At 46.1% G+C, this 144,179-nt stretch overlaps 1 protein-coding gene across 3 annotated transcripts; it reads right to left on the reverse strand.

The window, feature by feature from the left end:
• Positions 1–3,581: 3,581 nt before the first annotated feature.
• RDH5 (retinol dehydrogenase 5) lies at positions 3,582–107,909 on the reverse strand. 3 transcript variants are annotated; one of them, XM_069230629.1, is made up of 5 exons: positions 106,688–107,909; positions 15,947–16,279; positions 9,958–10,216; positions 7,483–7,646; positions 3,582–4,104 (listed from the first exon to the last, which is right to left on the reverse strand). In XM_069230629.1, the coding sequence occupies exons 2-5, from the start codon at positions 16,257–16,259 to the stop codon at positions 3,881–3,883; spliced, it is 960 nt and encodes a 319-aa protein (XP_069086730.1). In that variant the 5' UTR covers positions 16,260–16,279; positions 106,688–107,909; the 3' UTR covers positions 3,582–3,880. The 3 variants fall into 3 exon arrangements, with proteins under 3 accessions (XP_069086730.1, XP_069086729.1, XP_069086731.1); XM_069230628.1 differs by having other exon boundaries at positions 106,553–107,908; XM_069230630.1 differs by lacking the exon at positions 106,688–107,909 and adding an exon at positions 37,631–37,753.
• Between the last annotated feature and the right edge of the window lie 36,270 nt (positions 107,910–144,179).

Below are 144,179 nucleotides of genomic sequence, written 5' to 3' on the forward strand. Positions count from 1 at the left end.
GGCTAGGCAGCACATTGTCCGCCAGTGCAAGGAAATGACAGGAATGCACCGTAAAATGTTAAATATGGCGCATTCCTGCCCTTTCATTGTCACAATGCGCAGGAAGGGGGCTTGCTGTGCTGCTTGAAGTATTGATAAATCTGCCCCTACTTTGGATCATGATAATGCTGCTTCAATTTGGAAGTGTTCTAGCAGTTTTCAAGGATGTAAAAGCACCACTATCTTTCCCCGGTCTGGCAAATGTGTTTTTCTGAATTGTGCAACGCTTACCTATCACTTAAGAGAAAAGGTTACAAAGGGGGATGTAATCTGGGGAATAATTTTGCATCTCGTAGGTAGCATTTTCCCCTAGCTCTATATCTTTACGCCTGATCTGTCATCAAGAGGCAGAACTACTTTGGGCACAGAAGGATGTGGTTAGAGCAGCGGTGGCCAACATGGGCCCATGAGGACTGGATGCCAGATTTTCAGGATTTCCACTTGAAATAGAGTTAGGTACAAATGATCTGAATGGAAAACAATTACATTGTGATTGGTTATCTCAAAATATCAGGGCAGGAGGAACAGAGGATGTGACAGGTCCCATCTACACAAGGGACTTTGTGGTAGGCTGGAGCACCCAAGATATGCTTTTATGACCATTGAAATATTAGACTTAACATTTGTGGAAATATGTGTCCAAGATCAGGGCAAAGTAAAGCAGGGCTAGATTAGGAACATGGGACAGATTGCCTTGAGGCTCAAGAAAATAACAGAAAGAAAATCAGGTAATGTGAGCAGCAAGTTGGTGCCCTGTCATGGGGTTATTTTAGCACTTTGCATGGGCACATTTACTTTAGCTCTAGGCATGTGGCATGCGCCCTTTTACCTAGTTAATTTCATGTATTCTTTTTTTATTCTTTTTGTAGAAGCTTCATTTTAGCAGTAATGTTTTTATTATTGTTAGTTGCAGTTTCACACAGAATGTGTTATTAGTTATTTTGCACTACATATAATCTTGTACTCAGCCCAAGGCTGTACATGATTATTTACTGAGTATTGCCGGTCCAAAGAGTGTAATGTCTACCTTACACAGAAAAGATGCATTATCATGTCAGGTCAGTTCTCAGAACAACAACATGTTTTATTATAAAACAACACTCTGCCCCCAACTACGAGGGGACATTCCAGCCAGCCATGTTATGCTTCACCAGGTTGTCGCAGCTCCGCTGAACTTGGTGCCGTCTCTCCATCCACTCGGGAGCACTGCCAGCAGACCAACAGGTCCTCTCCTGCTTATCACTTAGGTATGGGGATGAGGATTATTTGCAGGGACTGGTACGGGCAGAATAGGTTTAACATTGCTATAGCTGTCATGTAGATTTTTAGTAGTGCAGGTAGGGATTTTACATTCACTCGTGTGACAGAATGATGGGACCTTTCATCTGTTTCACTTTTCTGGTCACCATAATAGTGTTGTGTTTCATTGTCCTAATAATCGCAATTCATGCATTTTTACATAGAACGCAGTTGCTTCAATAAAATGTATTGAACCAAATCCTGCTTCTGTTTGTCTTTTGCATGTATGAGCAATGGTTATCCCAGGGTCCCTGTGGTGTAATCAAGCATGGGTTCCTCAACTTCCTCTAACATTATCAGAATCCCCCTCTATATCTGCAGGTCTTCCTAGATATGGTCATTCCATCTAACCTGCTGTAACAGTGTTTCTTCTGCCACGGCCCATTCCTTCATGTTTTTAAGCCAAACCCTTTGCGCTGGGTCCCTGTGTTCTTCGAAGCGATGGTCACCCGCCGTTTGGATAACAATAAGGCCAGCTGCATGAATTTCCATTCCATTTGCTTACACCTTTGCCTTTTAATAGCCCCCGAGGGGCACATCACTGGAGTCAGTTCCTAAGCTAAACCCCCATACGTTTCAGACTCCGGACTAGGGGTGGCTCCTCCGCAATGGCAGAGGAGCATCGCCCCTCTGGCTAAAGGATGAAAAATAAAACAATAGTTACACTATTGTTTTATTTTTCATCTGCTGGCTCAGCCAGCAGTACGGGGAAGAGTGGGGCTGAACCATGGGAGGAGGGAGGAGGTGAGAGCACACCTAAGTGCACATGTGTGTTTGGCTGGCTGTCTCAGGCCAGCCAAACACAGATGTGCACTAAGGTTTCTCCAGCGTGGCTGTGTTTGAGCCAGCAGCACAGGGAGGGGTGGGGTGGCCCAGGCCATGGGAGGGGGTAGGAGGGGAGAGCACACCTAAGTGCGCATGTGTGTTTGGCTGGCCATCTCAGGCCAGCCAAACACACATGCGCACTTAGGTTTCTCCAGCCTGGCTGTGTTTATCAGCCGGGCTGGAGAAACTGCACAGGCCCCAGGGTAGTGTCTGAGCGGCAGTCCAAGCCGCTCAGACCAATCCCGATGCTGCTTTTATGCTAGCTTTTGCATGAAAGCAGTGCCAGGATTGCTGGGGAGCCTATGCTGGTGTCCCAGTGAATGCTGGGACACTAAAAGAGGAGCGAGGTGGCAGGAGTCGGAGGAACAGCGAAACTGTGAAAAAGATAAGTTAAAAAAAAAAAATCTTTGTTTACCCTCCTTGTTCTCCCCCCTGCCCCCCTTTGACATTTGCAGGGGGCCACTGCTGTTCTGGAATAGATTGTCACAGAATATTTAGCCGAATGGGTTAGGCCGACAGCTATCAAACGGTGTGGGATAAAACTCAGTCCCCACATGCGGTGGCGTTGCCACCCAAAAACAGCAGTCTCGTCCCCATGACAAGAGTCCTACAGCAGCCCCAGGGTAGAGCATAAATCTAGCTAAATCATTCTCCAAAATACATGTGCTTAAAGATTCCTAGGAGAAGAGTTGCTTTGTGTTCCTCATAATCTAATTGTTTCAGGTTGAAGAAATGGTGTCCTACAAAGGTATGAGGGTACTTGAATTAAAGTTGCAAGTTTCATACTGTTTTGACATCACAAGACCGGGGTAGTGCGTCCTTGGTCAGATGGTGAGTATGAAGCTGGTTCGATGTCACGAGTGGAGGAGAATGCCCTTGGTCGGGTGGATGGTATGATAATGTTTCAATGTCACAAGAGCAGAGGAGAGTGTCCTTGGGTCAGATGGTGGCTATGAGAGTGGTTCAATATCACAAGAGTGGAGGACAGCAACCTTGGGTCACATGGCCATTATGAGATGTATTTGATATACCACAGGGACAGTGTGTGCTATGCTTTAAAATAGTCAATCAGAAGTTGAAAGGACCGGATTACACAGGACTCAGCAATATGTAAATGTTTCTAATAACATTAGTTTAAAGTTTATAAACCGGCCTTGGCATTCTTGTTTTTGGGGGGGGGGCTGACGTGGTTGTGTGCGCAGCAGGCAAGTAGACGACAGGTCCCAGATCAGTGTCACACAGAGGCAAGAGGCTAATGTCCATTGGCCGGCATGGGGCTAGCTCAGTATCATGCAAGGGACCCAGAGTGCGTCTGTTGATATTTTACATACATATTTCTTTTCAGCGGGGTGTCATCACTTCATACAGCACCATGACGCCTTGCTAGGACCTGGGAAAAACACTCAGTAACACAAATATCATCAAATAATCTTTATTCATCATCAGGTTAAAAAAGAAAGAACAAAATTTGAACTACTGAAGTACTCTATCTAGAAAATGTACAAATATGAGAGGAGGATGTTGCTGTTGGTTTTTGTCTGATCCCTGGGGTCCTCCGGGTCGTAGCTGCATCCAGGGATTCTCTGCTTCCCCAGCAGGCCCCCGTGGCCCTCCACTGTTTTGCAGGTTCCACTGGCTCTCAGATGCATCCACAGGACATAAGGGGTTTTACTACACCCCTGGGGGCTTGCAGCTGGCCCTGGGGGGCCTCCGGCGCTTAGCGGGCCCGATGTGCTGGTTTAGGCAGGATGAAGGCCAGCACGGCATCAATGATGAATGCAGGCAGGTAGGACCCCGGGATCCAGACCAGCTTAGCATCCCAGCCGGGGCTGTAGCGGGTGCGAGGATGACGAGCCTCCAGAGCGTGCTCGATGCACTTGGGCACCTTGGAGATGTCCGGGTCACAGATGAAGGTCATTATTGTCCGCTGCACCCGCAGATCTAGGGAAGGAAGAATGATTATATTAATATCTTCTTGTTTCATAGAGCATTTCATGGGGCGCTAGGTGCCAGGGTCTCACTGCTTCACGGTGCTGCAACTAGCAGGTGTTACTTTTGCCACGCGCAGAGGTATTGTTATGCATGTCAGTCAGCGAGCGCCACTTCTGTGAACAGCAGGTTCTAAACCTGGTAAATCAATGCTATAATGCAGCAGCAGGGGGGGAATACGAAGTGTTTCACACTGTTCCTATGTCATGAAGGAATTCCAGGCTGCTCTGAGGGGGCTCTCTGAGTGCCTGCCGGTGCAGTGCTGGCTCTCTGCTCCAATGTAGAGCACGCCTTTGGGAGGGGTGGGTGAAGGAAGACACTCAGGGCCATATTCATACTTTTTGACGCACAACAGCGCCAACACAGTAGTGCATCGAAAATGTCAACGCCATTCCAACGCGCCATGCGGGCGCCTTGTTTAAGGAATGACGTTAGCCGGCGCTGCGGACTGGTCTGAGTAAAAAAAAATGTCGCACAACAGGCAGCGCCGGCGTAGGGGAAAATGGGGGTTGTGCGTCAGAAAATGGTGCAAGTCAGGTCTGAGGCAAAAATTATGCCTCAAACCGGACTTGCGCCATTTTTTGACACACAATCCCCATGGACATGACTCCTGTCTTAGCAAAGACAGGAGTCATGCCCCCTTGCCCAATGGCCATGCCCAGGAGACTTCTGCCCCCGGGCATGGTCATTGGTCATAGTGGCATGTAGGGGGGCCCAAATTAGGCCCCCCTATGCCACTTAAGAAAAATATACAAAAATACTTACCTGAACCTACCTTTACTTACCTGGGATGGGTCCCCCCATCCATGGGTGTCCTCTAGGGGTGGGCGAGGCTGGCAGAGGGTGTCCCTGGGGGCAGGGGAGGGCACCTCTGGACTCCTTCTGAGCCCACAGATCCCTTAACGCCTGCCCTGAGCCAGGCGTTAAAAAATGGCACACAACAGGCTGTGCGCCGTTTTTTAAGGCCCACCCCCTCCTGTGCATCAAAATGACGCTGTGGTATAAATAAGGCGCACAGGCCTTAAAGTCATTTTTCGGAAGGGAACGCCTACTTTGCATATGATTAACGGAAGGCAGTTTCCCGCTTCAAAAAAATGAGACATAAGGCAGAATTTTGACATCCGTGTGCTCGGCCGAAAAAGTTTAAATATGGGGCAAGGTTTGCGCCGAATGTGCGTTGAAATTTTTGATGCACATTTAGCGCAAACAGAGTATAAATATGCCCCGCAGGGTGGTGCAGTCGGTGGCAGGAGGCTATTTTTTCACATTTAGCCTCAGAAAGAGAGGCTTACCCATTACTCCTTTGCCCCGTGTAATATTGTAAGCGATGGCAGATGATGCTGGCGCACGCCATACATAGCATAAAACTATAGGCTTTTTTCTCTGCATCTGCGTGTTACTCACAGGTGGCAGCAGGCACAAAATGGGCGATAAAATGCAAAGTTGTTTCACACAGTGCCCCCCACAATATCTTGTTCTCAAGGGCCCTAAAATCCTGAAAATAATTCGTCGTGCAAAAGGCATGGTGAATTGTGCCCTATCTGTCAATATGTGGTGACTTCATTTCTGAGTGTGAGCCTTAACTCTCTCTCAAAATCATGGCCACACTTCCACTCTGCCTCCAGAGTCCAGCTTCCGAAATGACCCACCCCTTGAAACTGTCTTTTCTGTTTCGGTGCCCTTTTTCTATTCTGGCCTAAAATTCCGAGTTCCCTACACATCTGGTACCCTCCTCCCTTAGTGGCCATCGCCGCCACGATGCTCACATGTAGACAGGACACCATGAAACTCCCAGAATACAATGCTTTGTTGAACGAAAGGTCAGGAATTGATCGTCGGTAGCCTATTAACATGGAGCCATCTGCCAAGCTTGTGTATTCCCAGAATCTCTACAGTTGAAGTTGAGTGGTTTCACACTGGGTCCCCAAATTATATTATAATCACCCCAACCCTTCGAGGCTCTGCTTTCTTATGTTCCTTCTTCTCACTCATCCCCAGGTCTCAGACCCGGTAGTGATATAATACGGACATTGAAATGGTTCCCTTTCAGACCCTGTATTCGTGCCCTTAGTTGTTCATGCAGAGACACTGATCGAGTTTTAACTGTGGGTGTAAAACATGTTAAAATAATCTATGTCGCTCCTGCTTATATTTCACATGTTTTAATTAATCCTGCATTCCCTCTGTGTGTTTGCTTGTTCTAAAATGTTGTGTTGTTTTTGTTCAGGTAGCATGTTACTCTTGTCAGGTGCATAATTTGAATTGTTACTTTCAGTTCTCCTCCAGCTGCAAGCAAACTACAGGCATACAAAAACAGAGCGCCGACTTTTATGAGTTAATGCTGATCGACGCCCTGAAAGTGCAACTTTCCATGTAATAATACACACTCCTTGGCAGAACTAGGCTATCAGTTAAAGCCCATGGTTCAGACCTTATTAATGATTCCTTATTCAGTTTTCATATTGGTATCCCATGTTCTCTTTGCTAGCCTTCTACCTTGCCTGAGATTATACCTTCCTTCCTGCTGCGGTGGCTTAAGTATCATAATTTTATATGTTTTCACTGTCACACTAAAGTCCCTCTGGCATGCAGTCAAATATTGTCACTAACAGGGGCGGCTCCTGTAGGGGCAAAGCAGCGGGGTGGGGGCCCCACAACATAAAAATAAAAAAAAAGACACTTACCTCTGCCGCCACCGTCTAGCTGCTCTTCTGGCTCCTGCTCCACTCGCTGCAGGCACAGGCTCCCAGCCTGCCCTGTGACCAATCCCAATGCTGCTCTCGCATGAGACCAGTGTTAGGATTGGCCATAGAGCCCCTGGCTTGGCGCTCCGAGGCAGAGAGGGAGCCTCTGCCTGCTCTGTCTAACCCTGCAGCCCAGTGCTGAGTTGGACAGAGCCCAGTGCGCATGTGTGTATGGCTGGCCCGAGATGGCCGGCCAAACATATATGCTCACTGAGAGGAGTGCTGTGCACTCCCCCTCCATCCCGGTCACCGCCCGTGGCCCAGCTTCCCTGAAAAATAAAAACGATAATAAACACAGTTTTTATTTTTCATTTTGCAACTCCTGCTGCTGGCACGGGGCGACACTCTTCCACCATAGTGGAGGAGCTGCGGCCGGTCCCTAATTTCAGACGAAGAATTATTAAGAAGGTCTGGAAAGGGTAAGCCATTCGAGCCTTCTGTTAGGCTGAATGCTCCTAGGTCACCCTTTATAAATTAAGCGCTTAGATAAGACTATACCACAGAAGAGCAGTGTGTGATGGTGCAGCTGTAGAGAGAGAGACAGGATGTTTAAAGAGTAAATAATTTTTGCTTTGCCCAGACGTACAGTTTTGGAAATATTTATCTCCGTAGGTTCGCCTGGCATCAGGATCCATCTGGTTCCAGAGCTTCTGCAGAGCGTCCTCAATGGAATCCAAGCTGGTGACAGCGGTCTTAAAGAACCCAGGCTCAATGATGCATACCTTCACTCCGAAGTGGTACATGTCACGCCTGCAACAAAGAAGAAAGCCAAGCATCATCAGTGATGGAGACTGCATCAGAGCTCATATGCTGTTCAGCATCTCTGTGGTGAAATGCCATAGTGTCAGTTTGGGAGGCGGAGTCACATGTTCACTAGTACCTGGTAATGTAACAAAATCAGATGTAAAGTGTTGAACCACCGCTAGCGGGAAACATGATCTGTGTGGATGGAGTCATTAATGGACCATAAATCTGACACTCGCCTTTGAGGTGGAGTTACTTGCAGAAGAAAGGTCACTTGTGGAGTCAGTGGTCACCTGTGGAGGCAGGGTCACCTATAGGGGTGAAGTCACCTGTAAAAGCAAGGCTACTGTTAGAGGTAGGTTCACCCACAGAGGTAGGGTTGCCTGAAGGAGTGAGTCACCTGCAGAGGCAGGGAGATCGTAGAGTTGGAGTCACCTGTTAAAGCAGGTTACCTGTAGAGGTGGACACCTGTAGTGGCGGGGTCACTTGAAGAGGCAGGGTCACCTGTATAGGTGGAGTCACTGTTAGTGGCAAAGTTATCTGCAAGAGTAAGGACAACTCTAGAGACAAAGGTTCATATTTATACTTGTTTTGCGCCGAATTTGGTTTTTTTTTTTTTACGCAAATTTGGTGCAAACCTAACTCATATTTATATTTTGGCACTAGACCCATCTAGCGCCAAATTTATGGTGTTAAAGTCATTTTTTGGACGTGGAAACCTACTTTGAGTTAATGAGATGCAAGGTAGGCGTTCCCATGCAAAAAAAGACTATAGCCCTAGAGCCTTATTTATCCCCCCATGCCAAAATCAGGCATGGGGGGAGGAGGGGTCAAATAATTGTGCAAAGCATTGCTTTGCACCATTATTTAACACCTGGGTCAGGGCAGGTGTTAGGGGACCTGTGGGCCTATTTCCATGGTGGAACACCAGGGAATAAGCCCACAGGTGTCCTCCCCAGGCCCCAAGGACACCCCCCACCCACACCATAGTGACAGTGAAGGATGGGGGACCCCATCCCAGGTAAGTATAGGTATTTTTTTTAAAGTGCCATTGGGGGCCCTGAAATGTCCTCTCCTACATGGCACTGGGTGCAATGACCATGCCCAGGGGACCCTGGTCCCCTGTGCTGGCCACTGGAGTGATGGGCATGACTCTTGTCTTTTCTAAGAAAGGAGTCATGTGGTATGGATGGTTTTGCGCCCGAAAATGATGCTAGGCTGGTTAGAGTCATTATTTTTTTACTGTAATTCTTTGGTGCAAAACACCCATCTCCCATACCGCCAGCCCCACCCGGCTAATGTCATATTTTTCTTTTTTTACACTAACCTACCCTTTGCACACCGTCTTGCACCATTCCATAAATATGGTGCCCGGCTGGTGCTCAGAAATGGTGCAAGCCGGTGCTAAACGTTTTGGTGCAAAACTGCATTAGTGCAGTTTTGCATCAAAAAGTATAAATATGCCCCATAGTGGGTCCTTTGGCACAGTGAGCACAGAATTCACATCTCGCTTCACACTTAGGGCATCTACACTTAGGGCATCAACTGTGCCAAAGGCCTCAAGCTGCATCCTACTGATGAGACCCAACTGGGCCAAAATGGGTCTGAGCTTGCTTGTGTTCCCTTTTAGAGGGACTTTCCTTACAGCTTAGCATGGACTGTTTCCATGAAGAGCAAGGTCGGTAATGATTTACAAAAACAAGCCTCTTTCTGGAGTAGCATGGTGAGTGAAAAATGCTGGACTGGAATGCTGCACTAAGTAATCATTAGTGACTGAATAATTCAGTCATTCCATTGTCATCTTGTTGTTATTTGTCAGTCACACCCTAAGTGTGATCAATATGCCCAGATGTTGGTTCTGTGCTCACTGTGCCATAGAAATCAAACTGCACCCTATTGATGAATTCCAAATAGACCAAATCTGCTCTGAGGCTGTGCATGTTCCCTTTTTGAGGAGGCCCTAGGTCACCTTCGGGGGTGTTCTCATATCTAGCTGCTGGGTTATATGTAGAGGAAGGGTCACCTGAATTGCCAGAGTTACCTGCAGGTACAGAGCCATCAAAATGGCCATACATTCACTCTCAGTGTGCAGACACACATTTAGTGAGTGGAGATCAGCTGGAGGTGCATTCGCATGTAGTAGGCAAAGCCACACAATCACCTGCCATTGTTGAAGGCACCTGTAGTTGGTAAAGGGCCACACTCTTCTGTAATGGGTCTATTTGTTGTCTTTTGGAAGTAAAGTCACCAGCACTGGTTAGGTCATGTGCACAGAGTAAAGGTTCAGGCATGTTTTCAGGAGGTACTCTGCACTTACCGTAGGCTGTCAGAGAAGGCCTCCACTGCATATTTCGACACGCAGTATCCTCCACCATTAGCCGATAATCGACCCAGGACACTGGCCATGTTCACCACACGCCCTGTGGCCCTCTTGATCATGGGAAGGAAATTTAGGGTGACCTCGATTGTCCCAAATGTGTTGACCTCCATGACCTTCCTGTAGTCATGGACAGTCATCCATTCTGTTGGTCCAATGGGATTGGCCACACCTGCATTATTAACCAATGCGTGAAGGCCTGGAAAAAAACACAGGTGCTAATGACAAGGCATGAACATGTGAGCAGTAATAACTAAAGTAATTTATATTTTTTATACAAACATACACATTTACAGACTGAAATGTATCCAACATTCCAATTTCACAAAATGACACTTTTCAAATAAAATCTTATGCGAAGATTCTAGTATTATTTTACAAATTATAACTGTAGAGCAAAACACCTTTTCATGTTCTTATGAGGTGCTTAGACCTATGGAAAGAGTGAATAATAGTAAAATAAAATTGGCTAGGCAATAAGTGGTTGTAGGAAAGTGCCACTGTTGGCATGGTTACCACTCCCCCACACTTTTTGCCTAATATCATGCCAACTTTGATTGAGGGTGTGCTGGGATCCTGCTAACCAGGCCCCAGCATCAGTGTCCTTTCCCAAAATTTGTGCCTTTGTTTCCACAATTGGCAAACCCATGGCACACAGTTAAGTCCCTTGTAAAAGGTACCCATGGTACCGAGGGCCCTGTGGCGAGAAAAGTACCCCAAGGGCTGCAGCATGTGTTATACCACCCTGGGGGACCCCTCACCAAGCACATGCAAATCGCCTTTGCAGCTTGTGTGTGCTGGTGGGGAGAAAAGGCAAAGTCGACATGGCACCCTTCTCAGGGTGTCATATCCACAAACTACTGCCTATGGCATAGGTAAGTCACCCCTCTAGGAAGGCCTTAGAGCCCTAAGGCAGGGTGCACTATACCACAGGTGAGAGCATAGATGCATGCGCAATATGCCCCCACAGTGCCTAAGTCCATTCTTGGTCATTGTAAGTGCAGTCTAGCCATCTTGAGTATATGGGGGCATATTTATACTTTGTGGTGCAAAACTGCACTACCGCAGCTTTGCATCAAAATGTTTTGCACCAGCTTGCACCATTCCTGAGTGCCAGCCGGGCACCATATTTATGGAATGGTGCAAGCCGGCGCAAAGGGAGGGCTAGCGTAAAAAAAATGGCGTTAGCAGGGTGGGGGTGGCGGTATGGGAGAAGGGGCTTTTGCACCAAACAATGATGTCAAGCAGGTTACAGTAAAAAAAATAATTACTCTAACCAGCCTTGCGTCATTTTCTTACGCAAAACCATCCATACCACATGCACCATTATTTGACCTCTCCTCCACCCCCTGCGTGATTTTAGCATGGGGGATAAATAAGATGCTAAGGCCATAGTCATTTTTTGCACGGCAATGCCTACCTTGCATCTCATTGACGCAAGGTAGGTTTCCACGTCCAAAAAATGACTTTAACTCCATAACTTTGGCACTAGACAGGTCTAGCTCCAAAGTATAAATATGGAGTTCGTTTTGCACCAAATTTGCGTAAAAAAAATGATGCTAATTCGCCGCAAAACAAGTATAAATATGCCTCATGGTCTGGGAGTTTGTCATTACGAACTCCATAGCTTCAATAATGGCTTCACTGAACACTGGGAAGTTTGGTGTCAAACTTCTCAGTACAAAAAACTCACAATGATGCCAGTGTTGGATTTCTTGAAAAATGCACCCAGAGAGCATCTTAGAGATGCCCCTTGTATGTTAGCCAAACTGCTAATGTAGGACTGACCAGTCTGTGTCATCCCGCCACTTTCAGACAAGTTCCTGACCACATGGGGTGAGAGCCTTTGTGATCTCTGTGGCCAGAAATTAAGCCTGTCCTGGGTAGAGGTGCTTCACACCTCCCCACTGCAGGAACTGTAACAACTGACCTCAAAGGCTCAAGCCTCATGTTATAGTGCCCCAGAACACCCCAGCAGATGGAGTTGCCCGCCCCCCGAACAAAGCCTCACTTTTGGTGGCAAGTCCGGCGGGAAAATTAGGGAAAACAGGGAGGAGAGACCACCCCAGCTAGTACCACCCCTAAGGTGTCCAGAGCTGAGGTGACCCCCTCACTGCAGAATTGTCCATCCTAGGTTTGTGTCCCCCTCCCCAAAGAGAGTGGACACAAAAAGGATGTAACCACCCTCAGGGACAGTAGCCATTGGCTAATTCCCTCTGAACCCTGTAATGCCCCTAAATACAGGATTTAAGAGCTCTCCTGAACCCAAGTTGTCATGTTCCTGGTGACCTGAGAAGAAAGAAGAAGGACTGCTAAGTTGAAACACCGGCAGAGAAGAAGGAAGACGAAAATTGACTTGGCCCCAGCCCTACACACCTGTCTCCTGCTTTAAAGAACCTGCACAAGAACAGTGACGCCTCCTGTGGGACGAGTGACCTCTGCCAAGCTCCAGAGGATTGCCCTGCATCCCAAAGGGTCAAGAACTCCAGAGGACAGTGGCCCTGTCCAAAAAGAAACTACACCAAAGGACTCCAAAACTTCCTCGGATCTACGAGTCTTGGCCACTCTGTACCTGATGCCCACGGCCCATGTCCAGGTGGCCTAACTGGCTAGAGAGGATCCCCAGGTGATTCTGAGCAAGTGCCCACCCTAGGTTGACCTCTCCTCCCCCTCACGACAACGCCTGCAGTGTGAATCCAGAGGACCCCGTGACCTCGAAAGCTCCAGACAAAGATATCCTACGCCTAAAGGTACACTGCACTCACAGCCCCCAGGCCTTGAAGAACCTGACCACTGGTGCAGCAACGTTCAGCAGGTGGCCATCCTACTTGTCCAGCCTGTGGTTTTCCCGAACCGACCCCCTGGACCCAGCCTGCAGCATCTAAGTCACCCCCGGGGTACCCTCATAGGAAAGCAGTGGGAGCCCGATGCTCTGTTTACACCCGGCTGCCCCTGTGCCGCTGAGGGTCTGTGTTTGATACCTACTTGTGCCCCCCCACCCCCGGTGCTCCTCTAAACCCCCCCGGGTCTGCTCTCCAAAGACGCGGGCACTTACAGCTGTTTATTTATTTTGGGGCGTTTTCCATAGTGCAGACATTATCCCATAACTTGTGGGAGGCTTTTCAGGATAGTGGGATAAATAATATCTGTTCATCGGGTAGGTTGCATAAAGATCGCAGTAGTATTCGCATTTCAAATGGAAATTGTGGTCGACCTTGATTATGGTAGGTATTTCTGATTGGATATCCATTAATGCATAATTAATAATTAATGCGTAATTAGCACACACATATTTCAAGAGAGAGAATAGAATATAGCGATCCAAAGTTCCATGTGTTGGTGTGTATACTAAGCAAAGAGTGAGGCAGTATGGTATTAATGAAGAGAAGGAAAGGATCACACATTTGGGCCCATATTTTAGCGCCGCATTTGCGTCATTTTTTTACGCAAAAGCGGCGCAAACTTACAAAATACAATTTCAAAAAAGCAAATGTAGCGCTAAATAAGTATAAATATGGGCCTTGGTGTCACGAGGTGCGCATTGAAGAGCTGAGAAAAGGAAAGAGAGACTGGTGCCAGCCATATTGTGGAACTTATAGAGGAGGCGAGTGTAAGGGGGGACCAAGGAACCTGATACATATTCGGTCAGAAACCAAGAATGGAATTCAAGTCAATGAGATTATGGAAAAATAACCCATGCGGCAGCGAGGTTGTGAATAGAGGTTGAGAGCGTGTTAAATTGAGTCAGGAGCAGGGGATTTTTCAGGCAGGCCTAGAAAGTGGTAAAAGAGGAGCCTTGCAGGTCTACGGAGGGGGTGGTCGCACAGCCTGGGGCTTTGAAAGAAATAGAGAACCAGCGGTGCCGGAGTGACATCCAGTCAGTGCTTAACTTGTTAAAAAAAAAAAACAGCAAGTGTCGGGATCCAAAGTTTTATTCAGAAGCCCATGGCCAGAGCTACCAAAGGTTGGGGTGTTGCATACTAAAGCTGTGTTGTCTTGTTTCCGCATAATGACTCTTTATTTCATGACCGGACACTCCCTGCCTCCTTATCTCACTCTTGCAGGTCCATTTAATTCCTGCTATCTCCATTGCTAACCTTTTTTCAGTTTTTTCTTCCTTCTTCTTGCCCTCTTTTGTGTTTTTTTTTCTCTTGTTCTGGATCAAAGTCTGTTGAGGAAAAATAAGTGTCAGTCCCCAAAAATGAGTGCTGGTAGGCCCCACCTACACCCACCGGCTCAAATTAAGCACTGCATCAGGAGGGTAGTGGCAGAAAGACACTGATTGATGTGCTGCAGGGAGCAAGCCAGCTCCTTTGCGGCAATGACCACAGTGGCCACACAGTGCATGCATGGCGGGGGACTAGACAATGACCAAGTACTGACACCCGATGTACAGGTCCAGTATGGCATTACTTTGACTTCTGGACGGAGCAGTGACACACCATCAACAGTGACATAGTGGTCATGCACTCACTATACACTGTGGGGAAGACTTTTGGCCACAAAAGTTTCCTGAGTATATGCTTGTCCGTTCATCAGTTTCCAATCACAATAGGGCATTAGGTGTGCTTTCATTGGAAGGAGTTAGACACCAGCGAAGCAGTGACATACAGTCATTAATCAGCCAGCGCATAGCATTGAAAATGGTCCTGCATGATGCACACACTGGTGCAGCAATAAAGAGATGCTAGTCAAGGCATGAAAATCACTGATGTTCAGAAGAGAATAGTCATGCACTGGTGCAATGGGGACATCTAGTGACAAATTAGTGTATGGCTTTGCCTGAGATTAAGAAGAGAACAGATTGACACCAACAGGAGTGACACCTCGTGGTGACATACACATTATTTGAGACCTTGGAGCAGGCACTAGAACAACGTTGAGACCTGGAGGCAGGCCCGGTACTGCATAAATTGAAGGGAGAATAGAGTCAAATACACATGCAACAGTGACCGAGTAGCCTTGGAATATGACCTTGACTGAGGTCAGTAGAGAGAAGAAACCAATGAAGCAGCGACCATATCACTGTACGGCATATGCCGTGTTGAGAACCTGGAGGCAGCTGACGGACACCACTTCAACTGTGGGACAGCCAATTAGGCAAGGGGGAAATCCTAATAACGCGGGTGTAATTTGTGTGATTGTGGGAACTTCGGGCTATGCTTACTACGCAAAATTACCAAAATTACACCATTATGCCAGTTGCCTGGTTACACCATCATTCACAATAAAAAAAAATATAGTGCAAATAGCTGTTGTTTGCGGAAGTTGCATTTTTGGTGCTATTGTTTTAGTGCAAAATCCGTCCATGTGTCAAAAATTGATACAAGGGTGCATTTTGTGTTAAAATATAGCACTAAATGGTGAATATTCACTTTGCATAATGACTCTTAATTTTGTGTAATTTATCCAAACTTTCACAGTAGAAGTGCAGCAGTAACACCTGATATCCAGTGAACATGGCATGGGCTCAGGTCATGGAGTGAGCAAACACTTGTTTTGCTAGGACGCCTGGTGGTCAGTCACAGTATGGCTCTGGCTGAAGTCCCTGGCGCAGTCAGACAATGGTATAATGATGATTCCAGAGAACATTCACATTATACCTTTTGCATTTCAGTTATGGGCAGCAGACAGAAGCGCAGCAGGGACATCTGGTGTCCAGACATAGTATAGCACAGCACAAACTAAGCTGCTGGATGGAGTAGATACTGGTTATTTCATGACACCTGGTGTCCGGTCACAGTATGGCACTGGATGAAGACTATGCAGGTCGTACAGGAGACAGAAAGACAATGATGTAAAGGGGATCCCAGAGAACAATCACATTATGGTATAGCCTGCAGGTTTGTTAGAAGAAGCAGACAGTGGTGGAACACTGAAACCCAGTAATCAGTCACTGAGGGGCAGTGAGACCCTTCTCCATCCTCACCTTTCTCCCCCACTTCTGCAGCCACCCATTGCACAGCTCGCTTGATGCTCTCGGTGCTGGTGACGTCCAGTAGGGTAGTTTTCAAGTTAGGGGACGTGCCCGTCTGCAGATCGTCAGCTCCCTTCTGGGTCAAACAGCCAGCCAGCACCTTAAATCCTTTGCGGTCAAGTCGCCGTGCCAGTAGGTTTCCAAAGCCTGTGTCGCACCCGGTGATGAACACATGCTTGTTGGTGACGGTGTCAATGGTCCGTTTGTCCCTGAGGAACCATCCTAAGCACCAGATGATTAGGAAAACCACCACGTAGCACCACATGGGGCAGGGCGGCTGGAGACCTGCAAAGACCAAACCCAGAGTCAATAAGTCCAGCACTGAATGCCCATTAACATCAGAGACACTTGACCTGGTCTTGCAACTGAACTTACTCATGACCACAATGGACTTCAACGATTTGTCTACGGCCTTGGACTGACCATTGGTATACTAGCCTCACTCTCATCCACTCAAGCCAAAAACAGTAAGCTACCAATCAGTCACTGTATTAGGCCCCTAAATTAGCCACACGTACATCTATCAAAACACTTCCACTCTATAGAAGTCATGGTCACCTGTACATAAAAATGCAAAGAGTGAAAAGCAATAGCTGCTTCGAAGACATTCTCTAATGAAAACACTCAATAACTGAATCAGTGCAGTAAATCACAAACCACAACCAACCTCAAACATTACAAGAAGATCTCTGAAAAATGCTGAAAAGCCCTCATCAGGTCTAGGAAAGATCATCTTACTTCAAACGTCACTAAAAGCAAAAGAGAAAATCTCACCCCAGCTGTTTAAAATTGCAGCCACTTTGTTAAACCCCACACGCAAGGCATTGCCAAGACTGACTTCCAAAAATATTGCCACAAATTCATGCTTCTTTATCGATAAAATACCTGACATTCAACAGAACTTTAAAATACTTTCATAAAGCACCCAAAAATTAAAACAGCCAAACAAGCCAACCGCAAAAAGAATCTGCTCATGATGCTTTTTCCCTTGCATATTATTGGATACTGAAATCACTGCGAAGAAAAAATCAGAAATCTATGTTGATGCAAATCACCCAGAGACATCAGATCAAAACCCCCACCATGCACCGGGATTACGTATAACTCACACAGGTTAAAGTAATTCACTTTCCCAACCACTGCCTTTTCAGCCCAGCAATCTTGCTAGACTATCTGGTCCTGCTGCTGCCAGGAATTGTCGGAGGGGCGAGGGGAGGGGAGAGATAATAATAAAGGAAAAAAACACTTACCTGCCACTGCTGGATGCCACCTTCGTGTTCCTCACCACCTCAGTTCTTCTTTTGTTGCTCCCCTCCCCACCCATTCCAGATGCTTCTCTCATGCTGTTACCCAGCATGAGAGAAGCGCCGGGATTGGCCTGAGTGGGCTAAAATGCCGCTCAGTTAGGGAGTGGGAGCATGCGCTTGGTCTCCACATGGCTGTGAAATACAGCTCGTGTGGTGAGTTCTAACTGCGCATGTCAGTCTGGCCAGCCTCAGACGGAGGGCCAAACTGACATGCGCACTTAGAGTGCACGTGGCACTCCTCCTCCCTGCTGATGCAGAGAATGCTGGTGCCACCTTAAAGTCCATGGAAAAATAAAATGATAATAAAAAATCTTTTATTATCATTTTATTTTTCTGCTTTTTGCTGCCTTTCTGCATTGGGGCGACGCTTCTCTGCCATAGCAGAGGTGCTGCCCCTGCTAGTTTGGTCTTGCATGGACTTCTTTTGGGGGTCACCATGGTGGCAGTTGCTACCACTGGTTTGACCTTTCTACCTCTGGTACTGTCCTTGAGACTCATGGCTAGATGCGAGTGAGCCACTGACGGCTCGAGCCATGCTAGAGCCAGAAGCATGTCTCTGGCTCAGCTCAAGGTGCTCTCGGATTCTCAAGCCCAAAATTAGCCGAGTTTTCATGTGACTTCTGTCTGCCAACACACATATTCTCATGCTCTAAGAATTAAAAACCAAGCATAAACCTTTAATGTTGAAAAAAACAGAGGTAAACATCTAGTGGTTGAACTGCATAATGGGAAACAAGAAAACCTTGAATCAATCCTGGCTTCCCCACATGATTACATTTTGTGACCCAGGCAAATATTTTATCTCACTGAGTTTCCTTTTTCTTCGTTATCAGACATGTGAACATCTTCAAATATGTGAGTTGAGGATTTGCAATGTACAAAAAAACGAGTATTTGTTTTAATACAATAGAACGTTGCTCCATTTATAATAAGAATCTAGGCATACATAGTGTACAGAATACAACTGCTTGCTTCTTAGCTTACTGATAGCATTGCCGTGAAGGCAAGGGCAGGATTGTATCTACGTTCACGCTTAAAAATTATCGTGCAATGCAGTCATATAAACTGATGTACTAAGGTGAAACGCTTCTGCATGTTAAACAACTACACTTTTTTATGTTAAAAGATTTCTTCATATTCTTATATAATGTTTGTTGAATAATTTACATGCCAAACATTTTCAGGGCTCAGCTCGTTCAGAGGCTCTTAGAGCCAAGCTAGACCATTGGCTCAGCCCTGGAACACTTTTCCCTGTTTGTTTATTGGCTAGACCACCACTCTACCAATGTCTAACATATTGCAAAGGCATTGTCAGAGAAGGAAAGTGAACAGGTCTCAGAAAATGCAGAGATCACTTTCTGAAGTCCCTTCCTCTGTTCCTCTCATATCCGTTCAACAGCAAACAAAAGACTGATGAAGGACTATGAACAGCACAAGTGTTGTGGACTCCCATTCCTGGGCCATAGCTCTTCTAGGCCTCATATTGCTGCTAAGGGCCTGAGGAAGGAGCAAGGTATGGGGACATATCCCCACTAGCTACAAGTCCAGGGTGTTGCAGAGGGAGAAAAGACCACCAAAGGGACATACACATGCAATGAGGGGGTCTGTAGCTTTGGAGACCAGACCTGACTGCTTGATTCAGATTGGTGTGTTCACTATTTTCAGAGCAAGTCTGGAAGCTGGGCAGCAACCCAAGGGGGGCAAAAACCACTGATTTTTTTGCATCAATTTAATGCAAGGGGAGCAACTCCTTAGACAAGGGTCGTTCCCCTGGGGGGCAAATTTATTTTAGGTCATTTCTGCCCCCCTTGGGGGCAGATCGGCCTATTTTTATTAGGCTGATGGGCAGAATCCAGTAGGCACCAGGGATTTTGATTTGTGCCAATTTCACACAAGGAGAGTGACCCCTTAGGAAAGGGTTGCTCCCTTGTGGGGGGGGGGGTGGATTTATTATAGACCATTTCTGCCCCCATTGGGGGCAGATCTTCCTATTTCTAGTAGGCCGATCTGCCAGGGGGGGCAGAAACCACTTAGGAACCAGGGATTGGTGTGTGTGTATGTGTGTTTTGTTTGGGGGAGCAGCCTCTTGGGCAAGGGTCGCTCCCCATGGGGGCACATTACTGTTGGCCATATCTGCCCCCCTTGTGGGCAGATCAGCCTATTTTTGGAAGGCCAATCTGACCCAAGGAGGGGGGGACAGAAAGCCCACAAGAGACCAGGGAAATGTTTTTTTTTTTTTAAAAAGAGGGTGGGGTACCCCCACCCCAAATAAATGGGGCCAAAGCTGTTCTGTCCACCATTGGGTAGATGGGGCAATTATCCCCGATCCACTCCCCGGGGGGGAGGCAGAAGACCTACTAGATGCCAGGGAATAAAAAAAAAATTGTGCGGTGGTGGCTACCAACCAGTATGGGCACGGGGTATGCCCCCACCCCAACTGAATGGGGTAATAGTTTTTCAGCTCTTACCCGCACACTAAAACATCTTATCCCATAGCAAGCAAGAGGACATTTGATTATTTCGGTTCTGGTTTTACATGTGGGCCATGAGAGCTTGTCTAACTCTCAAAATTGTCCCACTTGGAATGAGGGCTGCACTTTTAGGACTTTGGGACGCTGCCATGTAGGAAAATACCCAAAACCTAGACACATCTGAAAACTAAACATCTGGGTGAGTCCAGAGTGGTGTGCTTCACATGCACCCCACACCATCTTCTTACCCACAATGCCCTGCAAACCTCCAACTTTGCTGGAAATCACACATTTTTCGCACATTTTTGTGATGGAACCTTCCCAAATCTGCAGGAATCCACAAAATTCCTACCACCCATCATTGTCGCATCTATAACGATAAAAAATCTGCCTCACTTGTCAGCCTAATTTTTTTTTTTTTCCAAACTGCCCTTTTGGACCTGCTTTGGTTCCCCCCTAATTTTTTTAATGTTTTTGGCTCTTCCCTCTCACAGGCACTTGGCCCACCTACACAAGTGAGGTATCATTTTTACCGGAAGACTGAGAGGAACGTTGGGTGGTAGGAATTGTGTGCCGGCGTGGTGATCCCACACAGAAATGTGGGAAAGATTTCATTTTTTAGCTAAATTTGAGGTCTGCCGAGGATTCTGAGTAAGAAAACAATAGGGCAAAGGTTCCCAACCTGTGGGCCTAGAACCCCTGGGGGTCCGCGAAGCCTCCTCAGGGGGTCCGCGACTGCTTAAAAAATGTAATAATATTAGGTCCCAGTTATCAGTAATGACTCAATGGGGGTCCCCAGGTTCCAATAATAATTCATTGGGGGTCCCCGGGCTCCAGTATTGATAAAATAGGGGTCAACAGAAGTCAAAAGGTTGGGAACCACTGCAATAGGGGATCCATGCAAGTCACACCTCCCTGGATTCTCTCAGGTGTCTAGTTTTCAGAAATGTTTGGGTTTGGTAGGTTTCCCTAGATGGCTGCTGATCCCAGGACCAAAAACACAGGTGCCCCCCTCAAAAACAGGTAGTTTTGTATTTGATAATTTTGATGTGTCCACATAGTGTTTTGGGGCATTTCCTGTCACAGGCACTAGGCCTACCCACACAAGTAAGGTACCATTTTTATCGGCAGACCTGGGGGAACGCCGGGTAGAAGGAAGTTTGTGGCTCCCCTCAGATTCCAGAACTTTGCAGCATCGAAATGTGAGGAAAAAGTAGGTTTTTTGCCAAATGAAAAGGTTTGCTAAGGATTCTGGGTAACAGAACCTGGTGAGAGCACCACAAGTTACCCCATCCTGGGTTTCCCTAGGTGTCCAGTTTTTAGAGATGTCTAGGTTTGCTAGGTTTTCTTAGGTGCCGGCTGAGCTAGAGGCCAAAATCCACAGCTAGGCACTTTGCAAAAAACAGGTCAGTTTTCTTTGGGAAAATGTGATGTGTCCACGTTGTGTTTTGGGGCATTTCCTGTCGCGGGTACCCACACAAGTGAGGTACCATTTTTATTGGGAGAATTGGGGGAACGCTGAGTGGAAGGAAATTTGTGGCGCCTCTCAGATTCCAGAACTTTCTGTCACCTAAATGTGAGGAAAAAGGAAAAAGGAGACTTGGGCAAAAACAGAATAGAAGAACAAGTGTTATTGCCCCTTGTCTTTCACAACATTTTTTCGTTCCAAATGTAAGACAGTGTGTAAAAAAGACGTCTATTTGAGAAATGCACTGCAATGCACATGTTAATATGGGGGCCCCAGAATTCAGAGGTGTGCAAGTAACTACTGTTTCTCAATACCTTATCTTATGCTCATTTTGGAAATACAAAGGTTTTCTTGATACCTATTTCTCACTCTTTATATTTCAGCAAATGAATTGCTGTATACCCGGTATAGAATAAAAACCCATTGCAAGGTGCAGCTCGTTTATTGGCTCTGGGTACCTAGGGTTCTTGATGAACCTACAAGCCCTATATATCCCCACAACCAGAAGAGTCCAGCAGACGTAACAGTATATTGCTTTAAAAAAATCTGACAAAGTTGCAGAGTAAAACGTGGTGAAAAATTTGTGTTTTTTTCACTTCAATTTCAATATTTTTTTTATTTCAGCTGTTATTTTCTGTAGGAAAACCTTGTAGGATCTACACAAATGACCCCTTGGTGAATTCAGAATGTTGTCTACTTTTCAGAATTGATTATCTGTCCGGGATCGACCATTGGTTTCACACCAGTTTCTGACACTAACTGGAAGGAGGCTAAAAGCACACAAAAAATGTAAAAATGGGGAATGTCCCAGTAAAATGCCAAGCTTTTGTTGAAACGTGGTCTTCTGATTCAAGTCTGCCTGTTCCTGAAAGCTGGGAAGATGGTGATATTAGCACCGCAAACCCTTTGTTGATGCGATTTTCAGAGAAAAAGCCACAAGCTTTCATCTGCAGCCCTTTTTTCCCATTTGTTTTTTAAATTAACTTTTTGCTGTGTTTTGGCTAACTTCTTGGTCTGCTTTAGGGAACCCACAAACTCTGGCTACCTCTAGAATCGCTAGGCTGTTCGAAAAAAAGGTCGCAACTTTGGCATGGGTAGCTTATGTGGACAAAAAGTTATGAGGGCCTAATCACGATCTGCTCCAAATAGCCAAAAAATGCCTGGGACCAGATGAGGAAAAGGCCTGGCAGTGAAGGGGTTAAACACATTAAAAACTGCCCTTTACTGCAATAAAAAGTTCAACAGTTATTGTAATGTGCAAACTGTACCTCGTGACAACTTCAGGCCCTTTAAAGTGTGTGCTTGTGCAGTGTTTTGCACTGCATGCGGCATCAACTTTGAAAGTTAATGTTCTAACCAGGCATCAGGAAGCACCCACAGCTGCTGGCTGCAATCAGGCCCACAGAAATATGTGCAGACAGGTCTTATAGTGGGATTAAAAAGGTGGGGGCTCTCTAAAAGGGACATGTAAATAAATACTTCTCTGATTTCCTTAGTGTGCCACCTGACCTGTATTTTGGTTTCTCTCTGAGATGTTACTGCATCCAAAAATATAACACAACAACTGACATACATCAAAAACTTGTCAGTCCTTTTAGTCTGTCAATAGTTGATATCTGCTTAAGATAAATGATTAACAACAATGATTTCTTATAACTAATTAACATTGGAAATGTTTCATTATGAAATTGTGAGGATAGGAATTTAATATTATTAAAACCTGTGGAAGGAGTTTGGCCTTCGGTTATATGTGCTTTATGTTGGATATGTAAGCCCTATTTCTCTGCACATCTCATCCATCTGCATGTTTTCAATCTCCTGTCTTTCCTCTTCAGCACCCTCTTTTCACTGTCACCTGAATGCAGTTCCTCACATGTCCCTCATTTTACAAACTCAAACATACACTGCACTCATACACATTTGAGCACGTTATTTCCTTTTGATTTTGCCTTCTAAATATTTTGACCTCTTTGCACAACCTTCGCACACATTTACACTAAATTTAAATTGTAGCTGGAATACATGACCATTGTTCTATGTGCTCTGCGGAGGCGCCAACACACTGGCAGGCACTTTGCTTTGCCTTCAGTCTCAGCAGTAGTGCTCTCAAACAAAGCCTCTCATAAACACCTGGCACGAGTCAAAGTATGCACTATGCAAGAGTAATAAAACGCACAAAAAGAAATACAGAAACAGAGCATGATGAAACAGCCAGCTCTCTTGGCGAATGCAACATTAAGTAAAACATGAAAAAAGAGAGGAACTAAATCACTGACACACATTACCTCAATCCATGCTTTTGTCATTGATGGTAAGGGCATGAAGATAGGGCCAGTTTTAACCCATAAGCAGATAACTGCCGTTCCTGTGAACACACATTTCTAGCTTTAAGCTTGACTCGGATATGTGGATGAACTTTGCAAGGGAAATCAGAACCCTGCTCATCACAATTTAGAGGAACAAATACAGCAGATCCACTTCTGAAGGGGCCAGTGATCTGCAACCAGGGCCTGGGGTGACAAAGTGGGGGAGGTTAAGCTGACAAGGGGTCTCAGAACAATATAAATAACCCAAGGTTAGCATTATAACACTTACCATTACCAAGGACAAGGCACTAAACCAATCGTGCTTGCATTCACTCATACAGCATGACGAATGGGAAAGGGTGGGATCGAAGCCTGTGAATGACAGATGCCTGCCCTCACGCAGGGATGGACAACTCCAGCGTCCGAAACCATGACGCTGAAAGCATCACTGCCCAATAGTGGGTACACTGTAGACCGTAATAGAAATGAAGGGCTTTCGAAAGCTAAGCCCTGCGGAACAGTGCAGAAAAGTTGATTTACTGCCTGGTTTCCATCTCCTACTTCAAAGCGAGGCGGGGCAGGCAGCCTGGGACAGACAGCCCAGAGTTAAATACATTTGTTTAGAGATACAAATCGTATCTCTAAACAAATGGATCTATTTAACATTTTTTCAACTTTGACCTGCAGGAATGTCGGGGGCGGGGGCAGCCTCTTAGCCCTAGAGGAGAAACCGCCCCTGCCTCTGCTATTCTAAACTGTGTAAACATCTGAAACGCCTTGAAAATGTAAAATGTTAATAGGCCAAGCAGGCCCTGCTGCTCCACAGGACAGGAAACTGAGAACCTCATGGCATTTCCATTTACAATCAATGATTCAGGGAAAACAACGAGGCAAAAGGCTTGTAGCTGCTGTCTCTAAATATTTGTTAATATATGTAAGAGGAGAGCAGAATTTGCTGGAGAGAAGTGTCTGACTGCCACCACCAAAGGCAGGAAGGAGAGCACAGAGTGTAATCATTCTGAAAGAAGGCCTAAAAGCAACAGAGCAACTGTTCAAAGGTCCAGTAGAAGCCTATAATTTTGTCTAAAAATGTTGATATCTTCATTTCTTTGCAGAGCGAAGGCATTAGTGAGACCCTCCAGGTTTTTGCAATTTTGCGATTTGCAAATAAAATTGCGAAATCTGGACTTTTGTAAAAATGCAGCGATTTTTACAAAAGTCCCTTCAAAATCTTAAATAAACCCTTGCTTTAACTTTAAACCTCATTTTATTGGCTCTGCACAGCCACGCTAGACGAGTAAAAGGAGACTTCACTGGAGAGAGGAGTTTTCCTACTCTCTCTGCCTATAATAAAGCAAAACAAAAGACTGCAGGGGACCAGGACTTAATAGGTATGTTACTGTCTCTGCCTCCTTTGGCAGGCTTTGGTCCCTACACCCCCAAGCCTCACTGTAGCACTTACCTGTGCTCATCCCCACCCCTAGTTAACTACTCAACTACCCAGGGTGCACCGATCACGTACAATTGGCACGAGCGGAGGGGGCTAAATTAGCATCTCCCTCCAGCGCCATGTATTTGATGCAGGAAAGGAGGATGGCAGGGTGGTGAGAGAGAGAGTGCAACTTTAAAATTTAAATCTGCTCTCTCTTTGGCACCAAACATTTGTCCTCCCTGCTCTGTGCCGTGCTGATTTACTGGCCCCACATCTGGGCCACTATTTTTGTGAAAGGCATGTTTAGTGCCTGTTGCAAAAATGCAGCAAATTCTGCTTTTTTTGGGCTCCAACATTTTTTTATTGTGAGGGCAAAAACTTTGCCAAAACAAACCACAAAACCTGGGGGTCTGACTAGTATAATTTATTCTTAAACTGAAATATTCAGGAGCAACACATTGCTACATCTTCCGGGGAGTTCCACTTGGATAAAATCAAAGTCTCCTGGTGGTTTTGTGTGAAGCTGCGTCTTCCTGGTGTTGCACCCATGTCCCTCCTAGCGGACACCACAGTTTCTTTACTCTCCTGTTGGCTTGGTAAGTAGTGTAATCATACGCAGGGCCGTTGCTGTAACTCTTAGGTAATGCCACAGTTCATTTAGATCTATTGGTGGTGTTGGAGACTTCTTCCTGGAACTACACCTGTGTTACTCCTAGGGTACCCATTGCTTACCAGATCTCCTGGGGTCTTGAGAAAACAGCATTTATCTGAGGATTACGCCTAAGTAATACAGGGTGATCAACAGACTGTTAACTTCCTAGTGGTTGTTGAAGCCGCCTCTGAAGGATCCAGTCAACGGCACCAGAGACGTAGGCCCATATTTATACTTTTTTTGTGCCGCATTTGCGTCATTGTTTGGCGCAAACTAACAAAATATAATTGTATTTTGTAAGTTTGCACCACTTTTGTGTCAAAAAGTGACGCAAATGCAGCACAAAAAAAGTATAAATATGAGCCTTAGGGCCAGATGTATGAAAATATTTTGCACTCGCAAACGGTAAAAACGGCCGTTTGTGAGTACAAAATAGTGGTCTGCAATGCATGAAAGGCATTCGCAGACCACAAAGTAGAAATCGCTAAAATTGTGATTTTTTGCGTTGCGACCTGGATTTTGTGAATCGCAATTTGCGATTCGCAAAATCCAGGTCGCAAGGCAATGCTGCAAAAAAACACAAATTGCGATTTTTCGCAGAATGGCCTTTTGCACATGCAAAATACCACGATCTGCAACCAGGTGGTAACCTGGTGCAAAATTAAAAAATGCAGTAAAACTGCATTTTTAAATTGAACATGTAAAGCACACATGCCCTTTTGGCATGTGTGTACCTTACATGTTAAAAAAAAAAAAATTGGGGTGCAGGAGAGAGGGCCTTAGGCCCCCAGCACCTTGGCCTTTTGCATTTCCAAAATTGCGATATCTGGTTCAGAAATCGCAATTTTGGAAATGCAAAAAATTTGCAGCTATGGGCCAACAGGCCCATAGCTGCGAATGGGGCCGGTATCGCAATTTGCGATTCGGTAATAGCATTTGTGATTTTTAAGAAATCGCTATTACCGATTCGCAAATGTGATACATGGCCCTTTGCGAGTCGGTAATAGCGATTTCTTAAAAATCGCTATTACCGAATCGCAATGGGCCGTGATGATACATCTGGCCCTTAGTTTTTAAGTGTTTCTTTGGAATGACTTTGTTCTCCTCATCTCAAACCCTCAGATCACCCATACAATGTCCCTTCCCCTATGAAATGTATGCACCTCATCACAACAAACTAGTTTCCTTAGACATTTTATTGACAGATCTACTTTGTAACCTCTTCCTCATCATGCTGACACCTCCCACAGTCCTTCAACCTGACTCCGCCAACCCACATGAGACACCACAACTCAGGAAGACTCTCCCCTCTTTCTTTCTACTAACCCAGACATTATAATTACCTTGGACTCCATACACCCCTTATACACTCCTTTTCACCTCAAATCTCATCCACCTTCTGGAGCTGATACACACCCCGCAATAACAACCTGACTTTCCCCCTTCAATCCTAGGGCCTACCATATCCCACCTGGCTACGTTTTACTCCCTCTTCGCAGACACCCTGTTGCCCTTTTCAACCCTGTCTCAGTTCACTAACCATGACTTTCCTCTCCTGCCTCCTCCTCCTCCTCTCAACATTTATGGCCTCGCCTATCCTCTCCCTTCCCATCCGTCAATGTTTAGGACCCCGCCTCTCCTCCGCGGCCGTACCTCACAGGTAGCTGAGCCCCATTCCGACCCCCTTCACTTCTACCTTACCCCAGCTTTGGGCTTCCACCAACCCTCAGCCAGGTCTCCCTCTCCAGAGCGCGCCTCTCAAGCAGTAACCACTCTGCACGCATTAAAGAGTCCTTCTACTGACCAGCAGGACGGCTCTTTAGAGAAGGTATGTGGCAGGTATTAAAAGCACATAAAATACCCAGCAGACTTATAAATCAATCTTTGGTGTTTTTACAAATGCTACTCTCATATTGCTAGCACTTGGTCGGATGCTCCAATGACTTTCACTGTGGCTTCCCTTACCCTACTAATCCGACCCTGCCCAGGATAAGAGCTGTGCTGCTTGCATGCTTTTTAAAGTGTGAAAACAGAAAAGTTCATGAAAGTCTGCTCGTCCACTTGGCACGTCTCTCATTGACAGATTACAACATGAAAGCAAACTGGGTGGGGGCAACAGACCTCTGTTTAACTAATCGGGGTAACTGTTCACTGGTACGCGGAGCCTGCCTGAAATCGTTTTGTTTGTTATGTCAAAAGCACTGACATCATCGCACTCCTCCACACATTTTCTCTCTACTTTTTTAAAAGACTGCTCGTGTCAGATTGATTTAACTTAAAACATGGATATTTATTAAGCACACTTTGATAGTTAAAATCCTGAAATAATTAAATCCAAGGGGAGGTGCTTGAGTTTTAAAAGGTAAGGGAGAAGGAGATATCCGTGACTGATGAGATAAAAAAAAACTTGGGCTCAAATTCTGTCATGCTCATATACTCTGATTGTGTGATCCTAGGGAAATCATTTCACCTATCTGTGACTCATATTTCATGAATGTAATATCTGAGAGCACCTTCTGGTGACTCCGTTCAGGGTGTGTTCTATACAAAATCCTCACTTGTAAACAGTTTAAAGGCCATAATGTTACTCCATATCTAATACTATCTTATTTACATACAGCACACATGGCAAACTGATTTGTGTCACTAATGGAATCATTATCCACAGGCATGAGGAGTGCATGCCAAACCATTACTTTTCATGCATGTCCTGTGTGGTTGTAAGAAATGGGATTATTGGTTGAGGGGGGAGAAAACTTTCTCAAGCAGCAACCACAATCCTTGTCAGGGTGGACCATATAAGAAACAAAATTATTCTGTGCTGAACCCTCTGGTAGCTTGGCACAAAAGCAGTTAGGCCTAACTTAGAGGTACTTGGTTAAGTATTTACTCAGCACACAAATAAAAATAAAGTGAAAACAAAACACAAGAAAAGTACCACACCTATTTAAAACAAACAAATGATTGAATGAGGATCTATAAAGCGCGGCAAATCGCCTGTGAGGGTCTCAAGGCAACTGAATATAATTTAGTAAATAGAATGAGACCAAAATGACAAAAATCAAATCAGTAGAACCGGAGATATGCAATTTTAAAGAGTTAAGTAAAAATAGCACCAAGAAGCAGAAAGAGCTAACTGTGGGTATCTGGTCACGCTTAACCAGGACAAAGTCAGAAGTTGAGGCCGACAGATAGAGTGGGGCCAGATACAGGATTAAGTCCCACTGAAAAAGTTACCTTCTTAAAGTCTGGTTCACAGAGTTCAAAACTTGGGGATTTCAAAGGAGCTCAACTGATGCCGGCCAAGGGTCCAGGGGAGGCACTGCTTGGTGATTAGGAGCTCTCTCCAGTAGAAGCCAGTAGGGCCCAGGCGGGTCCAATTGCAGGTCTAGGCAGGGCTGGTTGCAGCTGGTCAGCTGGGCAGTTGGAGGGAGGCCTCTGGAGCATGTTGTGTCCCTGCAGCTCCGAACAGGAGGACAGCCAACTGACCTTTGGAATCGCTCTGATAGTCTTTGGTTCAATGAGATGGCCATTTCTCCTTTAAACAGCAAGTCAGGCCTCAAGCAACAGGGAAGTCCTCTAAAGAATAAGGCAGGCCTCAAGCAACAGGGCAGTCCTCTGGTAGCAGGTAGGCAGTCCTCTAAGAAAAAAGGCAGGCCTCAAGCAGCAGGGCAGTCCTCTAAGAAAAAAGGCAGGCCTCAAGCAGCAGGGTAGTCCTCTGCAGTACAAGGCCATCCTTTTGCATTCTCCCACAGGTCCAGGAGCGTACTGAAGATTGGGTCTGATGGTCCTATTTTTATACCTGGTGTCAGCATTGAAGCAGAAGAAATGTCTAGAGTTTTCCACCCACAATTGGTTGTGGAATTTCCTTCCTCCGTACCCCGGCTCCAGTTGATTTGGGGTAACAATAGAATGGTGTCAGGTTATTTATGAGTGAGCTTTTGAAATGTAAGTGTAGCAGGGAACTGCTTTTCCCCTACTATCTTGGCAGGATGAACCTCTCCTTGGTACACCCAGGTCCTACTCTTTACTGCCTGTGTCCAATATGCATTCCTGATGGGGGAACAATTAAAAGGCCTGTGCAACTGGAAACTCTTGGAAGGCCTCAGAAAGCTTACAGCAGAAAAATGCCAACTTTCTCAAACTGGGATTTTCAAAATTGTATTCTACAGTCCTACTTTACCATTAAAGGGGATTTTAAATTACAATTCAGTTAAGTCCAAACATGCTATTTTTATCTGTTCCCAATCAAAAAGGTAGCACTTCTTAAATGTAATAAGGTAACCCAAGGTTATACTATGGGAGTGGTAAACTTCACAGTAATGAAAAACAAACATAGGGGGTTTCCACTACCAGGACATATAGAACATTAATGTACATGTCCAAGTTTTTAAATACTATGCAGCCTACCCTGTGGGCTATTTAGGGCCTATCCTAGGTGTGCCATAAATATATTAAAAGTGGAGATTAAGGTATGGCAAAAGGTTTATTTTGCCAGGTCCAACCTGCAGTTTAAAACTGTTCACTGGCTGCATTGCAGGTCTGAGGCATGTTTTAAAAGGCTGCTTATAGTGGGTGCACAATGAGTGCTACTGTCCACTAGTAGCATTTAATTTACAGACCCTGAGTATCTGTGGCACCATATCCAAAAGACTTACAAATAAATTAAATGTAACAATCCGGTGTAAGTGAATTTTACCATGTTTCAGGGGGAGATCACAAGCACTTTAGCACTAGTTATCAGTGGTAAAGTGCAAGGAGCCCTAAAGGCCAACCGAAACAGGTTCAGAAAAGAGGAGGGGTGAAGGCAAAATGTTTGGGGGTAACCCTGCAGAGGGGAAAAAGTCCAATAGTTGTGATACAACATAAGGCAATAATTGAAACAGTAAAGTATTTTTTTAAAATCTTTTTATTAGTAGTGTTGGTACAGCTGTCTCACTATCGTGTGACTACGATCGCACAGAATCATATGGCGGCTTACAGAGTATCTGATCTTTATTTCCGAATATAGCCTGTGCAGTGTACCATATATAACAAGACCAAACACAAGAACCCAAAATGGTACATACGTTTAGGCCCATATTTATACTTTTTTTGCGCCGCATTTGCGTCATTTTTTTACAAAAAAATGGCACAGACTTACAAAATATAATTTTATTTTGTACGTTTGCGCTGCTTTTGTGTCAGAAAGTGACGCAAATGTGGCGCAAAAAAAGTATAAATATGGGCCTTAGTGGGCTTGGAGATCCCACCTGAAAATGACCAGAGAATCCTGAGCCCTGTCCTGTTTCCTTTTTAGGGTCCACCCACCACTCCCTAAGGCCCCTCCCAATTTCTAGTCTTCGGGGACTGTAGTGCGGTTCTACGCCCCTCCAGTCTCCCCAGTCACCTCTGTCATTTACACCTGCAAGGCTGCATTCACAGACAGTAAAGTTAAAGCCTTTATCATAATTTCACATGACATGTAGCATTGTTACATGCCAGTGATTTCAGTGTCTCAGGTCATAACAACATGGATATTTGGAAAGTGCATGTTCACTCAAAGAGGCATATTGGTGATCAATGGGCCTAATTTTATCAACTTCAGAAGGATGAAAGACTGCGGGCCTGATTTATACTTTTAGAGCGCCGCATTTGCGGCATTTTTTGATGCAAAAGCGGCACAAACTTAAAAAATACAGTTGGATTTTGTAAATTGCTCCGCTTTTGCATCAAAAAATGAAGCAAATGCGGTGCTAAAAAAGTATAAATATGGGCCTATGTGTCCCCCAGGTTTTGAAACTTTGATAATGATGGCATAACCCAGATTACTGAAGTGGACACATTCATCTTCTGAATGACCAGACCCAGGTTTGGCTCTCAAGTCCGCAGACCAATTTAGACCCATTGCTCAGCTGAGGCTCGACTCTTCCTGTTAATGTGCCGGATTGCCTAACTTGTTACCGAATTAAAGTTTCGTTTGTGTCACGTTGACCCCAGAACACCTGTGCATAAATTCAAAGGAGAAACTGCCAGCAGATTTTAGGTTAGAAGGTAGAGTGACCTCGTTTTATTGGTCTCAGCACAGAACTGTTGCCCCTTGTTCTTGCCATCCTCACTTGAAAACATTCCCACGTGCACTTTGGTGATTTATTTTGCCAAACAATTGTTCAAATGCCAAATTAATTATGGTTGTTCATACTTTGGACATCATGAACTTCGAACATACACTTGCAAACCATTAACATCCTTCTTTACTTATCCATCTGAAAGCTATTTTTAGCTAGCCCGGGGTACAGGTTCCGACTTTACTGTGCAGTGTAACTACGCTGTAATGAAACATTTCTACCTGTTCTTAGCCCTGACTGGCCACACTACCTCAGCACGTTCATTTTTCGAGAGTTTTAGCAAGAATGAGCGCATGAAAATGTGTTTATATGAAAGAGTAGCCAAACAGAAACAAGTGAGTTAAGAGCGTATAGGTGTTAATGATGAATCAGAAAGCAAAAAAAGAGTGACAGAATACGTAACTGTGAGTCTGAGGAAGGTAATGTGGATAGGGAGAGAGAAAAAAAAATAAAAAATAAAAAAAACAGGTTTACTCAGATCAGGTGCAGTATCAATCAAGGGCCAAGGATTACGCCTAGAAGCCTGTCTTTAGAGCTGGATGGGCTGCTTTCCCCATCCCAAAGGGCCTTTTAGCCAGTGCTTTAAATGGAAAAATAGAAGTGCAGGTACTCACTATTCAGAGTACATGTTTGGTCCTCTAAAGTGCCGGTACTCTCCCATTAAATGTATTGCAGCAGAGCTGAAAAGTGCAGGTACTCTCCCTGTCAAATTAAAGAAGTGCAGGTACTCAGTACCAGACAAAACCTGCTGCTTAGAGCCCCATCCTAGCCATTGCCTCCTGCGGGGTGCAGTGCGCTATAGTTTTTTTTTGTTTTTTTTTGCAGGGGTGATTTTGGTTTCCGGTCCAGCCCTGTAGATGCCAAGGCCACGCCTACATTATATGCTGAGTACCCACTCAGGAAGAGGCTTCCCAAAGGGACGCGTGTCGAGGGCTCGTGAGAAGAGGGGCCTACAATCTGGAGGTATATGCACATAGAGGGAAGGGGCAAGCTGTAGTGCATCTCTCCTCTTTAGCCAGAGTCCTCCGATCTTCTGCCGGGCAGTCAGCATGCGCCCTGTACTGACACAATTATCAGTCACTGATCTGACAACACACTCTAGATACACCGATGTGTGAGATAGTGAAGAACATTGTGATAGAAAGCAAATGGTGGGAATGTGCCTCCTTCCGGCTCGGTACACGCAGGGATTCTTTGCTACAGGCTGTGGAAGTCATTCTATACCGTGTAATTGATGCACTGGCACAGTAACTTAAGTGCATGCTTTGTGGCACTATATCTCGTACTGGCATGTTTATTTGTTAAGATCCTTGTGTTTATTGAAGAATTATCGAAGGTACTATGCTTTCCTGCACTGTTCTCAGAGGGCAGTAATGCCACAGGCAGCACACTCACTCACACAGTGTTTTGTATTGTGCCTCAGTTGCTCACAATAAGTAGAAGATTGTGCATACAAACACTGTAATGACGCACACCGACAAAAATAATTAGAAAAACATGGTCCCGAACTCTCCCCACGTGCACCTCCTTCTCACTTTAACTTCTTCTAACCTTCCTCTCGCCCCCTTCCCACCTGTCAATCTTTAACAACCCTCCTTAGCCTACCTCTCCCTATCAAACAACCGTGTACCACTTGGGCCCTCTCTACTTCTAACGTATCCTACCTCTCTGCCCCCACCATCCACCAGCTCTATTCCTTCACCCCCCACACCCCTCAGCTTCTATGAGCCTCCGCTCCTGTCTCCCTCTCCCCATCTCTCAGTTTCTCCTCCCAACCCATAGCTCTACTCTCCTTCCAAACAGCTGTGTACAACTGTGTAGCACTTTCCATTTCCACCATACCCAACTCCCCTCTTGTACCTCCTCTTGACTATACACTTTCCAACTCATGTCCTCTCCTTCTCACACCTCTGGGCTTCAAAACATATGTAGGCCAATGATGGAATACAGAAGACAGGCCAAATATGGATACACTTCAAAGCCAGTGGAAAAAACCCAGAACCACTAAACCTATCCCCAAAGACTCAATTGCATCTATAAAGCCTCCACCAAGAAAGAAAAAAGGCTCCTCTCTGTAATAAGGATCTGCGCGGCCAGATACCCACAATTGAACACCACAGGATCCTCACAGAATTCTATAACGCAGTATCCACAACTGCAAAGACTTCTTTGCCTCTAGAACGGCGTAAATCTATTTTTAAGCCCTTTGAGGCTAAAGCAAAGATGATAGAACTTTATAGTCAACAAGACACCAAACCCACAGCCATTAGAAGCCACGACAAAGGGGTATAAGCCACTCAACACTCTTAACACACAAAATGATGTAAACACATTAGGATTAGGACAATATCTCTGACCTATGGACTGATGGATGCTTAGCAATCACTTTAAACTTAACACACTAAAAACTGATATTGATACTGTAGTGCACTGCATACACCTCAGTGCCCTTACATACTTATGCAAGGGCACTGAAGGGTATGCACTGCACTGTAATGCACTACACTCCAGTACATACTCCTCGTGCCCTCACATACATATGTAATGGCACCGAAGGGTATGGAGAGCCCTACAGTACAGTGCTGTTTGATACGGGGTCTCTAGTTGGCAGTGGTTTGCATCCTGTCCAAGTAGGGACCCTCAATCTAGTCAGGGTAAGGGAGTCACACAGCTATGATAACCCCTGCTCAGTACCTTGGTAGTGTATCTCAAGTAGTCAGACGTATCTCAGAGGCAATGTGTAATGTATTTGTACTAACACACAGTAAGACAGTGAAAACAACACAAAAGTACTACACACCAGTTTAGAAAAATAGCCAATATTTTTCTGACAAATTCCAACATACACATATAAAGATCTTCATTTTCAAAGATTAAATCCTATGAAAGCACTTAGAAACACAATAGCTCCAACTGAGACTATCATGGTGTCTGGGTGGAGTCGTTCCCATCAGTCCGACACCACTCACGAGGGAGTGTGGGCCAGTTACAGAGTCGCACGGACCCCTGGTACAGTACCTTGGAAAACTATGAGGAAACAAAGATGTTGCACGGAGTCGGGGAGGTGAGGCGTTGCTGGAGCCGGTGCGGCGTTGGTTTCTTACTGCCACCAGGGAAGTGAGGTTTCAGTTCCTTACTGCTAGGTAGGGGAGGTGAGGCACTGTTTCCTTATGGTTGTTGGGGAGGTGATGTGGAGTCGGTTCCTTACCACCTGGCGGGGTTGATGAATCCAGTAGGTTAAGATGCGAGGCGTCAACTTCACATGTTGCGATCACCTCACAGGGCCACAGGTGCTGCGGAGTTGAGTGTCCCAGACTTCAGGAACATGGCACTCGGGACTCACGCTGGGGCAGGACTTTGGAGGCTCTGCGGCAGCGGGGGGCCTGTGTTGCAGATCGCAGTCGTTGCACTTAGTGGGGATCACGGTTCCGGTCGGAGAGCGGCACCAGTTCCGAAGTCACTCTGGAGTCAATGTGCAATGTAAGGGCACTGGGGGGGTATCCCCTCCAGTGCATACTCTTCGGTGCCCTTACATACTTATGTAAGGGCATCAAGGAGTATGCAGAGCACTGCAGTGCGGTGCATAGCCCTGGGTGCCCTTACATCAGTATGTAAGGGCATCTAGGGGTATCAACTCCAGTGCATACCTTTGGGTGTCCTAACATACTTGTTTAGTGGCACCGAGGGGTATGCAGTGCACTACAGCGCAGTGTATACCTCTGGGTGCCCTTACATACTTATGCAAGGGCACTGAGGAGTATGCACTGCACTACATACCCTTTGTCAATCTCATACAAGAATCTAAGGGCACTGAGGGGTATCCATTCCAGTGCATACCTCTCGGTGTCTGTACATACCAAAGTAACGGCACTGAGAAGTAAGCAGTGGCACACCCTGGGTGCCCTTACATAAGTATGTAAGGACACCCAGGAGTATCCACTCCAGTGCATATGCCTGGGTTCCCCTTACATACTTGTGTAAAGGCCCGAGGGGTATGCAGTGCATACCCCTCAGTAGGTATGTGCACACTTGCATGACTATTTATCTATAACACTTGTGTAGGCGCAGGCTCATGCTTGCTGTGACATAGGCTGATCTTGCTTTACCGTACAAACAGATCATGAAAACACTTCCCTCGTAGGTCACCAATGCACTCACACACCCTTTACCCATCAATTCACTAGCATTGGTGCGTATGTGTCCTACCCTCACCCTTTATCCCTACAGCCTCACAACTAAGTGCAGTGACAAATCACGAGAAGGGCCAAACTCTGGTCATCAAAACACTGCCCACAGAAGCCACATGTCAGGCACACACAGACTTCTTAGCACAGGACACCCGCAGAGTATAGCGCTACCCGTCCGCAAGTGCGCCTCGTCGGTGGTACGAACTGAAACGTTGTACAATGTAAAAGCAATGTAATCTTGGAGTCCAAGGTATGTGGCCATGTGCGAGGCTGAAGGAATAAAGTTCACGGGTGAGTCTGGATACATTCAGAGGCACCAGACAGGCAGTAATTCACCAGAGCCTGATTCCGTGACCCACAACGATTGAGTAATGCCGCACGCTTTAAGAAACATTTCTGACACCAAGCCTACAGTCAGGGAGGTTGTTGTTTAATAGCTTCTTTGTTCATCAGCTTACAAATGCGAGGAGCAAACTAATTGCATCACACAGCAACGGTAACACTGGAGACTAGGTAAGGATGTAAGTGTGCACGTTCTGCACAGCTGACACACACTGACACCCTCTCCCTTCGCCGTTTTAGGGTAGTAGCTAACTGGCCGAGCTAGTGTGTCATGGGCGCTACTGTAAGGAAGGGAATAGCCCCTTTGGCCGCTGTTTAAATTGTGAGAAACAGTAATAAATAGGTTTCGGTCGCCCCCCCGCCACCCCCCCCAGTTCACTGGGCCCTGGCGCCACTCCACCTGCTGCACGAATGGCAGCTACTCTCCTGGCAGCGAACTACCCCTGAGCCACATAGACGGACGTCCTCCTTCTTGCCCCTGTAGATGGAAAGGAGCTGCACGTGGCTCAGTAGAGGGCACTCCACCATGGCTAGGGGCACAAATAACCAGCAGGGAAAACCAGCCCCGGCCCAAGTCTCACACCTGTAAACTACCAAGCACTGACCGTTGAGACTGGACTTGGCCCCTGGTTATATGGATGACTGGAACCCCTCGCCCCAGTGACCCCTTCCACGCGTGATGTCACCCGGCCACACCTGCCCACCCCAACCCCTCTCCGGAGAACTGACCCATGGAAGGTGCCATTAACTGCCCTTCATTCTACCTGGGCCCCCCCGAAGCACGCGCCCGCCGCCTCCAAGGGGTCAGCATGCAGCAGGCTGAGTGTCCGTCGCCAGATGCGGCGAATCTGTCCCACCAAGCGCCTCACTCTGCTCCCGACTAGACGCACGGCTCGGGAGGGCGTCTCGGCGCTCTCAAGCGCCTCCCTCGACAACTCGCTCCCTTTGCCTCTCGGCCTCGAAGCAGACCTTGGATAATTTGTGTAAACAACTTAAGGCCCACCTCTTCTGTCAAGCATCCTGCCAAAAATAAGTACAAGGGCTCCGCCTGTTGTTTCCTCTTCCCCCCTCCCTTGCTCAACCAGTGCTTTGAAGCATTCAACGATAACCCCAGCGCTTTACAACAATAATAAAATAAAACTCAACCCCAGGACTCACCTTAAGAGCCCACCTCATATGCCAGACATAGCAAAGTGTGTCGAGTAAAACCTGCTCTGCCCCCCTGCCCCCAAGATCATGCAGACTCTGCAGGTAGATGATTTGCAGTCCAGGGTTCCATGTAATGGAATAAGGCAGGGTGTCCTGTTTACTCTCGGCCCGAGGGAGACCACTGCGTTTTCAGAGAAAACACACAAAGAACTCACCTTTGCTACGATTCTTCGCTGACGATACAGCGCCTCGAAGCACTTGGTTTACAGAGTCGGTCCACGTACATCCCAGCTACCATTATTATAACACAGGCATCTGCCCTTAAGCAATAGCAGCACAGAGCTGTGCATGGATAACTTACACTTATTTCACAGTAACTGGAGCATAAACAATCAAAACCAGTTCTACCACATACCACTGTCCTGTAAAGAACGTCCTCTGCGACACAAATCACCCTGCAGATCCCATGTGTGCGCTGGGCGTGGCACTTCTCACCCCCCCTCCGCATGTGCGCTCAGTGCTTGGCAAACTCCATGCCAGATTTTCAGGGTTTCCAGATAGGATATATGCAATTAATCTAAATGAAACTCATTTACATATCCAGCGGTTACCTGTAAACCTGGCAAAGATCTCACTAGCCCTTACATACACTGGACACCTCTGGGTTACTTGTGTATCTCCTTTGGGTATGTGTAGGGGCAAATTCAGTCTCAAACAAGTGACTAGAAACCACACATTTCAACAAGCGCTGGCAAAGCCAATAGGTCTTGTCTCTGAGACCTGCCTGCTTTGACAATGACTTGTAGAAGCACGGCTGAAAATAATGTAAAAAAATGAATAAGCGCTGTACATCATTTTGCAGGAACGCCCCAACACAGATGCCCACGTCTACAAAAGAAGGCAAGCATTGTTTTCTTTTTGTTTACCCATGGAGATGGATTAGTAAAAAAAATGTTGTGCAAAATACAAATTTTATATGGCACTAATGCGCTTTTTAGGTTTGGCCTAGACATCTCATGTACTGTCTGTGCAAGACTTTTGTTTACATTCAGTTGGTTTACAGCCCAGCCATAGTTTACCATTTGTTATCCTCTGCGTCGCTCTCACTTGGCTCGCTCCTGCTTGTCTTGGCATGCGTGGGCCATATGCTCTTCTTGCGTTCCCCCTCCCTTGGACCAAGAAGTTGTATCCATCCCCTGCTCATGTTTTTGGAGCTACTTTTTTGGGGGTTCAAGTACTCCATTTCAGGGGCGTAACAGAGGCCCCTGCAGCTCCCGCAGTGCGGGGTGGGCCGCCAGGCTTGCCCGTACTGGAAGGGGCCACCTCAGCCCCTACTGATGTGAGTGTGGGGGCCCCTTCAGCTTATCTTGCAGGCCCCCCCTCACATTTTGTTACACTACTGCTCATATGAGTGCTTGGGTTTTCAGTCCGTGTCCCTGTATCCCCGTCCACGTAGTTTCTATTACCTCCGACCTACCTTTCCATGCTGCCTCTTTTCCCTCTCATCCCTGCCCTGTACTCCACACCACTGCACTCTGCTCTATTCCAGTTTTCTACACCACTGCACTCTATTCAATGCCAGTGCACTGTACAACACTCTAACTCTACGCCACTCTACTCAATGTCCTGTATTGTTCGCCTCACTACTCTACACTGCACTACTCTAATCTACAAAACTGCCCTCTGCTCCTCAACACTTTACTCTAGGTCACTGCATTCTACACCACTCTACTCTTCTCTGCACCACTCTATGCCACTTCACTCTACGCCACTGCAATCTATGCCACTGCACTTTGCACCACTTTACAACCCTGCATTTTACACCACTCTACTCTGTACCACTCTATTATAAGCCACTCTACTCTACACCACTGCAATCTACGCTACGCCACTCTACTCTACCCAACTGAACTCTACACCACTCTACTCTTCTCTGCACCACTCTATGCCACTTCACTCTACGTCACCGCACTCTTTGCCACTCTACTCTTTGCCACTTTACTCTATGACAACCTACTCTACTCTGCACAACTTTACTCTATTCCCCTGCACTCTACTCCACTGCACTCTAAGCCACTGTACTCCACTCTACATTGTGCCATTCCACTCTACTCCATTGCACACTGCTGTACAACATGGGTAAAAGACATTGGTAAAGTCAATTGCTCTCGCGTAGGTGAAACCTATTGGCTTTGCCAATGCTAATTTATATATCGCTAGTGTAACTGCAATGAAAAAGAACAAGAAAGTTGATTTTATTTGGCAAAAAATAAGAAGACGTCCAGCATCCCTCTCTCATTCACTCTTGCTGTCAGGTTGCGATTGAGTGCCAAACTTGGATAAAACGTGGCCGCCACCAATCTGTCTAAATCACAAAGTATTTGTTACCACACCTGGCAGCTGAGGTGAGTGCGAGAATGCAAAGAGCAATCCCAGATTTAACCTCAATAGCATTTCTCTTTAGGGGATAAGTGTAAAATATTCTGGTTTTTGAGTTCCCTTGGAGAGCCAGCTCTCTCCCCCATGGGTTTTGGTGCCTGGAGTCAGTGGGCACATGCCACATTACTGCATATATTAATGATGCCTGAAATGAAGACAGCTCTCTGAATTAATGTGCCTACTCTACAGACCTGTGAGTAACCCGTAGTTCACGAATTTCAAATCTGTGAAGAGGGCCCAGTGGGTTAAGAGTGTGCTTGCAGAGATTTATGTTCAGCCTGCAGTTCACACATTCCAATGTCATCAAAATACCTTAAAGAGACTTCTTTTCCACCCTTCACGCTCTCATAATAAACTTCGTATGGCAGGGGCGCAGAGCTCGCCTGTCATATAAACTTCTGACCCTCCCTAAAGAGCTTAGGGGCCCGGCCCTACCGGACTTCATATCCTATTACTGGGCAGCACAGTTGAGAGTCATCTGAATGGTCCATTAGAGAATCTGATAAATTATGGCAGCATATGGACAGAGCAGTGGCTGGTAGAATCATATGGGACATATTGTGAAAACCTAAGAACGCCTGCCTTATTAATGCATACCATAGCACCACAACCGCTTCCTTGAAGACAACAACATTCTGGACACATCTCAATCCAGTTTCCGTAGCAACCACAGCACCAAGACCACCCTCATCGCCGCCACCCACGACATCAGGACCATGCTAGACAGAGGCGAAACTGCGGCCCTTATCCTCCTCGACCTCTCGGCTGCCTTCGACACCGTCTGCCACCACACCCTATGCACACGCCTCCACGATGCAGAGATCCACCACAAAGCCTCGGACTGGATTACTTCCTTCCTCTCCGGCAGAACCCAGAGATTCCACCTCCCTCCCTTCCTTTCTGAAGCCACCCAGACCATCTGCGGCATTCCCCAAGGATCCTCCCTCAGCCCAATCCTTTTCAAAGTCTACATGGCACCGCTCGCCAACATCGTCCGATCACACAACCTCAACATCGTCTCTTACGCCGATGACACACAGCTGATCCTCCCACTCACCAAAGACCCCGCCACCACCAAAACCAACCTCCATGACGGAATGAAGGCCATCACCAACGTGATGGAGAGCAGCCGCCTGAAACTGAACTCAGACAAAACAGAGATCCTCAACCTCGGCTCCAACTCCTCCGCCTGGGACGACTCCTGGTAGCTGACCACTCTAGGAACTGCACCGTTGCCCACCAACCACGCACACAACCTAGGATTCATCCTAGACTCATAGCTCACAATAACCCAGCAAGTCAATGCCGTCTCATCTTCCTGCTTCAACACCCTCCGCATGCTCCGCAAGATCTTCAGGTGGATCACCACTGAAACCAGAATGACAGTCACCCAGGCCCTTGTCAGCAGCAACCTGGACTACGGCAACCCTCTCTACGCTGGAACCACGGCCAAGATCCAGAAAACACTGCAACATATACAGAACGCCTCCGCACACCTCATCCTCGACATCCCATGCCGCAACCACATCTCAGCCCACCTGAGAGACCTACATTGGCTCCACGTCAACAAGAGGATCACCTTCAAGCTCCTCACCCACACCCACAAAGCACTCCACAACACCAGCCCTGCTTACCTCAATGAACAACTCACCTTCTATACTCGTATAACCGTCAACTCCGCTCCGCCAACCCCGCCCTTGCCACCGTTCCTCACATTCACCGAACTACAGCTGGCGACAGCTCATTCTCCCACCTCGCCGTCAAGACCTGGAACACCCTCCCCGTCCACCTATGACAGACCCAGGACTTGCTGACCTTCAGGAAACGCCTCAAAACATGGCTGTTCAAGCAGTAGCAGCTCCCCCGCCCCCCCTCAGTATCTTGAGACCCTCGCGGGTGACTAGCACGCTCTACAAATGAATTATTTATTGATTTATTTAAGACTAGTACCTGACCCTAGCCAAACTTAAAAGGATATTTCTGTATACCTTGGATTTATGCTAGAGAGGATGGGGCCTACTAGGAGACTTTCCCCACATATGGTGAGACTGGTCGACCATCAGAATATACGCGGCTGAAATATTAGTCAAAATCAAAGGGATACTTGGCTACCCTATACCCAATAGCCCTGCATGTGTTTTATTAGGACTAGGAGATCCTTTGTTCCACCTACAAACCTGAGGAGACTATTATGTGGCTTTGCCTTGGAGCGGCCAAGATGGCATTAGCTGCAATGTGGAAAAAAACATAGGCACCCTCTATCACTCATTGGCATGCACGACTATGGCACGTGTTGACCATGGAACGTATGTCTGACATTCTAATGAACACTAGATTGAATTTTGAATACATTTGGGGACTTTTGGTTCAGTTACTATCTCGCGGCCTCCCTCTTTTCTCATGTGCCACAAGCACTATAGCGCTACACCTCTTCCAGATTTGAACCCTGCCTGCCAATGGCCACACACTGCCATCACTATGACTTGTTGTGCAGCCAGATACTTCCCCACCTTCCGCCATCCAACTAACTCTAAAGTCCACCTCCTTTCACACTGCACCCGATCTCTATGTTGATTATTTAATGTTCAAGTTATTATCTCTTAATTCTCTCGCTTGGAGACGACCAAAATAGTGATGGTTGAAGAGATGAGAATGGTGACAACAGAGTGTACCTATTCGAGCTGTGTTTTCTTTTCTCTCTCCATTTCTATCTTGTCTTGGTTGTTCTATCTAACTTTTTCACATTTCTGATTTACAGAAAAGGCTTTCAGGTCACACCTTATAATTGCTGATGATGTACCACCAACTTGCCTCCAGTATACGTTTTGGCCTTGCGGACAATGTGTGTTAAAGAACTCTTATTGTACCGTATATGTTCAAAAAAGTTCAATACATATGATTTGATTAAAAAAAATACCTGAGTGGGTAAATGGGACTGCTGCCTAGACCTCAAAGCAATGCTTCAAATATCACAAAAAACAATAGTTCAGTGGTTTAATGAACCCACAGCATAAATCTGTGAGCAGCTAGCACATACGCTGCATAGATCTGTGAGTAGCCAGTACATAGGCTGCAGAGTTCTGTGAGTAGCCAGCACATAGGGTGCATAGATGTGTGAGTAGCCAGTACATACACTGCATAGATCTGTGAGTAGGCAGCACATACGTTGCATTGATCTGTGAGTAGGCAGCACATACGCTGCATAGATCTGTGAGTAGCTAGCACATACACTGCATAGGTCTGTGAGTAGGAAGCACATCCGTCGCATACGTCTGTGAGTAGCCAGCACATACACTGCATAGATCTGTGTGTAGCCAGCATATACGCTGCATAGGTCTGTGAGTAGCCATCACAAATGCTGCATTGATCTGTGAGTAGGCAGCACATACGCTGCATAGATCTCTGAGTGGGCAGCACATACACTGCATGGATCTCTCAGTGGGCAGCACATACGCTGCATAGATCTCTGAGTGGGCAGCACATATTTTGCATAGATCTTGTGAGTAACCAGCAATACTCTGCATAGGTCTGTAAGTAGCCAGCACATATGCTGCATTGACCTGTGAGTAGCCAGCACATGCCAATCTCAAATGTCTAGGACAATAGCTTCATGAGTTAATGTGTCAGCTGCAGAGAGCTATGTAACCTGCAGAGTAAGCCTCAGATACGTTCAAAACCTCCACCTGAAAAATAGGTTGCTGTAATTATTATTCTCAGAGAGGTTAGGCAACCTTGAATGCCAAAGTTGAGGTGGTGACGTCCCGATTTCTGAGAAGGAGTCATCATTTTTATACAAAACATGTCTTGTCTTTTAACTTGGCTTCATTGCTGCGAGCCCCTAAAACCATATGCTTGCAACATCTGAAACGTCAAAATACACTCAAGAAGGGAAGTAAAAGCTGTAAAATCAGCAGATATCAGAAGCGAATGTTAGAATCAGCCCCAAACTAGGTGCGCATCTTCAATTGGTGCAGCAGATGCAGTGGCTCGGGGGCCCGGAAGACCGAAAGGCCAACCGATCCCTGATTATTGCTCTATTTTATAATTCAAAGAAGTTCAGGGAGGGGGTCATTTCCTTCCTTGCACTAGGGCCATGACACACCAGCTACCTCACTATCTTCAAACCAATAACAACAAGCATTTGCAATGCAATGAGTCTCGCGTTTACTCGAGTTAAAGCTATTAGCATTGTAAACTCCTAACCAGACTTTTCTTGCCACATAAACTGAAAAGTAAAACTGTTTCATATAAGTGAGCTGACGGCCGTCATGAACGCAAAGCAAACACACAAAAGGAAACAGAAGTTTGCTTTCAGTGAAACATACCAACAAAAGTGCAATTATCCATGTGACCGGCAAAAGTGGAATCATCCATCTAATTGGCAAAAGTGCAAATATCCATGTATCAGGGTCGATGTCATGCAAATCGCTCTATTACTGCCCAGCGAGATAGCACTGCCTAAGAAATAAAGAGTAAAAATAATGCAGAAAGTATACGGAAAACATGGAGCCTCGTATGTTTTCAGTAGTTGGCCAGTGCCCTCGAGGCGGGCTAAACACCGGAAAAGGCGTGACATATGCATGCCTTTCACTAATTAAGTTAAGCTAATTTTAAAAGGCAAGCCCACAAACCAACCAAACTGATGGGCTTGACATGGGCGTCGTTAAAAGCCCACAGAGAGATTACACCAGGGACAGAGTGCTTTGCGCTAGACCCTAATCAAAGGCAGGCCATGTTTCTGCTTACCTGGAGAAAGGCAGATGCCTGAAACAGCTCAAGAGGCCCAAAGAAGAGTGAAACACAGAAGTAGCTCTGTAAACCAAGTGAAACGCAAATGATGGTAACAGTTCAGAACCCTCGCTGGAAATCAACGAACAGAAACAGTGTCAAAAACCCATTGAAAAGCACAGGTCGGAAACAGTTCCAAAGCCTCACTGAAAAGCAAAGAACAGAAACATCGCCAGATTCACAATTGAAAATAAAGGACGAAAATAGACTCCAAAGTACCACTGGGAAGCAAAGGACAGGTTTTACCTTCAAGTATATACGCAGCTCCAAGGCCTAGATACCCCACTTTAAAGGAATGGACAGAAGCAGCCACCAAAATGCTTAGTACAGAAAGCTCCACTGTAAAGCAAATGACAGAAACACCTACAAAGCGCCACTGCAACCAAAGGGTAGTAAAAGCTGCAGAGCCTCACTGTAAGCAAAGTATAGAAACAGCTGCAAAGCCCACTGCAAATTAAAAGAAAAACAGCTGCAAAACCTGCTGCTAAATAGAAGACAACACCCGCAAAGCCTCACTATAAAGGTAAGGACAAAAACAGCTCAGAATACTCACGGTAAAGCTAAAGGCAGAAGCAATTCCAAAACTTAATTGTAAAGTTAAAGAAATAATAACTTCAAGGCCCCACTGTAAGTGAAGGATGGAAACACCTGCCAAGCCCCACTGTAAGCAAAAGACTGAAACACCTGCAAAGCCCCACCAAAACGCCAACTGCAGAAGCAGCTGCAAAGTCCCACTGATAGGAAAAGAACAGAAACAGCTGCAAAGCCCGTCTGTAAAGAAAAAGGAAAGAAACAGCTGCAGAGCCTTACTGTATGTCAAAGGACAGAAACAGCTGCAGAACTTTACTGTAAGTCAAAGAAGGGAAAGAGCAACAGAGCCCTACTGTAAATCAAAGGACAGAAACCGTTCCAGGTCCTTAATGTATGCCAAAGGTCGGAAACAGTGGCGAGCCTTACTGAAAGTCAAAGGGCAGAAACAGTTGCAGAGCCTTACTGTAAGTCAAAGGACCTTATTGTAAGTCACAAGAAAGAAACAGCTGCAGGACCGTACTGTATGTCAACGTAAAAAAACAGTTACAGAACCTTACTGAAAGTCAAAGGAGGGAAATAGCTGAAGAGCATTACTGCATGTCAAAGGACAGAAGCTGTTGCAGAACTGTACTGTAAGTCAAAGGAGGGAAACAGCTGCAAAGTCTTACTGTAAATCAAAGGACGTAAACAGCTGCAGAGCCTACAGAGCCTTACTGTAAGTCAAAGGACATAAACAGCTGCAGAACTGTACTGTAAGTCAAATGACAGAAACAGATGCAGAGCCTTACTGTAGGTCAAAGGACAGAAACAGCTGCAAAGTCTTACTGTAAATCAAATGACAGAAACAGATGCAGAGCCTTACTGTAAGGGAAAGGACAGAACCAGGAGTACAGCCTTTCTATGTCAAAGGAACTTACTGTAAGTCAAAGGATAGAAACAGATGCAGAGCCTTACTGTAAGTCAACGGACAGAAACAGCTGTGATGCCCGGCTGTAAAGCAAAGAAAAGAAACAGCTGCAGAGCCTTACTGTAAGTCAAAGGACAGAAACAGCTGGAGTCTTACTGTAAGTGAAATAACATTAATACATTCAGAGCCTTACTGTAAGTCAAACGTTATTAACAGTCAAAGAACAGAAAAAGCCCCAGAGCCTTACCGTAACTCAAAGGACAGAAACAGCTGCAGAGCATTACTGTAAGTTAAAGAACATTAATAGCTGGGGGGGCATGGCCAACATGGCGACCGGAGCGGCAGCATAAACTTCAGCTCCGATCCCTGGCCCTACAAACATCCTGTTTGCGGCGCCTTCACCTCTTTTGAAGGTGTCGGACGTCACCCATCAAGCTGCCCGGGACTCACGCTGGCGGCCGCATCCACACACCGGAGCTCGCGGCCGCCGTTTAAGCAGTGAGCGGCCCACTGTGCTGCTGGCTCGGCGGCCACATCTGTGGCCCATGCGCTCGCCGCTCTGAGCCGCAAGTCGCCTCCTGGGGCTTGGAGTCGGGAGACTGACCCGCGCCTGAGCCGGAGGCCGAGAAGCAGGAGCTCCGGCCCTACGAGTGGCGCCGGTGGCGGGCGCTTTGCCCTTGTTTGCTCTGCGGGGTGGCGGCGCTGCTGCGGAGCTAACCCGCCGCGGCGCTGCATCCCGCCCCTGGATGCCTGCTGGAGCAGGCTAAATTCTTTAACGACCCTCGTGTGAGGCGGGGGCTGCAGGACTCCATGCCCCCGCTCACTGGGAGAGGGCGCGCTGGATGCCGTGCTGTGCCCCGAGGCTTGGGGAGGTCGCTGCCGGCCTGGTGAAGGCCCATCAGTGTAGAGGCCTCAGAGTAGCTGTGAAATAGTCTCGCAGCCCAGCACCTGGGCCTGAATCATCACCAAAGACTCTGCAGACTTGAAGCCCCACCTGGTACCAGCCTGTGCTTCACCACAGGAGTGGTGTAGCGAAAGGAATGAAGACTAAGGACAGGGACGCGGAAGAGCGTTAAAGTGAAGGGAAATATGAGGTGAGCCTTTCGGCGACACTTATCGAGTCGCAGTCCGCAAATGCGTTGTACACCTCCCCCCACACCACGTCACATGGAGTAGCTGCGGGGCCCTAACAAAGCACATGAGGCACCGCCCCTGCCCCTTCAGGCCCTACTCATAACCCCCCATCAGCACAACTACCTCCAAACCGCGCAAGCAACCGCTAACATATTTGTCCATTACCTATCATCCTTCATTGACTCTTCTTGCTCCTCTACTGCTCCGTCACCCCGGTGCGGATACGGGGCCTTGCTGCTGTTTTATGTGGAGATAAGTTTACAACACGCTTGACCCCATCGCTGATTGTAATCGAGTGGCGCAGTAGGCATACGTCGAAGCGCTAAAGTATTCTACTAACCACTGGGTACTAGCCTGGTCGCTGTACAATTGTCTTGGTATTGGGGGGGACGTCTCCCAAACTCCGCTAAGCACTCTGCCGACTCTGGTATATCGATTCTGGCCTTCAACAGTTATCCACAGCTCTCTGGAACTGAACCTGTACTAGATCGCAGCTTGCTTCTCTGTTCCCCCCGCCTGCACCACATCCAACCGATCCTGCTTCGTCAGTGTCCACTTGGAACTGCACTTGTCAAATGGTCAAACCAAAAACACCACGCGCTCCTCCGGGCAGAATGGACCCTGCCACCCCCCCCTCCTCTGAGGCCCACGTTACCATGCAACTGGCTTTGCAGAAAATGGAACTTACCTTACAATCACACACGTCACAATTTGAAAAGATATTGCAAGCCATTCTCGACACCAAGTCCACCCTGGAAGCCAAAATAGGCTCAGTGACAGAAGACCTCAACATACTCCGTACGGATCAACACGCATTGGCCGACAGGGTGTCTGAACTAGAAAAAGACTCTGCAACCCTCCCTCGGACCGTGAAAGAAATTCAATCACAATTGTCTCATTTAACAACCGAGGTGGATCTCTTAAAACGCAGAGCTGAAGATGCAGAGGGTAGATCTCGGCGCAACAACATCCGCTTGGTGGGGCTCCCTGAACGTGTCGAAGGCCCCAGCACAGAATTATTCATAGAACAATGGCTCATGGACACGATTCTTAAAGACAATATCCTGAAGTTCTTCTATGTCGAACGTGCCCACAGGGTCCCTGGTAGACCCCCTCCACCTGGTGCACAGCCTCGTCGGGTGATAGCAAGACTCCTTAACTACCGCGACAGAGACCTCATCCTACAGTTATTTCGCAAATCTGGTCCGATACGCTTCAAAAACGCAGTGATTACAGCTTATCCAGACTTTACAGCAGAAGTTCAGAAGAAGCGGAGTTCTTTTTATCGCGTTAAAGAATGCCTTCGCAAACACAACATCAAGTACGCGCTGATGTTCCCAGACAGACTCCGGGTGCAAGATGACGCATGGGTACTTTTCTTCACTACACCAGAAGACGCCTGGACCTGGCTACATGCCAAGGGCCTCGCTGATCCGATAGACACAGGCACTCCGGGTGAAAATTGGTCCTCTCCTAAGACAAGGCGAAGGCAACACAAAAAGCAAGGCACTAAACCCTCACCTGAACAGACACAAACTGAACGCTTTCTTCTCCTGCAGGCCACATCTAGATTTGTCAACACATCGCCAACAGCCCTGTCTACTCAAACTGACGTGGAACTAGATCACGACATAAACTCCGACTCGGCGGAGTCTGCACGGGGACCCACTCTCACACCGCGCACAGCAGACGATATCTGCTAGGACAATCAAGCACCACCTATTTCTGTTCATTCTACACAATAATATGGCCTCCCCCCCCAAGCTGCTCAGAAATGGCCCAGCGGCACCACTGATCCTCCGCTGCAGCGAGCTGCCCGCCTGCAGTCTCGGGCGGTGAACCCCGTACCGTGATTAACTAGGGCAGGGCAACTCCATGACTTTGATCTAATGTCCTTCGGCACCCCCCTGCTCCATATGGACTGTTCTCCCAATGCCGGCTATCGCTGGAATTTTTCTAGATTTTTCACTATTTCAGTTGATGTTATATGTTGTTTTTGGGTGTTTTTTTCTTTGCTGTTGGTTTTGTCACATGCTAATTAATCGTGAACACAGTTACAGATGCGCATGTCACATCTACCTTATCAATAGGCTTGCACTTAGCAACACTAAAGATATTAACTGGCTAGCCTTGGAGGGTAATCGACACAAAATTTCTGCAATGGGGATAGAGGGCACTCATCTCTTCGGTTTTGTTAAATCTAAAATTGTCTCATGGCATCCTAAACTCAACAAATTATCTTGAAATATAAGATACTCACATGGAATATCAAAGGTATGGCAACACCACGCAAGCAGCAAAAGATTCATGCATTTCTTAAAAGACATCAGGTACACATAGCCCTACTACAAGAGACACTCCTCTCTAAATCCACGTTGGAAAGCTCACGCTCAAAATGGAAAGGACAATTGCACGGTACCACTTCCTCGTCCTTTGCTCGGGGGTGGCGATCTGGATTGCTCCCGGGGTCCCATTTAACACATCTCGTACACAATGCAACCCAAACGGTGGATATGTAATACTAGAAGGCGTCCTTGACGGGACCCCTTAGCGCTAGTAGCGCTATACTCCCCAAATTCAAATCAACGCGACTTTCTGAGTACGCTTACCACTGGTAACCTTATTGACCCCACATTAGAGTGCATATGGGGGGCCGACTTTAACAGTGTTCTAGATACTCATATAGACCGTTCAATTCCCCCACTTGCCATGGCTTCATCCAATCGTGCCTCACAAGCACTAGCAAACTGGGCCTCCAATAACGGTTTCAGGGACAGCTGGAGGGTCGGTCACCCCTCCCACCGCGAATATTCTTATTACTCCTCTGTGCATAAGTTACATACCAGAATAGACATGATTTTTGTATCCGCAGCCGTAATCCAGAAAGTGTGCATGACCGAATACCTGGCACGCACCATATCAGATCATAACCCGCTCTGCGCAATAATTACCTGGGGCCACATCCACACTCGCGTACCAACATGACGACTACAGACAGAAGCTCTTTTAGACCCCCCCCTTTCACGCAGAAATGTCTAAGCGATTGGCTGATTACTTCTCACTGAATAAAAATACAACATCATCTCGCGCTATACAGTGGGATGCCCACAAAGCGGTAATACGCGGACACTGCCTCGCAGCCACAGTGGGGGTAACAAGGACACTCACCAAAGAACTACAAGTCCTGGAGGTTAAACTCCGCAAAACAGAAGTTGAGGTCTCCAGAAACGAGTCCACAATAGCAGCACTGAATTCGCTTAGAGCTGCCCATAGAGAAGTAGACACCAGACTATGTAAGCATGACTACAGACACTACATGACACGACAACACGCTGAGGGGGACAGATCAGGGAGACTGCTAGCGTGGCTGACCCACCAACCCTCCCAATCATCACCCATTGGCGTGATACGCTTGAACTCCGACGTCATTACCAACACCCAAGTAGGAATTAATGATGCCTTTTCTACATATTACCGTACCCTATATACGCCTCCTTCCCCCCCACTGGAGCAGCAATTAGCTGACATATTATCACTCGTCTCCCAAAACCAACATATTATTGACAATGACACCTTTTTAGAGGGTCCCATTACTATAGAAGAATTGCAATCAGCTCTGGCACAAATGGCACGTAGCAAAACCCCTGGCTCAGATGGCCTTCCGGTAGAGTATTTTAACTCCCATGCTACCCACCTCCTACAACCACTCATAGAGGTATTCAACGAAGCGCGCAATAAATTACAACTACCAGACTCCATGCGTGAAACCCTAATAGTTGTCCTTCCAAAAGCGGGCCGGGACTCTCTTGACGTCAAATCATACAGACCGCTTTCTCTCCTTAACACAGACTGTAAATTATTGGGGAAAATACTGGCAAACAGGCTACTCCCTTACTTATCAAGCTTAATACATTCTGATCAATCTGGCTTTATACCAGGGAGAAGCACCTTTTTAAATATTAGAAGATTGATTCACATAATACACAACAACACAGAATCAGAAGCGGTGGCCCTCTCTCTAGACATTGAAAAAGCGTTTGATACGTTGAGCTGGGACTATCTTCTACGTACACTCAAAGCGTTTGGATTCGGCCCTGGGTTCATTAGTTGGATCAAAACGCTCTACTCCAAACCCACACCCATTAAAAATGGTTGCGCTGTCTCAGAAGCATTCCCTATACGCAGAGGCACCAGACAAGGTTGTCCATTATCCCCTTTATTATTCGCTATAGCCATGGAACCATTAGCAATTCAGCTGCGTAGCTATGCACACATATGGGGCATCACCGAATCTAACACACATCATATTATATCCTTGTACGCAGATGATGCCCTGATATACCTGCGTAATCACTCCACCTCTATGGCAGGGGTGTTACTAATGCTTGACTCCTTTGCTCTTGCCTCTGGTCTATTTGTCAACTGGTCCAAGTCAAGTATTTTTCGCCTTACCCCCATACCAACCGTCCTTCACACGGTATTACCGCAATATCAGCTGCCATGGTCACACACCACCTTTAAATATCTCGGGATACAAATTTATCACTCCACTGCTGATCTGAAAGAGGGCAATATTGACAGGGCACTCAGCACTACCCACAACTCATTGTCGTTCTGGAGTTCACTTCCCCTATCCCCCATGGGTCGAATAGCAATAGCCAAAATGATTATTCTCCACAGGTTCTTATATTATTTCACTGCCCTTCCACTATGTTTACCACGTTCGTTCTTTCGTAAACTGCACTCCTTGTTAACTGACCTGCTTTGGGGCAAAGACAGACGTAGAGTGGTGTTAGCTATAACACAATACCCGCAAGAAGCGGGAGGACTGGGCATGCCTAACTTTGAATTATACTATGCAGCTGCCCAGCTGCTGTGGCTCACCACATGGCTCAGGGAAACCCCTCTTCCCGAATGCATAATGCTGCAAGCATATATAGCCCTGCAAACAATATTATCCTCACTTTTATCCGGCTCTAACAGCCTATCGCCAAAACCCATATTGTTGGAAGCAGTTTGTTTCTGCTGGCGTAGATACGTTCAAAGCAAGTCTCTTTCACCGCCTTATTCTCCTCTGCTGCCACTGCTTCTATTGCCGGGCACCCAAATACTCTCATCACACCATGATACACGTGACATAAGCAGACTGAATGTGGGCGATTGCTACTCTAGCTCCGCTGTGCGCACCTTTGCGGAACTTGTGGCCGCTGGGGTTATGCACACTGGAGCCTTTTTGACGTATAGCGCCATTAAACGGCTACTTAGTAGCCTCTGGGGCTCTGGCAACAACGTACCACCCGAGTCCCAATTACTTACCACTATCCTTACTATAGGTAGCACAAAAGGCATCATAACTAAACTATATAAAGTACTGCTAGCTGGAATCTGCTCTCCCTTGCCGCTCGCTAAAGCACGCTGGGATTCCGCCCTCCCTTCACCATTATCACAAAAAACTTGGGTCGCTGCTCTCCCAATGATTAAGTCAATATCCCGCAATCCCAGATTGCGATATACCCAATTTAACTATATTCACCACTCATATCTATCCCCGGCCTGCATCCAAAGAATATACCCGAGCACAAACCTGACATGTCCCAGATGCGCTACTCCGGCAGCAGACTTTTACCACATGGTCTGGAGCTGCCACTCATTAAACTCGGCTTGGCACAGCGTCACGGACGTCACAGCAGATATTTCGTCCCATGCTCTGTTGCCCACAGACTCTTGTTTACTTGGCATACGTCACCGAACCAAAAGTGATAAACATACACATAGATTTATTGATCTAGCATTTGTCGTCTTTAAACGCCTAATAGCTACGCACTGGAAGGCCCCACACGTTCCATCCCATTCTGCTTGGCTTCGCGACTTACATAGTCGCTCACAAGCCGAAGCTCAGACACTACGCTGACTACAACATAAAGGCCTACTACAAGACGGACCCGAAGTCTGGGACACTTTTGTGATAGCCATGGAAGCTAGAGATGACACATACCCCCCTAAACTAGCAACGGTATATGTCTTATTTATTTATTTTTGTTCAATATCTATATGACGTTACTCCCAGTTGCCCCCCCATCACTCATTCTTGGTATTAACTTCCTCACCCCTCTCATTAATGCAACAACATAACATTTCAGGGTGCTTCTCCTACGAATATGCTCTTCTGTAATCCACGTCTAGCCTTGCTCATTATTCGAATGACTCCACGTCTCTTCCTGCCCCACAACTCATACCTCAAGTACGACCCCATGGCCCCCCACACACAGTAGTTGCATCTTCCTCTCTCCTCCCCACCCTCTAATTGGTGTAGCCAGCACCAGCTGTGATACTAGCGTTGATTAGCTGTGACTTTTATTATTTGTCGTTTAGTTTCAAGTTGTATTCTTTGCACTTCACTGCGCTATTGCGCTGTACAAGCTTATACATGTGTGTAAACAGATTGCAAAATTATCAATAGCAAAATGTACTGTTATGTGTGCAGAATGATTAATAAACAGATAAAAAAAAAAAAAAAAGAACATTAATAGCTGCAGAGCCTTTCTGTACATCAAAACACAGTAACAGTCAAAGGACAGAAACAGCTGCAGAGCCCTACTGTAACTCAAAGGACAGAAACAGCTGCAGAGCCTTACTGTAGGTCAGGGATCTACAAACTTTTCAGTACGAGGGCCACATTGCATATTTTACAAATATTCGCAGGTCGAAAAAAACTGTTATATAAGTGAATAAATGAAATTTAAAATAATGAATAAGGTTTACTTGGATCTTTTTTGTAATCAGCAGGATATGATTCAGAACAAAGAGAAATGTGACAGTTACAAAGAAACAATGTTGTGCTTAAACTGAGAAATGATATATAACGAATAAAAATGTCAAACATTAACAAATGCTCTGACAAAATAATCAATTATTTAACATTTTTAACTAATTTTAAATACTGACACTTTAAAGAAAATGAAAATGCGTCCAATTTTGCAGCACACAATATGAAAAATTAACATACTCCAAGAAAGAGCTTCAGTAAGACAAAAACAAGGAAATTCAAAATAAACTTGAGCCATGGATAAAGGTCTAACAAAAATAAACTCAGTCTGCATCTTTCTACACAATTCTGGCAAATGGAGTTTGGTTTCTGCAGCATGGATTACCTGCACTAGGAACTTGCGTTTTTCAAAGATCTGGCATATACAACATCGCTGGTCCAAAATTTACAATAGAGAAGATTCAGGAGACTCTTCTGCCATCCTCATGCTTCTAAAGGGATTGGATATACATTTTCCTCTGATCATCGGAATCTGAGACTTTGGAAAATAACAGAGAGCTAGATAAATTCTTGTAGAGGGCCAGATGTGACCTGTGGGCTGTAGTTTGGAGACCCCTGCTATAAGTCAAACAGCTTCGGAACCTCATTGTAAACCTAAGAAAAAAAGCAGACTCAACGCCTCACTATAAAGCTAAAGATGGAAACAGCTCCAAGGCTCTAACGAAAAGGAAAGTACTGAAAGAGCTCCAAAGCACCACTGTGAATAGAAGACCACAAATGGGTGCAGCCTGATACAGAAAACCAGAGAAGGAATCACCTTAATAAACTCCATACCCTACAGAAAACCAATAGATGGCATGGAGAATGAGACTATTGGGCATGGAACACAAGCATTTACGATCAAACAGTGAGTCTAATAATGGGACAGTGAGTCTTGCTGACTAACATTAGGACAGGGAGACACCAACATTGAACCGAAAGACTCTCATTGGAACAAGAATATACTGACACTTGGACAGGAACTTACCATCGGATAGTGGCCAGATGTAGCTTTCCTAACCGAAACCTGGTGGAACGACTCCTCGGCCCCAGACATCGCCATCGCCATCCCTGACGGCTACAAGATCACCAGAAGAGATTGCACCAACGGAATCGGCGGAGGAATAGCCATCGCCCACAAATCCACCCTCAAGATCCACACCCACACGGACGACACCCTCAAGACAGCCGAACACCTCCACTTCCAGATCCACACGGACCATAACACTACCCTCAGAGGAACCCTCATATACCGTCCTCCACGACCAAGAGCCCCCTTCAGCGACACCATCTCCGACCTCGCAAGCACCCACGCCCTCGCCTCTTCAGACTACATCCTCCTGGGAGACCTCAACTTCCACCTGGAGAACAACAATGACGCCAACACCGCATCACTGACCACCAACCTCTCCAACCTCGGACTCCGTCAACTGGTCAACACACCCACCCACATCGCCGGCCACACCCTTGACCCACTCTTCACTGCAAGCAACCACATCTCATTCAGCCACACCTCCGAACTCCACTGGACCGACCACCACTGCGTCCATTTAACCTTCAAGAAAAACACCGAACACCACCGCACCCCACTACCGCCTCACCGCCGCTGGGGAAAAGTCACCGAAGACCAACTAGCCAGCACCCTCGACAAAAACCCACCACCCGACCCCACCGACCCGGACTCCGCCGCCATCAACCTCCAACAATGGATCCTCAACTGCGCCAACATCCTAGCAGCACTCAAGAGACCCACCGTCAACCAAGAAAAGAAAAAACCAGCCTGGTTCACAGACGAACTGACCACCTCCAAACGCACCTGCCAGAAACTCAAGAAAAAATGGATCCTCGAGCGCACACCCCACAACCTTGCTACCCTCAAGGAAGCCAACCGCGAACACCACCAACTGATCCGACTCGCCAAACACTCCCACTTCACAGAACGCCTTAACAACAACGCACACGACTGCAAGGAACTCTTCTGCATCGTGAAGGAGCTCTCCAACCCCAACGCCAACGACGTCCCACCATCCCAGAAACTCTGCGACGATCTCTCCACCTTCTTCTACCAGAAAATCGCAGCCATCCACGACAGCTTCAACACCGCACCTCCGCCTGACCCCACCCCCAACAACTCCTCCCACGCCGACCGCCTCACCACCTGGACCCACGTAGACGACGCCGAAACACTAAAGACCATGAACTCCATCCACTCAGGATCTCCCTCTGACCCCTGCCCACATCACGTCTTCAACAAAGCCGACGTCACCATCGCCCCCAAACTCCGCAAGATCATCAACCTTTCCTTCAACACCGCTACCTTCCCGGACAGCTGGAAGCACGCAGAAATCCAACCCCTCCTCAAGAAACCTAAGGCTGACCTCAACGATCTCAAAAACTTCCGACCGATCTCCCTCCTCCCTTTCCCAGCGAACGTCATCGAGAAGATCGTCAACGCACAGCTCTCCCACTACCTCGAAGACATCTCCATCCTAGACCCCTCCCAATCCGGTTTCAGACGCAACCACAGCACAGAGACTGCACTCCTCGCCGCCACAGATGACATCAGACAATAAATGGACAACGGCGAAACTTCAGCCCTCATCCTCCTAGACCTCTCCGCTGCCTTCGACACGGTCTGCCACCGCACCCTACTAAATCGCCTCCACGAAGCCGGTATCCAAGACAAAGCCCTCAACTGGATCTCCTCTTTTCTCTCCGGCAGAACCCAGAGAGTCCGACTCTCACCCTTCCGCTCCGAGGCCACCAACCTCATCTGCGGCGTCCCCCAAGGCTCCTCGCTAAGCCCAACGCTGTTCAACGTCTACATGGCCCCCCTCGCACAACTGGCCCGTCAGCACGACCTCAGCATCCTCTCCTACGCCGACGACACCCAGCTCGTCCTCTCCCTGACCAAAGATCCTCACACGCCAAAGCCAACCTCCACGAGGGACTGAAATCCATCGCCGAGTGGATGAGCAACAGCCGCCTGAAACTAAACTCCGACAAGACGGAAGTCCTCATCCTCGGCCGCTCCCCCTCGGCCTGGTACGACTCTTGGTGGCCCACCGCCCTGGGCCCCCCACCCACCCCAGCCAGCCACGCATGAAACCTCGGCTTCATCCTCGACTCCGCTCTCACCATGTCCAAACAGGTCAACGCAGTCTCCTCCTCCTGTTTCAACACCCTCCGCATGCTCCGCAGAATCTTCAAGTGGATTCCAACAGGAACCAGAAAGACGGTGACCCAAGCCCTCGTCAGTAGCAGACTCAACTACGGCAACGCACTCTACACATGTATCCCAACTAAAGACATCCAACGACTCCAACGCATCCAGAACGCATCCGCCCGCCTGATCCTCGACATACCCCGCCGATGTCACATCTCCCACCACCTGAAGGACCTCCACTGGCTCCCCGTGGACAAGAGGATCACCTTTAAACTCCTCACCCACGCACACAAGGCACTACACGACACCAGACTCAACTTCTACGTTCCCTCACGCCAACTACGCTCTGCCAACCTTGCCCTCGCCATCGTCCCCTGAATCCAGCGCAAGACCTCTGGCGGCAGATCCTTCTCCTACCTCGCCGCCAAGACCTGGAACTCACTCCCGACCTCACTACGCCAGACCCAGGACCTCCTCACCTTCAGGAGACTCCTCAAGACATGGCTCTTCGAACGATAGCAGCTACCCCCCCACTCCCCCTAGCGCCTCGAAACCCTAACGGGTACATAGCGCGCTTTATAAATCTAATGATTGATTGATTGATTGGAATGCAAACAATGACTTTGCATTATGGAGTAAATGGGACAGGAACAAACGAGGTAAAAGAGTGGCCTTGGAACAGGGAGTCTCTCACTGGGAAAGGGAGAATCAACCAATGACTTTGATACAGGGAGACGTGGACTAGGCAAGGGAGATGTACAACCTAACATGGGCCCCACAAGACTCTGATACGGAGCCAGTAAAACACTCACACAGAGAGACTGACTTTGGAACAGGAGCACGCCTACTATTGGGAAGGTAGAACCAAACTGTATGTGTGCATGTGCATATTTATTTACACACAAACACTGATTACACACCACAATGTCTACCCTCATCTGAGTTGTCAAAGGTGGCTTAGTCTAGCTGCCATGGTAGCAGGTATCTCCAGCAGTGACACCTACAATTATCAGCAGACTCATTACTAACAGAGACCGACATCACCAATAAGGCATTTAAGGGACGGGTTTATTGAAGCTTTCCTTTGATGCAACTCAATGCAAAACACATTGTTTAATTACAAACATTGGCAAAGCCAATTGTACTCATTATTGGGACCTGCTGGCTTTCCTAAAGGTTTTAGCAGTGCTGCACAGCATCCTTTATGCTGTGCATCCTGGCTAATAAACAGGAGAAGAAAGCTTACACTGCCAGCTATATCATTTTGTAGGTAAAGGCACTAAGCATGTGTGGATTGGTAAAAAAATCACTAGTGACTTTGGGGAAATAATGCAGGTGGGGGAAGATCACTGGTGTGGGGAGGCAACATGGACGGCAGAATCACAAAGGGTAGGGAAGAAACAAGTGGGGAGCAAATCAAAGTGCACAGGAAGAGGGAAGCAACATGGAGGGTGCAGGGAGCAAAGCAAATAAACAAGAAAGAGCACAATGTGAAGTTGAAGCACACAGGAGAGCGGCGAAGGCCAAAGCTGTAGAAAGTGAAAGAGTATGTAAATGCAGCTTGAAGGATAAAATTGTAGAAAATCAATTTGTTATACTGTTATGAAAAGAAATGTGCTGATGGAAGCAGGCAAACACGATGAATGCTAAAATTGCATGCACTCTCATGGAATGTTTATGAAAGGAGTGTGCTGGGAGAACAAGGAAAACACAGAGAAGAGGGAAACACGTCCACTTTCATGGATTACTTTCAGAAACAAAAGTTCCAGAAAACTAGACATTGTTGAAGGATAAAAAGAGGCAAATAGAGAGATTGTAAACAGACTTTGTTCCACTGGAGGGACAAAGACTACATGGACTGGCTAAAACAAATAACATAATTGAATAGAAAGCAAGAAAATAAGAGTGACAAAAATATAAGCCAATGGAAAGTAATGGACGGATTGGCTTTCAAGGTCAGCACATGTCCCAAAACGTCTTTCACAACCTGACAACTGCTGTCTGGCAAGCCCCAAAGTTAAAAAAAAAAACGCCTGTGAAGCAGTGAAAAATTGTGTTTCACTGTCTCAGTGCCCACACAAACCTTAATGAATATATCCCTTTTAATGCAAGCTCCAGTGCTGTGAAAATATTTTTAAGGTAAAATAACAAAAGTGAAATACAGATACAGCTTCCAAGTATGAATGAAAGCAAAGGGAGAAGGGGCACTAATGCCTCAAGGAAAAACAAAGGTTGGAAACAGCTCCAAAATCGCACTGTAAAGAAGATCGTTTGAAAAAGCTTCAATATAAGGTAAAAAATTAAGAAATAGCTCCACACCCTCTTAAGAGTCAAGCTATGCAGAGAACTTCATCGGATCTGACAGCAAAGATGTCCACTAAAATGTATAATGAGTAAAGAGCAACAAACCACATTGAATCACAAATGACAGAAGTAGCTCCAAAGCCCACTAAAACACAAAGGGCGGCAGCAGCAGATTCAAAGCACCCGATGGAAAGGCAAAGGCCAGTAGGAGTTCAAATTCATATTGTAATCTTGGAGGCGGAATCAGCAACTGTGGCACAGTACATGTGGGCGAGCCAATGAAAGCTCAAGCCAAATGCCTGGCTCTGGCTCAGCTCAAGCTTCTTTTGAAAACTTGTGCCTAAGACGAACCAGTTTTTCAGGCAATATGGGCAAGCGCCTACAGCTGGTGACCATGTAACACGAGGAGCCAGGTTCAAAAACCGACCTTAGCAAATCTCCCTGTGCTGAAAGACAAATGTGTAACAAAGTCTGGGTCTGTTGTGAAGTGCTCTTATGTCCTTGGGCAAGGATTGCATTATGTAAAACTTTCAAAAATAAAATGTGGATCCTGTCTGTCACCCACACTCTATTCTGACCCTCCTCTCCAAGAATTAAGGATGAAGCGTTAACATTTGATGTCACAAAGAGATACCTATCTAGTGGCTGAACTGCAGTGTACTATTGGAAAAATTGGAGCCAATCTTGCTGGCTTCCCTGCTTGACCAAATTGTATGATCCTAAGCAAACATTTTATTTCACAGACCTGCTTTTTTGTTAATTATCACATACAAGAGTGCCTTCAAATATGTGAGTTCAGGATTAGCACTGTAAAAAACCTCTCTTTGGTTTGTTTCAAAGATTATAGCTTTGCTCCCTATAAAATAAGAATCGAGCCAACATATGTGGTACACATGGATGGGGGCACGAATGTTTCTCAGTACATGTTTAAAAACTCTCACTTTTAATCCATACTTCTCAATACAGTGGCATAATTTGATGTGCTAAGGTGAAACGCTTCTGTGAGCTAAAGCAATACACTTTTTTTAATTTTGAAGACAACATCATATTCTATCATAATCTTTGTTATATGATTTACATGCAAAATATTTTCAGGGTTCGACTCGTGCACCGGTTCTTGGAGACAAAGCAGACCCGGCTTGAATCTCCTTTTTTTAGCGCGATCTCGCTGGGCAGTAATCTAGAGCTTTCCATGACTACCAGTTTAATTCTATTGTTTATCCTAGTGCTCCTTCATGACTTCAAGTTTTTACACAGCGCGTTAAGGCTCTTTTTTTTTTCATTACTATGCTCGTGGCAATCTACTCATGTTGGTGCACCCATTACAGCTGTAGCTAATGATGGGTGGCCAGCAAAGTTGAAACCGGACCAGTCTTTGTGTTCTGATTAGACTCCTTCACGCTCATGGCGTGGCACTTTAAATCGGCTCCCTTAGGTGAAATTGTATTACTTTTCATTTTCAGTTTAGTGGCAAGAAAAGTCCGGTTAGGAGTTTACAACTCTAATAGCTCTAACTCGAGCAAACGCGAGACCCATTACAAATACTTGTTTGATTTGTTGGCTCATCCACTTCTATTGTGTAGCAAGGGTGCGAAAGGCCTTCATGTAAACAATGAAAATGCGTCCTATGCGCCACTGCAGAGTATGATAGATATGACTGGAGGCCAGTCGGCCACTTACAACCAAACACAATTACAAGGGCCTAGTGCCACTGCACCTGCTGCACCATGAAAGGCAACGCGCTTAACAGCGCAACCCACCAATAAAAACTGATGAGCGACAACAGCCCCGGATAAAATCAATCCGGATGATCGATTTAGCAGGAAAACCTACTCTCTTTGTTCCCTGAAGCAGCCCCGGTGACTCCCCATTATACCAGAACAGGCCTGCGTCCAGGCCCACACCCTGGTCCGCCTCACCTGTTCTCCGGGTGGTTCAGTGGGAAGTCGGCGCTCAGAGCCATGGAAAGCCGCTTCCTGTCTGCTCGTCCTTCGATCCACTCTCGTCCCCTCGGGAAAGGCTGGACCAGGAGTGTGCATCACTGGTCACCGAGGCAACCAGTCATAAGTAGGCCAGGACCAGCTGGTGTGCGCCTATTGTGGGCTCCTGGGCTGCTGCTACCTGGGACAGACATACATTCCACTCTCTGGGACGGGTCCTCTCTCAACCTGTCATCGTCACCGGCCTTGCCAGATATGATGCAGATGTAGGGACTGAGCGTCAGATGAGAGATTTTTAGGGGCGCGGCTGCCAATGGTTCAGCAGGTACAGTAGAACCGAGGCCAGGGCAGGTGACCGGTCCACTGCACCCGAGTTAGTGTTTTTTTTACTACTCAACAGGTAGGGCCCATTTTACGTGCTTGCTTCAAGGCCGACAGGATATGTTCCTGTTTGTGTCCGAGCTCGGATTTCTCCACTGAAAGGAGGGCTGCCCCTCCTACTGGTACACGGCACACATTTGTGTGCTTCGAACAGGTCCCTGGCAGGCCCTTGTCCCTTGAAGGTAGCGCTCTGTAGTGGCCATAAGGCGACATTTTGATGCTATACGTTATAGCTTGGATACATAAAAAGCAGCATCTCAGTGCAGTGGTGTATTTGTTTCAGAAACGTTCTGCTGGATGCTGAGCAAGCTGGCCTGCAGTTTCTGAGCTGTCCACCCCCAGAGACAGTGAATCGCTGCACTATGTGCTGATGTCCCTTTCACATGATGGTTAGAGGGCGAAGCCTTAGTGACTATCATTGGTAACCAGAATTTACGACTTCACCGCTTGGTGATTTTTAAGGACCATGGCCCATATTTATACTTTTTGACGCACAACTGCGCCAACACAGTTGTGCGTCAAAAATTTTACCGCCGGCTAACGCCATTGCAACGCGCCTTGCGGGCGCCTTATTAATGGAATGACGTTAGCCGGTGCTGCGGACTGGTGTGCGTAAAAAAAAATGACTCACACCAGGCAGCGCCGGCGTATGGGAAAATGGGGGTTGTGCGTCAAAAAACGGTGCAAGTCAGGTCTGAGGCAAAATTCAGGCCTCAAACCGGATTTGCGCCATTTTTTTTTACGCCCAACCTCCATTGACATGACTCCTGTCATAGCAAAGACAGGTGTCATGCCCCCTTGCCCAATGGCCATGCCCAGGGGACTTTTGCCCCTGGGCATGGCCATTGGGCAAAGTGGCATGTAGGGGAGCCCAAATCTGGCCCCCCTATGACACTTAAAAAAAACGGAAAAAAATACTTACCCCAACTTACCTCAACTTCCCTGGGATGGGTCCCTCCATCCTTGGCTGTCCTCCTGGGGTGGGCAAGTGTGGCAGGGGGTGTCCCTGGGGGCAGGGGAGGGCACCTCTGGGCTCCTTCCGAGCCCACAGGTCCCTTAACGCCTGCCCTGACCCAGGCGTTAAAAAACAGCGCCCATCAGGCTGTGCGCCGTTTTTTAAGGCCTGCCCCCTCCTGTGCGTCAAAATGACGTCAGAGTATAAATAAGGGGCACAGGCCTTAAAGTCATTTTTTGGAAGGGAAAGCCTACCTTGCATATAATTAACGCAAGGCTGGTTCCCCCTTCCAAAAAATGACGCACATGGTGGGATTTTGACGCCCGCGGGGTCGGACGTCAAAGTATAAATATGGGGCAGGGTTTGCGCCGATTGTGCGTCAAAAATTTTGACGCACATTCGGCGCAAACAGAGTATAAATATACCCCCATATGTATACTTTTTTAGCGCCGCATTTGCGCCGTAAAAAGCAAAAACGGCGCAAACTTACAAAATACAATTGTATTTTGCAAGTTTGCGCCGCTTTTGCGTAAAAAAATGACGCAAATGCGGCGCCAAAAAAGTATAAATATGGGCCTTAGTTTGATGTACCTGCACTGCTCCCACTATTCAATCTGAGGACACCAACTTAGTTTTTAGCTTCTAATTTTAAATTCCTACACATTGAAAGAACGTTTTATAATTGCACATTTTGCTTCTTTTTTTATATTCACTTTATTAATCTGTTAATATTTAATTTTCTAAGCTGTTGTGGACCCCCTGAGTAGGTGTCACGGACCACAGGTTAAGAGCCGCTGCTGTAACATTCATGTTTAACTGATTATTATTTTGTGGCGCAATGCTAAAATTGATGATATTTCACACCAAATTGTTATTGTAACGTGCAATAAAAGCACCTAAAAACGTACAGAGCGGGCCTAAAAGCTATGAAAATAATACAAGAGGGTGTCTTGGAATGATAGCAGTTTGGTGGGATTAAAAAACTTAAAAGATTTTAAGGAAAAACAATTTAATAGATCGGCATAGTAGGAAGGGGTAGACAAGGTGTTACACAGGTCTAGAACAAAGCAGGAGTCGTGAATTCAATCACAGCTATCCAAGTAACTGTGGAAATGTGTCTCTTTAACACAGAATTTCACTTTTTCCACTTTTTTCACCAATTTTCAGTGCTTGTTTTATTTTAGATTTCCATTTGCATGAGATCATCTTTTTGGTGATGGTGAGACTCTCAGATCGAGAGCTTTGTGTCATAGTTTAGCTTCTCACGATGAGATAGATTGTTGTGGCTGATGGAAGCAGGAGGTACTTTTTCTCTGAGCCAAAAAGAATCATATTAACTAAAACAATTGTGTTACCTGTTCTACATACACGTGCCTACTAGGACATAACCGCCCTGCTTAGCAAAATTATATTCTATGATTAATTGTTTTTTACATTTATGCTTTATTGAAAACACATGGCCGTTCTATTCAGATTTCACCATGTTTCCTTTTTTTTCTTTCTGCTTATGATAAAAGTGTTTGAAACAAGCATTGACAATGTCAATAGGTCTGGCTTAGGCAAGCTGGTGGTTATTTTTATTTTATTTATTTATTTTTGCAGGCAGGTTCCACAATAAAACATAAAGAATAAAAAAGAAAAGAAAATGTTTGCTCTCCTAAATGTGACAGCAGTAAGTTTATAATAAATGGTTTGCATAAAAAAAAAAATCATGGCATGTAATTTTAATACAACAGTACGGGTCCCTTCAGAAGGGCACCCCACAGCATTTTTATGTTTGAGGCCATGGGGGAAGTCCCAGGATCCCTGCAGCCCTTTCTAGCTCCCCTGGCAGGAGCCTGCCACCCCTTCATTTTTTTGGGTGTCCTGGTGTCCACTGCGGGCACCCACTGTCCTGTCTTTTTAGGGGAACCCTAAGGCCCCAGGTAGCTCCCCGGTGAGCATCATACTAGGTGCTAGCAGGAGTCAGCACCATTCCTTTGCTCCTGCCCTGGCAGGAGCAGCATTTTACACTGCTCCCGTCAGGTTGTAGCAAAATTCATTTTTCTGCCCTGGACAGTGAGGGCATTCCCTGCCCACTGTGAGAAATTAGGTTGTTGATTAAGGGCGGTGTGAACCCCTCTCACGCAACAGCCACAATCCTTGTCAGGGTGAACCGCAAAAGTCACTAAATTAGCCTGTGCTTAAACTTCCGGTAGCTTGGCAAAAAAGCAGTCAGGCTTATCTTAGAGGCAATGTGTAAAATATTCATGCAACACTTAAACAGTAATAAACTGAAAACTCAACACAGGAAAAATCCCACACCTATTTAGCAAAATAGCATAAAAAAAGTATTTGACAACAAAGCAACAAAAATCCAATTAGTATAATAGGAAATATGTAATTTTAACGATTTAAGTAGGTATAGTGCCTTAAAGCACAAAACACCGTTTGCAATTATCTGGTCGTGCAAAGCCAAGTGAAAGTTACAAGTTCGGGCTGACTGCGATGGAGCGCAGGCCGGACATAGGGACCAGGTTAGTCCCACTGAAAAAGTTACCTTCTCAAAGTCCAGCACAAAGGCTCTAGTTAGAGGTGGAGGACGCCACAAAGAGTAGGGAGAGAGTCGTGGATGGCCATCGCTGTAGTGTGAAGACGGTCGTCGCTATAGCACAAAGATCCTGTCAGCGTCACTGACAGGTATTGCTTGAGCTTTGCTTTGGTGGTCACTGCAGGCTGTTGATGCTGTAGCGCGAAGCACAGATTTGGCATTGCCAGTCGTCGCTGGGGGTAACTGTAGTGTGAAAAGTCATGGTCACCATAACTTCGCATTGGCGGTTGGAACGGGCATCAAGGTCTAGGCACAAACAGGCCTGATTGCAGTAGTGAAGAGCCCAAAACCTCAGGATTTCTCCTTTTAATTCCAGGAGGATCTTAACTGATGCCAAACTAAGGGCACTATTTATACTTTTTTTGCGCAGTTTTTGCACCAATTTTTGACGCAAAAGCGGCACAAACTTCCAAAATACAATTACATTTTGTACGTTTGCGCCACTTTTGCGTCAAAAAATGGCACAAATGTGGCACAAAAAAAAGTATAAATGTGGGCCTAAGGGTCCAGGACCTGGGAGACACATTTTGGCAATCAGGAATTCACTTCAACAGAGGCCAGCTGGGCTCAGGCAGGTCCACTTGCAGGTCAAGGCAGTTCAAGTGCAGCAGGACAGCTGGGCAGTGGCAAGGAGCTCTCTGGAACCTGTTCTGTCCCTGTAGCTCTAAGACATAGGTCAGTCAGCTGACCCTTTGAATCTCTTCAGGTAGCCTGAGATGAAGTAAGCAGGTCCAGTCTTCATTCTCAGACAGCATGGCAGGCGTCAAGCAGCAGGGCAGTCGTTTGTCAGCAGGGCAGTCCTTCTTCTCTTCTGTTATATCCACAGGTCAAGGAGTGTACCTGGTGCCTCAAGCAGGCGTGGGAGGGAGGCTGCTCTCCCCCTCTCTCCTTTAAATAAAGCATCGGCCCTAAAGAATTGGGTCCCCAGGGGCCTCAAACAGGCGCAGGCCAAATGGCACCTTCCCTATTAAAAAGCTGTACAAAATAAAGTATTGTGTTCCAGGTGTGGGAAGCTTGCATTTTAATATGCGCAGAACCAACCACAACATGTCACCAAGTTTGGAGTAAGAGAAACGTTAACTTCTGTACATGTTACCTATTGTGAGTGATGGAAGCTTGCACTACTGCTTCTCTTGCTGAAGCTCCTCACGCATGCCTACAAAGCCCTACACAATCGAGGACCGGACTACATCAATCACTGTCTGCACTTCAACCAGCCCACCAGGCACCTGTGCTCTTCCTCTCTGACCCACACACGCACACCCAGAATCCAGCACAGCAGAGGCTGGTGTTTTTCCTACATCACCGCCAAGGCCTGGAACGCCCTACTCCTCCCTCTCAGAACTGTGCACTCACTGGCAGACTTCAGGAGAGGACTCAAGACCTGACTCTTTGACAGAGACATCGCACCCCAGGGCCCATATACCCCCTGGGGTGTCAATAACGAGCTCTACAAATGAGTGATTGATTGATGTACATGTTCAGAGTGATGTAAGCTTGGACTTTTTAAGTGCAGTGCCTGTTCTGAGTAAGTGATGCTTGCATTTCTGCATGTGACTGCCTGGCCTCATGTGAAAAGTTTGCACGTGTTAGATCTATTCTGAGAGACAGAAGCCACCTGCACTTGTACATGTCCTGGACATGTTTTCTATGTGTGAGGCTTGCACTTTTGCATGTGTGGGACCTGTTCTGAGTGAGTGAAGCATCCACACCTGCATTTCAAGGTATAGTTCTCATTAAGGGAAGCTTGCCCTTCTGTATGTGTGACCTGCTTTGAGTGAGCGAAGCTGCACTTCTGCATCGCATTGGTATGTTCAGTGTGTGGGATGCTTGACCTTTTGCATTTGCTGGGCCTGGTCTGAGTGCGGGAAATTTACACTTATGCATGTCAGGAAAGAGGAAGAGTTGGCTATAATGCCCGAGTCTCCGTAGTGGGCTCTTTCAGTGGCTGGAAAATGCACCTGACTAGGCTAAAGCACCCTTACACATAGAGACAAAGACAGTGTATTATGGCATAATGCCTTTGCCACACTAACAGAAAGATCAAACATACATGTCATCAAACTAAATCTTGAAATACAAAATGTAGGCAACTTAGGCGAGAATTAGTTATTCAGCAATCACGTTTTACAGTACATGTTTCATATTCGCCCTCTGATGGCGGGCGGACTTACAGCTTTTTAATAGGTATTTTGCCTCACTACAGACCTCCATCATAGGGCAATACACGTTTTGGCTGAGTCCTTGCTACCACACACAAGCAGAATTTTCTATGTAGCAAAGCATGAATATGAAATATGTGATATAAAACCTGATCACCGAATACCTAATTCTTGCCTCTGCTGCCTACATTTTGTATTTCTAGCTTTAGCTTGATGACATGTAAGTTTTATCTTTCCGTTAATGTGGTAATCGCATCCTCCCACTATACAATAATGCATGTGCTAAAACTGTCCTGAGTGAGTGAAACGTGCACTTCTGCATGTGTGCACGTGGTCTAAAGGTGGAAAGCTTATACTTCAGCACGCGGTAGACCTGTTAAGAGTGACAGAATCTTGCATTTCTACATGTTCTGAGTGTCTCCTGGCCCCCACCCCAACCTACTGTTGGTCCCTGGATCCCATCCGCCAGAGCCTTTTTGTGTTTTAAAAAGTGGAGGAGGTGCACTGGGCTCTCCGCCAGAGCATTTGGTAGCCCTGGGGACCGTATCCCCAAGGCCTTCTTTTTTAATAAAGGGGATGTGACTGCGTGGTCCTCCTCCCCAAGCCACTATTGGCCACAGGGTCCCAATCGCCCGGGACATTAACCTTTTTTTAAAAAGCGGTGGGGGCACACGTCCCCATCCCCTAAACATAAGGGGCCTCAAGAACCACCCCCCGGGCCAAATACATTAATATTAGATCAGAGGGGCATGGCGCCTTGTTGTGGTTTGATCTACAAGGAATGTTGAGTGTGACACATTCTGGTTCCACTCTTATCATTCTGTGGTAGTGCGGTTGGAGAAGTGGAACCAGATAGACCGGTTTTCTCTATGGTGGAGTTTCTAATAAATAAATGTTCCTGTGACTGGAGATGTCTGTGGTTATTTACAGAGGAATTACCACAACAATGTGGTGATGAACTGGGAGCTTTGGAGGAGTGTGAAACCTCCTCTTCACATAGACTGGGAGTGAACCTTCTGACGCTCATCTGCGTGTGCTGTATTTTTGCTGCATCCTTGACCTTCCATCATTCAGCTTCTACTTGTCGGTTTGAGGCTGCATCCTGGAATTATTGTATGAAGAAATCAGGACTGCATTGCTGAATGACCGGTACAAGTTGTGCCACCACGCTGAAAAGGGTGCGACAGTCAGAGTTGGCGTATGGTAGAACACCAAGGCCCATAATTATACTTTTTAGTGCCACATTTGAGTAATTTTTTTATGCAAAAGCGCGCAAACTTAAAAAATACAATTGTATTTTGTAAGTTAGCGCTGTTTTTGCGTCAAAAAGAGGTGCAAATGTGGCGCTAAAAAAGTATAAATATGGGCCCATGTTGGAACACACGCATTGGCAGTGAATCAACACTCGCCAATTACGATGCATTGCCGGGGGGGCGTCTACAGTTTAATTAATCTGTCTGCGAAGTGTGGAGATCATATAGCGCAATATTCAAATACTTACAGTTGTTGCCATTGTGTCATTTCACGAAAGTGTGCACACTTGATTCTACAATGATCCTGAACGCGCGCACACAGGGGTCATCGGCGTGTGCATGGCTGACTAGCACACGTCATCACTAGTATTGCGCATCATGTCACGTTGCGTGACCTTTATCGCCCATATTTGTTTCTGAGTTGATTGAAACTCGCTGATCCGTCTCATCTTTAAATTGTACAAGCACACAAGAGTGTTTGGACATTTCGGCGAACAGTGTATGCACACTAGAGTGTTTGGTACGTAAATTGCTCATCGTTAGAGTCAGCAGGGAGCTAACCAGTATTGTGCTTCCACATTAAAACTAACTTTATTCAGTATTTTAGCAGTACACACATTTTGGCACCGGTAAGCTGCAATTACCCAAAACATTTACAATACAAGAAACAGAAGAGAGTTTACCTTTATCTTCACTGCAGTTCTTTTCTTATCTATTGAAACAGTAAACTGAGTGGCAGGAGGGCAGTAATTATTTTTTGAAATTGCATAACTTTGTTGAAGTACTGTATGATGGCACAGCAACATTTTTCAATAAGCTCTTCACATGCATTTTGGGTGTCAGGAGCTGAACCATCCATGAAGTGGGTGGAATGGAAGGAGCACTTTGAGAATTATATTGCTGCAATGAATGAGTCAAAGAAGACACCTGCAGAGCAAAAGAGAAGGATTCTCTTATATTCTTTGGGTCCAGTAGGACTAAAAACTTTTAATCACATGCCAAAGACTATGGTCAAGGGGATATGGATAGATGTGTAGTTGCACTACAGAATTTGGACAAATATTTCACACCTAAAGTATGCATAGGTATTACCAGATTTAATTTTTTTCAATGCAATCAAAACAAAGATGAGTCAGCCAAAGACTATGTGGCAGAGCTTAAGAAATTGGCAATTTACTGTAAATTTGGGGTCCTCCATGATGACTTAATAAAGGATCAGTTAGTAATGCATGCTAATTAAACCTCCATACAAGAACGTCTATAAAAAATGGAGATTCTCCACTAGAAGATGTTTTGACCATAGTGCCCAAAGCTGAAACATCAGGGAGATGTGCCACGGAATTGAAGCATTTGGATAAAGAATAAAGTGGGGTTTGTAAGGTGTCATCTCGTAAAGTGGAATATGAAAAACAAACGATATTAAAGAAATGAGTGGAGGCAACAATAGATGGTGTTATCAATGTGGTAGCAAAGGCCACCGTGCATTCAACAAAACATGTCCCGCTGTTGAGCAGAAATGCAGCGGTTGTAGCACTATCAGCCATTATGTGAAAGTGTGTAAGAAGAAGTACAAAGTGAAATGTATTTATGAAGGAAAGAACTTGAGTGGGAGTGAAGAGGATGAAGAATCAATCAATTCTGATAATGTAATGAATTTACAGGAGAAACTTATTTTAAATATTGATGAAAGGCGCACAAGAGGTCAGCTAGAATGCAGTACACAGGTGGTGTTTGCATTAAAATTTACGCAGAATCTGTATCACCATTTAGCATAGCAAATGAAGAAGTATGGAGGAACAAATTTGTAGAGAAAGTGGCGCACGTTTCCTTCTACCTGATAATAATCCCAAAAGTTTTACAGGTGAAAGATCGACGTGCTGGGTTTTAGATGGCTACCTTTTTCCTTTAAAGGCTGACATGCAAGGGGTAAACTATATGTGGCTAAGAGAGGGCCATCAGTTCTGGGATGGCAGAACCAAAGTAACCTACATATTGTTTTATATCCCAACATCGTAGAGAAAGTTTTGGTGGTGGATGACAGAAGCGCTGTGGGAATTAGCAATGGCAAAGAAATTTCCGAAAGTCTTCAACAAACAGTTAGGATTGCTAGAAGGATTTAAACACAATATAGTGCTCAAGAGCAATGCCACTTCTAAGGTTCACAAGTATAGAATGGTAACAATGATGGTATGGGATGAAATGTCAAAATAATTGGGAAAATTGAAGGAAATGGATTTCATTGAACCAGTGGAGTGTTCAGACTGGATTTCTCCAGTGGTGAAAGTATGCCGCAGCAATGGAAAAATCAGTCTCTGTGTGGATTTATGACATCTTAACAACAATATTCTCATTGATAGATTTCCCCTACCTAAGATCACAGAGATGGTGTCAAGTTTGAAAGGGGCCTCATGTTTTTCAAGTATTGATCTTTCTAGTACATATAATCAGGCTTCTCTTACACCGAGGTCTAGAAAATGTACTGCATTCATCACCCCAATTGGGTGTTTTCAGTTTAAACGCATGCCATTTGGCATTGCAGCAGTCGTCTTTCAACAACTCATGCACTATTTGTTTGGTAAAGAAGGTGGTATACTATACTTCCAGGATTACATTTTAGTGTATGGAGAGGACAGAGCAAAGCATGACGAGAAACTGCAGAATGTGTTGAGCATATTGGAAAACAAAGGTTTGACTGTGAAGTTAGTAAGTGCAAGTTTGCAGAGATGAGTGTAACTTACTTAGGACATGTGACTGGAGAAGGAGATGTTAAACCTAATCCCTCCTTGATAAATGTTATAACAGGGGCCCAGCTCCTGCTAACAAGGATCAAGTAAGGTCATTTCTGGGAATGGCTGAGTATTGTGCTAAATGTATTCCCAATTTTGCTGGAAAAGTGTTTAACATCAGGCAGTTGCTTAAGAAGCATGCACAGTTTACATGTTATCTTTTATGACTGAGGAATTTTGTAATATTAAAGGTTACAGTGAAAAAGTGCTGACTTTGAGTAGCTTTAACCCTAGTTTGGAGAGTTTCATAATGACTGATGTCAATAATAAGGGGCTAGGAGCTGTACTAACACAAAGGGATGCTTGTGGGGAAGAGAGTATCATTTTATTTGCATCAATATCATTGTCTCCGGCAGAAGAGAGATATCCCACAATAGAAAGAGAAGCATTAGCATATGCCTGGCACTTGAACATTTTTGTGATTTTGTATGGGGTCGACCGATTGTCATTCAGTGCGATCATAAGCCCTTAGTTAACGGCAACAACAGACAGAAGTGTTACAGCATCAGCTAGAATAGCAAGGCTGTCAATGCCTATGAATGATTATGTTTACAGCATTGTATATGTTCCAGGTAAGGACAACCTGGTGGCTGACTATTTGTCTAGAATGCCAGGTCCACTAGAAGCATGTGAAAATGACCCTTGGGATGATTTTAAAATTGCTTTGGATCATGATTCTGGATCACATGCTATCAAAAAGGAGATTTGGGAAGTAAAACAGAAAGAGGATAACATTTGCAAAGTATTTGAAAGTATATGTCTGAGGCTTGGCCAAAGAATTTATTTTGCCTGATTAGTGTAAACCTTTTTGGGAGATTAGGTCAGAATTGTCTGTGGACAGAGATATTGTTTTCAGAGGGTGCAAAATTATTCTTCCTTGTGGGTTGAAGGACAATATTGTGGATCTTTGTCACAAGGGTAATTTTGGTATAGTGAGAACCAAAGCAACGGTAAAGGAGTCATTTTGGTGGCATGGAGTTGACACAGCAGTGGAAAGATTCATCTAGAAGTGTGGTATGTGTTCCTCATCTGATAAAACTTTGAGTACATTGAGGCCGCCTATGAGTAAAGGTTTGATTCCCAAACAACCCTGGGAAGGCGTTGCGGTGGGTCTATTGGGTCTGGTAGGTGAAGCACAAGAGTATGTGATTGTATTGATAGATCTTTTCACCAAATGGCTGGTGGTAGATATACTGGAAAGGGCAGATATCACCACAGTGTTGGGATTCTTGGACAATACATTTTGATTTGAAGGGATTCCAGCTTTACTCCTGAGTGATAGTGGAGTGCAATTTGTTTCAAATGTGGCAAAAACATATTTTGAAAGGATACGTGTGAGGGGTAAAACCGCTGCTCTTTATAAACCCAGTGGTAATGGCCCAGTCGAAAGGTTCAACCGTGTTATCAAGGGGGTTATTGAGGGTGCTGTTGATGAAGCAAGTGATTGGAGGATCGCTGTAAAAAAAGCAGTGTGGGCCTGCAGAATACCTAAGAAAAATTGTACAGGTAAGTCCCAATTTGTAATGATGAGAGGAAGAATTCACAGGTGTAAATTTACACCAGAATGGTGGTGTGAAATTAAACTTGAGTAATGATCACCACAGTTGGTAAAAAAAAGTTGGAAGAAACACATAAAAAAGCAAGGTATACTATGATAACTGCCTTAAGGTTAAAGCAGTCCACAGTAAGTTGGGGGATTGGGTACAAATCAGGAAACTGAGTAAGGTACCTAATGGTGATAGTCAGTTTTTTCAACCTGAAAAAGTTGTGGAACTTATAAGAAATGCTGTTCAGTCGGAAAGTGGAAAAGTATGGAATTTGAAGCATGTGGCTTTATGGTTAAATGTTATACAGAATTATTGCGAAGATGGTGGTTTGAACAGTAAGACGGATCTGAAGATGTTGCTGAACAAACAACTGAAGGTTTGACAATGCGTCAGAGTAATGCGTAGAGAGTACCGAAGTTGGGTGAGCATGCTGGTTGTGTGGATGTAGAAAGTACTAGTAAGGTGAGGTAAAGTGTTGAGAAGGATATACATGATAAATATCTTGATAGTGATAAAAGAAAAAAAGAATTACCTACATGGTTAAAAGATTTTGTCATAGTATAAAGTTGCTATAAGTTTTACCTTGTTTTATGTTTTTTACCTTCTCTTTATTATAATGTGAAGGGGGTGTGGTTTGTTTATACTGTGAAATATTATGTGTTTATTGTGTAATATTTCTTGTGTTGTTGTTGTAATAATTTTGGTATCCTTCCTTTTTTTCTTTCCTTCATTTTATTATTATTAAGAGAAGGGGATGTGTTATGGTTTGATCTATAAGGAATGTTGAGTATGACACATTCTATCGTTCTGTAGCAGTATGGTTGGAGCAGTGGAACCAGATAGACCTGTTTCCTGTATGGTGGAGCTTCTAATGAAGACATTTTCCTGTAACTGGTGATATAGATGTGGTCATTTACAGAGGAACTACTACAACTCCCCTCTCAATCAGCCGAAATGGCCCATGGGAACCCCATCTCACTGCGCCAAACATAACAATGGGAGCCACAGGAGAGGCACAGGGCCCTCGCTGCTCCAACGGGTTTCCATACAGGAGCCAGAATTGCTCCTTCCTTGCAGAAGCAGCTGCTTCTGCTTGCTCCCACCAGACGGGACCAATCACAGTTACCCTGCCTGCAAGACTGCGGGCAGGGAAACAGAAGTGCCTCCCAGCAGAGCACACTTGGTGAGTGGGAGCACACTTCTGTCCCTGCCCAAGCTCCTAGGGGTAGGGAAAACCACTGATTCCCAGTGGTGGGCTCCCTAGGACAAAATTAACAAATTGGCCCCAGAGGATGGGATCCGGGGCCTTGTAAGGCTCAAGGAGGGGGGCTGTGTGCTCCCATCCCCTTTAGTTATTGTATGCTCCAAGGAGACTGGGTCACTTTGGACCTTTTGGGATCGGGGAGAGGGACTGTGCACCTCCCTCTTCTAAAACTAAAGTGTTGGGCCCCGGGGAATGGGGTCCCTGGGGCTGCTACAGGCTCGGGAGGAGGGGCCAAGTGATTCCTCCCCTATTAATATATTTTTGGCCCAGGGGATGGAGTCTCTGGAGCCTCCTAAGACTCAGTGATGGGGGGCACATACCACCTTCCCCTTTTGTAGTCATTTGACCCTTGGAGGTGGGATCCCAAGGGCTAATCTATGGCTCGGGGAGGGGGATACATGACCCCCCTCCCTTAAATAATATAAAAATGAAAATGCCGACAGGAGTTTTTTTTTTATTAGTAGTAGTCGGGATCCTTTGGGAGTCCTGCAGGATCACAACATTTTTTTTTTAAATAATGATTTTGGCCGGGAGGGTTCCTCTGGAACCCCACCCCCCTCCACAGGGTTAAGAGAGGTAGGGATTCGTACCCTGTCCCCTTATATTGTTGTTTAAACTAACCTCAGGACTGGGACTAATTCACCGAGTCCAGTAATAGCTACATTTTTCCTCATGTTCCTGTGGGAGAAAAATGGCCGAGGGTAAAAAAGCTCCCTGGGCCAAGCAGAAAGCTCTGTTTTTTTAATTGGGTCTCTTGAGAGTCCCTCGAACCCAATCCTCCAGATATGCATATATTTTTGGAGCTTAATATCTCTAAAACTCCTGAACAGATTTACACCAAATCACAAAAACACACTTTCTTGAACAAGATATAGGTTCCTGCCGAATTTTGTGTAATTCTGTTCCACAGTTTTTGCAGTAATGTGTCCTAAAAAAGTCTATGGAAAATAAATATGGGGATTTTGTGTTTTGGGACCTCCCTTTTCTTGGCCCCAGCTTGACGGATAACCCTGAAACATTTTAAAGTCAAAGAAACGACTGAAATTCACCAGTTATTGTTATCTGTAGTTACTATAACTCATGTCCTAAAGTAACTTAAACTTGTGCCCTCCACATGCACAGCTAATTACCCCACATATTACATCACTCATGACATGTCCTATAATATCGTTGATAGCATCACTTTAAAATTTTGAAATTAAATCATTAATGACAAGACTGTACATCGTGGATACGGAAGTTATAGTTACTTTAAGGACATGAGTTACAGTGACTTGAGATAACTATTACTGGTGAATTTCCGGTTTTTATTTTAGTTTAAAACACTATGTTGTCACTAAAATTTTCCCCTATGTCATTATTTTAACTTTTCTTTTTTCAGTCAATTTCTAAGGTTTTTGATAATGTAAAGTAATATATAATTACAGTTCCTAACTATAACATCACTTTAACCCTTGTTTTTAATTTAAAAAAATGATGTATTTATACATACACACACACATACCCACCACACAAGACTTTGGCCCTCATTACAACATGGCGGTAAAAGCCGCTTACCGCCGTGCAGAAGACCGCCAACACACCGCCGCGGCCGCGGAATTCCGTCACAGCTATTATGACCCACATCTCGGAATCCGCCAAAATTCAGACACCCACACAAGTCTGCCACACCAAAGGTCAGTGATAAACTGGCGATAACAAAACCTCCACCGTCACTCCAACAGAAATACGCCCACACTATCACGACACATGAATCCACGCAGCGGTCTTTCAACCGCGGTATTCCATTGGCGGTACACACCGCCGCACTCAAAATACACACACATTTACAAAACACAGCCACATTGGACGATTCAAAATACACACACCTGAGACACATACACACACCACTCCCACACACCCATTACAATATAAAACACACACCCACATCACCCACAAACCCCCACGACAAAAAATATAGAAAGAAGGCCAGAGAGAGACACCACCAGCAAGTACAACAGCATCCACAGGCACATAACACCATCACCCACACAACCTCCACGCACCTCACACAACACACCACTACATATCACCACACTTATCACCACACACTCCACCCCACACATCACCTACACCACCCCATGGCACGGCAAAGACACCCCAGGTTCTCGGAGGAGGAGCTCAGGGTCATGGTGGAGGAAATCGTCCGGGTAGAGCCACAGCTATTCGGATCACAGGTGCAGCACACCTTAATTGCAAGGAAGATGGAGCTTTGGCGAAGAATAGTGGACGGGGTCAACGCAGTGGGACAACACCCAAGAAATCGGGAGGACATCAGGAAAAGGTGGAACGACCTATGGGGGAAGGTGCGTTCTGTGGTCTCAAGACACCACCTGGCGGTTCAGCGGACTGGCGGCGGACCCCCACCTCCTCCCCCACAACTAACAACATGAGAGGAGCAGGTCTTGGCGATTCTGCATCCTGAGGTCCTCGCAGGAGTAGCTGGAGAAATGGACTCTGGTAAGTCAAAGCTTTACTATTACATCCCCCACCCTACCTGCATGCTATAACATACCCCAACCCTCGCCCTCACCCCCATCACACCAACTCCTCACAAATGCACCAATATCACAAACCACCCATCCCAACACCAAGACCTGCATGCAACAACAAAGCATGGACACCCATCACTAAAGCATGCACACTGCACATAGCCATAGAACCCCCTAAACCATCATCACACAAGCTCCCACACAGGAATGCCAGTACTGGGGTACACGGTCACCCACCCATTGCACACCATGGCACACACAGATGCAGTAATAATGCCTTTCCACCCCTGCAGGACCCCTACCCAACGTCACCAGACAGGAGGGTCCAGACATGTCCACTCCACCCACAGAAGAGGCCCACAGTGATGACAGCAGCTCTATCCAACTGGATCTAGATGACCAGCCCGGACCATTGGAGACCTCTGGACAGTCGGTTCCCCTCACACAGGCACAGGCCACCACAGACCTTCCCCCCTCTGGAAACACCAGCACAGCACCCACCCAGCGGGCCCATACCTCCGTCCCCAGGACACGTCAATCAGCTGTGTGTCCACCACTACAGGGAACCCAGACTAACCCACCACCCCAACAACAACAGGGACCTGGGGGCAGTGGGCACACGGTCCAGGGGACGGAGGCCCAGGAACACAGGGGAACTGGGAGGGCTGCTGTGCGACAGGGGGAGGACAGGCCAAGGGAACCCATTCTCCACGAGGCCCTCTCCTCCATCATGGGAGCATACCACCACTCCCAGGAGACGATGGCAACGGTACTGGCCAAGTTTCAGGAGACCCAGCGCATGAAGGAGGAACAGTATTTGGGCTTCAGGGAGGAACTCAGAACCATCAGCTCCACCCTGGGCACCATCGTAGGGGTGCTGAAGGAAGTACTCAAAACTAGGAGGGACACTGTGGCACTACAAGGGGCCCTTGACAATAGCATGGACGATGAACTGCCCACCACCTCCGCCGGTGCTAGTGGACAGGACGCCCCGCCACAGGACCACCACACCAGCACCCCACCTCCTGCAGACGGAGAACCACCCCGCAAACGGTCCCTGAGATCCAGGAACAAGACAGAGAACGATGCCAAGACCCCCGCCAAGAAATGAGACCACCCTGATTGTCATCCTACTGTCCCACTTTCTCACCCTGTCCATAATTAAACTGCCCCAGCTCCACTTCCTATGCGCATATGGGCAATGCACCTGTGAGACTAATAGACTGGACTCTGCCATGGACACTCCTCCTCCATCACCTCTCACCATTTAACTTCCCCCTCCAATATTTTGCACTTAAATAAACACACCTAAAGCACAAAATGATCTGGAGTCTGTCTGTGATTTTGAAATAGTGTATTTGTAATTACAGTGACAAAATGTTTTTGAAATAGTAATGTCAACATACCTATGTCACACAGCTCTAGTCCATGAGGAATTTAAGCAGATGACACACAGTGAGACCCACATCTGTGAAACCGTAAGGGAAAGTGACAACTCAGTGACCATACACTGGCTGAAAATGACAGACAGGATAGAGGTAGTAGTGTAAAAGTAAATGTAGTAGGCATGATTGTATTCTCACCTGTGTTTCACTGGAAATATGGCTGGATCACTGAGTCCCTGTTCTGCATGTCTTCTTCCTCTGCTTCATCCTCATCACTGTCCACAGGCTCCACAGCTGCCACAACACCGCCATCTGGACCATCCTCCTGCAGAAAAGGCACCTGTCGTCGCAAAGCCAAGTTGTGAAGCATACAGCAGGCCACGATGATCTGGCACACCTTCTTTGGTGAGTAGAATAGGGATCCACCTGTCATGTGGAGGCACCTGAACCTGGCCTTCAGGAGGCCGAAGGTCCGCTCGATCACCCTCCTAGTTCACCCATGGGCCTCATTGTAGCGTTCCTCTGCCCTGGTCCTGGGATTCCTCACTGGGGTCAGTAGCCATGACAGGTTGGGGTACCCAGAGTCACCTGCAAATGGCGAGGGACAACTGTTAGACACACACTAACCTGTAGGGATAACCCCAGACAACCATTCCCACTGTCTTGCTTCCAGGGGCTCACCTAATAGCCACACACGGTGCCTCTGGAGTTGACCCATCACATAAGGGATGCTGCTATTCCGCAGGATGTAGGGGTCATGCACTGAGCCAGGGAACATGGCATTCACATGGGAGATGTACTGGTCTGCCAAACATACCATCTGTACATTCATAGAATGATAACTCTTCCGGTTTCTGTACACCTGTTCACTCCTGTGGGGGGGGACCAAAGCCACATGGGTCCCATCAATGACACCTATGATGTTGGGGATATGTCCCAGGGCATAGAAATCACCTTTCACTGTAGGAAAATCCTCCACCTGAGGGAAAACAATGTAGCTCCACATTTGTTTCAGAAGGGCAGCCAACACTCTGGACAATACGTTGGAAAACATAGGCTGGGACATCCCTGATGCCATGGCAACAGTTGTTTGAAATGACCCACTTGCAAGGAAATGGAGCACTGACAGCACCTGCACTTGAGGGGGGATTCCTGTGGGATGGCGGATTGCTGACATCAGGTCTGGCTCCAACTGAGTACACAGTTCCTGTATTGTGGCACAGTCAAACCTGTAGATGATTATCAAATGTCGCTCCTCCATTGTCGACAGGTCCACCAACGGTCAGTACACCGGAGGATGCCTCCATCTCCTCACATGTCCCAGCGGACGGTGCCTATGAAGGACAACAGCGAGCACAGAGTCAAACAGCTCAGAGGTACGTACCCACAGTTTACACAGAACACCAATCATACACAAAAGGTGGCCTGTATGTGTGTTGAGACTAGGCCTAGGTATGTGTGACGCAGTTGAAAATGAGGCCATGTGGGCCCCTGAAATGGCGGCTGCCTGACCTCTAAAGTGGGACAATGGGATGTGAGCTAACTGCGCTGGCGTTGTACATCGTCGCGAAAGGCGGTCGGAGACCGCGGCGCAATGCTGCATTGGTTAACATTGGACCCTATGGGTCCCAGGAGCCAATGACGATGTACGCCGGCGGTGATGGTACGCACGCCGCGGACGTGACCGCCGCGAATGTGACCGTCATTTTCTATCACTTCAATCACTCGATACCTGATCTTCGACAGGAGAGGACCTACACTGCAAGTGCTGCTGTGACCTCAGTCTGGAAGAGACAATGGCTCGTGCGTCTGGGGAAAGGGCCCCTGCCTTCATATCGGAGGAGCTGGAGAAGCTCGTTTATGGGGTCCTCCCCCAGTACACGCTACCCTACGGTCCTCCAGACAAACAGGTAAGTACACACGGAGCATATTGTATGGGCTATGCCTGTGTGGAGAGGGCTGGATGTAAGAAGGAAGGGGGCAGAGTTCTGCGTGCATGTAAGATGGTGAGTGCATGTGCCACATGGCAAGGGTAGGGATGGAGGCCACTCACTTTGACGGTGCAGTTGGTAATGACTTCTCTTCTTCCCCTGTACATTTCATGTAGGTCAGCGCCCACCAGAAGAAAGATATTTGGCGTGCCATCGCCAAGGACGTCCGGACCCTGGGGGTCTACCACAGACGGAGCACCCTCTGCCGGAAAAGATGGGAGGATATTCGCCGCTGGAGCAAGAAGACGGCGGAGGCTCAGCTGGGGGTGGCCTCCCAACGTGGGAGGGGTGCCCGTCGAACCATGACCCCCCTGAAGTTCAGGATCCTGGCGGTGGCCTACCCAGAGTTGGATGGGCGCTTGAGGGCATCACAGCAGACACAAGGGGGTGAGTACACTCTCATTCAGCTGACTTTGCGCGCAGTGGAGTTGTCTGGGTGGGGGAGGAGGGCTGTGGGTTTCCCTAGGCCAGGGCGAGTTCCGTAGGCTAGGCCCCTCCGTAAGGCATGGCCCTGTGGCCCCGACCCCACCTCTGTAGAGTGCCAAGTACAGCTATTCATGCCCCTGTGTCATCTATGTGTGCAGATGTCGTCCATAGCCTTGTAGGCCATTTCCCAGGAATTGCACTGTGGAGCCCAAGAGTACAGTGTAGTGCAGGGGGCCTCTGTGCCTGTGTTGTCCACCAACGGTAGCGATAATCCATGCACTCAACATGTATTTCTTCTGTCTCCCCCCCCTTTTTTTGGTCTTCCTGTTCTTGTGTGCATTAGCATCATCAGGCGGAGGAGCAGAGGCACCGGACCACGAGGTAGCTGCATCCCACATGGCCCTAGAGGGCGAGACTACGGAGTTGGAATTCACCAGTGGGACAGAGGGCGAGGGGAGCTCCACGGCGGGGACAGGATCTGACACCAGCGACACGGACTCGTCCTCTGATGGGAGCTCCCTTGTGGTGGCGGCAACATCTGTGCCCCCGCATCTACAGGTACAGCCGCCACCCCCCCGTACCAGCACCGCCCTCCCAGCAGCCCCTCAGCCTTCGCCCCGTGCCCGCTCACCCAGGAGGGTGGGCATCACCTTCGCCCCAGGCACCTCAGGCCCTGCCCCAGTCACCCCTGCTGCCCTCAGTGAGGAGGCCATTGACCTCCTCAGGTCCCTCACTGTTGGGCAGTCTACCATTTTGAATGCCATCCAGGGTGTAGAAAGGCAGTTGAAATAAACTAATGCATTCCTGGAGGGCATTCATTCTGGTCAGGCTGCCCTTCACCAAGCTTTTCATACTCTGGCCTCAGCACTGATGGCAGCCCTTGTCCCCGTCTCTAGCCTCCCCCCTCCAACTTCCTTCACCCAGACCCAATCCTTTGTACCTCTGCCTATCCCAAGCACACCATCAGACCAGCCTGCAGACACCTCAACACACAAGGGAAGCTCAGGCAAACATAAGCATCACACATCCCACAGGCACTCACGCAAGTAACACACACATGCAGACACACCAACATCCACTGCCTCCACTGTGTCCCCCTCCTCGTCATCTCCCTCCTCCCTCCCAGTCTCGTCTACACTCACACCTGCATGCACTACCTCTACAGCCACTATGTCCCTCACCAGCACACCCACCAGCACACCCCGCTCACGTGCAGTCACCACCCCCACTACCATTCACACGTCCCCTGTGTCCTCTACCAGTGTGTCTGTGACGCCCCCTCCCAAGATACACAAACGCAGGCACACACCCACCCAACAGCCATCCACCTCACGACAGCCTCCAGCGCATGCACCTGCACCCAAAGTCACCAAACGTACACCTCCTACTACCACCACCTCTTCCTCCACTCCCAAACCCCCTCCAGCTACCCGTCCCAGTGTGTCCAAAAGAATTTTCCTGTCCAGCCTTGACCTTTTTCCCACACCTCCCCCACCCCGTCTATCTCATAGGTCCCGAAGTAGCACCTCAGCCACAACATCTACGGGACCAGTGGTGCCTGTTGTCACAGGTATGTGGAGTGCACCGGCCACCAGGACAGCCAGTGTGGCACGGAGACACAGCACAGCCAGTGCCCCCCCTGTGAAGCATCAGAAGTTGGCCAGTGCCCAGCGGGAGAGGGGGAATACTCCAGCCACCAAAGCCGCTCCCAGGGGTCCCGGTGGGAGTGTGGAGTCAACTGTTACACCTCCCAAGGTGGGGAAGGGCCACAAGAAACCCGGCAAGTCTGGGAAGAGCTGCGTGGCGGAGAAGACCGCCATCATCCCCGCTGCCAAGGAGGCCACCGCAGCCCCATTCCAGCTGCCCAGGAGGGCCCCGCCAGCCCCAGCCCAGCTGTCCAGGAGGGCCCCGCCAGCCCCAGCCCAGCTGCCCAGGAGGGCCCCGCCAGCCCCATCCCAGCTGCCCAGGAGGGCCCCGCCAGCCCCAGCCCAGCTGCCCAGGAGGGCCCCGCCAGCCCCATCCCAGCTGCCCAGGAGGGCCCCGCCAGCCCCAGCCCAGATGCCCAGGAGGCCACCGCCAGCCCCAGCCCAGCTGGCCAGGAGGCCACCGCCAGCACAAGCCCCGCTGGGCCATGAAGGACCGCCAGCACAAGCCCTGCTAGGCCATGAAGGACCGCCTGCACAAGCCCTGCTGGGCCATGAAGGACCACCATCAAGCAACGCTGGCCCGGGCACCGCCAACTCAAGCACCGCTGAACAGGGCACCGCCAAATGAAGCACCGCTGAACAGGGCACCGCCACATCAAGCACCGCTGAACAGGTACCGCCAAATCAAGCACCACTGGGCCGGGCACCACCAACTCAAGCACCGCTGAACAGGGCACCGCCAAATCAAGCACCGCTGAACAGGGCACCGCCAAATCAAGCACCGCTGAACAGGGAACCGCCAAATCAAGCACCGCTGGGCCGGGCACCGCCAACTTAAGCACCGCTGAACAGGGCACCGCCAAATCAAGCACTGCTTAACAGGGCACCGCCAAATCAAGCACCGCTGAACAGGGCAACGCCAAATCAAGCACCGCTAGCCCATGAGCGGCAGGGGCACTGACGCAACTGGGTCCGTCACGGGGTGAGTGATGCACTCTGGGCACCAGTTCCCCTCCAGAACCAGTGGAGACTGTCATCCACTACCTCTGACCTTCATAGGATGAAGCACTCTGGGCACCAGTCCCCCTACAGAACCAGTCCCCCTCCAGAACAAGTGGAGAGATCCATCCACTACCTCTATCCTTCACAGGATGAAGCACTCTGGGCACCAGTCCCCCTCCAGAACCAGTGGAGACATGCATCCACTACCTCTGTCCTTCACAGGATGAAGCACTCTGGGCACCAGTCCCCCTCCAGAACCAGTGGAGAGATCCATCCACTACCTCTGTCCTTCACAGGATGAAGCACTCTGGGTACCAGTCCCCCTCCAGAACCAGTGGAGACTGTCATCCACTACCTCTGTCCTTCACAGGATGAAGCACTCTGGGCACCGGTCCCCCTCCAGAACCAGTGGAGACTGTTATCCACTTGAGAGACTGTGGCTTTGCACTCCCCATGATATGGCAGTGGGCAAACCACCCACTGCAGAGACTAAAGAGACTGTGGCTTTGCACTCCCCAGGATAATGCAGTGGCCAAACCACCCACTGGAGAGACTAAAGAGACTGTGGCTTTGCACTCCCCAGGATAATGCAGTGGGCAAACCACCTACTGGAGAGACTTGAGAGAATGTGGCTTTGCACTCCCCAGGACAATGCAGTGGGCAAACCACCCACTGGAGAGACTTGAGAGACTGTGGCTTTGCACTCCCCAGGATTGAACAGTGGGCATTGACCCCCCTCGTGGATCTGGCGTTGTGCACTCATCCGCCTGAGGTGCCCCCCTTCCTTTCCCCCTGAGGTGCATGTTGTATTTCTATCTGATGCCCCTGCAGTGTTCTCTCTGTTTTGATCAGGTATCGAGTGTGGGCCTCGCCCATGCATTTTGGGCACAGTGGTCCACGGACTATAAATGATGCAATACCTGGACTTGTATTATTGGTGTATATATTTGTTTATAGTGTATATATATTTTTGAGTACTGGATTTTAATATATTACAATGGTTACACTCATTTCCTTTTGTCTTTGCATTCTTCCGGGGAGTTTGGGGGGTGTAACTGTAATGTATCAACATGTATTAGTGTGTGTTGTAGTGGGTGAGGGTGGGGGTGGGGGTGTTGCGTGTGTGTGTCCCTGTTTTTGCCTCCGCCATCCCCTGTGTCGTAGGAGCAGTACTCACTGTGGTCTTCGCCGCTGGCGTTGGTGCTCCTGGTAGAGGAGCAGGAAGACTATCGCAGGTAGAATTTGGAGTTCCGGTTCCATGGTGTCCTCGTGGGATGTGTAGAGGTGAGCGTTTTCCCTTCGGAATTCCTGTTTCCGCCGTGTTTTTATCCGCAGTGAATCCGCCCTGGAAAAGGTGGCGGATTGGCCTGTCATAATAGTGTGGGCGGTACATTGTCTCCCGCCTGACTGTTGGCGGTGACCGCCAAGCTCTTTATTTGTACCGCCGTGACGGTCGGAGTGTTAAAGTGGCTGTCTTTGTTGGCGGTTTCCGCCACGGTCGTAATTGCAATTTTTTTACCACCGGCCTGTTGGCGGTCTTACCTCCGCTTTAACACCGTCCGCCAGGGTTGTAATGACCACCTTTGTGATTTATTTTGATGTCCACACAAATGACTAACGTGTTTCTGCCAAACCCGACCTTCATCACATTAGAGGAAGATCATTAAAGCTGCCATATTTACGTGATGACATGCCAATGAATCACATGGACATAAAAGACTTAGGGCCTAATTACGACATTGGCAGTCCCACCATAGGACCGCCAATGCTCTGGGGAGGACGCCACTGCCATGCTGGCGGCACCCCCCCTCTCAGTTGTATTACTATGTTCCCATCGGGCTGACTGGCAAGAACAGTGCTACGGTATTGGTTTCGACTCCCTTAAGGGAGCAAAAGGCCAATACCGTAGCACAACAGCAGACAGTGAGCATTCCGATGGTGCTGGGCAGGGGGAGCCCTGCATTGCCTATGCCATGGGCAGTGCAGGGGCCCCCTTGGTCCCTGGCACTGGCTTTCCTCCAGCCTTTCCATGGCAGGGTGAATGCCATGGAAAGGCTGGTTGAAAGCTGAGTTGTAATCAGACAGGCAGCGCTGAGTTTAGCGCCGCCGTGGCTGAGCACAACTCAGACCACCGTCAGCCCCTCTGTAACAATGTTCCTGGTAGTGACACTGGTCTTTAGGTAGTCCCAAACGCCAGGGTCGTAATGTGGCAGTGGGGCCACCTGGAGTGCAGCTGTCCCACTGCCACTGCGAGTGTGGCGGTCTGTAGACCACCACCCTCATAATGAAGCCCTTAATATGCTTTTTTCCCCACAACGGGGATCAACAAGTGCAATTCTTACTCTAATTACACTAAGATTTCATTTCAAATTATTGTTCAATTCACCCTGAAGATAACATTTCAATAAATAACTTGAATGCACCAAAGTATAGCGCAATGCACATTTCAAACAATGATTCTGAATGATCCCTTTACCCTGCATTCCAATACATCTTTTGCGCTAAGAAGAATTATTTTTTATTTTTTCTCAAAATGAAAAATAAGTTTTTCAAAGTATATTTTTTCACTTAAATTAACTACCTCACACATACTCTCAAGTATTGAATCACTGTTCCCAGGGACTGCCCCACTGGACGGAATTACACCAAATTTGGCAGAAAGTTAGCTTTTGGGCCAGAAAACGTGCTTTTTGTGATTTGGTGTAAATCTGTTCAGTAGTTTCTGGGATATTAGAGTTTAAAACATAGATATATAAGGACGTGGATCCTCTGCTGCACAGGATCCGGGGGCGGGGGCGTGGAAGCAAGGTCCTGGTTGGCTGGCTGCAACCTGACAGAAAAGTTGTAGCCACCTTTTTGTTTGTCGCATCAGCTGGAGGGTGGGAAAAGAAGAGTGCAAAAACATATAAGGGGTCAGGTTACCTGTATCCTGACCCCATAGGACACATAGAGGAGTCACTTGGGGACCTCTCAGGGGTGAAAAATAGCCCCATTTTTGTTTTCGTCCGATCCACAGGTCCCCAAGGTGGATGTGACATTACCAAAGGCTGTGTGTGGCGCTCATTATATTTACGTGTGTGCATGCTAAAAAAAAACATAGGAATCCACTAGAAAAAAAACAAAAGTTACAGATACATTATAGTTAGGTTCTGAATTTGCTTCCATAAAACCATAGAAATTCAGCATTTAGAGTCATTATTAACTCAAGTGCCAATAACTCGCGCTCTTAGGTAACTATAACTTGCACCTTCACCATGCACAGCTAATTACTCCACATATTACACCATAGATGACACCTTCTATGGCATGATTGATATTATCACTGCAACAGTTGCAATAAAGTTATGGATGAGAAAACTGTGTATTGCAGGGGGCGAGTTATGATTACCTTAGGATGTGAGCTATAGTTACTTTTGTTAATCATCTTTAGCATAACTTTAGCTGCAGAATGTCTGTGGATTTGTGCGAGTAAATTCAGAACCTAACTATAACGTCCCTGTAACTTTAGTTTTTTTCAGTGAATATATATATATATAAATAAATAATATATATATATATATATATATATATACATATATATAATATATATATACACACACATATATATTTTACCCAGCTACCCCGTGGCAGTCACCACTGCGTAGTTATAGTCAGGTCAGCTGTTCCATAACAAAAGCATTTTTGAGTTGTTAATAAGTGATCATTTGGGCACCATTTGATGAATCTCCATGAAACTTTACAAAAAGGTGCTACTTTTTGACTAATTTGAACATGGAAAATGTCAGGGTGATGAATCAAGTACGGGCCGTGAAAGAACGGGGGTCCCAAAACACAAAATCCCCATCCATTTTCCATAGACCTCTTTAGACAAGTCTACAGCAAAAACTGCTTAACGGAATTATTCCAAATTTGGCAGGAAGCTAGTGCTTGGTACCCAGATTGTGTTTTTGAGGTTTAGATTTTGAGATATTAAGGCTAAAAAAATATAGGTATCTGGACAGTTGTGCTCGAAGGATTCTCACAAGAGTCCCTTGAACCCAATTTTGAAAAAGCAGGAAGCTAGTGCTTGGTACCCAGATTGTGTTTTTGAGGTTTAAATTTTGAGATATTAAGGCTCAAAAAATATAGGTATCTGGACAGTTGTGTTCGAAGGATTCTCACAAGAGTCCCTTGAACCCAATTTTGAAAAAACAGAGCGTTCTGATTGACCCAGGGAGCTTTTTTCCCCCTTGGCCAATTCGCTGTAGTGGGAGTCGACTCCGGCAGGAGTGCGTGCTCTGATTGTGCAACATTGACCCTATACCATACACTCACTGGGTAGCCAAGTTCATGTTGACTGTGAACCAAAGAGGAAAAGGTAACATATCCTGCACAGTGTTCAATATGTATACAACTGTTCAGGCAAAACCAAGTTCCTCCAGATACCTAAGACCTGTTATATAACTAATGCCCTATTTTGGGAAGTCTTTACCTGTATCAAACCCCTGACAATCACTGAATCTACACTGAGAATTGAAGTGATATAAATAGAAAGGTAGGTACTGTTAACACTGTTTACTCTATCAAGGGAGTTTACTCTGTGCCACACTGTTTGCAGACAGTAAAACTCTCATGAGAAATACACCACAGAGTATTTAAAAGTATCTACTAAGAACACTGAACACTGCTAAAGATCATACTACATGAGCCTTCATACTGTGGTGCAAACTTTACAGATAGCCTATCTTCTGAAGCAGAACAAGCATGTGCACATAGGTTAGTACCTGGTGCACAAAGTCTTCTGTGTTAAGTAGAAATTGTCATACTGAGACAATTATATCTAATAACTCAAGGCTGCTTACAATACTTGGTATGTAGTACATAGAATCTTTCCCTTGCTGAATACTTTTTCTGCACAGCCAAAAAACTTGTGTGGAACATAATATAAGTCATCACCTGCACATAGGCTTACTCCTGAGTACAAAGATTTATAACGTGTTTAATACCTCTATGTACCCATGCACATTAGGAGCACATGCGTTTTGTAAAAATTCACACTGATTAGCTGGACACAGACTGTAAAAAGTTAGGTTAAAAAGTAATATGGTAGTTACCCTCCACTACATGAACTATGAAACAAAATAACACACTCATTGGGTGATGTCATGAGTGATGTAATATATGAGGTCATAATGCTTGGCGGGGCACAAGTTATAATTAGCTCTGGTGAATATAACTGGTGAATTTCTGTGTTTTTTAGTTCACCATGATAATGTTGCCACTGACATATAGACCTATGTTACTTTAACCTTTGTTTTTTTACTGATGTATATATAAATATATATATACACATATATATATATACTATATATATATATATATATATATATATATATATAGAGTTAAAGAGAGAGAGAGAGAGAGAGAGCGAAAGAGGGAGAGATAGAGAATGCACAACATTTACAACATTTCACCCTACTCAGACGTGCTGGAAGGCAGAGTGGTCGCCTTGTTCCTAAACACCACTTGGCTTTGCTACACCCAAGAAAATAAAATGATGGCCTTCTAGGGTGACCAGACAGCCCAGATTTGCCCGGACAGTCCCGTTTTTTTAAGGAAGAGAGAGAGAGAGGGAGAGAGACAGAGAGAGTGTGTGTGTGTGTGTGTGTCCCGGTTTTCTGTTATAAAAATCTGGTCACCCTATGGCCCTCTTACCAAGAAGGTAAAACTGCTGCTCTTGCACCCCAGGTTAGTGGGCCGTGCACTAACCGTTGGCGCAAGACTTGTCTCCTACTAGTGATGCAAGGCCGTCCTAAGGTTGCAGCGCTTGTCTCCTCAGAGTGAGGAAAGGGTGTCCTAAGGCTGCAGTGCTTGTCTCCTCAGAGTGACTTATGCAAGGCTGTCCTGTGGCTGAGTTTGTCTTCTCAGAGCAATGCAAGGCAGTCCTGTGGCTGCAGTGCTTGTCTCCTCCAGAGAGATTTATTCGAGGCCTTCCTGGGCTTGTCTCCTCAGAGGGATGCCTGTCCGTCCTCCGGCTGCAGGTTGTCTGCCTCGAGCGACGTGAGGACCTCCTGTGGTTGTCTCCTCCTACTGGTGCAAGTCCTTCAGGATACTAAACGGACTGGCTCCTCCTAGCTACACATTGCCTTCTTGAGACTGTGGTGGTAATTTCCTGCTGCGGCTGCACAGTGCGAAGTCCTCATAAGGTTGTTACAGCGTCGAGGTCTTGGACAAGTGGTCGAACGGGGTGCCTTCCCCCTCCATCAGCCTCACTGGCTGAAAAGCCTGTTCCATCCTCGGAGTGGTGGGCTTGACTCCCCCAGGCCCCCGTCCTTCCAATATTATAATACGGGGAGGTGTTAACCCCTTATGTAGTAAATTAAGCCTTTTACTTCCCGGGGAGCGGGATTACAGGCTTGGAATGTGCTAATCTGGGATTTGCTCTAAATCCAGGCCCTGCAAGTGCTGAAAAGGAGCTGTACGCAGGGATAGAGTGGGCTACATCTCATCATCATGCCCCGTTAATGCTCCCTCAACAGCTTGCCATGAGGGTCAGTTCCTGAACATACCTGAGGCTAGAATACCGTGGGACCTGCACCTGTGCACTGGCTCTTGACGCACAAGGACGACAGGCCTGCACTTGTGAACTTCTGAGATTGCTCTTATTTACATCAAAGACCAGAGGCATGTATCTGGTTATCTAGTTAAATTGAAGGTTACTTAGTGACCATTTCTAAACTGCAAAGGCTGCACAGCCGATACCTGCACACACACATGGGCACGGCTGGATTGGCCATTCTAGCCTTTTTCCCAGTGGGCGCCTGGATACGAGGCTGCCTTATGAGTGGGTTGGGGTGCCAAGGGCCAAACATGCCTCCGTGGTGCTAGTTAAACAATGGCCTCCTGAGGTGTGGGGATGATTTGAACATTTTTGCCAGGACTGATTTTAGTTTCAGGCTGGCCTTGTGTGTTGGCTGAGAAGACAGTCCCGGCGTTCGCTCAACATACTGTGATTTTGGGCGAATCTTACTAAATCTTCCTGTGTCTACAAAAAACAAGTAGTGGCAAAACCAATAGGTCTCACCTACACTCTGCCAATGTTTTAGCCATGTTGTACACCAACACAGCTGCTGTTCAGGAGCATTGCTCAAAGTTAGTGGCTTAAGTAGAGTGCTGCAGAGTAGAGTGCAGCAGCCTAGAGTAGAGTGTCATATAGTGGTAGATTAGATTGTTTCAGAGTAGAGTGAAGTGTCATAGAGTGGACTGGTGCAGCGTAGAGTGGAGTGGTGAAAGGTAGAGTGCAGAGGTTAGCGTACACTGGCGTAGAGTGGAGTAGAGTACAGTGACAGAGTGCAGTGGAGTGCAGTGGTACAGAGTAGGTTAGAGTGAGTGTAGTGATGCAGGGTATAGTGGTGTAGAGTGTAGTGACGTAGAGTGCATTGGCGCTGAGTGCAGTACAGTGACAGAACCGAGTGGTGCAGAGAAGAGAGCAGTGGCACAGAGGGCACTGGTGCAGAGTAGAGTGGCATAGTGTTCAGTAGCGGAGAGAGCAGTCTTGCATAATAGAGTGTTGTAGTGTGCAGTGGTGTAGAGTGCAGTGTTGTAAAGTAGAGTGATGCAGAGTAGATTGGTGAAGAGAGCAATGGTGCAGAGTACAGTGGTGAAGAGTAGAATAGAGTGGTATAGAGTGCAGTGACAGAGTGCAATGTTGTGGAGTGGAGTAACATGCAGTAGCATAGAGTGCAGTGGCATACAGTAGAGTGTTGTAGAGCAGAGTAGAGTATAGTGATGGAGAGTGCAGCGGTGTTGAATACGTGGCATAGAGTGCAGTGTCATAGAGTGCATTGTTTTGAATTAGTGTAGAGTGCATAGGTGGACAGTGAAGTGGTTTAGAGTAGTGTGGTGAACAAACGCAGTGGTGTACAGTAGAATGGTGTAAAGTAGAGTAGAGTGAATCAGCGTAGAGTTCAGTGGTGTAGCGTGCAGTGGCATAAAGTTGTGACATAGAGTGCAGTGTCGTGGACTGGTACAGAGTAGAGTGTATTGGCACAGAGTGAAGTGGCATAGAGTGCTGTGTTGCAGGGTAGAGCAGCATATAGTGGAGTGTTGTAGAGTGGAGTGGTGCAGAGCAAAGTGGAGTGGCCTATACTGGAGTGGTCTAGAGTGCAGTGGGGAAGAATGCAGTGGTGCATAGTAGAGTGGTGAACACTAGAGTGAAAGCCAGCAGGCGGTGTTTTGTTTGAGACAGTGGTCTATGGTGGAGCCACTAGCACCCATTTTTGGGGACCAGCACTTATTTTCCTGTTCAAACGTTTCCCTAGTGCAAAAGAAAGAAAAACACACAATGGGGGGAGAAGTAAGAAGAGAAAGAAGTGAAAACCAACACAAAGGGAGAAATCTGAAACCTGCAAGACTGAGAGAAAGGGGTAGAGTGGATTAATGAGGCATGGGGTGCACTTGCACTGAAGACTACACAGCCTTGGTATTTGGCACTCTAACATTATATAGCGCTGAACACGGGTGTCGGAGCAGAGCATTGGGCACCGGCACTCATTATTTTACAAATTAAACGCTGGCAGCAGGAGAAATGGATTGCTGACAATCAGTAATATCAGTAGGGTATGAGGCTGTGGGGGAGTGCTGCTCTATGTAGTTGTGCATGGCAGTGCAAGCTTATGCGAGGAGAGAAGAAGAAGAACGTCTGTGGACTCTGAGACAAACCTGAAAGGCAAAGATTGCAAATTACTGTTTATTTCCAAAACATATGGCTCAAGCCTCAGATAACAATCTCCCCATGACAGAGACACTTAGTTCTGGCCTGTATGTTACCTTTGGTCCAGAAAAAGGGAACTGGTTGTGACAGGCTTTGCTTTGTAACATATTGTTCCAGTTGAGATGGTGCCATGGCATGCGCTGTCTGTTGAAAGGTGTACTGTCATTTTACAGTCTGCTTAAAGCATCCCCCGTAGCTTATCATTGCTTGTCTTCATTGTCACTCTCGCTTGGTTGCTTTTCATTTGTAAATTTGTGTGAGCTTTACTTCCTCTTTGTGCACTTGTCTCTTCCCTGGAGCATGGACGCTTTACTTATGCTCTCCCACTGCTCACTTTTCAGGCGCGGCTTTCTACTTTTTGTTTAAGCACTTGGGCCCATATTTATACTTTTTGACGCAAACCTGTGCCAGAGCAGGTTTGCGTCAAAAAGTGTAACGCCGGCTACCTTCATTCCAACGCGCCAACTGTGTGTCATATTTAAGTAATGACAGTAGCCGGCGCTGCGGCTTGGTTAACATAAAAATAAATGACTCTAACCGGGCAGTGGAGACGTAGGGAAGACTGGGGTTGTGCGTCAAAGAATGGTGCAAGTCAGGTTAGAGTAAAAAAAAATGACTCTAACCTGACTAGCGTCATTTTTTGACGCACAACCCCCATGGAAATGACTCCTGTCTTAGCAAAGACAGGAGTCATGCTGCCTGCCCAATGGCCATGCCCAGGGGACTTCTGGACCCTGGGCATGGTCATTCGGCACTGTGGCATGTAGGGGGGCCCAAGTTAGGTAACCTATGCCACCTAAAAAAAAAAACAATTCCTTACCTCTACTTACCGTAGATGGGTCCCCCCATCCATGGGTGTCTTCCAGGGGTGTGCGAGGGTGGCAGGGGGTGTCCCTAGGGGCAGGGAAGGGCACCTGTGGACTGCTTCCATGGTCAGAGACCATGGAAGTGAGCCCACAGGTCCCTTAACTCCTGCCCTGACCCAGGCGTTAAAAAAACGGCACAAATCCGGCTGGGCGCCATTTTTTAAGGCCCGCCTCCTCCTGTGCGTCAAAATGATGCGGGAGGATAAATAAGGCGCACATGCCTTATAGTCATTTTTTGCACGGGAACATCTACCTTGCATGTCATTAGCACAAGGTAGGTTTTCACGTACAAAAAATTACTCAAACTCCGTAACTTTGGTGCTGGACGGGTCTAAAGTATATATAAATATGGAGTTAAGTTTGCGCTGAATTTGCGTGAAAAAAAATAACGCAAATCCGGTGCAAACAGAGTATAAATATGGGCCTTGATGAGAGTACATGTGTTTTACAACTGTCTTCCTCATGTACTTTCCCTCTCTGCCCAGCATTATGTTGCTCTTTCTCTGCCCGTGTGCTTCTCCCCGCCCTCTCTGTGATTCACTTGCCACAGTGTGCTTCTTCCCCTGGGTTTCATTCTTGCACATTTTCTTCTCCCCCACAGATCAATGTTGTTTTCTCCCGCCTGTTTGCTTCCCCCATTCTATGGTATTCTCTCTTCATTTGATTCCCTACACATGCTCCCTGTGTGGCTTCCCTTCACCCGCAGTCTTGTGCTGCTCACATAGCACCCCACATATTGCTTCTCTCCTGCCCTCCTGTTGCTTTCCCATCCCCGCCATCCATGATTCCCATCTACTTCCTCCATGATTCCAACCTCCTCCTCCATGTTGCCTCTTCGCACACTTTTTACTTCCCATCACTCGCTTGCACTACTTTTTTATCTTTTTATTTACTGAACCTACAAAGATAGGTAAACAAAAAGAAAAAAAACTCCAAAGTAACGCATCTGGCCATGTACGAGGCTTTTTTCTCTTTTTTAGCCATGCTGCACAGCACTGCTGATGCTCTACAGCATGGCTAAAAACACTGGCAAAGCTAGTAGATACCAAAGATGAGACCTATTGGCTTTACCAATGTTTGTCTCACACAGTCACAGTTTCCTTCATGTGGATGCGAAACCTGAAAATTCTAAATGTTTTAATAGAAACCCTTGGATAAGAACTCTTCAGGATCTAATCTGACTGACCATTGAATGCCAATCAGGTCACGAGGCATTAGAAGTTGCAAAGATACTCACTCAAGAACAATTGCATATGATTTGTGTTGTATCTTTAGTTCATGATATTGCATGTGTGTTTGTGCCTTTGAAGAAATCACCCTGAGAGAATCTGGATTCCAACACCTAAGAATTCTCCTCCTGGCAGCGGGCTGATAATGGTGTCAGATCACCAGCAGCCTCTTTGTCACCATGACCATGATTAGCTGCAAGGCCGAAACTAATTATTGCTCCAAAGATGATGTGATGAAGCCTCGGATCTTGTGACAGAGACATTTACAACTATATCGGTGGCCATCTCACTCCAGGTCATTACAGATGTTGTTTCCTGTCTTGAACGTTTCACCAACAATTCACAGATTTCAATTGGATTATACTGTTTATTCCAATGGAAGCATGGCATGACTACAACACCCAGAGTCCAATAGTCTATCCCACAAAGGTCTGGGACTAGAAACAGTTGGTGTTCCTAAAAACTGAGGGCCTGATTACAAGTAGGCTTTTCTTTTCCGACCCCTGAGTAAACCCCTGTTTGTGCAGGGGTCGGAAATTACTAGTTTGGTTGTATTTAACACATTTGATAATTATCGGATGTGTTAAATACCCCAAACTTCAATAAAGTTCTGCAGGTCTTACCGAAATTTAACTGGAGAAAATTATACAATATACAAACACCACAACCTGCATGTTATGTCCCAAAAACTCGAAACATGTTCTATTTATCGCACCCAGTAAATAATGTGGATTAATCCTGCTAGCCTGTACTTGTGCACTAGGAAGAACACAGGACCTGCATGCACGTACGGAAGATTAAGGCCCATTTGTAAAAAATACGTTTACAGTTCTTTATGGGCTGAATCACAATGTTGGCCGGTTAAGAAATGCAAAACACCCTTTCCAAATGTACAAAAGGCCTCTGTGGTGTTGCAAACTGCGATTTCTACCCAGTAGAAATCACAGTTTGCAAGTACCAAAATAGTAAATCGCAAATAGGGATTTCCTATTTGTAATCACGTGTACATAGCATTTCCTAAATGTGAAAGGGGCATTTAGGAAATGCTATTACCATTGAATCTACTCCAGTGGTAATCAGGTGCAATTTTAAAAAATGCTCCCAAAATGAAGTTATTACAGTGCCATGTAGAGCGCTGATTCACCCCAAGGGCATAGTAGCTTACATAAGCACCACTTACTACGTAAGTATGGTAAGGGAGAGCTTAGACCTATAGGCACGAAGGGATTTGCACATTAAGGGGCATATTTATACTCCGTTTGCGCCGAAATTGCGTCATTTTTTTTGACGCAATTTCGACGCAAAACTAACTCCATATTTATACTTTGGCGTTAGACGCATCTAGCGCCAAAGTCCATGGAGTTAGCGTCATTTTTTTCCGTGGACACCTACTTTGCGTTAATTATATGCAAGGTAGGCGTTCCCGTCTAAAAAATCGACTCCGAGGCATGTGCGTGGGATTTATACTCCCGGGCAAAAATCACGCCCGGGAGTGGGCGGGTCAAAAAAAATGACGCACGGCCGCTTTTGCGCCGTTTTTTAGCGCCTGCAAAAGGCAGGCGTTAAGGGACCTGTGGGCTCTGAAGGAGCCCACAGGTGCCCCCCCATGCCCCCAGGGACACCCCCTGTCACCCATGCCCACCCCAGGAGGACACCCAAGGCTGGAGGGACCCATCCCAGGGACATTAAGGTAAGTTCAGGTAAGTGTTTTAAAATAAAATAAAATTGTGGCATAGGGGGGCCTGATTTGTGCCCCCCTACATGCCACTATGCCCAATGACCATGCCCAGGGGACAGAAGTCCCCTGGGCATGGCCATTGGGCAAGGGGGCATGACTCCTGTCTTTGCTAAGACAGGAGTCATTTCTATGGGGGTTGGGAGTGAAAAAAAATGGCGCAAATCGGGTTGAGGCGAAAAAATTGCCTCAACCTGACTTGCCCCATTTCTTGACGCCCAAGCTCCATATCCCCCTACGCCGGCGCTGCCTGGTGTACGTCGTTTTTTTTAACCTACACCAGACGGCGACGGCGGCTAACGCCGGCTAACGTCATTCAATAAATACGGCGCCCGCATGGCGCTTCAGAATGGCGTTAGCCAGCGCTAATTTTTTTGACGCAAAACTGCGTTGGCGCAGTTTTGTGTCAAAAAGTATAAATATGGGCCTAAGGCCCATAGGTACGAATGGTTTAGCATTTCCAAAATTGTGATTTCTTAATAGGAAATCCATACTCCATAGAAATCACTATTTGGAAATTGCATTTTTCTTACATTCCATTTTGCATTTCCTAAATAGCGATTTCTTAGGATTTGATATTTAGGAAATGCAAAATGGAACTTTTGTACATATGGGCCTAAGAAACTTGCATCTGTACCCTAGTAAGAACTAGCGGTATGCATATATCAACCAAGAAGGTTGATTGCCCCATAGTTATGTACAATGAGTGCGATGCCTGTACATGTGCTTGGGGTGGCAATGCTGCCTGCACGTTTTCACTGAGACATCCACAAGCCCTGTGTCCAGGCACCTGTAGACTGGGAAGTTTGTGAGGTGTACTTGGAAAACCAAATCTGTGTGGTCAGTGGTATAAAACTGTAAACTTCGTACTTGTATAGCACACTACTCACCCGTTAGGGTCTCAAGGCGCTGTACGCATACCTCTGTGGAACCCCTCCTGGCTTTTTCCCTGTGAGGTGCCCACTCATGGCCAACCTCCAAGGTGAAGCCAGGCATCCCAGCACTGTTGTGGAGATTAAGCAAGCTATTGCCCAGAGTTACAGAGTGGGACCCATGAATTAGATTAGGCACCAATGCGAGAATTATCAGGTCCGAGGAAATTGAGCCCAAGACCAGCCGAGGCGGGAATTGAACGCTGGTCCCGGGCCAGATTTCTGCATCAGGGTCTGCCTCTCTAACCATTGAGCCACACTTCTTTGCACTTATGCAATATGTAGGCTTAGAAGTGTGTACTTGTGCACCTTGAAGACGGTACAACCAAAATTGTGCATAATGCTTCTGTACAAATATGATAAAGCAGTAGGGGGCAGATCTATGGAAAGTGGCGCTGCACTGAGTGCAGTGCCACTTTTCCTGCGCCCCTAAGCACCCTCCTACCGCCACCATGTGTGCGGTGTATTTAAAATATGGCGCACCATGGTGCAGAGTAGGGGCAATAGCATCATCTTTCATGACGCTATTGATATACTCTGCAGGAGTAGCGCCAAAATATTGGCGCTACTCCTGCAGAGTACATAGGGTCACATTATAAAGAATGGAATGCCACTTTTAACGCCTGCTCTTGAGCAAGCGTTAAAAGTGCTGTTAAAAGTCTCATAGATTTCATTACGCCATTTTCCCGCTCCCCTACTGGGGGAATGCCACCTTTGCATACATTATGCCTGGTGCAGGCATAATGTAGCACAAAGGGTTACAGGGTGGCGAATCGCATGCATTGCGCCACCCTGTAAACATGGCGAGGGGATTTTGGCCATGTTGGGCCACATTAACATCAGAATAAATTAAGTTAATGTGGTGCAAGTTGGCGCTAGGGGCCTATAAATATGCCCCTAGGTGTTTTGGAATGAGGACAGTGGTCCCGGGACTATAAAAGATAATGAGGTGGTCTGACTTACCAGACTGTTGCTTCTAAAAGGATGGTCAGCCGGAGAAGAGTCGAGCGCACGACAGACACAACAACCGTATGTTCCCAGATCTGAACAACTTTTTCTAAGTTCTTAGGAGCGGAATAAATCCTTATTTGTGTGCCTTGTGCAGCCTATCTGACACTGAAATGTTTTTGTTCTAAAAATAGAACTGTGTCCTGCTCTCAGACTTAAAATGGAAAATGTTCATTTTTAGCTAGGGTGGGACTGGGAACCCAAAGTAGCCACGGTCCCCATACTATGCATAGCAAGTGAGTGCAGCAAGCAAGCTTGATCACCACAAGGAGTGGTTGAGGAGGTTCCCTCCAAGCAAATTTGAGAAAATGGCAAAAATGGTGCATTCTACAACACATTTGTCATTATATATTCAGTTGTATTAGCTTTTAAAGCATCGTAAATGATGGCTTTACAGTGCACCAGGATACCCAGTCATAACCACAGACATTCTAACGGAAACACAAAAAATAAGATATCAAGCATGAAACATGAATTTAAATATAACATAAGTGCACACATTCACTGTTAAGCATGGCCAAGAAGCTGAGAGCACAATAAAAGACAATTTTTATGAATGTTAGTATCCTCCTCCCCAATAAGGGACAAGGCTGGCTATGGCACAGGTGGGGCCCAGTGCTTCAATATTTTTAGACACCACCTCCGCACCAATGACCTCCTCCTCTACAGATTCCCTCACTATCACTCTCTAGCAGTGCCACTCACCTCTTCATAGCTCCCTCTCACATGTATTTCATTTATCCTATCCCACCTCCCATACCAGATTAGGGAGACCTTGAATCTCACATGTAATCAGTGTTTAGGAAATGTTACAAATGGCAAAGGTGACTACAAGGTGTAGGATTCAAATGTGATCCACAGTAGTAGGCATTTTTAAGAGTGCTTGGTCTGGAGAAGCACAAGCTTGGGATTCAAAATGTAATACAGTAGCTAGAGGTGACATTACTTACAATGATTTTATTTTTACTTAAACAAACCCTTATTAGCAACATTAGAATAATGGAAGACTGAGGAAAAAACTCGTATTTTTCTAACCTGCATCATGCAGTTTGCATGCAGCTCTTTGATGACAGTTCGTAGCTCACTGTGCTATAACTTGTGAACTGCAAGTAACAAAGGGTTCTCTATGACAAAAGCAGTAACTCATTGAGCTATCCACATAAAATACATTTCTGTGATGTGTGTTACACTTTCTTTGCGCTAGGCGTGTTAACCCTTTGTGCTACTTTAGATTTGAGTAAAAACTGCCATTGAACAAAAGTGAATGCTCTCCAGCAGGAACATTAATCACCAGTTATCTTATATTTTTATTACTGCCTGAAAACAGTTGGATGTAAAAGGAACACCGCAGTGGGTGCTTTTAAACCCATAACAAGTTGCAACCACAGTGCCCCCAAGCTCATCAATAAAATGGCCTCCAGTAACAAAACCGGAGCCCAGGAACGAAGCCAGCCCACCACCCATCCATCCTCCCAGGGAAGCACCCGATGCCCGATATGGGCAGTCCGGCCTTGTTTTTTGTGGACAGTTAGCGCAGCTGTGACCATGGTACACTATGTGGGCACGTGACACCTTACCGAAATATCTAGTACTGCACAGACACAGGATACTACACAGTGAAATGTGGTACCCTACAGAGGAATACAATACACTACTGGTCATTGTACAGGTGCATGTGGTAAAATAGGAGTATAGGGGCTAGTTGTTTCAGAAGGAGGAGGATAGCACTATATGGGCTCATGTGCCATTGGACCCATACATGACACTGGATCAGGGCTAGGCAGATGGTACTGTGATGGTTTGTGTGCGCGCGGCAGTTTTTGAGAACCTATGGAACTATACAAGGCGCCTCACAATGGTATGTGGCACTGAAGGGCTGCGGTCGAAGTGCATTAAGACAAGTATGGGAACTGTGATCCAGAGTACAATGAGGACAGGGTCAGCGAGCGTGGGGGCGCGGTCAGACATAGCTAAAAGGAATACAATCATCTGTAAATATTTGTGCTGGTCTTTCACCTACAGGTCACTGCATATAAAATATAATGCATACACCTTTAATGAAAACTAAATGCAAGTTAAATTCATCTGTGGAAAATATTTTTTCTGGTAGTATAGCTCCGTTCATTAGTGTGATCATTCCAGATATCTGTGGGTGTAACCGGATGGTCAATGATTTGAATCCGGATTCATGCATTGGGGAAATATTGATGTTTTGTTATAGTTCTAAAAGGTCTAAGCCTGTGATAGAAAGCCCTGCAATTATGCAAATAGTTATTTAAAAACGTGTTACAAATAGTATGAGAAGTTGCGCACTGCATAACTAGGCTGTTGCTAAAAGATTGTTTTTAACTGTTTAGTGTGCTTTCAAAAGTTATGTTTGTAGAAATAGCCTGATTGCACCCAGCGCAAAATGTGTTATAGGCTTCAAATAAAAGGACGGATTGCAGATTCTATCAATTACAGCCTGTACTGGCTCCCAATTAGCCTTTAGTTTTTGCTGTTTAATTAAATATTTACATTTTTTTCTGGAGCAGAACCCGTGGAGAGAAGGCATGATTCTTTAGCTGTATTCCCCATCTGTTACTTCAGACTAGAAGAGACCCTTCTCCCCTGCTTTCATTCAGTCTATGGCAGCTCAACCATTCAGGTGCTTATTTAAATAAAATAGTATGGGAACTGTTTTGATCCAATTAATTAAGCCCAGGAACGTTGTGCCCCTGTCCTCCTGCCCAACTCGACTACTGCTGTAGGGGCATCTGTTGCTTTATGGGCGCAAATGGCAGTCTTTCACAACATATGGCACAGTCTGTGGACAAGAGTGGGTATATGCGGGCACGTGGCATTGTACAATGTTACATCATGTCACTTGTGCAAAGTAAAGGTTACATGGCACCCCGCTGGGACACGGGCAGTGTGTGATGGCTCTGGCACTTTAGGGTACATGTGGAGGTCTATGAGTGGCATGGCACTGCATGAAGCACATAGCACTATATCTACAGGACAAACATGAAGGAGGCCTGGGGTGGGGGGTTGAAGTGAGATGTATGGCCAGAGAAAGGGGGCTGATACTTAGACTTGGTGTAAGTTTGCACTTCTGAACTTGAGGTATAAGACACCCCAAAACCAGCATTGTATGTGAGACAAAAGTGCTGGGAGAGCCCCTTGAGCCCACACTTTAACTCTTTGTAAGATGCTGGTATCAACTGCTATCTACAATGGATGCCGAGAAGTGGGCAGCCCTCAGGAGATGCCAGAGACATCGAAGTGACCTTCATCAGTAAGAGCTCCACTGATCTGTATTGGACGGGGTTTTATTGACTTGCACAATGAGAGATTCCATTGACTTACGTTGAAGGAGGATTCACATTGTTGTAAAATGAGAGGGCGTCATTGACCTGAACTGGAGCATTCCACCAAATTCCATTGAGATGTATTCCATTGGCTTACCTTGAAAGGGATCCCATTGGTCTACATTGATTGGTTAGCCATTGACTTCAACTGTGGAATTCCCACTAAAATCCATTGAGATTAATCCTATTGACTTACCTTGGTAGGGATACCATTGATGTGCATTGAGATGGCGACCATGGGCTTCAACTGAGGAATTCCGATTAAATTCCGGTGAAATACATCCCACTGTCTTACCTTGAGAGGGATCCCATTGACCTCTATTGGCAAGAAATCCTCTGACTTACATCATAGGATGAATCCTTATGGCCTACATTGGGAGAGAGACACAGACTACACAGACTTACGTCAGGAGGCATCCAATGGTGTTGCAGGCAGAGGGGTGACTGAGGACAGATCCAGTTGACTTTCCTTACAGGTGGGACTCTACTGACTGTTGTAAGGTGGAGGGAGGGATCCACTTGCTTTGGAAGGATGTGGTGCAAAAAAGATCCCACAGGTTTTAGAAAATGTCTGAAAAATGTGTTAAGAAGGCTGTTGTAGCACAGAGTCTCCTGGGTGACAACATGCCTTCCCTACTCTTGTTAGTATGTATAGATTGGCCAGGTGGGTGCGGGGGATTAGAGGGGAGTGAATATATCACATGCTTGGGTGAGCTCACTCTCACCAATTGCAATCACTCTCCCACCACCTCATGGGATAACCCTATAGTCACCACTCTGGTGTCGCCCTATAGAGGAAATCCAGAGTGGTGGTGTGTTTTGCTTTTTTTAAAGAGTTTCATATAGCCAGGGACACTAGAATTATGCCACAGTGGAGGACTAAAATATGCGGCATGGTTGACTAAATTATGTGGTACACAACTACCTCTCCTACCACTGGTCCATGGAAGTAGTTCTTTCCATTTAGAAACAGCCCCCCAGGACAGTGATGTACTATCCATAATCTTAATGCAAGGAACTAGGAGAATCTGTAAAAATTCAAGAACATTAGATCAAACAAAGACAAGTAAAATATTGGACACTCCGACAGTCCTGTTGAAATAGCTGCTGCGGGTGTAGCATGAATTTAAATAAAATGTTCACGAATGAGACGGCCTCTCATTTTACTGTTTGATTTACAATTACATAGGGAATTATATTTTTCAGAATGCAGACAAAGGCTCTTTTCTTCTTGATCATCTACGGGCACTGAGGGTGTCTGGAAAACATATTCAACTTTTTAGTAGCTGTGTCATCCTAAATACAACAATCAACAGATGAAAAGAGGCCAGCTAATTGTTGAAACATTTGCTTCTCTATTGCACCATGATCGTCGTCTCTTTGATAACGTTTGATCAGTTTGAGCTGCGAAAATTTGTGTTTAAACCTGCAAAGTATGCAGTAAATGCAACAAATCCATTATTACAAGGCAAACGCTGCAGCTGCCGAATCAAATAATTACAGGTCCCGTCTATAGCGCATCATTCACGTTCATATAGCCTCTTGGCGCTGAGGTGCACTCAGCTAGCAGTTGGCTGCTTGAGTGTGGGTTTTTTCCAAAGAGTGAACCTCAAAGTCAAAGAGTTTGGGTAGTGCAGTCTTTGCTTAACTCCACTTATGCATATATAGGCCCATATTTATACTTTTTTAGCACCGCAAACTTACAAAATACAATTTAATTTTGTGAGTTAGCGCCGCTTTTGCGCAAAAAAATGACGCAAATGCGGCGCTAAAAAAGTATAAATATGGGCCACAGTTCCCTGTCCCAAGACAAGTCTCTTGTCGTAGCGTGAACATATCCCCAGCCCCACTGTGGGTGTCTCTTCTGTCACACCGCCAATGTCTCCTCTATCCCAAGCCAGTGTCTCTTCTGTCGCAGTGTCTCATTGTCGCAGTGGCTCAATTGTCTCTGTATCTCCCCTGTCCCACTGAAAAACTGCCCGAGGTCAGTGTCTTTCCCACCACAGTGCCTCTTCTGTCACAGTCTCCCCGTCCCCGCATCTCCCAGTGTCCGCATCTCCCCTACCCAGATCTCCCCTGTCCCTCCTCTGTCCTAGAGACTCTTTAGCGTCAGTGTCGTTCTCGAGCCCGTGCCTCTCCTGTTTCATGCAAGTCTCTCCTGCCCCTGTGTCAGTGGCGCCCATCCCTGGAGCAATGTCTCCCCTGTCCCAGTGTCTCCCGTGTCACAGTGAATCCTCTGTCCCAGTGACAGCATCTGCCCTGCTCCCTTGTCTCCCTGCGCCAGCGTCTCCCCTGTCCTATTCTATTTCCTGTTTCTTTCTTCTGAGTGATGCATTTCCTCCAACCGTTCAGAAGAACAAGGAACGGAGCGAGGTCTCCTCTTCCAAATGTCAGTAGTTCTCCATACTTTTTATGAATGAGTACGCGCACTCACTCAGCAAAGACTCCCCCTAACAGAGGTGGGCATGAGTGGGTGCTTCCTCCACACTTGGCAACCCTCAGATTACCTCTACTGACCCCGAATAGTTGATCTATGAGTACAACTCCAAAGAAGCGGGGTGAGTCCCATTCAGCAACGGTCAGAGCCGGAGAGTTTAAAAAAGATTTTGATTCCAGAGCCGATGAGTGGGAATTAGTAGTGCCCCATGGCACATATCAACAGCACATAAGCAATAAATACATTCAGGTACCACCGCAGCACCGGCCTTTGGAATCTGCTGCAAATACCCATATGAGTGGAGCTCAGCAAAGCCTTGGACTCCATTGAGAGGTCCATATTTATCCAATCGGGTCACCCATCATGCCTACTACCTGTGTGGTCCCCCAGGGTTCCATCCTTACTCCAGTCACACGTGACACACGGTGGCCATATGTCACAAGCACATCTTAGTTATAGTCCTAAACTGTAGGTTATAACCACAGTACATTGTCCAGCTTCTAGATAAGGTTTAATTCAGTTGAAGCCACTGGGCTATCACAACTGCAAGCAATGATTATAAAAGGAAAGTCAAGGAATAGAAACAAGTTGGGCCCCCGTAACATGGCATCATAGGTAATTCAATCTTCACTTTGAACCCCAGAAATTTCTACTAGGCAACCAAAGATATCCTCACAGAGGAGGCCACAGCTGGTTCCTCAGCTTACACGAATTTATCCACCAGTGATGTCAGTAGCCTCAGACACTGCATTGAACTTATCTGAACCTAAATGTCCACTGTCATTCGTGATGTGACTTCCGTTGAGCAGCTGTCAGCTAGCAAAATTTTGCCAAAAATTGGCCGCAGATGTGACGTTAACGGCCCACTCCCATAGCGCCATATTTACAAGGTGGCGCAAATTAGGTTTGCCCCACCTTATAAACCCTTTGCGCCACATCATGCATAATATATGCATGTTGTATGCAAAGGGGGCATTTTTCCGTTAGAGGGTTGTTTAACATGGCGCAATGGAATCTACAAGAATCCATTGCACCATATCTAGTGTCCTTTTAACAGAAATTAGGCTCCCATTGATTTCAATGGGCCCCTTAACATTAAACTGGAGTAACGTCATTTTTTTACGCTAATCCAGTATAGTGTTGCAATAGTGTCAAAAAGATGACGCTGTTGCCCCTAACATGTGCCATGGTGCGCCATATTGTAAATACGGCACTTCCATGGTGGCATTAGGGGACGCAAGGGGGCCACAAGAAAAGTGGCGCATCACTAGTGATGTACCACTTTCTTGTAAATGTGGCCCTATGTTCTGTAATTATGTCCCGTTCACTGCAAAGTTTTAGAATGAGCTCATGGGAGCAACACAGCTGACCAGAACGCAAGCAGCTAGTCATTATGGCCTTTATGTTATTTGCAATATTTTTTATAGTGTGAAATGGGCACAGGGACGCATTTCACCCTAAAATATAGCAGCAAATGTGGGTTCGCATTTCACATCAATTTTTCACTAAAGTTCATGTAACTACAGAAAAGCAAATTATGCAAATTTCGCACAGACCTAGTCCATACCCTATCTGAATCTCAAACCCAGGAGAAAAAATAATGACATCCCAGTCTCAAAAACAAGCAGAGCGGATCACTGAAGGGCATCTTACCAGACCTTCCCCTGGGGCGCAAATTACTGAGCTATAACGCTGTCAATCATCTCCCCTCCAAGTCCCACATCAAGGAGACTCAAAGTGGCATCGACTAATGCAGCTAAGGAAAATAAAAACATACCTCCCAAAAAACAAATCCAGACCACAGTACAAACAGGTTTTCTTCCAGAGGAAAGACTGCAATACTGGCTGGCTATCCAGACCAGAACCCCGATCTCAAGGAAACCTGGTCCAGATGCAACAACTCATCTCCCTGGAAGACGATGCACTCTTCAGGAGCTCTAAGCCTGATGAAATTCTACTGGTCACCCATCAAAGCATGTGCTCTCTTCATACCCTGATGTATTATATGCAGAGGTTAAAGAAGGTCTCTATTGGGGACGACGTTTCCAATCTTTTTAACTTTTATTAAAATGATTCTGATATTTTTTTTTAGTAAAGAATAACTGTTCCTGCTCTATTATGACAACCTTGAGTTGCTTCAAGTTATAAGGAAAGAAGGGGGTCGCCTGCACTGAGAAGGTTAGTTGAACTTGTATTAATTTTTCATTCAATGTTATTGTGTTATATTCTACAAGCAGTTACTTCTGCATGAAAGCCCAACAATATAATTACAACATATTTTTTCTTTTCGGTAATGTGTCCTACTCTGCCCCCTCTGCCCCCACTCACTGACCGCACCCGCCCCAATGTGCTAGGAATCACAGTTTCCATACATTTGTTTAACACTCCAATTCAGCCTAGTCTTCGTGTCTTCTCTGAAATGACATGAGTGGAACCAGGGGAAGGGCACATTCTACACAGACAACACTCCATGCACTTTCAACCCCCCAAAAACATACCTGATCATCACCAGGCTACAAACACAGAATTGTAAAATGAGTAAACCCAAAACCACCGCAATCTCCCAGAATTTTCAATAACATCATCCCATAAATCAGACTCAACTCAGGAAACAGATATGAAGTTGCCTCTTTCTTCAACACAATTGACTGCCCACCTTCGTAGCCCCAAAACGTGCTCTCGCGATGTAGTCTGAAGTTGGCATATTCCATCTTCACTCCTATGCAAACACACAGAGCCCCTGCCTGTAATTGATTGCACTTCGCTCTACACTACTTGGCTGTTTTTCTTCATTTCCCAAACTCATCTCTGGGCAGTGCTCTGTGTTTTTTCTGCAAGGTAGTTGTGCCCTTCATAAAACACCCCGAATGAAACAAAATACAGACCTCCCCTTACCTGCCTGGCCTCCCTAAAGTGGAAGGGAAGGTGGAATAGCAAGTACTTCTAGTGGGTTGCGGGAAGCTGACCAGTGCCCCTTAAAGGGTTTTCTTTGATGCTGAATCTGCTTGCTGGATGATGGTATCTTGGTACCTTTGATGATGAAGCTTCCTGCAGTCTGCTGTATCGAAGCTGCCTGCAGTCTACTGGATGGCCAGTATCTTTGACGTCGATAGCTGCTATCCTTGACGTTGACGCTGCCTGCAGTTCTCTGGATAGCTGGTATCTTGGTACCTTTGATGATGAAGCTTCCTGCAGTCTACTGGATAGCCAGTATCTTTGACGTTGACGCTGCCTGCAGTTCTCTGGATAGCTGGTATCTTGGTATCTTTGACGTCAAAGTTGACTCCACTCTGCTAACTAGCTGGTATCTTTGATTTCTAAGTTGATCTAGTGTGCCTTTGACATCAAGGAAAACTGGCGAACTGAGTGGGTGCAAGTATATCGATTAGTCGATGACTTGCCTAGAAACTCTTGGTTGACACACAGCTTTGGCACCAAAGCTGCCTGACATGTCTGTGATTATCTCAGGAGTCAAACCTATGCTTCTTGCTGGATGGTGATTGTCTCTGGTGCTGAAGCTGTCCAGCATATCCTGGGTGGCAGATGGTTCTGATGGTGAGTTTGCCCGACGTCTCCTGGGTGACAGGTATTTCTTATGCTGATTTGACTTGGTGACTTCGGAATGTTGATATCTTAGACATCAAAGTTCCAATATATTTTAGATGGTGGTAGGTTTTATTTATGTGGTAGTAGACAACTTCCCCTGTGTTGGCAGTCAGTATGCTTAGTGTCAAAGTTTCCTAGCTCTCCTAGATGCTAAGCTGCCTGGTATCTCCTTGAACAAGGTATCTTTGACATCGAAGCTGCCATCGTCTTCAGGATGGCGCGTGTCCTTCCCTTCAAATTTGCTAAGTCTTCCCTGGAGGTGGGTACCTCTGATGCTGTCTCCTCGGTGTCTTCTGGATGGCGGGTATCAATCGCGGGGTGGCTACCAGAGTCTCCTGGTGACTGGCCTCTTTTGTAGTTGAAGCTGCCTTGCATCCATTGAATGTGTGCGTTTTTGTCTTCAAACCTGCCTGGTTCTCTCTTAGAGGTGGCGGTCTCTCATGCCGTGGCTCGCCAGGGTCTCCCGGGTGTGAATGGCCTGCCTGGACGATAGCGTGGGCTCTGGCGTCAGAGCTGCAGTGCGTCTCTTCTGCCTTAAAAGCGTCTCGCTCCCCTGTGTGTCCTTTCACACTTCAAGTCTCTCACACCTGCCAGTGCCTGGTTCCTGAATAAATGGGAGAGGCACCGGGCTGCGCGCTCTGTGCATTAGGTTTAAATGTGTTAGACTTTGTGCTGGGAGAGCGGCGGGGGCGGAGGCTGCGAGTTAAACCTTTCCCCGACACAGCCTGGCACGGAGAGCCGCTATGGAGGACGAACACTCACGAAAACTAAGCCGATGGATTTATCTGAGAGCTATCACGTGCTTTCATCTAGAAAAACGAGGATGCAAATTCACTGGATTCAAGGCGCTATAGAAATTATCATATGCAGGCAGGGCTGTGATGAGGATCTCTCTTTGTCCTCTCCGTCTTCCCATCACTTTCTTTTCCAGAACCACAAGACTTACAAAAAATGACTATAACCTTAAAATGATGAGACCTGCAGAGTAAAATTATAGCTGCTAGCTAACTGTGATTGAACGCCCCTGTCTCTTTCACTTAACCTCCATCTCAATGCTAAGCCCTGGCAGTGCTGGATTCCCCTGTGGAGGCCCCTAGGCAGTGGAAATGTGGGGTCCCCCTCGCAAATTATCATCTAATACGTTTTTAATTTTACCAACCAACAATTTTAATAAACCCATTTTATTACAAAAAACGAAACTTTACACGTACGTAGTTTGCATAGATTTTTTTATTACAAACTGACAGAAGATTAACTTTTAAGTGTCAAACTGTTATGTGAATCTGGGCCCGTATTTATACTTTTTGACGCTAAACTGCGCTAACGCAGTTTAGCGTCAAAAAGTTTTGCGCCGGCTAACGCCATTCTGAAGCACCATGCGGGCGCCGTATTTATTGAATGGCGTTAGCCGGCGCTAACAGACCGGCGCTGCCTGGTGTGCGTGGAAAAAAACCACGTACACCAGGCAGCGCCGGCGTTGGGGAAAATGGCGTTAGGGTGTCTTAAAATGGTGCAAGTCAGGTTGACGCCAAAAAATCGCCTCCACCCGATTTGCGCCATTTTTAACGACGCCCAGACGCCATTTACATGACTCCTGTCTTAGTAAAGACAGGAGTCATGCCCCCTTGCCCAATGGCCATGCCCAGGGGACTTATGTCCCCTGGGCATGGTCATTGGGCATTGAGGCATGTAGGGGGGCACAAATCAGGGCCCCCTATGCCAAAAAAAAATATAAAAAAATTTAAAAATTATACTTACCTGAACTTACCTGAATGTCCCTGGGATGGGTCCCTCCATCCTTGGGTGTCCTCCTGGGGTGGGCAAGGGTGGCAGGGGGGGTCACTGGGGGCATGGGAGGGCAGCTGTGGGCTCATTTTGAGCCCACAGGTCCCTTAACGCCTGCCCTGACCCAGGCGCTAAAATCCGGCGCAAATGCGGGGTTTTTTGCCCCGCCTACTCCCGGGCATGATTTTTGCCCGGGAGTATAAATACGACGCATTTGCGTCGCAGTCATTTTTTTAGACGGGAACGCCTACCTTGCATCTCATTAACGCAAGGAAGGCGTTCACGCAAAAAAATGACGCTCTTTCCTCATACTTTGGCGCTAGACGCGTCTAACGCCAAAGTATAAATATGGCGTTAGTTTTGCGCCGAATTTGCGTCAAAAAAAACGACGCAAATTTGGCGCAAACGGAGTATAAATATGCCCCCTGATGTCTACGGTTTTTGTGCTTTAAGTAGTTAATGGATACATTACACTAATGCAGTATTTTCTCTATAGAGTCTTTAATGTAAAGTCTTCGTTTCTTTGAGTTGATCCATTTTTTTCTATCTTTTGGAAATAATTTAAGAAAGCTGGATTATACTTTTTTTCATGATCAAATCAATATTATCTTGATCCATTGTTGTGGCCCCTAAAAGGAGTGGGATCATAGGCCGGTACCTACTTTGCCTATTTGGAAATCAGGCACCGACCCTGGCTCGGTTAGACTGGACCAATCGAAAACCCGGTGAAATAGGCACTTTTCTAGACTCTTCTGATAACGATACACAGTCTATGCAGTGCGAGAGTTTTACTTCCGGGACAGCTGCCTCTGCTGGCTCTCGGGTTGTTTGCCGTCTCAGACGTTAGTCTTTGCTCTTTAGGGTATATTTCGGGAACAGGGAACCGGGGTGTGGGCCTTGTGACGAGTTCAAAGGTTTATTTTTATGTATTCGTTTTTAAATAGCGCTGATGAACCCAGAAGGGTGGAGAGCGCAGCACTTCAGAAGTTAATTTGGATAACAGGAAGATTTGCAGAATGTCTGCATAAGTAAGGATATACTACATGGGATGTGCAGTAATAAGGCAAGCCAGGGTTATACATACACTTAAGGGCGACAGCGGGACAATACAGTAAGTAGCTGATATATACATTAGTGGATATTGGCTGGAGTGTGGCTACCATTGGTGAAGAAGATGCAGTGGAACCAGGGCTCAGAGCCTTGAGTGGCTGATTGAACCTTGATAATTGCTGTATTTTACTATCCCAGCAGCAGTCAACGGGCCATTTTCTTGCTTGCCCCAGGGACAATGACATCCTTGCAGTACCTTACTGGATATTAGCAGATCAAAAGTAGCCTGAAGAGCTATGTACATTTGGTGCCAGCATGAATGAGGTATGAGAATAATACAAGCATCTGTAAGCATCAGTTGTCCAATGATGGGATGTAGGAAAGATAAGTGTGAGGGTGGCGGCAGCTTTGAGTTTTTGATGAAGAGGATATGTGCGTACGAGGTAAGTGGCTTTGAAAAGTCCATGAGGATAATATTTGGGTCCACTTCACAGCTTTGTGGTAGATCTGACACTATGCATATAGTATTATTATTGCTAAAAACATTCGCCCATATTTATACTTTTTTTGCGTTGCATTTGCGTTATTTTGTGACGCAAAACAGGCCGCTTTAGCGTCAAAAAATGACACAAATGCGACACTAAAAAAGTAGAAATATGGGCCATTGAGTCAGCAGCAAGACGCAGTGGGCATCAGAAGAGTAACTAAGTCACCGAGTGATTACGATAATCAGTGTTACAGGTGGCTTCGAAGATTATCTTTTAGCTTGAAATTGAAGTAAAGAAGTTTGTGCCTTATGTGAACAGGAATAACATTCCAAATACGGAGGGCATTCCCTGAAAATAAAAGTTTGGGGGCCAGTGACATAGCAGTGCTTCCCTGATGCAAGCAAGATAAATGGGTCACAGACCCATACCACCCCTGATCACTGACTGCACTGTAAAATACAGCCATCATTTGCGTACATTGGGCCCCTATCATCCCTGCTTGCTGGGGATGCTAATAGCGATCCACATTTATTTTGTGAAAAAACTTTAAGGCGAAAACAGTGTGTTTCCACACACATTTTACAATACGTGTATATCACACTTGAATGGTTTGAGCACCTTTGCTGTGGGCCAAGCGCTTCTAAGATATACTGATACTCGATTTTATCAATTTGGAGCACTTGCCACTTTCGTGATGGGATCCCTGTACTATTGGCATCCCGAATTGCAAGCCAAGTACAATACATCTCTTGAACTTGCATTTCACGTTAGAGAAGGTAAAGCAGTCCAAGCCTCCCTCAGGGTGGTGACGTGTTGGAAACACAGAACTCAGTAACTGGGCTTAAGTGTATCGCCTTTGTAAGGCCAATTACCACTGGCATGTCAGGCTCTCTGTACAACTGTCACCTTAAATTGAAAACCAAGAACACCACTTCAGAACTTGATTCTCAAGACAACAACTGTGCCAAGAAACAACTCCAGAGTAAGAGTGTGTTCTATAAAGTTTCATAACATTTTCCATGGGTCCACCTCTGAGACCAGTTTTAATCATTCTGTGTATCCCTCCCAAACTGATCAAGCAGTAGACTTTGGCCTCTAGTGTCAACAGGAACGAGGGGTGTGGCTAAGAATTCTCTTTATGAGAAACCCAAAACAAAGGCACAAAAGAGAGAAAGACTTCCTCACTCAGCTACCTCTCAGTCTGTACGGACGAATGAGGCACGAGAGGGGCGGCGACTGTACCTACACTGCAAAGGGGTATTGATCTCTCTCCTTCCTTCCACAGAAGCCTGGTCCACTTCAGAGAACTCCAGGAATGTTCCTACAATTTAATCACTGTCAGGCAGACTCTCTCTTTCGCCCGTCTTGTATACCAGGCACATACAGGCAATCCAGTATAGATTCTCTTCTGCACCCAGTAAAGCACTACAAATACACTCTATGCTCACCTTAATCAGGGCACAGAAATTATGCAGCATGGGAGGGCCAAATAATGCATCGGGTCTGAGTAAATTATGTGGAAAGAAAAGGCAAATTATGTGGAGTAATGCTGCACATTTTTGATAGTATCACTTCAGAATTTTCTCATTTTTAGGTCTCGGGTCTAAACGGCACGCATGCACTGTCTCAAACCAAGACATGCCGTAGCTACATTGTGGGCTTCAGCATTTGTAGGAAGTTGGCTCTGTATATACTATCTGAAAGTGAGGGATAGTGTGCACAGAGTCCAAGGGTTCCCTTTAGAGGTTGATAGTGGCAAAATTAAATAATACTAATGCTCTATTTTGTGGTAGTGTGGTCGAGGCTTATCCGATGGTAGTGTTAAGCATTTGTTGTACACCCACAGGCAATAAATGAGGAACACACACTCCAGGCCAATAGTTTTTATATAGAAAAATATATTTTCTTAATTTATTTTAGAACCACAAGATTCAAGATTAGAGGTAAAGACATAAAATGCAAGGTACTTCACACAGGTAAGTATGAACTTTGAATTAAAGCAGTAGTACACACAGTATAGGTTAAAGTGGCAATAAGCTATTTCAAAAGTGGTCACTGCAAAAATCAACAGTTCCTGGGGGAGGTAAGTTTGGTTAGGTTTTACAGGTAAGTAAAGTACTTACACAGTCAGTCTCCTGGGCATTAGCAGCCCACCGTTGGGGGTTCAAGGCAACCCCAAAGTCACCGCACCAGCAACACAGGGCGGTTCAGGTGCAGAAGTCAAAGGAGGGCCCAAAACACATAAGTGCCTATGAAGAACAGGGGTGCTCCGGTTCCAGTCTGCTAGCAGGTAAGTACCTGCGTCCTCGGGGAGCAGACCAGGGGTTTTTTGTAGAGCCCTGGGGGGGACACAAACAGGCACACAAAACACACCCTCAGCGGCACGGGGGCGGCCGGTTGCAGTGTGCAAAGTTGGCGTCTGGTTTGGTATAGAAAGCAATGGAGGGACCCGGGGGTCACTTAGGCGATGCAGGTAGGGCACAGGGGGGCTTCTCTGGCCAGCTACTAACTGGGCTAAGGAGGGGCCCCCTGCTGGTCACTCCTGCACTGGAGGTTGGTTCCTCTCGGTCCTGGGGGCTGCAGTGCTTGGTCCAGGCATCCGGTTCCTTGTTACCAGGCAGTCGCGGTCAGGGGGAGCCTCTGGATCCTCTCTGCAGGCGTCGCTGTGGAGGTGCAGGGGGGGTCGACTCAGGTTACTCACGTAGTCACAGTCGCCTGGGAGTCCTCTCTGCAGTGTTTGTTCTCTGGAGTTCGAGCCCGGGGCGTCGGGTGCAGAGTGTGAAGTCTCACGCTTCCGGTAGGAAGAGTAAGTTCTTTAAAAGTTGCTTCTTTGTTGCAAAAATGTTGCTGTTGTTGAACAGTGCCGCTGTTCTCGGGAGTTATTTGGTCCTTCGGGTTCAGGGCAGTCCTCTGAGTCCTCAGAGGTAGCTGGTCCCTGTTGGATGCGTCGCTGTGCAGGTTCTTTGAGTCTGGAGACAGGCCAGTAGGGCTGGGGCCAAGTCAGTTGTGGTTTCCATCATCTCTGCAGGGCTTTCAGGTCAGCAGTCCTTCTTCTTGTTTTAGGTTGCAGGAATCTGATTTCCTGGGTTCTGGGTCGCCCCTAAATACTAAATTTAGGGGTGTGTTTAGGTCAGGAGGGCAGTAGCCCACGGCTACTGTCCTGGAGGGTGGCTACACCCTCTTTGTGCCTCCTCCCTGAGGGGAGGGGGGGCACATCCCTAATCCTATTTGGGGAATCCTCCAAACTCAAGATGGAGGATTTCTAAAGGCAGGGGTCACCTCAGCTCAGGACACCTTAGGGGCTGTCCTGACTGGTGGATGACTCCTCCTTGTTTTTCTCATTATCCTCTCCTGCCTTGCCGCCAAATGTGGGGGCATTGGCCGGAGGGGCGGGCATCTCCAATAGCTGGGGTGCTGTAACAAAAGGCATGAGCCTTTGAGGCTCACTGCCAGGTGTTACAGTTCCTGCAGGGGGAGGTGAGAAGCACCTCCACCCAGTACAGGCTTTGTTCCTGGCCACAGAGTGACAAAGGCACTCACCCCATGTGGCCAGAAACTCGTCTGGTTGTTCCAGGCTGGCAGAAACTGGTCAGCCTAGCACTAGGAGTCGGTCTGGTATTCAGGGGGCATCTCTAAGATGCCCTCTGGGTGTATTTTACAATAAATCCCACACTGGCATCAGTGTGCATTTATTGTGCTGAGAAGTTTGATACCAAACTTTCCAGATTTCAGTGTAGCCATTATGGAACTGTGGAGTTAATGTTTGACAAACTCCCAGACCATATACTCTTTATGGCTACCCTGCACTTACAATGCCCAAGGTTTTGTTTAGACACTGTAGGGGCATAGTGCTAATGCACATATGCCCTCACCTGTGGTATAGTGCACCCTGCCTTAGGGCTGTAAGGCCTGCTAGAGGGGTGACTTACCTATGACACAGGCAGTGTGAGGTTGGCATGGCACTCTGAGGGGAGTGCCATGTCGACTTAGTCATTTTCTCCCCACCAGCACACACAAGCTGTGAGGCAATGTGCATGTGCTGAGGGAGGGGTCCCCAGGGTTGCATAAGACATGCTGCAGCCCTTAGAGACCTTCCCTGGCAACAAGGCCCTTGGTACCAGGGGTACCATTTACAAGGGACTAATCTGTGTGCCAGTGCTGTGCCAATTGTGGGAACAAAGGTACAGTTAGTGAAAGAACACTGGTGCTGGGGCATGGTTAGCAGGGTCCCAGCACACTTTCAATTATAACTGGCATCAACAAAAGGCAAAAAGTCAGGGGGCAACCATGCTAAGGAAGGCATTTCCTTACAGCACTGTATTGTATTGTTATAGTATTTATATAGTGCTTGCTACTCCTGACGAGGCATAGAAGCGCTTTTCGGCGAGTGGCACGCTACTCCGAAACCCAAGAGGAAATAGCGGTGGACTAGTATAGGGAAATATGAGTACAGTTTTGGTATTATTATGAGTTAATTTGAGCACAGAATATGTGAGTTTGTTAGTTGGATTGAACCAGAGTAATAAAGGGATAGAGGAGGGAAGAATTTAGAAGTGTTAATTGGGTGTTTATAGTAATAGGATGAGGCTTGGGATGAGTAAAGGAGAGATGGAGGAGGGAAGGGTCTGTGGAAGACCTTAGGGAGATCATAGTAGCAGAAGGGGGTTTGGATGAGTCTAAGGTCAGATAAAAGAGGGAGAATTTAGTAGGGTTATTTGAGAGATCATGGTAGTAAACTGAGGTTTGGGTGAGCTGCATGTGGAAGAGGAGGAAAGAGCTTAGGAAGGGCTATGTTGGAGATGAAAGTAGTAAAATGGGTTTGGTATGAGTCAGACTGGGGATGGAGGATAGATTGATAGAGACATGACATATGGTGATGGGTAGACAAAATAAAGCTTACAAGAGAGTAAATTTATATTATTTTTATGTATTTTTATTAACTATATATATATATATATATATGCACACACACTCTTCTAATAATTTTTTTTCTTCTTTAATTCATTTATTCATTATTAATAAATAAAATTACTTTAATTTACTTATTTATAAGTTTAATTTTATTTATAGATTTTATTTTATTTCTTTTTATTTAATTTTGCTCTAGTACAGTAGGACTAGAGTAATAAATGAATAGATATGCAAATACATAGTAAGAGAATATATGTTCAAGGAATATAATAATGGGTATAATAATATGAGAAGAAAAGTAGTATTGTATAAACACATACTCTCAAGATTTGTAATATTTGAAGTAAATTAATAACTTTTCTAATGTTGTGTAGCCATTTTAGTTACAGCTCCATGCACATTATTTTAGCATACTAGGCCTGCCTCTGTGCACTTTAACCTAGATATATTTTACCTTACGTAGGGACATTTTCTCGGAACATCAGCTGTTTTATTATATAAACACTTCCCTGTCCCTTACACATTAGAGGGAAAATCCATCCAGAGAACAACGACTGTATGCTGATTGCTGAACGCTTCACTAGCAGCTGCTTATGCAGACTTCAGGCCTTTGCTCAGGTATGGGGGATGATGTCTTCCCAGGGGAACCTGAAGGGCAGAACTAGAGCTTAACATGCTGTGCTCTACAGTAGCCTAGGTAGGAATTAGTCTAGTGACTCTAGTGACAATATGGTATCATTATTTCTATGCTTCACTCTCCTTGTCACAATTCTAATGTTGTCATGCTGTATCGTCCTGGTTATTGGAGTAGATGTTTGCTACCTAAGATGCAGTTGCTTCATTAAAACCTTATTGAAACATATACTGCCTCTGTTTGTCATTGTGTATGTGAGACTAATGTAACTGAGAGAAATGGATGAAACCTGAGTGACCACGATTTCCCTGAGAAATCCATTCTGTCATGCGCTCGGCTGCCCAATCATCCCTGCCCTCGGGTAGAGATGAGGCACTGCTAGTTAGCTGGAGCAGAACCCGCACTGGGGCGACAGGCATCACCTGCAGTGGGTAAGACTCATTCTGCCACTCAAAATCCAGTAGTTTCATTAGAATAATGAGAGCCTACGTGATGCGCCATGTCGCGAAGGCTCTCATTCTAATGAGACTACTGGATTTTGAGCGGCAGAATCACCTGCAGTAGGTAAGACTCAGTCTCTCACACTGCAGGCGATTCTGGCGCTCAAAATCCAGTAGTCTCATTAGAATAATGAGAGCCTACGCAACACTAACATTTATTTATCTTTCCTCAATTTTTGAATAGTGAAATGCTTGTGATAATAAAACATTTGATCTGTGTGATATCAAAACGAGAGCAGGGATTTATAAGTATCTAATATAACAACTTATCTAGGAGCTATGCAATGACCCATGAACATGTTAAGTATAGAATAACATACACATATACATGTATAGACACACATATACATACACACATGCATTTATATATATATATATATATATATATATACCTAACAGTGAGTAAATATACATTTGGTAAACAGGTTTAAAGAGTATGTGTGTAATTTATTGATCTGACATATTAGTGATATATATTTCCTAAAGAACTCTACATATCTATAATATACACATAATCAAATTAAAAATATTTATCAACAGAGGCATATGCAGTCCATTGCTGTTTGAATATGGTGGTTATGAAGTAAAGAGCCAACTCTTGAGTAGTCTTCTGAAGGCAAGATAGTTATCCGTGGATTTTATATTTGGGGGTAATGAATTCCATAGTTTGGCTGCTTGAACCGAGAAGGATGTACCACCTATAGTCTTTTTCTTGTATGGTGGTGTTCTAAGGAGGGGTGCCAATCTTGAGCGGAGGTTTCTTCGTTGAATGTATTTGGTTATTTTGTTTCTGATAAAAAGCGGTCCTGTTCCATGTATAGCTTTGTGGGTGAAACAAAGCAGCTTGAAGGTGGATATTCTGGCAACGGGTAACCAGTGTAGGGCTCTCAAGGCAGAGGAGATGTGGGCTTGTGGTTTTACATGTAATAGTAGCCTGGCAGCGGAGTTCTGAATACGTTGTAGTTTTTTCATATCAGATAGAGATGATCCATGGTAGAGGCCATTGGCATAATCCAGTTTGGATAGTACAAGAGAGATAGTAGCCTGCACCTTGTGTGATAATCCGAGGTGGGGGAAGATGCGTTGCAGAGTCTTCAAGGTGATGAAGCTTGTTCGTGCTAATTTTTCCACTTGGGCATTCATTGTTAACTTGGAGTCCATGGTAATTCCAAGGTATTTAACTTCCTCGGATAATTGAGGATGTGGTCCGAGATCTTCAGACCAGGCACACAGTGGGTCATCATTTTTCCAGTCACCACATGTGAGTATTTCCGTTTTGGAAGCATTTAGTTTGAGATGGCTCCAAGTCATCCACTGATCAATGGCTCTGAGGCAACTGAAGATTTGTGAGTTTTCAATGTCTTTGGGGCATTCCAATTTAAGAAGTATTTGTGTGTCATCTGCGTAGTTGTAGCATGTGAGCTGAAATTCATTGATCAGTTCTGGTAATGATATCATGTAGATGTTGAAAAGCAAAGGTGAGATGATTGATCCTTAGGGGACCCCTGCTTTTGTGAGGTACTGTTTGGACGAGAAGGGGGGAGAATAGATAATATTAGTTATGTTTTGAAGGTAGGATGTAATCCAGTTAAGAGCAGTCCCTTCTATGCCGGCTTCATGGAGTCTTTGAATTAGGGTGTCATGGTCAACTGTATCAAAGGCAGCCGAGAGGTCCAAAAGAAGTAGTGCAGCAACTCCATTGCGGTCGACTGTGTTTTTAAGATCATCCCAGATTTCTGTGAGTGCGATTCAGTGCCTATTCCTGAGCGGAATCCAATTTGGTAGTCTGAAAGTATGGAATTGTCTTCAATGAATTGTGACATTGGGATAAATGCTGCTCTTTCTGTCAGTTTGCACAGGAAAGGTCCATTTGTGATTGGTCTGTAATGTGGGGGTCCTGTGAATCTAGGTTTGTTTTCTTTAATAATGGACATATGTATGCCTTTTTCAGGTCTCCAGGAAAAGTTCCTGTAGTTAAAGATTTGTTGATGATTCTTCTTACAGGTGTGGCAGCAGAAGTATGATGCCAACGAGATAAAGCAAAGGGATGGATTAGAAGGTCATACTTATGTGTTGAAACAACAGGTTCTTAAAATAATTGGGCATGTGGTCTTCGACTTGGTACTAGAGGACTATTTACAGAGGGATCTGGTGGTTTGGAGGCTAAAAGCTTTTTACATGTGGCAAGCTGCATGACTGTCAATAGCTACTTGAGGTAGGCAAGAGCAGATGTAATACAGAAACGTTTTAGGTATTGGCGAGAAACCTGGAAGTAGCTTGAAAAACACCTAGAGAGGGGAGTTTGTTTCTCTGAAGGCTGGTGAGGTGAGCAGAGTCTTTGTAAAGCTGGGGAACTGTGAAGACCTCCACTGCTAGTTTCAGTTCCTGAGGGAAAATACTAGTTTAAACTACTGACAATGTGAAGAGGAAATCTAGCAGATTTAGGCATATCTTGGTTGTTTTCTCTGGGTTCACCCAAAAGTTCAACATACAGATTAGAAGATGGGTTCTAAGATCAAACCCGAGGGACACTTGCAAGAAATATGAATGGGATAGGAAAATGAATTATCATTGTTCAATAGTTAGGAGCACCCCCCCTGCTCCCCACTCCACTGTCCTCTAGGGCAAAGCAGTTTCTAGTAGTGCCCAGTAGAGTTTTATGGTCCACAGTGTCAAACATGTCAGTTACGTACAATGAGGTGAGACGGTAATAGTAGCACTCCTCAACAGTGCGGGTGATATTAGTGATCACCTCTGTTGAAGACTCGTTACTGTGGTCTGCAGTGGAACATTCCTGAAGCCTGAAAGCCATTCTCTTGGATATGAATAATTAATTGTGAAGAAACCTACTTCTCAATAGACTTCTCCTTTAGGGCATCCTACATGCTTCAGCACATCCTATTTAGTTGATAAAGAAATATGACCACATCACTCCATTTGAAGGAACATGCTCACTCCCTTTTCTGGCCTGCACCAGCTAAATCATTTGCAAAGCCATCAAAACCACCTTCCCGTATATCTTGCTGACAAGCTTACCATCTCTGGTTGCCCTCAGCACACCCAGAACCAATAAAACATCGGAATGGTGGGAAAGAAGTGCAAGGAAAGAGAAAAACAAGGCAACAGGCCTTCTTCATCTATGAACCAAAAATCTAGAGCATCATCGTTGTATCCATTAAGATTATAAAGAGATTGTGGCAATTGTCTATAGGCTTTGGCTGGCTCCATCCTCACTCTCCCATTATATCTCACCATTGGTGCATGGCATGCACTTGGCATGCCTCTTCCTCTGTTTACTCTTCCCTGAGATCAGGGACTCGTACACAATCCCTCCACTATCCCTCATTTTATTACCATTTTAGACACTAAGGCCCATATGTATGACGTTTGTGCTTCCACTTCTTGTATCCAGAGATTTACTTTTGATTTTTTCCCTTCAGCACTCCCTGGAAGAGCATGTTTCCTTGCTCTCACTCTTGCATGCTGTTTTTCCCTTCATATTCCACCCCTTCAGCTTTTCCTTGGTGCTTGATCTTTACCCTCAAGATATTCCAATGCTCTCACATTGATTTTAATTAAAAAATGTATCCCCACTCACCTGGCCCTCAGCCTCTGTTGGCTTTAATTGCCTCTTGGCAGTGTTATCTAAGTCACCCCACCCACTTCTCCGTTGCTCCCTCACCCCTCCTCACTGTGTTTTATTTCAAACTTCTTTGTGGAACACGGCTGCTGCAACTTGCTCATAGGCACCCCTTTGTTACTCCACAATTTCATTTATTTGTATTCATTTTTTTTCATTTACTGCTGTAAGATAGGCATCCGCCATCTTGAAATTTTACATAAGAAAAGAAAATGCCTGCCTCGCCATGTTGTATGAATGGGCATGAGGAATCTTTCTTTTTTGTTTGTTGCTAATGCTCTTCAGTATCACAAAGAAGCATTCTTTTGCCAATTAAGAACATCTTTGGCAAAAAAAGGTTTGCATTGCTTTTAAACGACTGATTGAATTTGCCAATGCTTGATATTTTGCCAGACACCAACTAAGTGCTGTGCAGCACAGCGTGACAGAACCAAGGCTCACAAGATAAATTCCAGGCAGGCAGAATTGAAAGGTGAGCCATTTTCAGCCATTTATCCACACCAATCAGAACTCTTGCTAGTGACACTTGACTGGTCAATGTTTCTCTCCTCTTTCACAAGATGACTTCAAAATCCCAAACGTGCGGCCTCCAATAAAAAACATAGGCCCAGATTTACAAGAAAATATCGGAGCATTAAGCTGAGCCAAATTTGGCAGCGTCATGCTCTGTCATTTTCAAAACGCAGGGATGCGTTGTGGTAACAATAATACGGCGCACTCTTGTGTTTCTGCTGGCGCTAAATTTGCTGCTGAGCACCAATGCAGCCATCCCTGCGCCATGGTGCAAGGATGGCTGCACTGTGGGGGAGATTGTTTTTGTGCAGGAAGGGTGACCTTCATGCACAAAAACAATCTTCAATGGCCTTTTGCTCTTTCTATGTGTGCTGCAAAAATCAACACACATAGAAAGAGCAAAAAATAAGGAGAAATGAAGGCATTTCTCCTTGTTGCGCCATGCTCCCACACCTCTGGGGTGGCATTAGATTTTGGCGCTGCCTCAGGTTTCCGAAAACTCGTAAATCTGGGGCAGCATCAAAATGCAATGGGTGTTGCTACAGCAAGCCCACAGCAACACCCATTGCACCCCCCTTCCACGCAAAGTGCTGTGTGTGAAGGAGCCCTATTTACAAGGTGGCGTTAAGCCACAAAAAGTGGTTTAATGCCACCTTGCAAATATGGCAATAGGGCCTTGTAAATCTGGCCCATATTTTTCAGTTCAAGCTTAACCCAAGAGTAATGTTTTCGCCAGTTCCAAACCCCAGTGGTCAACTGTGCTTGTGTAGAAACTAAGGTGCCCATAATTACCTGTGCTCTTCAGGTTAACTATTCAAACTTACCATAGCACAATAGATCCGTACTTCAGTTGAATGCCACCTCCAGTGTTCTGCGCCTTCTTGATTACCTCTTCACTGACGGCAGCCAGTCAAGGCATGTTCCGGGTGGATTTTGGCTTTGTCTCTCTGCACTTCCCTTGTGGCGATCTCCCTCCCAGCATTCACCACACTAGGTTTGCCCATTTTCAGCACTTTCTCTCTATGGGGTTCCTTCATAATTCATGGACACCTCCACAATGCAGAAAAATATAGTGCTTTTTCTTAATGAGTTTTAGATTTTCTTCCAGAAACTGTACAATTCTCTTGCCATAGCTGCTTTTGTTTTAGGTTTTCTTCCAGAAACTGTACATTTCTCTTGTCATCGCTGCTTTAGCTTAAGTTCACTCATGACACCAAACGCTGTCTCTCTTCGCACACCAGGTACTGTACAGGAAATCTCCTGATAAAACAGCTTCACAAATTTTTTCACATTGATCCTGTATCTCGTCAGTGGGTCCCCTTGTATGGGCCCTTCACATGACCATATATAGCATCTCTGCGATCCTTGGCACCTGTAGTGAGTAATTTGTTATTCTTATTCACACTCTTTTGTATGTCACAAGTTTGTACTATATCAAGATGTCAGCTCACAGTTATTATGTTATTCACGTGCTGTTATTGTTTGAAACTTCGATTTTCTTCATGCTGGCCATTCCAATCCAGATGGCCGGAGCGGTTTGGATCCGTGAGCACAGGACGATGAATTTCTCCGAGGGCTCCTTTTATTTGAAGAAATAAACGAATCCTTTGACCTACTCACCTGCGTCTTCTTATCGTTTATGCTACCATTACATCTGACGACGAGGATGGTGTTTCAGCAGGAGCCCATCAGATCAGAATGCACAGTAATTGTTGTTTGGATTTGAAGCACTTTCGCTTCTGGGATTCTTCCTGAAGTGCTTTCAGGCCTCTTTTTTTGCCGCTTCATCACAGCTGTGTCTGGTCCATTTGGGCTGGATTATATATAAAAAAGCGCACCAGTGAAGTCAACTCCTCGAGGTATGCCTGTCATGTTTGTTTAGCCCCTCTACTGAAGAAATTCCCTTCATGCTGATTCTTCTCATGTGATCTGTGACGTCACGAAGTCAAGCTTGGCGGCCATCTTGAATTGGAATATATATATATATATATATATATATATATATATATATATGTATATTATATATATTATTTATTTTTTTCTTCAATTTTAATCTCTCTTTGCTTTAAATACATTTTGAATTTCACCTCTGCCTTATATGTTTTAGCAATCTACTCACAACGTTTATTTTGAGCACTTATTTTCATCTTGTGATTTGGCTACTGCACATCAGTTTGTACAATTACCTGCTTTCCTGCCGTTACCTGGTAAACCTAAAATACCTTGGAAGATTTGGTATTATTCATTTGAGAATTTTGTGACAGCAATTGATGCGGAGAATTACAACCCAAAAAGAAAATTGGCATTACTATTCAGCTATCTTGGCACTGAGGGCCAACAAGTATTTGACAATCTTCCTGTATTCAATCCTCCTTCTGGTGATGGTGATAATTGGACTGTTTACAGTGAGGCGATTCAGAGACTCAATAAGAAATTTTTAGAAGAACCCACTGTAATGCAAGAATGTATTAATTTCATAAAAAGAAAACAGGAAGTAGATGAAACTGTGGAAGAGTACATCTCTGCTCTCAGAAATTTAGCATCTAACTGTAATTTTGGACCAGCATTGGACACCTATATTAGAGATCAGTTTGTTTATAGCTGTTACTCCAAAAACATACAAGAAAGAATTTTGAGTTGTAGGGATCCCTCTCTTGCTGAAGTTATTGATATAGCGAAAGGGACTGAACTGGCCATGATTGCTTCCAAATATATTTCCAATGACACTCCTTGTAGTTCTTTCGTGAATTCAATGCATGAAACAGAGACAATTAATGCTCTTTTAATTAAAAATAAGGCCAGCAAACCTTTATATAGGAAGTCGAACACATTGGGGGTCATTCCGACCCTGGCGGTCCATGACCGCCATGGCAGTCCATGACCGCCATGGCGGAGGGGGCGGAAGCACCGCCAACAGGCTGGCGGTGCTTCCTGGGCTATTCTGACTGCGGCGGCAAAGCCGCGGTCAGAAAAGGGGAACCGGCGGTTTCCCGCCGGTTTTCCCCTGGCCCAGGGAATACGCCATGGCGGCGCTGCTTGCAGCACCGCCATGGGGATTCCGACCCCCTTCCCGCCAGCCTGTTTCTGGCGGTGTCCACCGCCAGAACCAGGATGGCGGGAACGGGTGCCGTGGGGCCCCTGGGGGCCCCTGCACTGCCCATGCCACTGGCATGGGCAGTGCAGGGGCCCCCTAACAGGGCCCCATGAAGATTTTCACTGTCTGCTTTGCAGACAGTGAAAATCGCGACGGGTGCCACTGCACCCGTCGCACCCCTGCAACTCCGCCGGCTCCATTCGGAGCCGGCTTCCTCGTTGCAGGGGCTTTCCCGCTGGGCCGGCGGACGGCCTTTTGGCGGTCGCCCGCCGGCCCAGCGGGAAAGTTGGAATGACTGCCGCGGTCTTTTGACCGCGGTGCGGTCATTCGGTGGTAACCTCATGGCGGGCGGCGACCGCCGCCCGCCGCGGTCAGAATGACCGCCATTATGTTATAGATGTGGCTCAAATTCTCACATTGCTAATAGTCCCAAATGTCCAGCTGCAAGTAAGAAATGCTTAAAATGTCGGAAGATAGGCTATTTTCAGGCACATCAGGTCATTGTTAAAGGTCCTTTTTGTCAGGTTATGATGGGTGATTGTTCTTTAAATATGATGGCAGACTCTGGTGCGCCTGTCACCATAATTTCAGATCAATTATACTACAAACTCTGGTTTCCTATAGTTCACTTACTGGAAACAGATATATCACCAAAAGCTTATGGAAACAATGACATCAATATGTTAGGCTATTTTATTGAATCTGTTTCAAGTTTGGGTAGACAAGTGGTTACCAAAATATACGTGGCAATGAAAGGTAAAAACAAATGCGGGTTGGCAAGATTGAGCTAAAATGGGGTTAAAGTTAGTTCCTGGCTCTGAAAATCCAGTATAACTGAATGATTCTCAAATTGCTCTAGATTCTGATAAATGAGAAGACTCTGATTTACAAATACTTTTAGAAAATATCCGAAAAGTTTTTGATTCCAAAATTGGTAAGATTACAAAATTTGAACATGTTATAAAACTCAAACAAAATGCAATTCCTATTGCACACAAAGTTAGATCGATTCCTTTGAGTGTTAGGTATGATCTAAAATATCTAAAATAATTGTTGGATAAATTGGTTTTGGAAGGTGTAATTTCGGCTGCAGACTCCTCTGAGTGGGTTAGTCCCATTGTGGTTGTCCGCAAGAAGAATGGTGAGATCCGATTATGTGCAGACTTACGCTCACTGAATAAGAACATTGTAGTTGATTGTCACCCGCTTCCTAAAATTCAAGACCTTCTTGCTAACATTGGGGCTGCCAAGATTTTTAGCCTCTTGGATTTAAAGTCTGCATATCAAGAGATTCCCTTAGCACCAGAGTCATGTGATCTTACTACTTTTGTCACTCCTTTTGGAGCATTTCAATTTTTACGTTTACCGTTTGGTTTGGCTTCATTTAAAAAAATTAATGGATCACATTCTGAAAGGAATTGATGGGGTGCAAGCTTATCAAGATGGCATACTTATCTTTTCTAAAACTACTCAGGATCACTTAGTAACTTTGTGTAAGGCTTTAAATGTCTTTAAGGAAGTAGGGATCACTTTGAGGCATCACAAGTGCAAATTTCTATCTGATAATTTGGACTACGTAGGTCATTCTATCACCTCTAGAGGTATCAGACCCAAGTTTTCTCTTACACAAGCCATAGCTGAGGCACCTCCTCCTAAAGATAAGGATGCTCTTTCCTTGGCTTGTCTGAATATTATTCCAGGTTTGTACCTGGGTATGCATTAGTATTTCAACCTTTATGTTCCTTGCTTAAGAAAGGTGTTTCCTTCAGCTGGGAGGCCACTTGTGATTTAGCATTTCAGAATGTCAAAAAATGATTATTAATGCTCCCGGCTTATCGTCTTACGCTTCAGGTCAGAAATGTTACCTCACTGTTGATGCCAGTCAACATGGTTTAGGTGCTGTACTATGTCAATGGATTTCAGGTAAAGACCATACAATTGGTTTTGCTTCCCGAAGTCTCAAACAAGCAGAGTCTCATTACAGTGCAATTGAAAGAGAAGCCCTTGCCTGTTCTTGGGCTGTAGGAAAGTTAAACAAAATTTTGTGGGGGTACACATTTCAAACTTTTTACTGATCATAAACCTTTATTACACCTATTGAATGGGAATGGAACAGACAAGGCTTCTACAGGGTTGCACAGGTAGCTACTGAGTTATCCTCAGTTAAAGGTATTTTGATGCGTGCTGATGTTTGTATTCCACCTACCTTGCTGCGCAATAAAATTATTGAAGCGGCTCATGAAGGACATTTAGGAGTAGGAGAAAGTTGTAGAATTTTAAAACAGTATTTCTGGTGGCCATCTTTGGACTCAAATGTTTCTCATTGGGTTGATAAATGTCAAATGTGTTTGATGTCTGACAAGCATTGGAAAACCACTCATACACCTTTGCATGTTATCCCGATCCCTAATGAAGCTTGGAGTAAAGTTGCTTTGGACATAGCAGGTCTCTTTGATCTTTTACCTTCTGACAAAAAGTAAATTTTTATCTTGATAAATTACCATTCCAAATGGGTATATTTTGACTTCACGTCTGTTACTAACACCACATCAGTTATAAAGTTTTTAAGCAAAATTATTAAAATTGAAGGGACACCCAAGGAAATTGTAATGGATAATGGATCCCAATTCACATCAATTCAAATGAGTAACTTCTTGTTAACAAACCATATCACTCATTTTAAGGTTGCTCTGTACTCCCCTTCTTCCAATGGATTTGTGGAGAGAGTGAATGGATTGATGAAGGAGGGGATACAGACAGCCATTGCTAGAAATACACCAGTGGAAGAATTCTTAAAGAAAAAGTTGTGGTCTTATTTAATTTCTCCACACTCCACTATTGGCATTTCACCTTTCCGCCTATTAAGAAAAAGAAATCCTAGATCCAATGTTTGCCCTGATTGGATCAAAGATTTGAACAGTAAACCTAGTTGCTATGCTTGTATAGATAGGAATACGTTGCTTTCTAATACTACCCATAAACAAAGTTTGCAAAAAACCTATTTTGATTTATACAGCGGATTAAAGAACAACATTTCTGTATCGGAGATTGGGTTATGCTCACAAGCCCTGTGAAAGTAAAAAAAGGTGCTTCCATTTATTCCCATCCTGTAATATTTTAAAGGTCTCTAAGGGCTCTCTTTTGTTGGATAAAAAAGAATGGTGGAGTAAGAAATGTTTGGTCAAACGTACTCAGGAACAGGCTTGTAGCATTTTGGCTCACAAGAACTTGCAAGGAAATGATTCAGGTGATGTATTCCATTGGCCTTTTGAGGTCAATTTTCCCCTTAACAGAACTGTTGATACTTCTCCTTGTCACTCTAATGCTCCTTATGTTTTGCTTGATACTAATGAACCACCGGTTACTCAACCAAACATTTTCTCTGATGTTCAAATCACTGGTGATCATGATTCACAAGCATATGTTACTAGTCAACTTCAAAGCAGTCAAGACACATTATCTGACACAGGAAATGTTAATTTGTCATGTGGAAAAGTAAACAGATTTTCATGTATTGTTTCTGTACCTACTAGGTACAAAGACTTCCTTCTTTATTAATTGTACTTTCGTAATCAATTCTTCTTTTCAAAAGGGGAAAGAAGTTGTAATGAGTAATTTGTTATTCTTATTCACACTCTTTTGTATGTCACAAGTTTATACTATGTCAAGATGTCAGCTCACAGTTATTATGTTATTCACGTTCTGTTATTGTTTGAAACTCTACCCTTCAGTTTTCCTCGTGCTGGGCATTCCAATCCAGACGGCCGGGGCGGTTTGGATCGGTGAGCACAAGACGACGAATTTCACTGAGGGCTCCTTTTATTTGAAGGAATAAACTAATCATTTGACCTACTCACCTGCGTCTTTTCATCATTTATGCTACCATTACAGCACCTTCAAGATTCCAGGCGCTGTTCAAGCTGGATGCAGCGTTCTTCTTCTGCATGGATGCCGGACCATCAGACATCTATCACCTGTAGGGTCCCTCTTGTTTTTTGTGTTTAAGGTCTTTTGCTCAGTTTCAATTGCTTCAGACCCTTCTTGTACCTCTCCCTTTAGTTCTGCTCGTCACCACTGCTGCATTCATTAAAGAAGTCTTCACTCAACACTGGAGTACAACATAAAATGGTTTATTTACAGATGTAGGTTTCATCTCAGGTTCAAGGTTTACAGTAACACTAAACCCCACCAAAAGCTATTGATGTTTCCAGCTCAGCCCCCAGGTCTTGTAGTAGAGGGCTTCCATTGAAAGCTGCCATGCCCGGTGATTTCTTTATTGTGGAAGTTCATGCAGCATAAGTTATCTAAAGTGAAACGTAGAGTGTTTTCAGATTCCACATTGTAGTTTACCATTCCAGTTTGGTGAAATGTGTTTTTAGTTAGAAGCTGATATTAGGAGGAACTCAAGGTTTTGGGCGTTAAGTTTAAGTTTCATACGGGACATCCATGAACTAATTCTGAAACAACATCAGGCTAGAAGATCAGCTGTGTCTGTTCTGTTGATATTGAGATACATATCATTTATATATATATACCCAAAGGCTCAACATACAAGCAAATAAATGGGCACGGATGCAACCTTTTGGAACTCTGAAAGGAATAGCTGTGAGATTTGATGTGGGTTTGCCAGTTTTTATGCACTGTACTCTGTTGAATAGACAGTCTTTGAGCCTGCTGAGTACCCTGACTTTGATGCCCTCTCTCTGGCATAAGGTGTATAGAAGGATGGTGTGCTCAATGCCATTGATGGTATAAGAGAGTTCCAGAATATTGTTAGGTGATATTTGCCCTCGTCAAATATTCTTAGAGAGATTAGAAGGTGTTGGCACAGAATGCATCTAGTAGTGTGCCATATAAGCATTTTTTACACATACTGGCTACCCGCCACCAGTTCTGTAAATTCTGTCTAGGTAAAGGAACTGGCAAGTCGCTAGCACGAGGAGGTCAGAGAGAAGCACTGCTGAGACTATGATGTGGCTTCTGATGGGCAGATGTCATGAGCAGATATGCCGGATTGTTGGAAGCAGACGTTGATCAGATGTTTTGTGCATGTTGTTCAACAGAGGGGTAATGCAGGGAAGACCGGTATGTGTTTTGTTTCCTTCATTTATCATTTTTGGAAGGTAATGGTACTTCAGGGTGAGACTCATTGAAGGGCAGTTTCTTCAGTGATAAGAGTGAAAGGTCAGCATCATTGGGGCAGGCTTAGATCACTCCTAATTTAAGTTTAAATTATCCATTAGTGAGGATATGGCAGAAGGTCTTGGCAGGTATACAGGGAGTGTTATTGGCAGGGATATGTGGGGAGGTATCGTTTGAGATATGGTGGAAGGTATTGGCTGTTTATGGCAGTTACGTTTGATGTCAGTCAGAAGAACCCTAGGAGATTGAAAAAACAGAGGTCTATCTATGTGAGTCTCAGAAGGTGTACCACTGGTAGAGGGTTTGGAAATGGAACAGCTCTGTGAATAGCTGTCATGTTTGTCACTAGTTACAGAGATATTACAGTGATGGACAATATTCACTGCAAGTATATTTAAGACCTAGTCTGTGATGTCAGAAGTAGGAAGAGAGGAATCAGCGGAGAGTTGCATGGTCCTCTAGAGGCATCTGATTTCATATCCATGAGACAGATGAGAAGGTTGGAAAGATGTGAAGGTTCATGTCTGGATAAATTCAGCATGGTAGTACCTTTATTAATGATACTTATGTGAAGACCACAGATTTGATTTCCAAATGTTTAGTTTTAAAATGGAATGCTGTCATCAAAACAGTAAAGACGTTCTATCTAAAAATAAAATGAATATAAATTATTGACAAAAATGCCAATACATAGTATAGAAGGTCAAAGAAAAAAGTAGGGTTAGGGGTTAACTTCTGCAATGTCATCAAATGGTAAAGTATAGTATAGAGTAGGGCCTATTATTAATAGACAATGCCATTGAATAGTATAGATGAACTGCAAGACCTAGAGTAGTTTATGGTCAAATTATAATTTACAGCATCATCAAACGGAAGAGTAAATAAATTATTTTCTGATATTAATATAATGTCATCAGAGGATAGTGTACTAGACAAAACGAAAATATTCTGTGGTCCACTGTTAAGTGAACATTGTTGCCCAAAGAAACCTAAACATAAGAAGACTTGTTAAGGAAAGGAAAACTTCCTTCCTATTCAATTGCATTATATGTTTATAGATCAGGCATGGAGTAGAGACAAAAAAGTAAAAAACAAAGTATTATAGATAACAATGCTAGCACAACATATGCCAACACATAAATGGTGTGAGAAATGTGGTCTGGGGTAAGGCAGGAGGGTTTCTCAGGATACTCGGAAGTTACTGGGCCCTCATGTCTCAGTGAGAGCCATTTACCTCTGGTATTGGGGATCCTCCATTCTGGGTCCCTCAAACTGGGAGAAAAGGTTCCCCTTTAGCATTAAACCCTCAGGTAGAACGCCAAAGCTGACTAGACATACCCAGGTAGGTGTCGTGGGCTAGAAAATCAGAACTCAGCATCATACATCAATAGCATTAAACTAATCGATTTCCAGCCACTGCTTTTACTTTGAAATGTATTTCAATTCACACACAGCTAAATACAAGTGATAATATTGAAAACCTATTCATAAATTACATTTGGTAGAGAACACCTTCTGAGTGGTCTTAGAAGAATTATTAAACTGCAAAACTTCAACACCAAGGATTTATCAGTGGAGTAAAAAACACTACATAAACAGTGATATTCTATGTAACAGAATACAAATCTACGGGCTTTAACATATAATACTCACAATGGACACAGATCATCCTATTGCCATTAATAAGCCTTTGACCATCAAAAATACAGACCTATAGGCTTTAACAAGGTTCTCTATAAGAGAATAAAAAGCCCCCTAAAGGCATTGGCAATGATTTTTCATCACCCTAAAACGAAGGCCTACAAGAATTGTTACAAATAGAGTCCATCCAGGCGGTAGATCTAGCGGGGCAGTAAAGAACGAACTGATTCTTGGACTTTGGTTTAATTATACATCAAGGTGACTTGCCAGATGTGGTTCTCAGGAGACCAAAGACTTGTGCTTTATGTGGGAGCCAAAGGAAACCTTTGAGGATGGTGAAGCGTGAGCTTGTTTTCTCATGGTTAAACGTAATGTTGCTGTGTTGTTACTAAGAGCCATGTGTAACGATCTGAAACCTCTTGTCATGTGAGGAGTGCAGACTGCCTCCTCCCACACCTATGGCTGTGCACTGCTTGTGGAGTGCTGTAAACACTGGTGCACACAATACCTTAGAGACAGTAAGTAAGTGGTCAGGGAGACACTTTGACCCATATTTATACTTTTTAAGCACTGCATTTGCGCTGCTTTTTGATGCAAAAGTGGCACAAACGTACAAAATACAATTGTATTTTGTAAGTCTGCGCCACTTTTGCATAAAAAAGCGGCACCAATGAGGTACTAAAAAAGTATAAATATGGGCCTTAAGGTCCTAAAGGTTTGCCATTAAAAAGAGTTGCAACCAGGTATATGCTTTAAAAGGTGAAAGAGGATTAGCTGGTGGTGAGGAGGGGTGGACCCCAGTAGAAGCATCTCTTCACAGTGATTAGGCATGTCCAGTTGCAGCAGGTCAGCTGGGCAGTTGCGGGGAGGCCTCTGGAACCTACTGTGTACCTGTAACTCAGAACAGGACGTCAGTCAACTAACCCTTGGAGTCGCAAGGGGGGGAGCACACTGCCTCTCATTCCAGCACGGTTTATCCCATTGCAATCTGGTAAATGCAGTGCACTTACTTCAAAGTGCTGTATCTTTTCACCAAAGATGGTGCAGGTCGTGCTGCTTTTTTTAAAGACGTATTTCTGGCTTTAGCCCTTCATCAGTAGAGAGCAGAAGTAATAGTAGAGAAAAGTTATTTGGGGCTGCTTAAATGCTGCCCAAGTCTTCACAGTACCACTCTACGGGCACATAGGAGCATCCCAGGTGAGCTTGTTAGCTCATTGGCTAAGGGGAGCCTTTTATACACAAGGAAAGAGGTAGCACATTGCCTCTCATCCCAGCACAGTTCATCCCATTGCATTGTGGTAAATGCAGTACACCTACTTCAAAGTTGCTGTAGTTATTCACCAAAGTTCATGCAGGTAGTGCTGTTATCTCTAGACATGTGTTTCTGGGTTTAGCCCTTCATCAGAAGAGAGCAGAAGTAGTAGAGAGCGGAGAAAAGTAATCTGGGTTTGCTGAAATGCTGCCCAAGTCTTCACAGATCACAGTACCACTCCACAGATACACAGGTGCATCCCAGGTGAGCTCATCAGCTTGTTGGCTCAAGGGAGCCTTTTAAACACAAGGGAGGAGGGAGCACAAAACCTCACATCCCATCACAGTCAGTTCACCCCATTGCATTTTGATAAATGCAATACACTTACTCCAAAGTTGCTGTCCTTTTTTTCACCAAAGTTGGTGCAGGTAGTGCTGTAATCTCTAGACATGTGATTCTGAGTTTACTGTAGGCTACAGTGCAGACCTTGAAATAACATTAGTGCCTCAATCATGAAATCAGGAAAGATTCCTTTGTGGGGGAGCTGCTCTAAGGTACAAGTTCCAATTAAAGAGAGCCTCTTCTCTCCTCCGAAGTTTCATCAGTGTTACACAATCTAATTTACCTATAAGTATCTATGGAAGGTCTAATGCTGGAGAAGAAAATGTTACCTGTATCTACAGTTTCACAGTATTTGTGATCTCAATGATTGTATAGCCACACCCATATTGCCATCCAGGAGACCTGGTTCACTGTGGTAAATTGCTTGACTTAGGTAATAGAAAGTGCATTGGTCCCAGTGTAGTTGTCTATCTCACGGTTAACTACCTTTTGTAAAATTGTGGGGCACAACAGAAATACGGAAGGCTTACTTCAGTTAACCCCACCAGCCCGAAGCACTCTGAAAAGCTGATAATAACCAAAGAATTTAAACAAAGCCATCACTTTTCTCTCTCACATTCAGGAGCTCATCATCAGCATATAGGGATATGAAACGTATAGTACCCCCTGCCAAAAGTCACCACTGCTGCCCCACATTTCACATCATCGCTGCAGGGGCTCAATGGCTAAGGCAAAAAGCAAGAGGGAATGGGGCAGCACTGGCATGTACCCCTGCCAATATGGCACTTGGTGAGATTAGGCGGTCTGTTCTAACGCTGGCTGCCTTTCTGGCAAAGAGTAGCTTAATCCATCAAACCATCTGTTTACCAAGACCAAATTTCTCCAAGACCCTAATATGATAGTGCCAACTGATATGATCAAATGTCTTTTCCAAATCTAAGGCTAGGCAAGCAGAGTCACACCACAACTTAGAAGCCTTATCAAGAATACTGAATAACCTTATGTTTAAGGATGTATTACAACAGGGTATAAACCGGTTTTAGTCAGCACATATCAATAAGGGTAAGCTGGGAAAAAGTTGCTTTGTAAGAATTCTACTAAGTGTTTTACATTCACTGTTTAAGACTGAGAGAGGCCTATCTGAGGCGATGTTTAAGGTGTCCCTTCCTTGTGTAGGAATCAAGCCCACCAGGACATCATTTATTGATGTGGGGAAACAATCATGTTGTTGTGAAGCCTCAGTGTAGCCAGGTTAGCAGTCAATAAAGAAGCATACTTGGTGTAGATTTCTTTGAAAGCCCAATCAATCCCAATGTTTTCCCTTTTGCCATTTCCATCAGACCACCTCTAATTTCTTGTTGAGTTGTAAGAGCTTCCAATTCCTAGGACTGAGCAGGAGTTCATGGAGGCAATGTCATACTGGTGAAAAGTCGGTCTATTTCAGTATCACATGGATCCCCAGTATTAGTACAGAGTTCCTTACAATAGTCGAAAAAGGCTGCATTGATCTCCTCCTGTGCACACACAGTGGCGCCCACTTTGCTGTTAATCTCAGTAAAGTGGGAGGACTAATGATGTGGCTTGATGAGCTATGCCACGAGTCTGCCCGCTTTAGCAGCTTTCATATGCATTCTGGGCTTGTATGAATGATAACCTATCCATTTTAGCCCCTCCAACAGTGACACATTATTTTCCCTCATTCGTGCTGATTGTGCTGTTTGCTCATCCTCTGTCAATGCTACTTGCTCCAAGCCAAGGAATTAATTTTCTTATGTTAAGTGATCATTTTCAATCACCTTTCTGGCCCCAACAGGTGTTCTGATGCAAGGAACTCTCACCATCTACGTAAACGCTTCCCATTCAGCTGCAGCCGCTGCAAATCTCCAAGGGAGGATTGGTGGGGGAGTGGGGAGTGACAGTGGAGAGAAGGGGATGAAGGCGGAGGGGGGAAAATAATTTTTTTTTAAATTACCTTACCACCGTCTCTGTCTCCTGCTGCCTTCACTGGGACACCAGTACAGACTCCCCAGCAATCCTGGTGCTGCTTACATGCTAATCATAGCATGTAAGCAGCTTCAGGATTGGTCTGAGCGGCAGTCACTGCCACTCAGACACAAGCCTGGGGTCTGTGCAGTTTCTGGTGCAGGTTGGAGAAACCTGAGGGGCATATTTATACTCCGTTTGCGCCGAATTAGCGTCGTTTTTTTCGACGCAAATTCGGCGCAAAACTAACGCCATATTTATACTTTGGCGCTAGACGCGTCTAGCGCCAAAGTATGAGTAAAGAGCGTAATTTTTTAGCGTGAACGCCTTCCTTGCGTTAATGAGATGCAAGGTAGGCGTTCCCGTCCAAAAAAATGACTGCGCCGCAAATGCGTCGTATTTATACTCCCGGGCAAAAATCACGCCCGGGAGTTGGAGGGGCAGAAAACCCCGCATTTGCGCCACTTTTTAACGCCTGGGTCAGGGCAGGCGTTAAGGGACCTGTGGGCTCAAAATGAGCCAACAGCTGCCCTCCCATGCCCCCAGGGACCCCCCCTGCCACCCTTGCCCACCCCAGGAGGACACCCAAGGATGGAGGGACCCACCCCAGGGACATTCAGGTAAGTTCAGGTAAGTATAATTTTTTTATTTTATTATTATTTTTTGGCATAGGGGGGCCTGATTTGTGCCCCCCTACATGCCACAATGCCCAATGACCATGCCCAGGGGACAGAAGTCCCCTGGGCATGGCCATTGGGCAAGGGGGCATGACTCCTGTCTTTACTAAGACAGGAGTCATGTAAATGGCGTCTGGGCGTCGTTTCAAATGGCGCAAATCGGGTTAAGACGATTTTTTAGCGTCAACCTGACTTGCGCCATTTTAAGACGCCCTAATGCCATTTTTCCCTACGCCGGCGCTGCCTGGTGTACGTGTTTTTTTTCCACGCACACCAGGCAGCGCCGGTCTGCTTGCGCCGGCTAACGCCATTCAATAAATACGGCGCCCGCATGGCGCTTCAGAATGGCGTTAGCCGGCGCAAACATTTTTGACGCTAAACTGCGTTAGCGCAGTTTAGCGTCAAAAAGTATAAATACGGGCCTAAGTGTGCATGTGTGTTTGGCCCGTCCCTCCCCAGTACTGCTGGCTGAGCCAGCAGATAAAAAATGAAACAATAGAAAAATATCATTTCATTTTTCATCTCCTGGCTCTTGGCCAGGGGGGTAACTCTCCTTCGCCATAGCGAAGGAATCGCCCCTGTTCTTTCTAATTGCATGGGGTTATAGTCCAAAACCTTTTTGCTAACATATGTGGCATGAGTGGCTCAGTGGTAAGTGGAACTGATTATGTGATCTAACCTGATATGTAGGCTCTGTGGGGCTGAGTAAAAGGAGTAGCATCTCCCATGCAGATTAAGGTAAGACAAGGAATCTGTCAGTAACCAGTGTCACAACCAGTGCTCCAATATCTTGGCGTTGTGAACTGATGGCCATTGGGGCAAGGGCGGGTGCAATCTATCTAGAGCTAGAACAAGGACAAATAAAATCTCATCCCAATATCAGGGGAGCACTGTCCACCAGAGAGTTTATTTGAAAGTGTTTTTTAGTAAGGATCGTTGCTCTCTGTTGGGATGCATTTATACTCCCCAATAGAACTGGGAGACCTTCTAACTTTCCTTTAACTTGCTCATTTCTCCCATCTAGGTTACCCGTGGTAGAGTCTGCTACGAATGGTACTCCAGGCTTCACCCAAGCGGCACCCCTGGTATATGCTGAAAAAGTGGCAGCAAACATCTGCCTTTTCCACCTACACTGCATCCTAGCACACTTAATGCCAGTTAGGTGCACATCTTGCAAGAATGTTATGTGTTTCATTTCTAAAACTTCTTTTAAGCAGGGAGTTTACATGATGTATCTTATTCATATCCTATAATTTTCAGTCATGGGTGTGTATTTGATGGGTGCGTACATGGGGTGTAATGTCAGGATGCGCTTAAAGTAGCACACTGCTAGGCACTATGCTTGCATTACTTCCATTTTGTGTCCCAGCAGTCACTGGAACACCAGCACAGGCTCCCAGCACTCCTGGATCTGGATGAGTGTTAGAAATAGGGTCTCTAGTTGGCAGTCGGTTTGCACCCTGTCCAAGTAGGGACCCTCACTCTAGTCAGGATAAGGGAGCTACTCACTCAGATAACCCCTGCTCACCCCCTTGGTAGCTTGGCATGAGCAGTCAGGCTTATCTCGGAAGCAATGTGTAAAGCTTTTGCACATAACACACAGTAATAAGTGAAAACACTACAAAATGTCACAACACCAGTTTTAGAAAAATAGTCAATATTTAACTATATAAAACAAGACCAGATACAATAAACATCCAACATACAGTAAGAAAAATATGAATTCTGCAAGATTTACTCAAACTACAGTTCCTTGAAGTTGATAGCTCCACCTGGGGCTATCACGGCGTTGTGATCAACAAAACCACCAGTTCAGGCTGGCCGCAGCGTTGCAGGCCAGCTACGGTGTCGGGAAGACCCGCAAACAGCACCTTGGATTTGCAGGGCATCGTGATCCTAGCGGTGAGCTCTGGAGAGTGGCGTAACTGATGTTGCAGTGTCAGTTCCGGAGTCGGTGCAGGACTCGTCAGGCCCTTGAGTTCACACCTTGGCAGATTGAACTCCAGGCTGATGAAATGAGGTGCACCGGCGTGGATGGCGTTGGGGCTGCGGTGCGAAGCGGGGCGATTCGACGTGCGATGTCCACAGGTCATGGTGCAAGCAGCGGCTCGGTGATGGCGTCCAGCGGTGACGGTGACACCAGGGCTGCGGTGTGAAGTGGGGCAGTGCGACATGCGGTGTGCGCAGGTCACGGTGCAGGCAGCGGCGTCATAGTTGCTGAAGCGCTGTCGTCGGTAGGCCCAAGCCAGCGGTGCGGGACGGGATGGTGCTTCGTGACCCTCACGAGCGGTGTCCACAGACCACTGTGCAGGCAGGATGCCCGGTGACGACACAGGGGTCGATGGTGCTGGCGTCGGTGGATCGGGGCTGCGGTGCAGGATGGGACGGTGCTTCATGTACCTCACGAGCACTGTCCACAGGCCACGGTGCAGGCAGCGTCACCGGTGTCAGCAGGAGCGGCGGCGTCGGGGATGCCCAGGCTGCGGTGTGAGCAGGCGATGCCGGAGTGCGGGGCCCACAGGTCGCGGTGCGAGCAGTGGCTCAGTGAAGTCATCTGATGACAGCGTCGGGGAGTCCAGGGTCGTGGTGCAAAGCGGGGCAATGCGACTCTGGCGTCGGCAGGCCAGCGGCATCATTGGCGGCGTCGCAGTGGTTTTTCCTCTTAAACAGCACAAAACACACAGTTCCCATTGCTGCAGGTCGAGGAAACTGAGGTCTTTGGTGTCCCTGAGACTTCCAACAGGAGGCAAGCTCTACTCCAATACCTAGGAGATTTTCTCAAGCAGGACACACAGCAAAGTTCACCCTTTGCACTCTTTTCAGGCAGAAGCAGCAACTGCAGGCCAGTCCAGCAAAGCAACACAGCAAAGGGGCAGTACTCCTCCTTCAGCTCTTCAGCTCTTCTCCTGGGCAGAGGTTCCTCTTGATTCCAGAAAAATTCTAAAAGTCTGGGGTTTTGGGTCTTCTTCTTATACCCAGTTCTGCGTTTGAAGTTGGCAAACTTCAAAGCAAAGTCTCAAGTGTTTGCAAGATCCTTCCTTGTCCAGGCCAGGCCCCGACGCACACCAGGGGGTCGGAGACTGCATTGTATGAGGGCAGGCACAATCCTTTCAGGTGTGAACGACCACTCCTCCCTCCTCTCTAGCTCAGATGGCTCATCAGGATATGCAGGCTACACCCCTTCCCCCTTTTGTGTCACTGTCTAGAGGAGAGGTGTGAACAGCCCAACTGTCAAACTGACCCAGACAGACAATCCACAAACAGGCAGAGTCACAGAATGGTATAAGCAAGAAAATGCCTACTTTCTAAAAGTGGTATTTTCAAACAGACAATTTAAAACCCAACTTCACTAAAAGATGTATTTTTAAATTGTGAGTTCAGAGACCCTAAACTCCACATTTGTATCTACTCCTAAAGGGAATATGCGCTTTAAGGATATTTAAAGGCAGCCCCCATGTTAACCTATGAGAGAGATAGGCCTTGCACAGTGAAAACCGAATTTGGCAATATTTCACTGTTAGGACATATAAAACACACTAGTATATGTCCTACCGTAAACATACACTGCACCCTGCCTCTGGGGCTACCTAGGGTCTAACTTAGGGGTGCCTTACATGTAGTAAAAGGGAAGGTTGAGGCCTGGCAAGTGGGTACACTTGCCAAGTCGAATTGACAGTTTAAAACTGCACACACAGACACTGCAATGGCAGGTCTGAGTCATGTTTACATGGCTACTAATGTGGAGGCACAACCAGTGCTGCAGGCCCACTAGTAGCATTTGATTCACAGGCCCTGGGCACCTCTAGGGCACGTTACTAGGCACTTATTAATAAATCAAATATGCCAATTATGGATAAACCAATCCACAGTACAATTTATATGGGGAGCACTTGCACTTTAGCACTGATTAGCAGTGGTAAAGTGCGCAGTGACAATAAACCAGCAAAAACAGAGTCCAAAACCAGGAGGTCAGAAGGCAAAAAGACAGGGGAGACACGCCAAAAAGCTGCCAGGTCTAACAATGAGTATACTACAATTGGACAACTTATTGTGCAGAGACATCAACTGTGCATATTAAACTATTTTAAGTTTCCAGTGTCACCACCGGAAAAGAAGACTCCTGACTACTGCTTGTCGCATCAGAAAACCCCTCGCCTGACTCAGGGTGCCTACTTCTCCCTTGTGGTGTTTGATAGGATTTCAGAGGGACAAGGCCATCATACTTTTAGCTCTCAGCTCTTCTGGGCCTGCGATGGAGTGAGCACTCCACTGCTGGCGAGGCCTAAGCAGCAGCCATCACAGTGCCATCTTGTTCATTGTCAATTGCATGGTGCTGGAGGTTGCTGAGAAGCAGAATCTACTCCAGAAGCACTAATCATTTTCACACAGCTCCAGGCCTCCTCACGGTCCATAAAAAATGTACATACGTCTACTGGCTATGATGATCTGCAGTTTAGCTGGGAAGACAAGAGCATATGGGGTAGGAAGATTATCATCTTTGAGAAGTGAACTTCACAAAATCGTTTCAGCCGGGCTATCTTTAAGATAGAGTCAGGATCATGAAAATGTAGGATCGTCACAACAGTCAGTCTGGGCGGAGCACCCAGAAGACATCATCTCACAGGAACCCTATGGGTGTGCTCCACTGCGAACCAGGGATACTGGCCTTGAGGGAACACTGCCTTTTGGACCAACTTATTATGTATTAGGTGACCTTAAAGCCTTCTGCACTGTCTGCATCCCCGGTATGCATGGGTTATTACGCCATGCCAACCTTCTGCATCTTCAGCCCTTCCCTTGAGATACCCAACTCTCTCTGTGAGGTCGGTCACACAGGGTGTTGCAAGGGCAATGCAATCCCTATGTCAGATTTAGCAAACAATGCAAAGCCACCAATATGCCTCTGTGTGGCTTGGTAAACCTGGAGGAACACAAGTTGCATTACTTTGCACCATGGAGGTGTTTCCTGGGTGGAGCGTGGGTGTTCAGACGCATCCACCCATGGATTTTGGTGCATTCCCAGATTTAGCATGAGTGGTAGACCTGGAAATGTGTCAAAATGCTAGGCCTTCCCAAGGGAGGTGTAATATCTTTGTTTCTCCTCGTTGTTTCCTCCTTCTAAGTGTGCTGCAGAGAGGAAACGCCTCTAAGGATTGTTTTTGTGCAGGAAGGTGCCCTTTCCTGCTCAAAAATAATTCTGCCTGCAACGCAGGCACCCTTACACCATAGTGCAAGGGTGTCTGTGTTACTGCAAGGCAAAACATTGTGTGTCAGAGCAAAGAGATTACAGGAATGTTTATATTAAATATGGCTCATTCCTGCCCTCTCCCTTTCATGCAGCGCAGCAAGGTTGCTTGCTGCATTGCGTGAAAGTATGATAAATGTGGCCCTAAAGGTATAAAAATCTTATGCATGGTGGCCTGTGAGACAAATGGAGTTCAGATCACCTCTGCCTCATTGGCTAGAGTTTGGGCTACAAAATGATGTGGAGGTGCTATTTATAGCATTGCAGTACCCTCAATACATGAATGCATTTCTTAGACTGCTGCTTTTTAAAATGTTACAGGAGATACCAGCTTGGCTAAGAGGAGTAATTCAACCATGCAAATGCATGAATGATAGCAAGACTAGAGGACTGAAGTTACAGAGAAGGAACCTTTTCATTCAACATAGCTCCCTCCCTCCTTTGCACATGAAGCAAAGGACACAAGACTCTACAGATCACAGTGGGGATGCTTTATATACTGATTATACTTATGTAATCAAGTTGGGTTTATATTCTTTCAGGAGTTTAGATTTTATTAAAAGCTACTTTTCTTTTTCAATTGGAGTTCTTGTGCTTTGCTTTTGTTCCCCTATTGTGTTCTGCCTTGCTGCTTATTTAGGTGAAAAGGTTTCAGGCAGGGCCGGATTTAGCACTAGTGGCACCAGGTGCAAGAATCTTTTTTGACACCCCCTCCCCAATGATCTTCTTTTCCACAGATTCCCTCACTACCACCCCCAATACTGCAACCCACCTCTCCATAGCCCCTCTTTCACATGCATTTCATTTGTTTTAGAGTGCTACGCATACCAGTGTTGGGTATCGAGGACATTACATCAGACACACATTATACGGAGACAACGATTCATACATATGTAAATCAGTCTATAGAAAATGTTAAATAAGACAATGAGGGTTACAGGGTGTAGGAATCACATGTCATCCACACCAGTGGGCGGTATATTTTAAGAGTGTCTGGTCTGAAAAGGCACAAACTCAGGTTTAAAATGCACCACAGTGGTTGGGGTTGCTTTAAGAATATGAATGTATTTCTATCCAAACAGCCCGATTGTATGACAGAACCAGGGATGGCAGAACCAGCATGTTTTAACAATGCGGTTTGACCCACGACCCCGTCTTTATCATGTATGCCTTTACCATACATGCCTTTACAGCGAATATTTGTTGTAAAAGCATGCTTAATAAAGGTATAATTTGTAATAACATTTGTGGTTGTGTGATACAACCCCCCTGGCTCTCCAACCTCCACCCTGAACCCTAAGATCTACCTCATCCTGTTCTACAAATTACCTGGATGAACCCTAAGACCTACCACACCCTGTCCTAAACACTACCCTGCCTTGTCCTAAAAACCACCCCAATACTCTGCCCCCACCCTGAACCCTAAAACCTATCCCACCCTTTCCTAAAAACTACCCTGTACTGTCCTAAAAACTACTCCGACCCCCCACCCTGAACCCTAACACCTACCCCACTCTGTCCTAAAAACTACCCCAACCCTGATCCCTAAAACCTACACCGACCTATCTTGAAAACTACCCCAACCCCCCGCATTGAACCCTAAAACTTACCATGCCCGGTCCTGAAAATTACCCTGACCCCCCACTCCCATCCTGAACCCTAAACCCTACCCCACCTTGTCCTAAAAACTACCCCGTCCAAAAAACTACCCCAACCCCCACCCCTGCCCACACCCTAAAACCCACCCTGCCCTGTCCTAAAGACTACTCCGCCCTGTCATAAAAACTACCCTGCCCCCAGCCTGAACCCTAAAACCTCCCCCACTCGTCCTAGAAATTACCATGACCCCCCACCCCCACCCTGAACCATAAAGCCTACCCCACCCTGTCCTAAAAACTAGCCGGCCCTGTCCAAAAAACTACCCCGACCACCCGCCCTTGCCACAAACCCTAAAACCTACCTTGCCCTGTCCTACAGACTACCCTGCCCTGTCTGAAAAACTACCCGACCCCCTGCACCTATCCTGAACCCTAAAACCTCCCCCACCCTGTCCTAAAAATTACCCCGGCCCTCCACCGCACCCTGAACCCTAAAACCTACCCCACCCTGTCCTAAAAACTACCCGACCCCCCAATCCCACCCTGAACCGTAAAACCTACCCCAACCCCACCTAAAAACTACCCCGACCCTCCGTCCCCACCCTGAACCCTAAAACCTACCCTGCCCTGTCCAAAAAAACTACCCCGCCCTGCCCTAAAAGCTACCCCAACCCCCCACCCTGAACCCTAAAACCCACCCCACCCTGTCCTAAAACCTACCCGACCCCGTCCTAAAAACTACCCTGAGCCCACCCTAAAACCTATCCCACCCTGCCTTAGAAACTACTCCGACCCTCCGCCTCCATCCTGAACCCTAAACCCTACCCCACTGTGTCCTAAAACCTAACGCACCCTGTCGAAATAACTACCCGGACCCCCCGCTCTTGCCCCTGACCCTTCCGGCCCTGTCCTTAAGGCTACTCTGCCCTGTCCTAAAAACTACCCCGACCCCCTGCACCTGTCCTGAACCCTAAAACCTCCCCCACCCTGTCCTAAAATTTACCCTGATCCCCCACCCCGCCTTGAGCCCTAAAACCTACTCCGCCCTGTCCTAAAAACTACTCTGACCCCCGCCCCTGCCCTGAACCCTAAAATCTACACCGCCCTGTCCTAAAAACTACCCAAACCCCTCGCACTAAACCCTAAAACCTACCCCACCCTGTCCTAAAAACTACCCTGACCCCACCCTGAATCCTGAAACCTACCCTACCCTGTCCTAAAAACAATCCCGACACACCCGCCCCATCCTGAATTCTAAAAACTACCCTACCCTGTCCTAAAAACTACCCTAACACACCGCCCCATCCTAAACCCTAAAAACCACCCTCCCTGCCTTACAAACTACCCCAGCCCCCCACCCTGAAACCTAAAACCTACCCTGCCCTGTCCTAAAAACTACCCCAACCCCATCCCCCACCCTGAATCCTAAAAACTACCCCACTGATTCACCACCTCCTCCCTAAGCCCTAACAGCTACCCTGACCTGTCCTAAAAACCACCCCAACCCCCACCCTGCCCTGAACCCTAAAACCTACCCTGCCCTGTCCCAAAAACTACCCTGATCCTCCTGCCCCCACCCTGAACCCTAGAACCTATCCCGCCCTGTCCTACTCCACCTTCCCCAGCCCCACTTACCCTGTCGCCACGTTCCTCTACCCCGACCTCCTGCCCTAAACCCTAAAAGCTACCCTGTTCTGTCCTAAAAACTACCCTGATCCCCACCCCACCCTAAAACCTAAAATGTAACCCACCTTGTACTAAAACCTACCCCAACCTCCCACCCCACCCTAAAACCTAAATGCAACCCTGCCCTGTCCTAAAAACTACCCTGACCCCCCACCCCTGCTCCTAAATCTAAAAGCTACCCTGCTCTGACCAAAAAACTACCCCCACCCTCACCCCACACTGAACCCTAAAAATGAACTGCCCTGAAGCCTGAAACCTACCATACCCTGACTACCCGACCACCAGCCCCTGCCCTGAACCTAAAACCTACACCCCCTGTTCTAAAAACTACCCGACCCTCCACCCCCACCCTGAACCCTAAAACCTACCTCGCCTTGTCCTAAAAACTACCCCGACCCACCCGCCCTGAACACTAAAACCTAACCCGTCCTAAAAACTACTCCGACCCCCGCCCTGAATCCTAAAATGTACACCGCCCTGTCCTAAAAACGACCCCAACCCCCCGCACTGAACCCTAAAAACTACCCCGACACACCCGCCCCCATCCTGAACCCTAAAAACTACCCAGCCCTGCCTTACAAACTACCCCAGCCCCCCACCCTGAAACCTAAAACCTACCCTTCCCTGTCCTAAAAACTACCCCGACCCCCAGCCCCTACCCTGAATCCTAAAAACTACCCCACCCTGTCCTAAAAACTAACTTGATTCTCCACCTCCTCCCTAAACCCTAAAAGC

This window comes from Pleurodeles waltl, chromosome 4_2 (genome assembly GCF_031143425.1).
Source record: "Pleurodeles waltl isolate 20211129_DDA chromosome 4_2, aPleWal1.hap1.20221129, whole genome shotgun sequence".
Classification (NCBI taxonomy): Eukaryota; Metazoa; Chordata; class Amphibia; order Caudata; family Salamandridae; genus Pleurodeles; species Pleurodeles waltl.

Excerpts from the sequence above, each read along its gene's own strand:
- RDH5 (XM_069230629.1), bottom strand. The coding sequence starts at position 16,259 with ATGTGGTGCTACGTGGTGGTTTTCCTAATCATCTGGTGCTTAGGATGG. Across the intron at positions 10,217-15,946 it reads TGCAGAAGTGGGGGAGAAAG|GCCTTCACGCATTGGTTAAT; the intron begins GTGAGGATGGAG and ends GTTTTTTTCCAG. Across the intron at positions 7,647-9,957 it reads GCCTTCTCTGACAGCCTACG|GCGTGACATGTACCACTTCG; the intron begins GTAAGTGCAGAG and ends TCTTTGTTGCAG.